Source organism: Oncorhynchus kisutch, linkage group LG6, assembly GCF_002021735.2.
Source record: "Oncorhynchus kisutch isolate 150728-3 linkage group LG6, Okis_V2, whole genome shotgun sequence".
NCBI lineage: Eukaryota > Metazoa > Chordata > Actinopteri > Salmoniformes > Salmonidae > Oncorhynchus > Oncorhynchus kisutch.
The window spans coordinates 67,076,507-67,220,685 of NC_034179.2; the positions used below are offsets into that span (position 1 = coordinate 67,076,507).

General features: G+C 40.5%; 11 protein-coding genes and 1 long non-coding RNA gene across 20 annotated transcripts in view; 1 reads left to right on the top strand and 11 right to left on the bottom strand.

Annotated features, from left to right (window-relative positions):
• Positions 1–9,615: 9,615 nt before the first annotated feature.
• Positions 9,616–12,683, bottom strand: LOC109892224 (homeobox protein Hox-B1-like). Its single transcript, XM_020484663.2, has 2 exons — positions 12,053–12,683; positions 9,616–11,080 (listed from the first exon to the last, which is right to left on the bottom strand). Exons 1-2 carry the CDS (start codon positions 12,681–12,683, stop codon positions 10,761–10,763), a joined length of 951 nt encoding a protein of 316 aa, XP_020340252.1. The 3' UTR covers positions 9,616–10,760.
• A 16,337-nt stretch (positions 12,684–29,020) lies between these two features.
• LOC109891896 (homeobox protein Hox-B2a) lies at positions 29,021–31,852 on the bottom strand. Its single transcript, XM_031827220.1, has 2 exons — positions 31,228–31,852; positions 29,021–30,292 (listed from the first exon to the last, which is right to left on the bottom strand). The coding sequence occupies exons 1-2, from the start codon at positions 31,646–31,648 to the stop codon at positions 29,568–29,570; spliced, it is 1,146 nt and encodes a 381-aa protein (XP_031683080.1). The 5' UTR covers positions 31,649–31,852; the 3' UTR covers positions 29,021–29,567.
• Positions 31,853–34,664: 2,812 nt separating this feature from the next.
• LOC109893245 (homeobox protein Hox-B3a) lies at positions 34,665–76,917 on the bottom strand. 9 transcript variants are annotated; one of them, XM_031827222.1, is made up of 6 exons: positions 74,310–74,549; positions 73,695–73,817; positions 60,068–60,265; positions 43,934–44,000; positions 37,697–38,297; positions 34,665–36,927 (listed from the first exon to the last, which is right to left on the bottom strand). In XM_031827222.1, the coding sequence occupies exons 5-6, from the start codon at positions 38,187–38,189 to the stop codon at positions 36,164–36,166; spliced, it is 1,257 nt and encodes a 418-aa protein (XP_031683082.1). In that variant the 5' UTR covers positions 38,190–38,297; positions 43,934–44,000; positions 60,068–60,265; positions 73,695–73,817; positions 74,310–74,549; the 3' UTR covers positions 34,665–36,163. The 9 variants fall into 9 exon arrangements, with proteins under 9 accessions (XP_031683082.1, XP_031683084.1, XP_031683083.1 ...); XM_031827224.1 differs by lacking the exons at positions 73,695–73,817; positions 74,310–74,549 and adding an exon at positions 76,807–76,917; XM_031827223.1 differs by lacking the exon at positions 74,310–74,549 and having other exon boundaries at positions 73,695–74,194.
• On the bottom strand, positions 61,729–66,088 carry LOC109893243 (homeobox protein Hox-B4a). Its single transcript, XM_020486371.2, has 2 exons — positions 64,470–66,088; positions 61,729–63,471 (listed from the first exon to the last, which is right to left on the bottom strand). The coding sequence occupies exons 1-2, from the start codon at positions 64,891–64,893 to the stop codon at positions 63,143–63,145; spliced, it is 753 nt and encodes a 250-aa protein (XP_020341960.1). The 5' UTR covers positions 64,894–66,088; the 3' UTR covers positions 61,729–63,142.
• LOC109893242 (homeobox protein Hox-B5a) lies at positions 76,398–80,671 on the bottom strand. The gene is made up of 2 exons (XM_031827230.1): positions 79,681–80,671; positions 76,398–78,965 (listed from the first exon to the last, which is right to left on the bottom strand). The coding sequence occupies exons 1-2, from the start codon at positions 80,261–80,263 to the stop codon at positions 78,718–78,720; spliced, it is 831 nt and encodes a 276-aa protein (XP_031683090.1). The 5' UTR covers positions 80,264–80,671; the 3' UTR covers positions 76,398–78,717.
• On the top strand, positions 77,194–87,271 carry LOC109893246 (uncharacterized). The gene is made up of 2 exons (XR_002255742.2): positions 77,194–77,303; positions 86,583–87,271. It is a non-coding gene; the product is annotated as an uncharacterized LOC109893246 (long non-coding RNA).
• Positions 82,375–85,167, bottom strand: LOC109893244 (homeobox protein Hox-B6a). Its single transcript, XM_020486372.2, has 2 exons — positions 84,616–85,167; positions 82,375–83,243 (listed from the first exon to the last, which is right to left on the bottom strand). The coding sequence occupies exons 1-2, from the start codon at positions 85,040–85,042 to the stop codon at positions 82,987–82,989; spliced, it is 684 nt and encodes a 227-aa protein (XP_020341961.2). The 5' UTR covers positions 85,043–85,167; the 3' UTR covers positions 82,375–82,986.
• Positions 87,272–93,856: 6,585 nt separating the features above from the next.
• LOC109893247 (homeobox protein Hox-B7a-like) lies at positions 93,857–99,807 on the bottom strand. The gene is made up of 2 exons (XM_020486373.2): positions 98,795–99,807; positions 93,857–94,739 (listed from the first exon to the last, which is right to left on the bottom strand). Exons 1-2 carry the CDS (start codon positions 99,204–99,206, stop codon positions 94,480–94,482), a joined length of 672 nt encoding a protein of 223 aa, XP_020341962.1. The 5' UTR covers positions 99,207–99,807; the 3' UTR covers positions 93,857–94,479.
• A 559-nt stretch (positions 99,808–100,366) lies between these two features.
• Positions 100,367–103,070, bottom strand: LOC109893248 (homeobox protein Hox-B8a). Its single transcript, XM_020486374.2, has 2 exons — positions 102,194–103,070; positions 100,367–101,463 (listed from the first exon to the last, which is right to left on the bottom strand). The coding sequence occupies exons 1-2, from the start codon at positions 102,615–102,617 to the stop codon at positions 101,150–101,152; spliced, it is 738 nt and encodes a 245-aa protein (XP_020341963.1). The 5' UTR covers positions 102,618–103,070; the 3' UTR covers positions 100,367–101,149.
• A 4,820-nt stretch (positions 103,071–107,890) lies between these two features.
• Positions 107,891–115,322, bottom strand: LOC109893250 (homeobox protein Hox-B9a). The gene is made up of 2 exons (XM_020486375.2): positions 114,685–115,322; positions 107,891–111,383 (listed from the first exon to the last, which is right to left on the bottom strand). Exons 1-2 carry the CDS (start codon positions 115,196–115,198, stop codon positions 111,148–111,150), a joined length of 750 nt encoding a protein of 249 aa, XP_020341964.1. The 5' UTR covers positions 115,199–115,322; the 3' UTR covers positions 107,891–111,147.
• Positions 115,323–122,717: 7,395 nt separating this feature from the next.
• LOC109891897 (homeobox protein Hox-B10a-like) lies at positions 122,718–126,172 on the bottom strand. Its single transcript, XM_031827231.1, has 2 exons — positions 125,315–126,172; positions 122,718–123,714 (listed from the first exon to the last, which is right to left on the bottom strand). The coding sequence occupies exons 1-2, from the start codon at positions 126,093–126,095 to the stop codon at positions 123,437–123,439; spliced, it is 1,059 nt and encodes a 352-aa protein (XP_031683091.1). The 5' UTR covers positions 126,096–126,172; the 3' UTR covers positions 122,718–123,436.
• A 16,891-nt stretch (positions 126,173–143,063) lies between these two features.
• Positions 143,064–144,179, bottom strand: part of LOC109892225 (homeobox protein Hox-B13a) — a 1,886-nt gene continuing 770 nt past the window's right edge. Inside the window, exon 2 of the mRNA XM_020484664.2 lies at positions 143,064–143,791. Within this exon, the coding sequence (XP_020340253.1) occupies positions 143,544–143,791 (248 nt within the window). The 3' untranslated portion in view covers positions 143,064–143,543. The remainder of the gene's footprint in view (positions 143,792–144,179) is intronic.

Sequence of the window (144,179 nt, forward strand, 5' to 3'; positions counted from 1 at the left end):
TCCCTATTTCCCCCTTGTTTTCTCTCTCTCATTCTCTCTCTCACTTTCTTCGACTGCCATCGCTTTCCCTCTGCTTGGAGTTCTAAGTGTGGGGCCCCTGAAGAGGCCCATGGGAGACACTGTGTGATGGCTGAGGCTCAGACCGGAGTCAGAGGGGCATGCAGTGGGGAAAGTCTGCGGTCTGAAACCTTTCATTGAGCATCACACCTCCTCTGTCTGAATTTACTCCAAAGCTCTGGGGAATTCTGGGAGTTGGAGTCAAACCCATGCTTGTGATGGACTACAACAACCACAAGAAAAACAGGGGGGGAGAAGAGAAACATTGTTCATTTAGATTTAGCCCAAATAATCTGTGGTGAAACACTGACTGGTGCTCACACAACACATCTTAGAGGTGCATAACCTCTGTGTGCTTATTTCATAAGACATGACGCTAGCGATTATCTGAAGACCCTTGGAACACGTCAAGCCAACTTCTATAGCTTGGTTGGCCTGTAGCATGTTTGACCAATACAAACATTACATTAGAGGGATTGTCAATGTAGGGGACTAGAGGGATCAACAAGGGTGCTTACATTTGATGGACACGCTCCTTTTGACCCTAAATGTCACTGACGTGCATTCATCGCTCTGTTTGTCAACTCTGCGACTGAACCCAAGTGATTTACTGGATGGCTCAGTGACGTTAGGATGTCTTCATCAAGTTGGAGGTGACAGGGTGGGCAGCAGTCATAATCAAGAGACAAACTCATCTACTGGGGCAGGGGGGATCCAGACCTGGCAATCTAACCTGGCAACCCAAGGACCCATAATGAGTGACCGTAAGGTTGTCAGGGCATTGAAGTTGAAACACAGTCAACGTGTTGTCATGGGTGAGAAAAATGAGATCATACTGTATGTACGGGTAACTGCCAAAATAAAGGAACCACTTGAGTAAATGAGGGATGCAAAATGTATTGAAAGCAGGTGCTTCTACATAGGTGTGTTTCCTGAGTTAATTAAGCAATTAACATCCCATCATGATTAGGACAATGTATAAAAATGCCAAGTTGCTTATTATTTTGGCTACCATGGCTATAAGAAGAGATCTCAGTGACGTTGAAAGAGGTGTCTCAAAGGAGCATAGGAAGTGTGTGAGTGGGTGGGTGGGTGTGGGTGCGCACGTATCTCCATCACCAGATTTCAACCCAATTAAACACTTATGGGAGATTCTGGAGCGGTGCCTGAGACAGCATTTTCCACCACCCTCAGCAAAACACCAAATTATGGAATTTCTCGTGGAAGACTGGCGTCGCATCCCTCCAATAGATTTCCAGACACTATGCTAAGGAGCATTGAAACTGTTCTGGTGGTTCGTGGAGCCCCACTGTCCTATTAAGACACTTTATGTTGTTGTTTCCTTTATTTTGGCTTACCTGTATGTGGTTTGTTGTCTCATATACATTAATCAATTTAGTAGCTAGCTTCTCTTATAATGAGAGAGTGTTAATGTAAGTCAGTAAAGTAAGAGGAATATAAAATGTCGACAAATTGTTTGGAAAGTAATTTGCTGATGCTTGTTCCTTATCAATGATGATGGACCATTGGGTTGTCACAGAAGTAGCAGAAATTGATCGATTGTGGTGATGGTGTGTTTGCTGTTTGACCACTGTGGTCCTAGTGTGGTTGCAGGGTGGTCATTGTTGTCTACATGATTGATCAGCCCTTGCCTGGGCCCTAATAAAGGAACAGAATGGCATTTTAGCTCAAGCTGCTAATTTCCTCTCTGTGCCAAGAGAAACAAGTGTCCACATGCAGTGTTAGTCCAAGATAAACATTGCTATTGTGCCAGCTTCATTCAGCACCCACCAGTAAGTAAAGGTGTGTGTGTGTGATTGGGTGGGGATGAGAACATGGGGTCAGGAAGGAGAAAACTAGTCCTCCCTCAATCACCTGACAACCAACCACCTGACAAGGCTCACTCCACTCCACACACACATGTCCCCACTCTAACAGTTAGCTCGTTTTCTTCCTCTGTAACTGTGTTGTGTTCTGCCAACCTCCTGATCCCTCTCAGTCCTTCACAAAGACGAATGCAAGTCCAGAGGTCCATGTTATTATGGTTTTTATCTATTTTGTTAATTACGTCAGTGTAACCCAGTTGCCCCCTAGTACACATCCATCCTTTTATTTCTTCATTGAATAGGTGGCCACAGTCACATTTGGCCAAAGTTCAGGGATGACTATCTCTTATCTGTACTAGATATCATATCGACTCATACCACCTGTTATTAATTTAGTACATCATGACATAATATGGGTTAAACGGTTTTAGCCCTTCAAAGCATAAAGGCGCAGACACATTTCACTCACCTGAGCATGACATCACCCTAGCAGTCACGTAGTTGAACGAATGCTACAGTGGGATACGCTGGACAATAGGAATGTGTCATGAAGTTTTATTACTATGTCTTTGAAACCTTTGGAAATATGCGCTGTTGTAGGCTACCTGATTGATTATGTGCGATTGAGCATTGAATTATGTTGTTTAAAATAACAAGTAGGTCCATGTCATTTTGTCATAAAAATATCAATAAAGTTTACCAATGAAGTTAGATTAGCAGTTTAATACTTATAACATAAACTGTTTCTGTACAATTTTCTATTCAACTTTTGCGTTGTGAGAACATTCAATCTGTGTGTCTGATGTTTTCTCTGGCCTTTTTCACTCCGGTGCGCTGGAGTTAGGAATGTTATGCGGATAACCTCTTGATCTGGATTCACCCAAAAATGTGATGCGAAGCAGGAAGAGGCTGTCCGTAACACTTGAAACTACAAAAAAAGGGAATAAAAAAACGACACTCCAGAAATCTACCTTGATTGTGAGGATCGTTTTGCTCAAATTAATTTGAGTTTGAGAATATTTTAGACGCATTTAGTCGCTATTGAAATGCAATGTATTTTTATTTTAGGATTCGTATTATAGGATTCATTTCCATATGTACTGATATATTGTTATTCCTTTCTAAATATTGTGCAACATTGGACGTGGTGTGGGACCATGATAAAACGACAGTGCTCGTAAAAGGGAGTCTTGTAGGGAGGCTCACTCACAGGGCTCTCATGCTTCATTCGATTGAGCAGCATTGGAAAGGCACCCTGTACATTCTATGACCCACCTTAATTGGGGAGAACGGGCTTTGGGAAATGGCTGGTGGTTTCCATGTGTTTGATGCCAGTCCATTAGCTCCGTTACAGCTATTATTATGACCCGTCAAAGTGTTGATACTGCTCTGTAAGTCATAATGTCATTGGCCTACAGCCTTTATATTTGTTTAAACCTTTATTTAACTAGGCAAGTCAGTTAAGAACAAATTTGTATTTAAAATGACGGCCTAGGAACAGTGCCCCTGTCTTGTTCACGGGCAGAACGACAGATTTTTACCTTATCAGCTCGGGGATTCGATCTCACAACCTTCCGGTTACTGGCCCAACGCTCTAAGCACTAGGTTACCTGCCGACTCATATACCGTCTGTCCTACACTATTTTCTGCATTATGTTTAATGAAACAAAAAAGTTTCAACTTTTTTTGTTGTTGTTGCAGGCACGTAAGTTCAAAACTATATTGTCTCAAAATGTTAATAGAAAACAGGTCTAATGAAACGACGACTAATATTTTATGAACAAATTAAAAAATTAAAGCTTGATCCAGTGATTATTACGAAGCTGTTTGAGCTTTTGCTTATGAATTCATGCTAAATAGTTCTGCTGCGATCCTTAGGCTATAATAATAACTATAGGCCTATATAGACACATTTCGATTAAGATATCCTCGCGAATATTAGATTACATCGGTTTACTGTAACATCTATTTTCGAAATTACATTATTTACATTTAAAGAAAGAAAAAAACATACCTTGAAGAATCAGCATTGGCGGAAGTTAGACATCCAAAATGGCTGTCAGAATGGAACAACATAACAACACCAATTATTAACGATAATAATCATAATAAAAGCTTAATAAATATATATGTGGAAACTATTGTTGCATATCAGAATAACGATTCAAACGATCCGTATTTCTCCTTTACGTTTTACAATAGAAAATAAGTGAACTTGTGAATTCTAACATTGTAATAAAGTTGTCATGGGTCCTTTTACACAACTTTTAAACGCATTTGTACTAACTATTAGGGTTTGGTAATCAACATGTTAGTATTTAGCTGTACAAGGCCACTTCAGAAATGGTAGGTCTACATCGACTGATTTTTTTTTAAAGGAAACTGGACACATTCTGGTAAATTAGTTAGCTATAGTAAACGCTCAAGAAATAGCCTAGCATCTAATGTAAATACACGATATCTCTGAAAACTCAATGCAAAGTGTGACCTTTGAACCTATTTTATAATTAGCCTAAATGGAAAACAATAGTTTGTGGGCTAATTTTGATGAAGAAAATAATAGGCCTATGTGATTCAGGATATAAAAATAATTAGTTCGGTGCTGTAAAATCTATGTTTGTAGAAATCTGCTAATAATGTAATTAGTCCTGAATACAATTATTTTAATATTAACATTTACAAACAATGCTGTAAGCATTTAACTTGAAAGTTTATATTGATTGAAATATAATTTTTGCCACAGATAGCCTACATTTTTTGTGACGTTTTACACAACCATTTCTGATGTCAGGTCTGTCTGCTATGCGTGGACGCGGGACATTATGCGAATAGTTTATGTATGCATGTATTCAGTGAAGGCCTGAACTTTGACCTTTTTACAGGCAACAAGAGGAACAACAAAACTCCCGTCATTCATGTAGAAACAGGTTCGCTGGCCATGAGATTGAAAAGCTGGGCCTTTTATCGCCTCCAAAATGTATATTTACAGTAGAGAACACCCTAGTTTGAATAAAATGAAAGGAAAATAGAAAAGAAACGACAGAACGGCGAGATCCTATAGAATTTGGGCAGGACAAAGCGAGCCCCGAGTGCTGCTCCAGGACGCGCGCTTGGAGAGAGAGACCTGCAGATGACCCCGGAGAGATGGAAGCTCATCTGCGGCTCCTGACAGGCTGACCCACGCCTTTCGAGAATTAATTTGGGCCTGAACTCGAGGTGAACCTGGGCCTGGGGAGAGCGAAGCTGGCAAGCCGGGGCTGTTTGAGACAGGGGCCTGGGCAAACCTATCCGCCTGTGTAAATATTGAACCAGTCCGTCAGAGGGTCGTGGATGAAATGGAACTGTCAAGTCTGCGTAAACTTTGGAGAAGAGGTGAGGCCACGAGAGAGAGCTTGGAGAAAAAACGTTGTCAAACTCGTTTCCTCAACTCAACCCCCCCCCCCCCAAAAAAAAAAAAGTTCCCCCACCCTACACTCCCATTCCCTCTCATGTTGTCAGCACCCTCCAGAACTCAATCCCTAACACCTGATATAAAGCTTGCCCTCGGACTCACCTGTCCACTGCGAGCGCGTCCTGTTAGCTCAGAGAGGCTAAATTGGGCATTATAATTGCGTGGCAAATTTAGAACGACTATCTCGCGATTCTTGCTTTGGCTGGAGGGGAGGAGATGTGGGGGGGGGGGGGGGGGGGGGGGTGAGGGTTGAGATTCTTTCAGGGTGAACTCATCGGGTGGCTGAGGTTTCTGCAAATATTGTTTTCATCTTTGATTAATTATTTGATTTTGGGGAGAGTATGTGAGCCAGACATGAGTTGAAACGGGATTTGTTTTAAGGCAAATGGTTAATAGTTCAATAGTTCGGGGCTCCACTTTACAGATAATCAAAAAAAGGTCACGGAGTGAAACACGGAAATGTCTTAAAATTCTTTGATATCAAAATAATGTTGCCTATTGGCCTACATTAAATGTCTAGATTATATGAAGGTTCATCTGAAAGGTTTATACCAGTATCATTCATTGGAATTTTTGGTTTTGGGCATATACCAGTAGTCTCCAACCTTTCCTAGCTTTCAAATAGCCACATCTTCTCCTCTCCCCTGCAACTCTTCCCCAGGTCCTAAGTGTACAAGAAAAAGTTTACTGTTTTCTGTCAGTATACAGTTGAAGTCGAAAGTTTACATACACTTAGGTTGGAGTCATTAAAACTCGTTTTTCAACCTCTCCACACATTTCTTGTTAACAAACAGTAGTTTTGTCAAGTCTGTTAGGACATCTACTTTGTGCATGACACATGTATTGTTTACAGACAGATTATTTCACTTATAATTCACTGTATCACAATTCAAGTGGGTCAGAAGTTTACATACACTAAGTTGACTGTGCCTTTAAACAGCTTGGAAAATTCCAGAAAATTATGTCATGGCATTAGAAGCTTCTGATAGACTAATTGACATAATTTGAGTCAATTGGAGGTGTACCTGTGGATGAATTTCAATGCCTACCCTCAAACTCAGTGCCTCTTTGCATGACATGTGAACATCACCTTCACAAGTCTGGTTCAGCCTGGTGAGCATTTTCCATACGCCTGAAGGGACCATGTTCATCTGTACAAACAATAGTATGCAAGTATGAACACCATGGGACCACACAGCCGCCATACACATTCTGTCTCTTAGAGATTAACGTACTTTGGTGCAAAAAGTGCAAATCAATCACAGAACAACAGTGAAGGACCTTGTGAAGATGCTGGAAGATACAGGTACAAAAGTATCTGTATCCACAGTAAAACAAGCCCTATATCGACATAACCTGAAAGGCCGCTCAGCAAGGAAGAAGCCACTGCTCCAAAACCGCACATGGGGGACAAAGATCGTACTCTTTGGAGAAATCTCCTCTGGGCTGATGAAAATGTTTTTATCTGTTTGGCCATAATGACCATCGTTATGTTTGGAGGATAAAGGGGAGGCTTGCAAGCCGAAGAACACCATCCCAACCGTAAAATGTGGGGGTGGCAGCATCATGTTGTGGGGGTGCTTTGCTGCAGGAGGGACTGGTGCACTTCACAAAATAGATGGCATCATGAGGTAGGAAAATTAAATGGATATATTGAAGCAACATCTCAAGACATCAGTCAGGAAGTTAAACCTTGGTCGCAAATGGGTCTTCCAAATGGGTCAATGACCCAAGGGTCATTGACCCCCATACTTCCAAAGTTGTGGCAAAATGGCTTAAGGACAACAAAGTCAAGGTATTGGAGTGGCCATCACAAAGCTCTGACCTCAGTCCTATATAAAATTTGTGGGCAGAACTGAAAAAGCGTGTGCGAGCAAGGAGGCCTACAAACCTGACTCAGTTACACCAGCTCTGTCAGGAGGAATGGGCCAAAATGCACCCAATTTATTGTGGGAGGGTTGTGGAAGGCTATCTGAAATGTTTGACCCAAGTTAAACAATTTAAAGGCAATGCAACCAAATACTATTTGAGTGTATGTAAACTTCTGACCCACTGGGAATGTGATGAAAGAAATAAAAGCTGAAATAAATCATTCTCTATTCTATTATTGCGACATTTCACATACTTAAAATAAAGTGGTGATCCTAACTGACCTAAAACCGGGACTTTTTTGCTAGGATTAAATGTCAGGAAATGTGAAAAACTGAGTTTAAATGTATTTGGCTAAGGTGTATGTAAACTTCTGACTTCAGCTGTATATGGTAAAATAATGGTTAATAAACAACTAAGGGGGGCCCTATAAATGATGTTTTCTCAGTTTTATTTATCTTTGGTCTGAGATTGATTTGTTTTTTTCACTCACAAACTGACAATTGTTCATAGAGAAACAACGGAACAGGATGTTCTGAGTCCATGCCAATGCTTAAATCACATCTGAGGGCCTTTTTGGGGGTCTGGAAGATAACGAAAGACAGACATGAGCATTATTGTTGGAAATTAATTAGCAGATATTGTGTTAGGTTTGGCTTTTTAAACCAATAGTGGCTAACCAGGAATTGGATAATGTCAATGTTGATTAGATAATAGCTGGGAGCTTGCGGTGTCTGATACTTGTGAGATTTGTTTGACAGTTTGTGGTGAAACACCTGAAAATTGCATGTACTTTCAGAATTGTTTGGTGAGCTACTCATAGGTAGGTGGGCAGCGAGCTACCTGTTGGAGACCCACGGCCTATTATACAACGGCCTGTTTGGACAACTCGGTATACCATAGTAGGCCTATAGCGTCTTCGTCATTCTGTGACGATGTGCACGCCACTGCGGGGATCCGCCGCAGGATCAAAGCTCTGCAGAGGGAGTGCAGGGGGGAGCACAGGCCAAACGCCCAAACAGCAGGTTTGAAACTAACACCAACTGCACCCCAGATGGTCACAAGGGCACGTCATTGCCACTGTGTGGATCCACAATACTATCATGCACGATTTTATGTTGCATTATAATGTATATATTACAATGGAGTCTGTCCTTTATTGCAAGTTATTGTGATCTTACTCTTCACACTATAACAACGTTTATGGCCTCTCTAAAAGTGTACATTAAAAGCAATAGTTGGTGCGTTGTCTATAAAAATTCATACGTCACCTATTTGCGGAATGACTAGTATACTAATGCCATTGATGAAGATATAATATAAATACCCTTTGTCCAGAAAGAACCATGCTGTTGAGTATTATAGTTGTCAACCATGAAAGAAGCTCAGCAACTGTCAAATAAGACCCCCACCATCAACAGATATAGTTGTAAGTCTTTTATCAGTTGATAAGTCATTGTAACTAATTCAACTTTTGAACGTTTTTTTATTACAAATATAGTGGTCTGTATTAACACAATATTGTGATATACCTGCATGGTACTAATAATTGAAATAGCATCTATTGTGTTCTATGTCGGCCTAATTATCATACACCTGGCTTATTATCAGAAGATTGTTTAGTGAACAGTCTTGCCGTGGGCTAATGGCGTTGTACGTACATCTAGGTTGGCCGTCTACGCCTGTATATGACTTTGCATGGGGACAGCATTGTCATAGCTGTTGATGAGACCTTGATAGGCCTGAACATGGACAAACAACACCGCTCGCTAAAGAATGCGTTTTTTTCTCATGAGTTTACCTCTCCAAACCTTCAAGGGTGTGTTTCAGAGAGTGTTTGTTTTGAACCTTTACGCAGAGTGTGAGGTGGAGAGCGACTTGAGGAAGGGAGAGTATGTTTACATGTTTAGATATTCCAGAGGCGTCCATAGGTAAAAAGGTCAGCGCGAGCCACCTGGAATGCACCGCAACATTCCCCACCCCATGCAGCGTGCAGGGCAACACTATTGGGCGTGTTGGGCTAGTTTAGTAAATTCCACGGGGGTCAAACCAAGGGTAGACTTACTGTACGTAGTAATACCATTGAAATACTTTACCTGTATGTCACTTATGTGATTTACTAGTTATCACATATTTTGGGACAAAACTCATTCAAAAGGAATCGACCATGGCAACAAATAGGCTATAGGCTACTCTATGCCCTGGTTCATGCTGCGTATTTGCATAGGCCTCATGGAATAAACTTTTTTTTAATGTTTACAATCAATATATTCATTAAGAAATATTATAAATGCACGTTTAACTACCATAAATTATAATAAAACTAACAACACGATCTGCAATATCTTATTTTTATTTGAGGTAGACAGAGATGAACCAGCATTGATTGAGATCCTTTCCAAAACATGTAAAACAGACATGAACTAATACAACTCAGTCGATCTGCACATACAAATAATACAATTCACTCCTATTGCCTTGAAATAGAAATGTAGGCCTAACCGTAGAAAATAAAACTAACTTCAGAATACCCTGTTTTTCGGAAGACACTAGCCTATTATCAAAACGTTTGACTCCATCCTGGAAAAGTTACAGCCTATTAATCCAAAAAAGCCCATTTCAAAAGTAAATTGTCGAGTTGGTTTCACTCAGGCAGGTGTTAAAAGTTGCAATAAACTTTCCTTTTAGTTGTATGACATGATAAACGTGTTCTATCCTCTGGCCATTTAATAATAGAAATACTCCCTCTAATCATCATTCGTCATTTTGGATAACGTCATCTTGCGTGAACCATTCCCTGTATAGGTTTAGTTCACGTCTGCTATTTAGACAATAACAATTGGCTATACAGACATGTGTTGACATTACTAGAGTGAATAGCATTGGGTAATCCACCCGCTCGTGTTTAAATTAGTAATTTCACTGTATATTTCAATTAAAGAACATCGCCAAATCACACACACAACTTCCCGTGTAAAGTAATAATTCTATAGTGCAAAGAGTCAGTAACACATGAACCCTTTCTACCTAACTTACTGACGGTAAAGTCGTTTCATGTCAAAACCTCTATACAAATAAGAAGAAATACAGTTTTTTTAAACACTACAAAATAGAAATAAATTCAACAATACAATGTTTTGCCAAGAGGCTCCCTGTATAAACATTATTATAAGGCTCGCTTTGAGATTTGTAAACATGCAAAAGTGCATCACTCCAATAGTCGTGGGTATGAAGATTTACGACCCTGTACATCCAAACAGATTTTGTGGGGTGGAAAGAAACGTCTAGTCTAGAAAGATGTTGCGCACATCATCCACAGTTGTGCCTTTGTCACCTCGTTTTTTCTCCCTCGAAGTGTGCGTTTCGAAGTTATTATTTGAGTTTAAATCATATACAAAACAAACTCCTCTTACAGACATGTTGCATACCGGGTGGAATAGTCTATTCAAGCATGGATAGAAATGTTTTGACTTATTATCAATTCGTTCACTTGTTCTTCCCATTCGAGTTCATCACTTTGAAGTTCAGTGTCTGCAAGTTGCAGTTTATTTGGTCCATCAGGTCTCGGAACTGGGAGACGCGCCAGGAGATATGGAGCTGGAATGGTCCGAGTTGTCTTCCAGGTCCTTGGAAGAACCCGTGCTCGAGGCTGAGGCCAGGCCCTCTTTCTCGCGCTTCTTCTGTTTCATCCTGCGGTTCTGGAACCAGATTTTCACCTGCGTTTCGTTGAGCTCGAGGGTGGCGGCGATTTCCACGCGCCTGGCCCGCGTCAAGTACTTGCTGAAGTGGAATTCCTTTTCGAGCTCGGTCAGCTGCTTGGTTGTAAAGTTGGTGCGGATGGTGTTCTGGGGTCCCATTCCATAGTCAGCCACTTTAGCTGTGAAAAAAGAGAGAGAAAGAAAGAGGGGAGAAACGCATTATAATCTGGAATAGATTGTATGCCTAAAATATGGAAATTGTATGTGTAAAATATTTAATCCGTCGTTAAATGTTTAAGCCCATAAAGAGAAAAAAAGGTGTGATTTGACACCAATACCGCATAAATCATTATTAATGATTAAATGATTTACTTGGAATGAAGATTGGATAATGTCATACTAAAGGGTTCATCAATTACGCACCCAACCATTTCAAGTCCCAAACTGTTGACTACTGTATATAGGTAAGTTCACAGACTCAACCTCCTACTTCTTTTCCCATTACTCACTCCTGAAGAATGAAATAAAGCTTCCCCACGTTGGGGGAGACATAAACGCATTTGATACGTGTAATTCCATATTCCGACCGTAATATTTTACGATCTATGCCCACGGTAGCAGGCCTACTACGTGAGGTTAAAACGTGGGTCGGTGCACTCAATTCAGACGGGCCAAGCATGGCGAGGAAGGAAAGGCTGGGGAATACAATGGAGGACAACTGAAACGAGAACTGTGACAAGTTAAAGATAACAGAGTTGGGTCACTTCCTAGGGCGTAAGAAAGCACGTCTGCTCGATGCATTAGTGCAAAGGCTGAGTAGACGGGGAGAAAATAACACATCAAGCACATCTACCAGAGCCATGTCTGGTCAGAGATACCGCTATGACTCGGAATGGTGCTGAGAAATCCCCATATGTTGTGTATCAGAGATAGTGGAGTGAGGCAACACTATCCTCAGTCCTCAGTCATGTCCCTTATGGGGCTGGAGAGTGCATGTGCATTTGCATACCACATCCATTAGCCTACCTGAGCGGTGGGTCGACATGTTTGGGTCACCTGGTGGACCTAATGAACTTTGAATTACCTTCTCTGACAAGAACGTTTCGATTTGGTGCATGGGTCAGATTTTTCTTTGGACTCTCCCATCTCACCTGTTTTAGGGGGGTTCCTCTTGACTTTCATCCAGTCGAAAGTCTTTCCTTGTGGTGTTTGCTCTGCGTCCTTCTCTCTCTCCTGAGAGGCCGAAATGTCAATATAGGTGCTCTGCAAATAACCCCGCTGGTGGTCCTGGCCCTCGCAGCCGTGGTGCTGGTACTGTGCCGCTGGGACAGCCCCCTGCGCACCGCAGTATGCCCCGGCCAGGGAGCCGTAGTTGGGGCCTACATTGGAGGCGGAAAGGCCCGTTGATTGATAGTACATCCCGTCCTGCTCGTTGATAAAGTATTGTGGGTGTCCATAGTCCGGGTTTGTGCACGCTTCCGTCCCATATCCCGCAGTCCCTGTACTGCCATATGGAAGGACCATGTTGGCATGATGCGACTGGGGCTGATGATGATGCGCGTAGCTACTGCTCTGGTGCTGATGTTGGGCCACCACTGCCTGGGCGCTGCCCGCCACGTAAAGCCGTCCATCGCCGTTATCACTTGTTGTGCCGGAGCCCGAGTGAAAAGGGGCCGGGAAGCCTTGGTCCAAGTGGTGGTATCCGGACTTGGGTGAGTAGGCGTTCGGTCCACGGTTACAAATTGAGTACTCTAAGAAAGAGTTCATTCTGGAATTCTCCATGCGCAAATTGATGACGGAGGATCAACCTGCGTTTCGGGGGATTCCTCCTACCCTGCAACCTCTCGGTATGTCATGTGGAAGAGAAAAAAATAAGCTCTCACCTCACGGAGAAGTCACCCTGGGATTCCCTATAACACTTTTTTTTTATTTTTTTTTAACCTCAGCTGCTGGTCACGTGAGCCGTCACGGCGCCAATGGTGATGGGGACCTCCAGAAGTTTGTCAGCGCACCGCGATCATCGATCACGCGGCTGACATTTGCATGACAAAGCCACTTCAATCAAACCGGCCCATCAATCTGATAACAGCACGTATATGTCAAACCCCTCTGAAGAAACCTCTCCCGAACCGGCAGAGAATTAAATAAAGAAAGAGTTGGAAATTCGCTATCCCCCCATTTCGTTTCTCTCCTATTATTGGATTCCCTATACTTACTTTAAAAGTGTAGAAGTCCATTTGGTTAGGCCTATCAGAGGGTTGAGCTATGGTGAGAGGTGGATGCACTTTTCTCATTGCTACACCTAAACACATAACATCCACTGTATTCCATGGCCTGGCCCGCATTACACAACGAGGACTGCATAATGTCATTAGATACTTCTGTCCCAAGCGAAAAGGGCTCACCACAGAACCCAATATCTGTTTTTGGGTTGAAATCTGTTTAACACTCAGATTGGAAGTGACGCCATCGTTTTCAGATCGGTCCCGAGCCTGCATTGGCCTATCTAATTTAATCAATGAGCTGATCTATTACAGAAACGAGGTTAGGCCGACAGCAAAGCCTTCTGGTAGCAGAAAGACCAGCAGAAAGAAGTCAGGATATCTTTCACTGTTACGGAGTCCTTTGTATGTACAGTTCCATAAGTGTTGAATAGAACCTTGTGTTTATGAAGGCAGAAAAAGTATTACTGAGCATATTAAGAGGCACTATACTTATGTTGAAATGTGATACATTTTGTCATCCACATTCCACAACAACCAGGACACCGTCAATAGTGTAATGGGTGAGTTGTCTAGACCAGTGGTTAACAAGCGTAGGTGGCGGAGGTGAAAAAGAAGAGGAATTGGCAAAGGCTAATGATTAACTGTGGTGACAATAGGTAAGAAAGTCTGCCTGTTCATGAAGCATCCCACGCTCAAAGGAGGGAGACTGAAGAATCTCTAACATATTTGCTCGTTGATACATGGTGGACGAGAGGGACTAACAATACTACGCCCACAGTAATTTGTTACTTGTCAGGATGTTTACTGTTCGGCTCGCATCCATGAGAACAGGATGGTTGCATTGCGCGGCCAAAAGTTCAAACCAAGTAGCTTGTTGTTTACCTTGGCGATATCTTTTCTCTCTTAAGAGTACTCCCAACCTTTTAGTTTACCACCCCTCAAATGTGCTTATCGGTTTAGTAGAGCCAACCCATAGAGTCATTCGATATGCTGCCTCACTGCAAAGTTGTCCTAGTTTTCTAAATATTATTAATGGGTTATGTAGTCGGTCTTTATAGGTTTAGTAGTTTACTCAGTTTACAATCATTTTGTCATTGACTATATCGGAAAAATTTAGTATTTTGGTTAACCTCAGCATGTTTCTTCAGAAAACATTGATTGCAAGCAAGTCAACCAGGCCTGGCATTTCTCAGGAGAAAACCCCATCTCAACCTGCTTACCCCCACCGTCCCCTCACACACACACAACACACTGCCCTTGACGAGTGACCCATATCATTAGTTGAGGAGCGTTTTAACGCCTTAATAACAACAATAAAATAATGTGCCAGCTTGATTTTGCTTTCTTGTTTAAATTGGAGTTTTAAACTAGAGCTTAATACTTGTATTGACACTTAAAACGGCTGTTCTTATTCTAAACAGCTATGTTTTTGCAACTCACAATCGATCTTTGTTTATTCAATGCAAAACATAGGCTAGATTACATTATATTCTTTATCGACTGTGTTAGACGTGAACTCTAATCTGGGATGTTGTCTTTTTCATTAACAATAATCTTATGAAGAAAAAAAAAGTAAACTAGCCATGCATTAAAGTAAAACAATGCATACATGTCTATCCTTCACTTTAACATAAAACATTACTTATTTTTTTAAATAAGAATTGATTTCTGAAAGTTATTCAAGCTGGCAATGAAAAGGTAAAAAAACGTCCAAACGCTATTCAATCTACCAATGAGCAAGCAGCCTGCAAAACGTTTTAAAAGCTAGGTGTAAACGAAATGCCCACATTAGGCTGTGTTTGTTTGTGGTTATAGCAGGCCTATTTGTTACATGGTACCTTTCAATAAACACTACAAATTGTTAACAATAAAAAAGGTAGAAAATGAAATAAAAAGCAATAGCCTACAATCATTTACAAATTCCATTACACGTTGTGCAATAGGCTACGATCCAGATAAAACTAAATATCTATGTTAAACGTTTATTAAAATATTAATTAACTATGGAAATTGTTATTGGTATTTTCACATTGAATGGGCAATTTTCCTATTGGTGGGATTTAATGCACGGACGCATCTGACTATGCATAGGCTAGGAATTCCTTCGATCATTTGTGTTCGTTTATTTATGAAAAAACTTTTTGGGATTATTGAAAAAAATAATGTAACAGCTAATATGCTCTCCAATATAGCAACGTTCGTGAGTTTATAATAAACATATAATTTACCTTAACACAATCAGTAATTTACATTGCAGACTTTTATAGGCCATTGAGGAAACATTAGGCTACATTTCTGCTGTAAACAAACTGTTGTGGCAAAATCAACAGTAAACTGCGAGGTTAACGTTAACGTTAAGGTCACCGAGAAATACATTTTAATCCATCTAAAGATTAATTCAAATGCAAATGTAAACAGGGATTAGAATCTAACGCTCTGATCATTGCCCCCTTCTTAAACACTTCGCAGCATGTAATCCCTTCACAGAAACTGCTAACAAACAGAACAGATACGGCCATACAAGCAAATGGTAATGACACTAGTAGGACCCACCTAGCGGTACGACGAGGTAACAACAACTGAGGGACTTCGAAGTCTTCTTCTTGGCGACGTTTTTCATGCGTCCCATTCCAGCTTGTTTTATCTGTTCAGGAGCATAAAAGTTATCTTTGTAGTACCACTCGAAATAATAACAAAAACATTTTATGAGAACATTATACAAGAATCCATTTGATTTCACAGCCTGTAATCATAATAAAACTGTCATGAAAATAGTAGGCTATATTAGTGGTTTATAAGGGAGGATAATAGCAAATGAAAGAGAAACAATAAATACGGCTACATTATGAATATAATTGGATTGATAGCCCAGTGGATTTTAAAAAAGCCCCAATGCTTGAAAGTGAAGAAAGTTATGTTAGGGTAGCCTAGTGGTTAGAGCGTTGGCCTAGTAACCAGAAGGTTGCAAGTTCAAACCCCTGAGCTGACAAGGTACAAATCTGTCATTCTGCCCCTGAACAGGCAGTTAACCCACTGTTCCTAGGCTGTCATTGAAAGTAAGAATTTGTTCTTAACTGACTTGCCTGGTAAAATTAAAATGTTTTGTTTAATATGATTCTCTTGCATAAAGCCAAATCATTTTTTTCCCCTTTAGTTGGTCTACTGCTCCGTGCAATATTCCAGGGCTGATTCTAGATAAGGAACACTTAGGCCCTAAGTGTAAAGAGGAATCTTTAAGAATGAGTCAGGAATTCCTTTAAGACATTATATTACAGCTGAAGCATAGCCCTAAAACCTCTTCATTTTCCCAGACCATTATGTCTGGTTCACCACGCTCACATGATAAGTAACTTTGCTTGAGACCTGTGAAGACTTATGTTGGCTCCGTGATCTTCAGCTTAGCAGGTTAACACTGTTTGGTTGCACACAGGAGACCTGGGTTTGTCGTATAGGTGTCGTGGCTAGTGTGAGTCCAAAGGGGGGCAAATGTATCTGAGAATGTTTGGAACACTCTCTTGGGTTATTTGCAGTGTACACTCTGGATCTGAATGTGGCCTTCTATGCTGCCCTTGGGTACTTGTCTGATCCCCAAAGCAGGCTGTGCCCTGTTGTTTTGTTAGCTGACATGAATCATGCAGCAGATGCAGATGGGTGGCTAAAATCATAATCATTACATCACAATCTACAAGCCTTGTTTTGTTAGCAATGTCACTGCAGCCAGACTCTGTTGACTCTACATAGTGGCAGTGGCATCATCCTCTCCTCCGTCCTCAAGTGCTCCGATGCTGCGATCTGGCATTGACCAAGGCTGTGTCCCAAATGGCACCCTATTCCCTATTTAGTGCCCCGTTTTTTAACCAGGGCCCTATTCCATATTTAGTCCACTACTTTTGACCAGGTTCCATTGGATCCCATAATGCACAATCTAGGGAATTAAGTGTCATTTGAGACACAGCCCAAAGGACTCTGCCCAAGTGTTTTTGCAAATGATGATGCAAATGGCGCTATGCAATTTGCGTCAGTATACGCTGCTGTTTTCGTTTCAGCTGGCTGAGCGTGGAGATGCCATCATCACCGGACCCTTATTTTCAGACATGTCCTACTGCCTCCAGATACGGACAACAATATTTACCTACATGCAAAGCTACTGTCCTCCAGCTCTATCCAAGCAAGGAAAGTGTATTTGATGTGTTCTCTCAGGGATGTTAACTCACTCTGTGTACTGTACACACATAGCTTTGACTTTTTTGCATTTTGTCTCACGAGCTTTGAGAAGGTGAAAGTAGTGAGGCTCAGAGACACTCATATGGTGCTATGTGTTTTGATATTCAGAATGATAGAAATGAGTGGGGTGTTTGTTGTGTTTCATGGATAGCTTAGTCTCGTAGTATTCTGGTGATATGGACCAGTTGCTCTAAACTCAATATACCAATGCACTATTATATCACTTCTCTAATTTGACAAATTAATGTACAGTGCCTTCAAAAAGTATTCATACCAACTTGACTTATTCCACATTTTGTTACAGCCTGAATTCAAAATAAATATTAATAATTTTCTCACCGATCTACACACAATACCCCATAATGACAAAGTGAAAATGAAACACAGAAAGATCTCATTTACATAAGTATTCACATCCCTTTGCTATGAAACTCCAAACAGAGCTCAAGTGCATCCAATTTCCTTTGATAGTCCTTGAGATATCGCCTCAACTTGATTGGAGTCCAGCTGTGGCCAATTCAATTGTTTGGACATGATTTAGAGCAAAACACACCTGTCTATATAAGGTCCCACTGTTGACAGTGCATGTCGGAGCAGAAACTATAGCATGAAGTCCAAGGAACTGTGCGTAGATCTATGAGAATTGTGATGAGGCATATATCTGGGGAAGGGTATTAAACCATTTCTAGAGGGTTGAAAGTTTCCAAGAGCACAGTGGTCTCCATCATTTGGAAGTGGAAAAAATATAGAAATAACCAGACTCTGCCTAGAGCTGGCCATCCAAGGCAAACTGAGCAACAGGACAAGAACGACCTTGGTCAGGGAGGTGACTTGGAACCCAATGACCACTCTGACAGAACTACAGATGTCCTTGGCTGAGATGGGAGAACCTGCCAGAAGGACAACAATCTCTACAGCACTTCACAAATCTGAGCTTTGTGGGAGAGTAGCCAGACAGAAGCCACTCCTGAGAAAAAGGCACATGACAGCATGCCTGGAGTTTGCAAAAAAAATGCATGTGAAAGACTCTGAGATCATAAGGTAAAAGATTCTGTGGGCCGATGAGACAAAAATGTAAAACCAGGCACAGCTCATCACCCGTCTAACACCATCCCCACTGGTAAGCATGGTGGTGGCAGCATCATGTTATGTGGGTTACTTTTCAGCTGCAGGGACTGGGAGACTGTAAGGATAAAGGGAACAATGAATGGAGCTAAGTACAGGCCAATCTTTGATGAGAACTTGCTTTAGAGTGCAAAGACCTTTGACTGGGGGGGATTTTTATGTTCCAACAGGACAATGACCCCAAGCATACAGCCAAAGCAATGCTGGAACGGCTTCAGAACAAGAATGTGAAAGTCCTTGAGTGGCCCAGCCAAAGCCTAGACTTGAATCCTATTGAAAATCGGTGGAAAGACATGCTGTTCACTGCTGCTCCCTGTCTAACTTAACAGAGCTTGAGAAAATCTGCAGGGAAGAATGGGAGAAAATCCACAAATACAGATGTGCAAAGCTGATGCAGACATAGCCAAGACAACTCAAAGCTGTAATTGCCACCAAACAGGCTTCTACAAAGTATTGACCCAGGGGTATGAATACCTATGTAAATGAGATATTTCATTTTCAATAAGTTTGCATCAATTTCAAAAAAGTTTTCACTTTGTAATTATGGGGTAATGTGTGTGTAGATGGCTGAGAAAAATAAATGTAATCCCTTTTGAATTCAGGCTGTATCACAACAAAAATGAAGGCACTATTATACTGTGATTGATTGATGAAAATGCTGGAGGAATGTGGCCAGGTATCCTGTCACTATGGAATCCATATAGTTGTCTCCACTGCTGGCTAGATATGGTACTGCAAAGGGTAATGTTTTGGTAACCAGTGGTTGCTTGATGTTTTTGATTCTACGACAGTGGTGGCCCGCTCATTAGGGTGTTAGGGACAACGCCCAGTTTGTGATTGGTCCCGAAAAATAAATAAACACGTATATAAAATTATATAAAGTACCAGTCAAAGGTTTGGATGCAAAAACTCATTCAATGTTTTTTCTTTATTTTGAATATTTTCTACATTGTAGAATAATAGTGAATACATCAAAACCTATGAAATAACACATATGGAATCATGCTGTACCCCAACAAGTTTTAAATAACCAGCTTTATGAGATAGTCACCTGTAATGCATTTCAATTAACAGGTGTGCCTCATTAAAAGTTAATTTGTGGAATTTCTTTCATTCTTAATGCAAATTAGCCAATCAGTTTTGTTGTGACAAGGTAGGGGTGGTGTATAGACGGTTGCCCAAGTCCATATTATGGAAAGAACATATCAAATAAGCAAAGAGAAACGACAGTCCATCATTACTTTAAGACGTGAAAGGCAGTCAATTCAGAACATTTCTAAAACGTAAAGTTTCTTCAACTGCAGTCGCAAAAACCACAAACTGGCTCTCATGAAGACCACCACAGGACAGGAAGACCAGGAAGGTTACCTCTACAGCAGAAGATACAGTGGCCTTGACCCCCGTGGGGTCAAAATGATCACAAGAACGGTAAGCAAAAATCCCAGAACCACACGGGGGGACCTAGTGAATGACCTGCAGAGAGCTGGGAACAAAGTAACAAAGCCTGCCATCAGTAACACACTACGCCGCCAGGGACACAAATCCTGCAGTGCCAGACGTATCCCCCTGCTTAAGCCAGTACATGTCCAGGCCCATCTGAAGATTGCTAGAGAGCATTTGGATGATCCAGAAGAAGATTGGGAGAATGTCATTTGGTCAGATGAAACCAAAATATAACTTTTTGGTAAAAACTCAACTCGTCGTGTTTGGAGGACAAAGAATGCTGAGTTGCATCCAAAGAACACCATACCTACTGTGAAGCATGGGGGTAGAAACATCATGCTTTGGGGCTGTTTTTCTGCAAAGGGACCAGGACGTCTGATCCGTGTAAAGGAAAGAATGAATGGGGCCATGTATCGTGAGATTTTGAGTGAAAACCTCCTTCCATCAGCAAGGGCATTGAAGATGAAACGTGGCTGGGTCTTTCAGCATGACAATGATCCCAAACACACCGCCCGGGCAACGAAGGAGTGGCTTCGTAAGAAGCATTTCAAGGTCCTGGAGTGGCCTAGCCAGTCTCCAGATCTCAACCCCATAGAAAATCTTTGGAGGGAGTTGAAAGTCCTTGTTGCCCAGCAACAGCCCCAAAACATCACTGCTCTAGAGGAGATCTGCATGGAGGAATGGGCCAAAGTACCATCAACAGTGTGTGAAAACCTTGTGAAGACTTACAGAAAACGTTTGACCTCTGTCATTGCCAACAAAGGGTATATAACAAAGTATTGAGATAAACTTTTGTTATTGACCAAATACGTATTTTCCACCATAATTTGCAAATAAATTCATAAAAAATCCTACAATGTGATTTTCAGGATTTTTTTTCTAATTTTGTCTGTCATAGTTGAAGTGTACCTATGATGAAGATTACAGGCCTCTCTCATCTTTTTAAGTGGGAGAACTTGCACAATTGGTGGCTGACTAAATACTTTTTTGCCCCACTGTAGCTGTTGTTAAAATGCACAGATTGCTTTATAAATCTTCTCAAAGAAACAAACTGTAGTTTTATTTATTTATTTTTATTTATTTATTTCATGTTGCTTTGTTGACAATTCCAAACACCCCACACCCCGGGTTTTCAGCCAATCAGCGGCAGAAACTGTTCTATGACATCACATTACCAGTATTCCCTAATGTCGTCTTAAAATTGTTTTATTGTGGGAAGGGCTTTCTTGTATTTCCCTCCACACACTTTTTCCAAACTTACCCTTCAGATAGATATTTATCTTATTTTCTTCTTTGTTCTTCATTACGTCTTTAAAAAAGATAGACATAACAACAAGCATAGTTATTTCAGCCTTTGTATCTATTGACTGTGGCTTATTTTGACTTGATTTACTGTAGTTAAACCAGATGGTACGACATTGAAACCATTTCTTTTTCACAATGCGAGGATAGTCAGTTTTGACAGCTAGTTTTTCATTTCATAATGGTACCTGTCACGCTGTGTGTCAATACTTGAGAGTAAGGTATTTCTCAGGGATGATTAGTCAACTGCTGTCACCACAGTTATTGTCTATCCGGCCACTCAAAGTAATAATTTGTACAGTGCTCGGTGACAACACCATTGTGATGGGTGTTTCAGTATCCCAGGGGAGAAAATTAAGTCCATCAACTGGTAATAAAACACATTAGAATATTGTGTTGTCATAATACAGTATACCCAGCGCCACATAGAATACATCGCTATTCACTGAGTGTACAAAACATTATTAACACCTTCCTAATATTGAGTTGCAAAATCCTTCTTTAACCTGTCTCCTCCCCTTCATCTACACTGATTTGTTGTGGATTTAACAAGTGACATCAATAAGGAATCATAGCTGTCACCTGGTCAGTCAATGTTATGGAAAGAGAAGGTGTTCCTTATGTTTGTACATTCAGTGTATATGACTCTGAAAAAAACATGCTATATTTAGTTCAATATTTTCCAAGTTGAATATTGAATATAGCAAACAGATGTGTCAAATGATCTCATTTCATTTGCGCAATATCAGGTTAAAAATAATTATATCTCATCTCCTGCTTTATTGTAAGTCAGTGACATCAGTGCAATAACTGGCTACTTCATCTCTCCATCGTAGATATTAACAGTTAGATTCGATAATGACCTCATGACCTCATGACTGGTTCGAGCTCCGTCATTTGACAAAACCCACTTCGTGTGAGATGCACTCCTCAAGGAGGAGTGAGTGTGTGTCCTTCTGTGAGTGTGTGTTCTTCTACTTTCTAGCAGTGTATGGGCCATATCATGACACCTAGACATACTGATTTTGATAAAACAACGCATTATCGCCTATTCTCTAAGCGCTGCGTCATCGGATCCTTCCGTTATACAGAGGGTGGTCTGAGAACCACTGAGCACACTCTGGGCTTTTAGACAGTCACATGACCCCCCGGGCCCATTACAGCATTCCTGGAAGCAGGCCCCGTCTTTCCCGAAAAGCGTGGAATGTGATAGGCGACGGGTTGAGGAGATTTCCCTCTCGGCTGCTGAATAGGCAGCCTATTACATTAACACCGCCGCAATGTAGAATGTAGAACCACTCTCCACACCAGAACCACGAAACAAACAAGACTAGAGGAGAAAGAATGTGCCGGTATATAGTGATATTCTGATGTGTCACAGATTATTGGTTTATTAAACTCACCATTGCCTTTGTGTGTGTCATAATCACGTCAAGTATCAGTGAGAAGTTGCTAATGAAGCAATGGGGTTGACACAACAACAACCTTGATTGGTTAGTTTTTCCCCTCAGATGTGGATGGCCATATGGAATCCTTAGTTTGAATGAGGTCATCCGGTATGGCTGCTGAGGTTCTGAATGAGGTGCTGACGGAGGGGACTATCCTGGCTCACAAGCAACACGGTTCTCCGCCCATGTTCTAGACCACAGGATATGACCCCTAAATCCTCTTCCCACAACCCCCCTTTCTATAGGCCCCTCCAGGCTGCTCATGCTATAGTCAGACATATTTCAGTTGGTCACAATACACTCAGCTGTAGGTTGTTGAAGTTCTTAACTTGATATGTGGAGAAAAGCTAAATGTGAGGAATCTACAGTATAATTCCAACACAGTCAATATGTGTGTGTGAGGTGGGGGTGGGGTGACACTTGCAGGATATAGATATATGCATGCTTTATAATTCCAACATGTTTTTATCATGTAACTACATTGAAACGATGCTGGTAGTAACAGAATCTGGTCGGTTGCCAAATCAAGTATCAGGTTGCCAAGTCATGTCCTGTTGCCTATTATTTCTCTTCAGTTACTGTGTGTAATGCTGAGAAGTTACAGTTCAGAGGTTACCGTAGTGGTTATAGAATAATTGAGGGCAATGTAACCTACGGTATCAAGTGTTACCAATGTGTATCACTGTCTTTACTGTATATTGAGAAATTCTTATTTAAATGGTGGCAGAAACTTCAGTTGTGATATCCCCTGAACTCTGACCTGATACACGTGAGTGAATGTGTCTGTGTGTATGGGAGTCTGACACATCTGTGAGGCTATGGAATGATGAGTTATGAAGAACGTTACGGAACAATGGAGAACTACTGAATCTGTATCGTCTCTAGGCTATCAAAACATGTGACATATTTCATAGCCATATTTACATGGCTCTCAAACACAGTTTGTTTGTTTCTTTGCTTTTGCACCTCTTTCCATGTGGATTGCCCCAGTTGTGTTTGAAGGACATCAGCAGTTGTGGGCTGAGACAATGTGTCGGCAGCCATATTGGTTCACTGCCACATTGGATTTGTCTTATCTGTGTGCAACCATCGCTGATAAGGTTAAAAAGTTATCTGGCTGTCAACCAACGTTATCACCTCAGATTGCCACCTGGAGAAACACAGGGAAATTCCAGGAGGAGCGATGGTGACATCATGTTCATATACAGTGTACTTTATAAGGTTCGACTTTACGTTCCATATCATTTATAATTTAGGTCCCTTTTTATTCTAAAGTTGACCAAACATCACGTATAATTTCTATTTATTTGGTAATAATTGTGTAAATACCGATTGTATTACAATATTACAATACACGGATTAGTAATATGGAGGTTTAGTGTAACGTGTGTAGGCCTAATGATCATGTATTATTACATGTTAGGACTACTTTATCAGCCGATATAAAGTAATTCTGGGTGATTTTGTATTCTGGCTATCAAAGATGTAATCGAGTAAGCAGATAATAAAAGGAGAACTACATGTAAAGTGTTACCTGTCCTATTGAATCAAGGAGAGTTTCATTGTAATTTCACCAGTGTACACCATACAGATATGACAAGACGTGACTCCGCGGCATTGCGGACATCACTTGAGGCTACTGCCTACCATTCTCTCTGGTGTGTCAGGAGCAGCTCACAGGATCTGCCTTTTTCCATCCTGGAAATCTTTGATGTGGCGGCTTCTGTGATCAAACCGTAACAGCAGCAACCAAAGTCTTGGTGTCGCTCATTTTCCTCAGCAAAACCCTTTGTTTAATTCAGACAATATGAGAAGAAATGTGATGAGTTCTCCACTTTTCAGTTACTGTTTATTGAATTATTGTGTGAGATTATGTCAAACCCTACGTCATACTTCAATGTCAAATATGAAATCTATGTTGTTATGATCATAATATGACATTTCAACTGTTTATCTACTATAACAACAATGTTGTGGTCATAAAGATCCACGTGAATCAAAGAACAAAGTGATGAATAGTGTCAGAGTTTGATACCTTACACTGTTACGGTACATCTTTAGCTACAGTGCCTTCAGAAAGTATTCACACCCCTTGACTTTTTCCACATTTTGATCTGTTACAGCCTGAATTTAAAATTTATTAAATGTAGATTGTGTGTCACTGGCCTTATACATAATACCCCACAATATCAAAGTGGAATTATATTTTTAGGAATTTTTACTAATTAATTCAAATGAAAAGCTGAAATGTCTTGAGTCTTTGTTACGGCAAGCCTAAATACATACAGTAGTAAATATTTGCTTCACAAGTCACATAATAATTTGCATGACTCTGTGTGAAATAATAGTGTTTAACATGATTTTCGAATGAGTACCTCATGTCTGTACCCCACACATACAGTTATCTGTAAGGTCCCCTCAGTCGAGCAGTGAATTTCAAACACAAAGACCAGGGAGGTTTTTCCAATGCCTTGATAAGAAGGGCAACTATTGGGAGATGGGTAAAAATAAAAAAGCAGACATTGAATGCCCCTTTAAGCATGGTGAAGTTATTAATTACACTTTGGATGGTGAATTAATACACTCAGTCACTACAAGATACAGATGTCCTTCCTAACTCAGTTGCTGGAGAGGAAGGAAACCACTCAGGGATTTAACCATGAGGCCAATGGTGACTTTAAAACAGTTGCATAGTTTAATGGCTGCGATAAGATAAAACTGAGGATGGATCAACAACATTGTTTAGGATAAAAAGAAACGGAATAGAGCTAAGCACAAGCAAAATCCAAAACCTGGTTCAGTTTGCTTTTCAACAGACACTGGGAGAGAAATTCACCTTTCAGCAGGACAATAACCTAAAACACCAAGGCCAAATATACAATGGAGTTGCTTACCAAGATGACATTTAATATTTTTGAGTGACCTAGTTACAGTTTTGACTTAAATTGGCTTGAAAATCTATGGCAAAACTTGAAAATGGCTGTCTAGCAATGATTAACAATCCACTTGACAGAGCTTGAAGAATTAAAAAATTATTGTACAATCCAGGTGTGCCAATCTCTTAGATCTCTTAGATTTACCCAGAATAACTCACAGCTGTAATCTCTGCCAAAGGATATTCTAACATGTATTAACTCAGGGGTGTGAAAACGTATGTAAATGAAACATTTCTGTATTTTATTTTATTTTATTCTTTTTTTTTTATTGGAAAACATGTTTCACTTTGTCATTATGGGGTATTGTGTGTAGATGGGTGAGAGAAAAAAATCTTTCATCAATTCTGAATTCAGACTGTAACACAACAAAATGTGGAATAAGTCAAGGGGTACGAATACTTTCTGAAGGCACCGTACATACAGGTCAACCTAGTCAGGTTTCCAATGTGAAGACAGTTTGTGCATGCAGCTGCTGCTTTTCCTGGCCTACCTCCTACTTCCTCCTCATGTGAGCCCTCATAGCCAATCAGACGAGTTATAGCCAACACTCATTAGGCTCATTCAAATGTGATTGGCTATTGCAAACACTTACCCATCCCACATTTATGTGTAAACATAACTATGTAAACATCATATTGAAAAATCTGGGGCAGTGACATTCCTCTTTATGCAACAAATCTCTGCCTTGCTCCACCTTACTAGCCTGTGCCGTCCAAGAGAAACACCTCGCAAGAACTTCACAGCAATGGCCGCTCTCTAAGAGGGAAATAAACAAACGTCTTGATTTTCGCCGATTGTGAGGGGACCCGACTGATAAACTCTCTCTCTTAGTAGTGGCAGGAGTCCAAAGAAAACAAATACAGATGGAGAAGCTTAGACACAGGCACCACACCTCCAATTATCAAGCACCTAAACCATATCAGTCGGCCATTACCTCCTGCTCCTGTGTTTACTGATCTAGTAAGGGCTTCGGGGCGTGACTTCTGTTGTCTAAACAATGGACGGGGTCTTCCTTGTGCTTATGTCCAGGTTTTGGTCTGGTCCCAGGTAGAGTGGACTAGATGTTTCACATGAGAAGCTGAATGAACATGTCCATTCCCATAGCGACTCACTTCAGGAGGGTGGGAAGTGTTAGCTTAAGCTAGCTGAAGTTGAGCCAAGAAGTGACTCTCTGCTGAGATGCAGCACTGAGGATACAGGTTTCGACAGTTTAGATGGGCTTTCTTTTGGTTGATAAGACACCCCAGTTGCCCTTTTCAACCTTAAACTTGACATTAATCGTAATTCTTCACCTTCCACTAATGCTAATGTTAAGTTTACTAATGCTAATTTTGTTAACATCTCACTTTGTCACAACCCATGTTTCCATAGCCTTCGTGATGTATGTTGATCAGCTGATATATCCTGAAAGGATCAAGTGATACACACCCGTGTCAAATATGAACACACACCACCTCAATCCCACTCTCCTCTATCTCCGCCACGTACACACCTACACAAACACACACACCAAGGTACACCAGTGAACTGAACTGACCCCATTCATTCCGGTGGTTATTTGAATGTTCAATTGATTCATACCTGTCACTGCTAGGGTCCCAGGGTTGTGAGTGTGCTCTGCCATTGACGAGGCAGATAGGGACCTCTGAAGTTGGGATCGATCAGGTGTCTTTGTCTTTCATGGGAGGGGGTGGGGGGGGGGGGGGGGGTGACGATTCCTGCCACACACACTAGTCTTAGCTGAACCCTCTCTGGACCACTCCACTGTTTTTCCTGAAGGCCCCCTGAGTCTGATGAGTCCAAAGGTCTGTGACCCAGTTCTAGTTCTCAGTTTCCTCTCCTTAAACTTGATTCCATGCACACTAGGAAGCCATTCTGGGTCTAGCTGGTGCACACTATACATTTTGTTTCCCCACCAGGAGTACAATGTAAGGGCCATTACTTTGGCAGAGACACAGTAGGCTAAGTAATTGCAGTATGAAATAATGATAGTATTCATGTTTGATATAGGAACTTAATATCAATGTCTTTAATAAAATAACTCCCTCTAAGTACCATCATAAAAGGAAATATTGGACTAGCTAGTGAGTTATGTAGTGATGGCATAGTAATACTGCTTTATAAGATAACATGTATGTGTGTAGACTATGTGATTATGGAGAGGCGGGTAAGACAGGCAGTGGTAAAGTTGACATGGAGGAGAGTGCTTATTGGAACACAGATCCAGGAGATGCATTTTAAATAGGTACAGTAGACAGGCTGCGTCAGAGAAGAGCTTCATTTATGTCTTAGGAATACACATTATTCATTGTGAATTTTAGGCCTACTATAATGCCTGATTATTAGGCATATTAGTCCTACATAAACAATGCAATACTGCACATAATAAATATTATTATTATCATTATTATTATCATTATAATTATTATTCATATTATTCTTATTATTATGTTATTATTTTAGTTCTGACCATGTCAATAATTTAGGTATAATCCAAACAAAGGTATAAACAGTCAGTAGTGCCAAATACTCCAGGCCTATCTCATTAATTAACATAAGGTACGGTTCAATTACATAACTGTTTTTTTTATCTATTTGGCTATAGGCCTATGTATTACCCAATTATCATTGAAAGTGTTGCAGGATGCTGGGCTGTGAAGCCACATACCCCAAATGTCCTATAATGGCTGCCGCATTATTGTTCATATCGCCCATTGTGCTCTCAGCGCCATTTTGCATCAGCATGACAGCAGCCATGAGCGCCGTTAGCTCAGTCATTCCCTCATGCTACAATGCTATCTAAAGTAAGCTAAGCTAGGTCGGCTAGCCTACCATGCACCAAATTCCCACCAGGCTAGGCTAGACAAAAACAATAACTTGGCAACACATTCTGTATCAGCTCTTGATTATGAGGATTTCTCTTGGCTAACGTCTTTACCCAAACAGTTTTATCATATGTGTCCTGTTTATTTTTGCACAGAATTAATTCACAATAAGAATGCATTTCCCCCAGAAATATCTTATTGGAAGATAATAATTAAAATATTTCAATAATATTTAAAATAGCAAATGATTCGTTTGTGTTTCTTTAATACCTCAAAATCTGAAACCAACGGGCTATACAACCTTTGGAGATTCCATGTGTTGCCATATAATAGATGAAACCATCACAACATAATTGTGTGGAAATAATATAAACGACAATAATAATATTACTTATTATTATTCATATTATTAGAATTATTATATCAACTATGCAATAGCAAATTATTCATTTGCCAAGACCAGTAACAGATATTTGGTAGACCAATACATCTCAAACAGTCTCTATTTGCAATATTTCTATATGTTTCTTATCTGAAAGAAATAATTGCACTTTCCATTTACTAGTAACTACATAATCAAAAACACTTAGGCCACATTATAAAAGTTTGTTTTTATTTCAACTATGAAAATAATGTACAATAAATAATTTGAAATTTACTATTAAAGAATCTCAATAAATAAACTAGTTCTAAACCTCATCAACAGGTTCACAACGCCCGTCTCGAGAGAATTTCTAAAAGCAGTTCAACTATCCTTTAGGCTTATATATCTGATAGGCCTAAATTTCCTGAGAATTAAAAGATTGAGCTGCACTGAACAGTTTTGAAACATTAAGGAGACAGTATAGTATTTCACTGTAACTGCCAATTAATACTGTCAGAAAACAAGAAGGCAATAAATACCTGAAATTTGAACAAGGGGAAATCCGTATGTGATTTCGATGGAGTAAACCAAAATTATAATGCCAGGAAAGAACATAATAGCTCCTTTGCTATCTCAGGTTCTATGTTATCTTCAAAATAAACCCAGGAATCTTTTTCATAAGTGTGTTTCAGGACTGTTGCCGAGAAGCATTCATACCATTGTAAGACGTTGGGACATTCTCCTTAATTCGATTGCTCTGCACTATTCTTGTTGTTAGAACTGTAAATGTTGTAAATCTATTGTACAAAGTGTGCTCGTAAATAAGTCAAAGTCTGCCTCGGAGAAATCTACCGGGCTGTCGAGTGAGCTCTGCAAGCTGGGCGATAAAGCGTCAGAAATCTGGAGGCAGGAATCAGCAGAAAAGAAATTCAAATCGGGCAGGGAGGAGGCGTCCTGCTGCTCTGAAAAAGAATGATCCGGGCCAGATGCGCCACCGTTGCCCATTGTTGCGGGGTTATCTGCAGTGGGCGTTGGGAACGGAGTCGACCGCACTGTTGTGTCAGAGACTGATGCGGGCTCCTGGCAGCTCAGCTGGCCCTCCTCAGGCGTGGGCTGGTTATTGTCACTGCTGTTCGTGTAGGAGGCTGCCGAATTACACGTCTCTTCCTCGGACGCAGCCGAGCCCGAGGCTTCCAGTGGCTGGCTCGAGTAAGGCGAGGAAGCATCAGCACCTTCCAGGGGCTCGAACCCGCCGGGGTCGCCCTCTTGGCCTTCCCTGTGGTGTGTCGTTTGTCGCTTGTGCTTCATCCTCCGGTTCTGGAACCACACTTTGACCTGTCTCTCGGTTAGATCCAGAAGGGCAGCTATCTCCACCCGTCGGGGCCGACAGAGATATTTGTTGAAGTGGAACTCCTTCTCCAGCTCCAGTAGCTGCGTGTTGGTGTAGGCAGTCCTCAGCCTCCGGGATCCGCTTCCGCTGTCCAATCCACCCTGCGCCTCTGCAAGAACCCAGACATAGAACATAAATAAGTCCAAAATAGCAAGCTAATAGGGTTGAGGCTAGACATTTGGCACGCAGCTACTGAAAACCATAAAAATGAACGAGGCGTATCAAAATCCCAATAGGCCTACCACACGTGCATTGTTTTCAAATGACTGCAGTGCTTCTCTGATGTCAGTGTATCAGGTTTGCAGAGAACACGCGTTATTCATCTAAGCCCCATATTTTGTTTTGTCCCATTGCCTCCACGTTATGTACTGACATCCAACATGGCTACCCTAAACCTCTAGACATGGTTATGAATATATATCATTAAGACAGCACTGACACTGACTGCGATTAAATCGTTATTCTAGGACAAGATTTGCAATCTGTATCTTGAGAAATGCAACTTTATCAGCAAGAATACACACACACACACACACACACATCCGCATTACGCATAGAATATCTGACACATACAGGCATAACAAAGACTTTGCAATATAGCTAACATATAGCCGATTATGTGTAGGCTATATCAATGTTTATATGCCTGACATCAAATCACGCAATGCAAGATATGGATATGTTACAGTGAAATACAATCGAAAGTTGTGTAATAGATTAGTAATAGGGATTATGACGGGAAATAGCACATGCAAAGCAACACTGCAGCATAATGCAGGTCTCTTTGACTCCTCCGTATTCACACGACACAGAGCAGAATGGCACTCATATTTCAGAAATAAATGCATGGTTCTTGTCCTTTTATTAACGTCAACATGAGAGAAATGCCCTGCAACAATAATTTGAGAAAGATTAGACTTCCATATCTGTTTCTATGAGGCGCAGCAGGATAGACCAACATGCAATGGAACAGTGCAAATAAAGAAAATGGAAAAGAAAATGCAGAACAAATGTATAGCCTTGTCTTTTACATCATGTACCGACCTGTCGGTGATTCAAGTCCTGCAGTGGCGTACCCGGAGGATGCAGGAGAGGGAGAAGAGGAGGCTACCGTGGCATTCCCAGATTTGGGTCCCTTTTTCGAGGATTTCTTCTCTTTCATCCAGGGGAACTCGTGTGTCAGCGGGCCAGCCGCGCTCGCCGGCGGGGCTGGGCCCTGTTGCGGCTGTGGCGTCCGAAGCTGGAGGCCATTGGAGGTTCGCTTTTGGTTCCTCGGTCGCGCCTGGCTGCTTGTGCAGGGACTCAGGCTGGGGATGGTGTGCTCGAAAGGAGGAGGAATTACTGTCGAGTCCTTGATTGATGAAGTTTGAAATGACTCCAGGACAGCGGGAAAAGACGTCAGGCACTCTGCAAGGGAAGGCTGGCTGTTTATGAACCCAATCTCCCTCTCAAATTCAAAATTCATAGCTTATCCTGGTCCACAGACGGACGGCGAGATCAAAACGAGTAAAATAAAAATAAAAACGCGTGATTATTAGCTCCCCGCTATCCCGTATTTTCAGGCTTTAATAATTGTGTATATTGGTGATATTACTAGCGTATGGGGACCTTGGTCTACTAAACTGAAGACTATGGGCGAAATTGCAGCCAATTCCTGGTCACATGACAAGATTCAACCAATGGAAAGCCGGGGCCTGGTGGCTAAAGAAAGCATTATTTTCAACAAATGCTCAAAAATACCATAAGATATTGGTTTGTGTTAGCAGGGGGGTATTATTTTCGAGAAGAAAAAAAAAAGTGTTCGGTTGCCAACTGTCTCACCTCGTTGTTTCGAGTGGGAGGTAATGTGAGGGCCTTCATGTCAAACAATGGAGATTTGCATGCAGAGATTCTGCCTGGACCCTGGTGATGTAATCCAGTCAAATTTGGTTGTTGTTAAGAGCACATATACAATATGGCAAACGGCGTGTTTATACAAAAGAAGCCCATTAATCTTAAAAGTTTGACAAGAGGAGCAGACTTAAGGTAAAAATAACTCCACCCAACCTAGATGGGAGATGTCTCAACAAGAGGCTGAGATTCGCTTGGCAAAATACTGAAAAACGGTTTCCTAGAGCCTAGCATAGTGCAGGTTAGCAGCCTGCATGTTGTAATGGGAGACTGCTATATTTTTGTTTTCATAAATGGAAGCTACAGAGTGACGAGCCAGGTCAGTGTGTGTAAGTGTATAATTATATTATGTTATCTTTCTATAACTGCTAGCTCTTTATCACCTTGCAGGGAGATATGCTACTAAATTATGTATTGTGTGTGTGTGTGTGTGTGTGTGTGTGTGTGTGTGTGTGTGTGTGTGTGTGTGTGTGTGTGTGTGTGTGTGTGTGTGTGTGTGTGTGTGTGTGTGTGTGTGTGTGTGTGTGTGTGTGTGTGTGTGTGTGTGTGTGTGTGTGTGTGTGTGTGTGTGTGTGTGTGTGTGTGTGTGTGTATGTGTGTGTGTGAAATGGTCCTAAAAATATGCAGCCCATCAAGGCCTTCCACTGACTGCTAGCTTGGAGTTTTCTCTCACAGTGTAAAAAATGGACGGCTTGTTTACTGAGCCGACTGACTAAAGTTCACAGCGAGGTCGCGTGTACAACTGGGAATCCTAGCTTCTTAAAAACGAAAAACTTGGTCTGTGTTTACACTACGAATTCGTTGTTATCGATAAGCAAGGACGTAGTATATTGCCTATAGGGCTAGGTTACATGTATTGATTTGAAGTATATTGTAGAAGTTTAACACGGATAGTAGCCTTGCTGCTAGGATATTTTTGGAAACGAAGAATTAGTGGGGGAAAAAAAGAACTGCGGTGATCAATCTTTTCCCAGGCAAAGCGCTTGACAGCAACCAGCCTCAAGAATTCTTCTCTTTCCTTCAAGATCGCAACAAAGAAACGCTCTTTCTATCCCCCAGAATCTAGGCCTACTGATTTTAACGCAAAAGCCAATAATTGAACAACCCAAACGCAGGCCTAATAATTGTTCCCCATTGCGCATAAAACCCTGTTACTGAAATAAGCTTCTGCACTATCTCAAAATAGACGGAAAGGGCCAAGATTGCAGTGCACTATTCAAAACCATTTGACTTTTAAAAACAACGACGGGAGAAATGTGCGTGGGTGTTTGGCCCATTTAAAGCTAAATACAAGGCAGTGAGTAGGCCGCGTTTCTCCCATACATGCAGGCTGTAGAATATGGAAAGGAGGTCAGAAGCACGGGCTCTCTTTGCTTATATTGGAGCTGACTGTGCAAAAACTGGGACAACTGGGGAGTATTTCTCTCCATCAGGAATTGTGTTTCTATTTTTTATGACTATTTGTTTGGACTTTTTATGTGTTTGAGAAGCTCTGCGTTTTTACATGTGGTTTGTTTGTGCCACAAAAATCTTGATGCTTGACAGAACATGGACTTGCAACGTTATTTGTTTATTTCTATATTTATTTATTGGGAATCTGCTCTTTCATATTTGGAGTGTGGTGGGAGTTGGCTCTTTTTACAGTTTTTTTATATATTTTTTACAGTTAAGCAAACAATTCGAAAAACGATTCTTCTCTTTTAACTACTGTTTAACAGACTATTAGCTAGGCTATATGTTGTCTTTTATTATTCATGTTGGGTGATGAGTGTTTTCACACATTAACAATTAGGTGTAAGTTGATTTGATCATTTTAAGACAAGGCAAATGTATTTCGATGTAGAAGCGTAGCATAAACCGTGTATTGTATTACTTATTATTATTCTGTTAGTGTTATTTGTGTTAGTACTGCTATATTGATCAACTTCCTCAGTTGCAGTTAGTTTTAGCAAGAGTATTATTCTTGATGGTTGCCTTTCAATATTTAACAGCATCTTAAAGGGAACTTAATTGCATTTTCAACGATAATGAGTATTTTCGGTAGCAAAGCTATTAAACTATATTTTCTTAGATTTAGGTATAGGCATATTCCAACATCTGTGATCTGCTTATTTGCCAATAAATGTTGATTTCTATTAAAATAAATGTTATTTTCTATACTTTGATTATCTTCATACAGTAGGCCTACTCTCGTTAAAATAGGTTTCGGTATATGAGGCGATCTATGTGTAAATTATGTACTAAACTTTTTGGCAAAGATTGTGTTGCCTTGGACCACGTGACCAACCCAAGCGCATACCCGAGGGCTCTTTCAGTGGTCTGGCACTATAGCACGAGGAAAGATGCTCCCAAGAAGCTGTGTGTGTGTGTGTGTGTGTGTGTGTGTGTGTGTGTGTGTGTGTGTGTGTGTGTGTGTGTGTGTGCGCGCGCGCGTGCGTGCCGCTGAAAGAGAGAGGGGAATAGAGCCAGCGAGGGAGCAATAGAGTTTGTGCACATGTCTACTATACAAATGAATACCTCTGCGTTTTTTAACAACTTTAAAAGTATGGCCCTCGTTTTGCCTCAGGTGAAAACTTGAAATGACCAGATAGAACTGAATAACATAACATTTTATTAAAGAATTGTTCAACAGACAACTCTTAACAATGAAATAAAAGGAGCTACAAAGGACAAAGGAAGTTCTCCAAAAGTGTTTAGCTATATTTCGTCTAATTCTCGACTATGCAGGAACGGTCTGATTCCGTCCTCGCGTCCCCTGTACAAGTCAAGACATTATTTATGTACAAGGGTAACATTAAACTATTTATTTCTAAAATACAATAACTAAAAATTAATTCCTTACAATGACAAGAACACAACGTCTTTATAACAGGTAAATACTAAAAAATTACATTTTTTTCTTGATATAAATACATGGGGGATAAATAATACAAAAAGAAAGTATTTAATCTGGCTATAACAAATAAATATATATTTATGAATGTTCACTTGAACATACATTGAGAAAGACGCTGATTGGAGGTCTTCCGTTTCCGAAATAAGATGTATTTTTTCCTTAACCATCAAAATGTAAACTCTAAGTGCAACAATGATGCCCAGACGAGAAAGCTTTAGTGTAAACCTACACTTCAGCTTGGTTCCCGGACATGCATTTTGTTCAAATATACCCTGTTTCCACGTTAAGTCAAGACATGAGAAAATGTGAGCCTTTCGCATTAGTCTTGGCTAATGTAAGCGAACCCTATCGATTGAAAGAGAGAGAGAGAGAGAGAGAGTAGGGAGAGCGAGAGTGGGGAGTGATAGAAAAGAGAGCGAGAGAGGAGGAAGGAAGGGAGAGAGGGGGAGGAGGGGGCAATGAGCCTATCATAGTTTTCAAAAGAGTTCTCAACTCCTTTTTACCCTGTGACGATGATATAACAACATAACAAATATCTATTTATGTCCTCGTGTGTGTGTTTGTTTGTTTATGGATGTTAGCTAGCATAGCATAGCAATGTGAACCCAAACACCATAAACCCAGTGGGGGTGTAGGCCTACTATTCATCTGTGGCTTCCCTTGAAGCCACAATGTTTGGCGAGGACATGTAAAAAAAAATGTCACTGGACAGTGGGTTAGTGAGACATTTCCAAAGAGAGGTAATATGAATAAGGGAAGTAATCTAAAACAATCCAGTGGTTTGCTTGCACCAATTGAGGAATGCATATTGATGTCAGTCAAGCTTAGCCATTTATGCTGACTGCAGGGAATCAGGCTAAGCATTATTCCTCGTTGACATAACATGTGTTCCATCGAGTCAAAAAGGTCTGACAGTAATACATTTCCCACCTTGTTAGCTGTCCATTAAGCCCAACTATTACTGTTTAATTACTTGTATTCGAGGGAGGGCTCCAATTTCAAGGAAATAAACTGTTAATCAAAACGCAAATTCAAGTGAATGTTACTAATACGCACAATGATAAAGACAACAGAAAATACTTTTTTGGCCATGGCAAGAAACCACTGGATCATATTTTTTGTTCAACCCCATTGCAGCGTCCCATGGGTTAGTTATTTGTAGTTGTAATTTAGTTTTTTCTCCCAAACCTGCTACTACAGATGAGTTAACTTGGGAGCTTCCTGGATTCTACCCTGAGAAGGATGGTGCGCTGCCAACTCTGTGTATGTCGGGTGGGGGTCGCACGGTCCGTGGTGTTGGCTTGCTGACATCTGCGTGGCACCGTTGTAGTCCATGTTCCCAGCCTGGTGGTGTGGTAGATGATTGAGGCCGTACATGGACGGCCCAGAGGTGGGCATCGTCTCCACGTAGTTTCCTCCCACATACACGGGGCTGCCCTGCATGTTGGGAGTCCCATAATTGCCACTGTTACCCTGTAGCCCGTGCGGGTCGTATTCTGGTGCTGTGTTGGCATACTTCTGTTGGGAGGGGCAGTTTTTCATGGGGTTTTGGTAGGCTGAGGACATGGCATATGCGTTTTGATGGGACTTGTTAAAAGATGGCGGGGAGGGGGCGTCGTAGTTGCCTGCCATTGAATGCATGGAGTTCATGAAGCCAGCTGAGGACTGCATGGGTAGGGGTGGGCTTCCGGTTGGAGAGGGCCCCCCTGATGACGAGCCCAGCCCTTTACATTTCTGATCCTTTTTGTACTTCATACGCCGGTTCTGGAACCAAATCTTGATCTGGCGCTCGCTGAGGTTGAGCAAGTTGGCCATTTCCACACGGCGAGGCCTACACAGGTAACGGTTGAAATGGAACTCCTTTTCTAGCTCCACCAGCTGCGCGCTCGTGTATGCGGTGCGCGCTCTCTTGGAGGCTGCGGAACCCGGGGGGCTTTTTTCACCTCCGCTGCTCTCTGCTGGGGTGGGAATGAAATAAAACATAATTACTACACACGGAAATTGAATGCATCATTTCCTAATAAAGCAGAGGCCAGGAAACTAAATGTATCCCCTAGATATGAGTTGTCAACACTTCCTAACTTTGTCATTTATTAAGAGATTCGAGACCCTACATTGACCATGTACGTAAATTGCATCATAGACAAAGCCCACAGCCAGAACTGTAGCCTACTATATTTGAAGGAGCTGCACATTAACTGTTTTCACTTGAATTGTGTCACACATATCTGAGGTTCAATGAATGTACATAAATTGGTGTGTGTGTGTTTGTTTGTCAATATCTTCATATCAATCATCTTTGACCACCTACAGTTTAGATGAAGCATTTCTCTTATCTACAAATAAACAAGAACATTCGGATTTCCAAACGTATCATATCTGTCTGATGAAAGATACACAGTATATGCCAAACACTGCCATGTTCTAATGCAATTGTTTCAAATGCTCATCAATAAAGAGAATGACTGCTTCTATTTTCTGTGAGTCCAATTAATAGAGGTCTCAGTTATCAAATGAATGTGATTATAACTAGAGGGCTTTTCCTAACGACCTAACTCGGGGAAAAAAACAGGCTTTAAATATATAAATAATAAGTTAGGTCATTAGATACAAATCCATGATTATGTATTGTAACTGTGTTGTGGTTAAGCTATCCAGCTTTGAATGTGTATATAACGGGCATGAACAAGGTAACGGGCATTGGGGAGGGGGGAGCGGGGCACACACCGTTAGCTGAACTTGCGCTTGGAGAGCTGTTTTTTTGCTTAGTATTCTGCCTCGACTCTTTCATCCAGGGGAATATCTGCTTGTTGAGGGTGGGGTTGGTAGACAGAGTGTACGTCTTGGGCGCTGATTTGGCGGCCCCACCGCTGCCTCCCGGCTGCTGCGCGGTGGCACTGCTGCTGGTGGCGGTGGCACTGCTGCTGGTGGCGTTGGCGGGGTTGACCGGAGGGGACACCTGGGGTGGTGGTTGGTGTTCAGGTGGCAGGCTGGGCCGCATGCAGCTGCCATTCAGCTCTTTCGTCTTGGCATGCTGCTGGGGAGGAGCGCTGTTGCCACCGAGGGACTGCAGCGAGCAGGCGGACCTCTGGTAGTCGCCTTCGAGGTGAGCCGCGGACTGGAAGGCCGGTTGAGGAGCATCATAGCCAAAGCCGTTGGCCCCTTGGTACGAGTAACCTCCAAAAAGCGTCGAGTTGTCGTAGTAGGTCGTTTTCTGCATTTCCAAAAGTGGAGTTACCGGCTACCAGGGTCCTGATGACCTTCTGGAAGAACATTGGCACCAGATGTCACGTGACGGTCTCTTTCCAAAGGCCTCTTGGAAGCTGACCTGAAAGGTTATAAGAAGCACATAATAAGAGAGGCGCAAAATAAATCCATCTTCTGCCGCTGAAAGGCGCCATGACATGAATAGCGCTTTCCCACAACACGGCTTGCAGATGCCATGTCAGGCCACAGTGCACTGGGCCTACTCTATCTCACTATGAGCAGCACTCCCCCTCTCCCAACTCTCTCTCTCTCTCTCCTTCTCTCCAACACACACATACACACAACTGAACACAAACAACATCCAGGCAGTCACTCTGCACTCGCACATGGGAGCACGAACACGATTGTCTTCAAGATGTTGTCCATGAATAAATAACGAATATAACCTCACAAATATGTGGTGATTGCATTATTTGGGTAGGTATATCCCATTACTTGTGCGTATTGTCCGGATTTTCACAATATAACATTTTGAATAATGTTTCAGCGTTGGCCTTTGTTATTTCTAAGATAATAAAACGTGTTTTTGTTATCATTCTTTTTTCATACATTGAAAGTCGTTTGAATTGCGATAGAGCGATGTGTTCGTTTTCATACGGAAGGTTGTTTGTATTAAAATACTATCCTAACATGTCTTGTGTTATGGTTGTAATAGAAAAGTCTTATTTATTTGCACAATTGAAAGATAAAGACAGAAACGTAAGTAAAGAAGGTGCATTTCGGTGTTAAAAACAAGCTAGGCTATATAGTGGCTTGTATTCTCGTTTGTCTTCATGAATGAAAACGAGCAATATACAATTGGGGATGTTTGGAAAAAAAATGTCTTAAAATGCTGTCTGTAAAATGCTATCTAGCCTGTACAGAAAGCTAGGAATGGGCCTTTGCAATTTTGTTGGGGGGAAATCAGTGCATATGTCGCTGTAGCTCCATTTCCTGCCAGGTTTTCTCAGGTTACACAACATTGTATTTGGGCAACATTAAAACCCAGAAAAAACGGCACTTGAGACTCCGTTGTGAACGTTGTTGCAGGTCCCCATAGAAGGAGGATGAGAGAGCGTCCCGGAAGCTTCAGGCGAGTTTGATTCATAACGGTCGCTCGGCCAAAGAGGACTATAGCCCTAAAAAAAAACTCGAGACCTTATATGTGCTAACTGCTGGGGTGGCCAAGAGGGCAGTGTGCGTGTCCCCTGCCAAGCACCATAACGCACCTGGGATTAATTTCGTTTGGACGCTTGACAACCGAGATAAAACGTTGGAAAAATAGATTTGAAAAGACCGTGGAAGCTTTGAGGAATAGTATTTTTTTGTAGTAGGCAGCCTTCAGTTGGAAAGCCAACTAGCAGGTTCACTTACATATAAGTCAAAACAAAAACACATGCTTTGTGTTTGTGGTTACACTTGGTACTATGATGGCAAATTCCACCAAATAATCTAACAGTGAATATAGTTATATCAATGAAATTGTTCTATTATTAGGCTTTTTGCATAATAATATTGACATATTTTATGTTATTGCCTATTAGTATCTATTATAAATGACCCAATAGCCTATAATTACATAAATGGTAGACGGAAATTTAAATTATATAATCACTAGAAAATCCCTGGACAACAATAAACAATACTATTGCCTAAAAATAAAAAAGACAATCTGAATAATCCAAAGAATAAGCATAATACACGTTTTTAAGGCTAAAATCAAAGATCCATAAAAACAAGATCATTCTTACACATGCTATTCCAAGAAAATACAAAGCCTGTGTTCATAAATAAATAATGAATCTTATTTTATGTATATCCTTTGTGAGACTTATAGCTCATACTAATAATATAGGCCTACCCACTAAAACGACGAACAAAATGGAATATGGAGACATTCTCCAATTTGAATAAAAAATATGTGTAAGAGGTAAGGAATAGGCTAAATGAGATGAGAGCAGGGCTATGTCTGAGAGAAGGAAGGGGATCCTGGGCTACAGCTTTAGGACACCAACTCTCACCACGTCACAAATGTCGCTCATTTATCTTTCCAGTAGACGGCTGGAATCCTAATTATTTTCTCTAAGGAATTGTTCGAGGGAGAGACCGAGAGAAAGAAGGGGGGGAAATGGCTACAGGAATAATATATATTAAATCATATCGCAATGCCATTAAATGGAACACGTAATGTCCTGGCCTGCTTGTAACACTAACACAATAACTAACTTTCCTATAGATTCGCTCTAATACAATTATGGGGTCCAGAGCGAATGGGGGCTGGATAAAACGCGATCCCATCCAAGGACGTCAACAACAACATGGAGACGAGCTAGACACCAGTTTGGATGTCCAATTTGTAGTTTAGCATGGATAAAATTACAAATGGCGCCTGTAATACACACACATAAAGACATTATGTATCGAGACATGTGTTAGCCCATTTACAGATTGAGAAATGGAAATTATTGCATCAAAACAACAAATGAGTAGTGCAATGGTCTCTCATGTCGAGCCGTCTTCATTCGCTCCTTGCCTTCGTTCAATTAAAAACAATAGGCCTTGGACGTCTGAATGGCACGTCAAACGAAAAACACATTATCAAAACATTTAGAAAGATGGCCAGATAGAATAAAAATGGAGATTAGTTTAGCACGGCAGTCCAATAACATGGGGATCCATGCCTCGGTACTAGCTAAAAATAAACGCGTACCCATGTCTGAACATCAAAGCCCACGAAAACAGATAGCCCAAAAATTATTTCACCGTTGCTTTTTAAATAAATATAAGAGGGGCAAATGAATCTGTTGGAGAGAAATTCTAAAGGGAAAAAGGGGGGTGGGGGGTACGGCGTGGAAGGAAGCTTAAAGCATTGTGAACTCTTCTTGAACCGCGATTGGAGTCATATGGTCATAAATCACCGGGACACACTCTCCGCCATTCACAAACTGATAGCCTATTTCAGACCAGCTTACCTTAGCCTCTGACGAAGGAAGCACGGGCAGGCATCATATATTTTTCACATTCGGCCTCGATGCAATCAATAAAACGAGAGCTCTCCGCTTCCCTTCAAAAACTCGCAGCGAATGTAAATCCGCCGGTATCTCGAGGACTGCTGCCCCGAGCCTGAGTCCGGGCGCTCCTGCACGGATCCCCTCGGCTTGGGAAGGGGGGAGACGGTCTGGCATGAAAGATCTGAGGAATGCTAGGGGGCTGCGAATGGACAGGCAGCAAGTGCCTGGCTGCCCTGTCGACTGGTACGCCCTGCTCGCTGATAACAATGGCCTCAGATTTCCCTTTCTCTCACAGCGCAAACCTTAACATCATAATCCGAGCAGAGCCGCGGCTCGTCGCGAAATAACCCCAATGCATTTCCCCCCATGCGTATGTTTCTCTCCGTGGTTATTATCGCTCCTCGGAGCTCTTTCGGTGGGTTATTGTATTGTCAACACAAGGCCTTGGTGCAGCTATTCGGATATAGCGGGGTTGATTTGGAGCGCCAGTCGCGGCTGTTAATCCCCATCAAACAACGTCACCAGTGAAAAATTATGCTAATTGCAGACGTGCTGGACAGGATAGGGGCCTACAAGCGGAGAGACAGCGCTAGTACTTTTTGATGATTCACGTGTTTCCTGGTTAGGTGTCAAGCCATGGTAATATTGTTAAGTATATGAGAGGAGCCTCTGTTTTTCCTCTCCACTGGTGTAGCCTATATTAAATTACCAGGAAGTGGGTTTCCACAGCCGGCTCCCGCTTGGCTCGCGGCAGAAACCGAATTCGCCCTGTATTGTTAATGTTTCAACACATCTCTCCCAACACACACAACTAGTGTAATAACAAATGGATAAAATGAAAAAGGGATGCTGGTGGGGGGCTCAGGGAACAGACAACAGGCGCACTTGAAAAACAAGGGAGGGGTGTAAAAACAAATCAGTAAAAGGGGAAAAAGAAGAGAGAATCTGTGGTATTTAACAGCTAGGACGAGCCGGTGCCACACAAACTTCTTAGAAAAACGTCGATAGCGAGTCCATGTTAAAAATAGAAGAAAGGGCTTCCTGTGTTTTTACTGTAGGTTATGTTGGACTTTAACACCCAACGGAAAGAGAAAAGGAAATCAACAAGAAGAAAAACTGAGAAGGAAACGAGGAGAAATGAAAACACGAAAACACGAAGGCGAAGGTGTTTTACAGGTTTTATATTCTCTCTTCACAAGCTCTCACCATCTCTCCCTCCCTCCCTCTCTCTCCCTCTCTCTCTATTTTTTATTATTCAGGACACTACCCCCTTCGTTTATGGCTACGTAAGATTTATGACTTCTACCACACAGGACTAGCTGTAAACAGCTACTTTAAAAAGATGCATTTCGTGTGGGAACTTGAATAGAGAGGATCACCAACCGTGTAGGAAGAAGGTAGGAGACAAAAATGTAGGTGTCTGCAACTTTATCTGGCTGACATTGTTCTCGATTTGCAACTACTGCTAAATGGACAAATGCAACCCACGTAAAATATTACTAATGAACTAAAAACCCAAACACACTTTTTTTAAATCTACAACTGGTATTTTTTTCACGACTAAGCACATACCGGGAAGAGAAGAGTCTATACCAACATGATTTTTGGGATTACAACATGCCAGTGCTTGTTAGAAGATTGAGGAAGAGTTTTTTCGTTATTTTCATAGGATGACAAGAGATGCATCAGTCTTCCTAAAATATTGGAGTTGACTGAGTCATGGATATACTATTTCAACGGTGGAATATATGGACAGATTTGGGGATCCAAGGTTTTCATTTTTCCTGCATTGCAACCAACATATTACATAAAGAGACTACAAACTCCAATGAGACATTTCGTTGTGGATTTCCTATTTTGTTAATGAAAGGAAAGCTTTTTAGGTGGAAAGTGTTTTGAATGTTGTGTATTGGTTTTTTTCAATGGTAAATGCTTGTGATTGTGGAAATGGATTGAGCAATCGTCTACTGTATTCATATGACAGACCACTTACATTGAAAGACATAGCCTATCTATTTGTTATATATATTGAAAGTGTTCGTTTTCTATTTTGGACAATAGACCTCTGTGCCTATTTGACTATGTGAGTTACCCTACGATTTTAATGCATGGCTAATCTACATAACGCTACACGCCCATACTTTCATCATCCACAATGTTTTTTTTTCTCTCCAGATATTACACTATGGCATTCATTGACTCATCGAAAGAAGAGAGCGCAAGCACACACAAGGACACACACACATGCACCACCATTTTGACAATGATTTTGATTCATCTGTGGTGCTTTATGCATGAGATGTTTTTTTTTTTTAAGCTCAATTTAAAAGATCATACTTATATTCCAACGCCTCAAAAAATATATCACAAGCCATTTTTACAGGCTACATGCATGCCATACTAGAGAAGATTAGAATAAACACTCTTGGCATAGGAAATGTTTACCGATTATGTAAATGTCATATGCAGACTAAATCATCATTGTTGAATGTATGCGATGTATGCATACTTTATTCCAATAAAAACATATTTACTTTCAAATATGTAAAAGTATGTTTTCTTATGTTCAAAAAATCATTTCAATGGGATAATGAAAATATTCATCGAAGAGATTGCATTCAATCGCACATCCGTTTTTCATTCATATTCATAATAACGAGCAAATAATCATTTGCAATGTGTATATACTTGTCATAGGGTGACTTACCGAGATTATGTTGCTTCTTATCACTGGATTTTATGCAAGAATACAGCTTCCTGAAGGCTTGAGGGAACTGCAGAGGAGGGGAAAAAATAGAAAGATGCAATCAAAGGAGGTCATACACAAATCCAATACAGTGCATATGACCTCTTGTCTACAAATCGAACACACAGGCAACCTGAGAGTTTACCACAGGTGACAGATATCGTTAACCTTAAATTATTCCCGTGGAATCACGGAATAAATGCAAAGCCAAAGGATATAATCCAGTGTGTTCTCATGAGCCCATTGTATTGATTTCAATTATCTATCAGATTGCATATCATATTTCTCATTATTTATTTTTGAGATTCCGTAATCTCGCGTAGTAGGCCTACATCTGGAGCAAGTCAATCAATCCACACGACAGTGAGGTTCATGTTGAATAAATAAACAAAAATGTTCCCGCAATGTTAATACATCTAAAAGCAATTGTGTGGATATTGATGTAATCATATTATAATCATCCATAATAGTAGGCTAGTTGTTGCTATGTTGACATTGACTCATTATTATTAATTTAGCTATCAAGGCAGTAGGGATGAAAATATGTTCTAATGACAATCATATTCTAATAGCCTAATAAGAACAACAACAATCATATCCACAGGCTAATAATAAGGAAAATAATAAACACAATAATAAGGAAAATAATAAACACAATAATAAGGAAAACAAATATCCTTATTATAATATAGATAGCTATGAAGGTGGGAAATATCTTACAAAGTCCCAATAAACGGAACAGCTCAACGAATGAAATCGAAAATAAACGAAAGTGTAGCGCCCACTGAGAAACACCGTAAATAAAAGCCCCACCATTATGGGAAAATAATCCCGAAGTCTAGGTAAATGTAGCACTATATCCAGTTTCAGAGTAAAAGTAGACAGAAAAGGGCTTTATCCAGAGACAGGGCTGGAGCAGAAATGAAATCAAATGGCCATGATGGTCTGCATAGTAGCTCTTATTAAAAGTGGAATAAAAACGTTGGACGCTCTCGTTCGCCGGCTCCTGACAGCTACCCCAAACACATAAATCAAAACGAGGATTCCCCGACCTCCCCGACTTTGCGGCCTATAGCGATATAAAGTTATTTATTGCATCCCCGCACTCACGCACAGCATTGGCTCGCTTCCATCCCTGTTGCCCCGGTTTTTACTCCACTGCTACCCTGGTAGTTTTGAAGATTTTCAGCACCGATAGCTCGCTCGACCCGGAGCCCTACTGGACTAACGTAAAGTTACCTACAAAGTGCAGGGTGCTACAGCCCCCGCAGCTAGCAACGCTGCACGCTCAGAACAAAGGGAGGAGGCAGCTACAAGCAGAAGAGCTGATGAGCCAATTTTTTTGGGGTGGAAAAATGTTGAAAGAAGCCAGGGAGCGAGGAAATTCAGAAGAAATGACGACTAACCAAGCACTAATTCAACGAACAACATCCAAAAAGCCTGGCATGTGCAAAGGGCTATTGGAATAACGGAGATAAACAACATAGGGATTTGGCTGGTTCGTTTCTGCACGGGTTGCAACAAAGGGCTCCTGAATAATTTATCAAAATGCATATTAAGTGGATGCACGGGCATTAGGGGGAACGGGGAATGCTGCCTGCTTGGAAAATTTCTATGAAATCTATGCCAATGATCAAATCCCACAGCCCTGTAGCTCCACACTAGAGCCCTGGTACACAAACAGTTTCTGTCCAACTTTATTACCCCCTCCCCCCCTCCCCCTCAACACTCCGTTAGCTGTCCGTTCAACAGCCTGCGTCTGGCCATGGTTCCCTCACACCCTCCGTAGCCATTCGTTTACCGACAAACGGTTCTCCACCATCACAACTTCAACATGTTTATGAACACGAGCTGGGTGCAAAACACGCGAAATTAACAAGCATGCAGCGGGGCTACGTCTCGATGTGACGGATTGGCGTTCGGTTTTCCAAGTGACCTTTGCGTTGAAGAGCAATAACTCACCAGATTAATGATCAATCAACGAAAGAAGTCTACTTTGCAGTCCTCTCTTAATGTATTATATTTATGTATTATAATCCGGGCCTTGCTGTCCAAGGCTTTCAAAGAGGCCGCATTGGCTTCTGGAAGTCAGCGAAACGCCGAAATCCCATTTGTTGTGTAATTACCAGGCAGTTGTTAACAGCAGAGTTAGTGACTGGGCGAAAACACAGCCAGCAAGCAACAATAAGGTCCTTTCCAAATCCAAAATAATGCCCCGGTATCACGCGCTCACGTGATGCGCGTACGTCAACATACTCTGGTTTTGATAGAATTGTGGCTACTCTTCCCCCCTTGTTTGATGCCTCCAAAACAACGGAGAAATATATTTTCCTTCACCTTTTCCGGATTGGTTGCTTCTCTGACTTTTGCACCATGTTGCATGGCACCCCCCCACCCCAAAAATTATATTTTTCTCCCAATCTCTGGGAGGATGTCGTTTTTATTGAGTCCATTCGCCGAATGCAATGAGATCTAACGACCGGCATCCCAAATGGCAAGCAACAAATTGTTCTAAACGAGGAGAATCATGACACATCTTATATTCTCTCCCATTCTGCCGGATGACATGAGATTTTCAACACCACCGACTTAGTGAGCGAGACCAGTGTGGATGCGAGGCCTCTGCCTCCAATCTTTGGGTGATAAAATGGGTTTCTGCACTGCTCACTGGGCGACTCGTGGAGCAAGTGGGCTTGGTTTTACACCCACGCAGATAGCCCTCTACTAAAGATCTCCAGATTACAATTAAACTCCCATTTGAGGCCCGGTGACCTGAGCGTTATGTCTGTATCGATCCCCGTGGAGCTAGTTGTCATTGTGAAAGAGGACCTACGCAAGTTCAGAAGTGGTGTGCTAGTGTTTGAATAAGACATATGGCCAAATATGTCTATGCCAGATTAGCTCTTTGTGCTTTTAGAGTGAATGTCATTAGATTAAGTTCTTATGCTGGCGTTCTAGCTAATTTTACTAAGTGTTTATTTAATTTGTTCACCTCCTTTGTTGAAGGTGCGAATGGAGAGAGAAAGGTGCCAATGGGGAGGGAGGAAATGGATGCCTTGCTCTATGACATCAGTGCCACTGACTTCTCTGGGGGAGGCAGGGTAGTCTAGTGGTTAGAGCGTTGGACTAGTAACCGAAAGGTTGCAAGTTCGAATCTCCCAGCTGACAAGGTACAAATCTGTCGTTCTACCTCTGAACAGGCAGTTAACCTAGGCCGTCATTGAAAATAAGAATTTATTCTTAACTGACTTGCCTAGTAAAATAAAGGTAAAAAAAAATATGAGGGACTTCAGCATATTGGCTTTTGGTTGCAGAACATAGAACATCTTCATGTTCTAAATGCTCAACAAGGAATCCCTTCCATCAGCTAGTTTCATTGAGCGATCAGGGTTAATCTTTATGAGAGAAGGGCTCTAGTTGGTAATCTTTAACCGAGAATTCAAAAGAGGACACTGACTTGGAGACCGTTGGTTGGGGGCCTTATAGGTCACAGTACCCTTTCTGCTCCAGGGAACTAAAAAGTGCTAACCTCACCAATGTGACATGTGAGGATGGGGTAGGGGGGACGTGACCAAGCGTTAGGTAATTAATGGTTGAATATAGTCGGCTTTACTGGAACCTGGACCTATCTTCAATATAAAAACGACTTAAATTGAAAGTTTAGATTTTCATTACACCTTTTGTTCTTTAGAGATGATGCTAATGATTGCTGTGTTGCAACGTGATCCAAGGCGTCTTAAGCAGATGCTATTATTGCAAATAACGTGCATAAAGGTCACATGGATGCTGTCCAAAGATGTCAGATATTATATACTGACACACAGTAGTTTTACTTTCCCTTTTTCCATTGGAGCTTGCCTATATTGTCAGTGATGTATGATAAAATCAATTAAATCATGGCCACTTAGACTTTTGTGGTTTCATTCAGTTTTCCACCACCATGACGCACAAACTGCCAGGTCATGATTTCCACCGAGCTATCCAACTACCGATTGATATGCATTACAGACTATAGCCTAAAGACAAACTTAGTCTATAGAGGTAAATGTATTTTATGGAAGTATAATGGTATTGTCAAAACAATGGTCGTCATGTAGTGAGATGACCCATGGACCATGTTCAAATCAAATCAACGTGTATTGGTCGCGTTATAGCGGGTGCAGCGAAATGCGTATGTTATTAGCTCCTAACAATGCAGTAAAATGTCAAACAGGTTCACAAATAATGAAATATATATCTTTTTTTTTAAACCAGAAAGAACAACAAGAACAACACAGGTGTCCCACATATGTGGGTGTCTTGTTAGGTTTTCCTTTGCGCGCAACTACTTATTGTGGGTTAAAGAAGCTATAGTTGGCACGATGTTCGTGTAGCATCATTGGTTCCTATATAGTTGCAAGTCCACGTGCCTTGAATATGTCTTTTTCACTGACGTCTTGCTCGTGTTTATCTCGAGGGTCGTCTAGATCATGATTGCATAGATAATGTGTTTACAATGTGTACTTGTAAAATGGCAGTTGCAGATAATCGGTTTACAATGGTTTAACGTTGTGCAAAGTTGACATCTGCATGTAATAGCTTCGTTCACTGCATCTCCTGCTGTACAAAGTCCTCTTACACCGTTTATTTTCATGTTCTTGTAACGTTAGAACATGTTGTTAGTGAGGTTGTGTGCCATATGCCTTTATCTATATCTCAACATTTCACGGATGGGTCATTTAGAATAGAAACAATATATTTAATCGACTCAAAAAGTATTTGGTGTTTGCAGATGTACAGACCGAGATGCATGGGAGAAGCATAATTAGCAATGTGGGTGTAGGCTCACTGAGGGCCTATGAATGACTATCTTAATATTATCAGTGAGCTCTCGAGGTCCTCTGAAGTCAACATTTTCTATTTTACTAGAACATCTTCTATTTTACACGCCTAGAGGTTAACAGTTATAGTATGAAATACAATATCTTTCAATATCCCATGAACCTCCAGGTCGTGTTAGAATTAATAGCGCTAATCTACATTAATTGACATAGCCTAAAACGCCATTTGTTGGTTTGTGTGTCGCACCAGTTGTTCCACAAACAGCAATATTGAAAATAATAACAAAGAGAGCCCGTAGTGATGGGCTTGATAGTATATTGGGATTCCTGGGGAGAGAGAAAAAGCGGAGGGTAAATTGGGAGCAGCTAGAGTAAGCAATCCTTTCACACGGTCATAAATCAGGAGCACATGCATCTTCTTTTTACACCTAGCCATCAGATCCATTCACGGCTCACCCCACACCGCGAGTCCCCCGCTCCCCTCTCTTAACATTTGATGCACCGCACTTTACGCAATGAGTAAACTTTTAAATAGGGGTGTGGGAGCCCAGATATTAATGCTTGACAGAGAAGTAGAACGAAGAAGAAGGGGGACAGTCAGTGAGAGGTAAAGAAATGCACTGAGAGGGAGAAAATGGAGAGAGGGTGAGGGAAAAGAGAGTGAGGGCAGCGAGTCACCCTTTAGCCCTCCTCGGTTACCTATTCGAAGGCATCTGTCTTCGGCTGTTCGAAAACACAAAAGTTTGCGAGCTCAGGCACACCCAAAGATGGGTCACACAACGGATAATTAATGACTTGTCTACAGAGGAGCATAGGACACTGGGAAGAGCCCAAGCATCCGGCGTCAGTAGATGCCTGAAAACCTTACCTGACTTCCAGCACTTCTCTGGGTCTCACGAGCCAAGCTTGGCCAGCGTTTGAGGGATTATCTATTGTAGACGCGCTTGGAATATATCGGTTTTTTGCTTTTTGGTGACCTTGGATGCGTTGTGCGTAATTTGGTAATGATATCTCTCCACTAAACAAAACAAAAAAGAGAATCTACATGGCGGCTTTAGAATGCTATATATCCTCAACAGCGAGCAGGACGGACTGCTCACAACACATGCGCGCGCGCACCCATCAACACGAGCGGGTCTTCCGAGCCCGAGCACTCCCGAACACGGAGCCCCCCTTTGCACTTCCGAACTCTTCGAACCCTGCATGCGATTCCTTCGGGCTTAGCAGTCAGCAGCAGGCGATAGATTCCACCTCTACCCTCTGCCTCTTTTTTCCGCCTATAGCTGCTTGCATGGAGCGGGGTGGATTGACAAGGTGAACTACTGAACCAGTGGACTGACAGGACACACAGGGTGGAGAAGGCAAAGGGGTTCTTCTGTCCAATAGGGATCTGACTGCACGGCTGCGAGGCCGACACGCGGGCCATATGGCGATTACAACCTGCGGGCTTCTGCAGGGGTGAACGTGGTCAACCTCATTCCGATACTGCCATTTTCTTGTCAGAGTTAAATTCATTTTTAGGCTGGGGATGGTTGGCGGATAGCGGATAGTATGTTATTCACGAATGAAATAGGCTTGCATCATAGCAGAGGGCTAGTAAGGGGATATGAAAATAAATTACCTCTATCTTGATGTGTTTAAAAGCTCTCACCCTGTGATTGTTTTTATTGCACTAACGTTTGTAAATGTAGATTATTACGTTTTAGAATTTGTGACTAAGTCGGATGCACTTGGCTTTGTTTCTTGGCCGATCCTTTTGTGCGTCTGAGTGCTATCTGCCTACGCTCAGACAACACAAAGAAACACACACAGACAAACACACACAAACACACACACGCACACAGTGACAGAGAGAAATAAATAGAGAGAGAGGGATAGATAGATAGAAAGAAAGGGGGAGAGAGAAGGAGATAGAATGTAGGGAGAGGGAGGGAGAGATACCCACACGAATAGTGGGAAATTCAATTATGCTGATGCAAATGTACCACGATAGTATCCGAGTTATTTTTAGTCCTGCATGAAAAACCTTGCCTTTCTTCTGAACATTTCCGGCTTAGTACTCTTATCGCTCTCCTGCAAGCTCTTCAGCCGGGTGAATATTCTCCTTGCAGCCTCTGGATACGGTTTCACCGGTCATTTTTCATGCGCCTTTGAATTGCTACTCTTGCAGATCATTATAAATTAGCGCGGGGCTTCATATTGATTTATTTCCGAAGGGGTAATCATTCCTGCATTACTGAAGGCCGGGGAAATACCTACCTGGCCAACCAATACCTACCTGGCCCTCTGAACAGAATTAGGAGTTTGAAATAGACTACTCACAAGGATGATAATAATAATAATAGTAGAAGTAATATAACTTGGGGGAAATAACAGCTATTCTTCTCAAGTTTAAGACTCAAGTTTAAGACTAAACTGACCACTAGATGTATATTTTATCTGTATTTTCACCTGCTTTTAATAGATGGTTTGGGGAGCTAAATTATTGTGTAGCTTTTGGGCAAGTCATTCAGTAACATTATATCGAAATTGTATTAGGCTACTCGTAAGCTATTATGTTACATTTCTGCTTAATATTATGGCTAAGGGTGGTCAATGTGACTGAAATAAAGAGGATACATATTACGCTTATGTTTTACAGGCATTTGGATAAGTGCAAGATATGTTAGATGGTTAGATTTCCATTGCGTAAAAGTTAACCTAATGCTTTCGATATTTGTTTACAGTGGAAAAAAATAGCAAATATAGAGTTAAGTTAGATCGAGGTAAGGACAGGCTTTAGATGGAACAATTATCTCTTGCTTGTATATATTAAAACAATCCCATGGCGCTTTGTGGACCCTCTTGTCCAGGCTTTTATTTGGTGGATACATGTGTTACTTATTTACGCGTGAATTAATTATTAATAGTACGTCTTTTGTTCTTTGTCCACAGGAAAAGTATCGTGTTCTAGTGAATCTTTTATCGCCTGCAGTGTTATGTACCATGCATGCTATTTTACATACAGGTTCCATTATTGTTTTTATAGTACAATGAGTGTAGTAAGCAGTGTGGTAGTCCATTTATAATTGTTAAAACAAAGTGCAACAATCGAATTTAAGCTACCTCCAAAACACTAGTATGTAAACATAAAAACGGATGGAAATACAATTATCTCGAGATTTTTGCTGTAGCACTACAAAACTAATAGTTAGATGTAAGCGAGAGAATATTCCGGAGAAAAGGGGCTATGCTTATGAATGGTGTATTCTTGGAGGGTCGCGCCTTTTTGTGAGAGAAGGGCTCAATATGGCTGCCATATATTTGTATTGTTCCCAACGCTGTTGAGCGGGAAGATGCGCTCTTGCTGCCTCGTCTCTTATGGGTGGGATTCTAACGACCTTGTCTGGGACACAAATGATAAACAATAATCCGACACACTTACTGTATACACACATAGAGCCCTATAAAGATAAACATATACAATCTGGACGCCATGAATCAGTTGCAGGTTGTTGAAAGGTTTTGAAGTGCAGTAGCCTATCCTATAGAATCGAACCCAAGAGCCATTCAAACAAAGGGCCCACTTTCAGCTTTCAACCTCTAGTTAAGGCAGGGAGGGTCATATAGAACATTTGCAATAGTATTATACTGATGCTATTATAGAAGCCTCATAACCCACTGTTGCTACCATTACATGTTACTTACAAGTGTTACTGCTAATCTATTTGTAGCCTATTTACATGTATTAGAGCTGTGCGTAATGTTAATAGTTCGTTTTTTACTTATGATGATGATGATGCACAATTGTTTCCACCCAGAATCTGAGCACCCAGCCTAGCTACCCATCTGACTGGCATTTGGAATAATTTTTCCCAACACTGGGCTGTCATTGAAATCAGACATGAGGCGGTTTCAGTGAGCAACCGTGATCTCTTACACGCACAATGTCCCCTTCTCATCGCCCCCTGAGCATCCACCGAAATGAGCTGGAATATTGTTTTTGACACAGCGCCCGACAACAAGTAGCGCCGCTGGAATAGACATTTTGAAAAGTGCTGCCCCTCGCTGCTATGCCCATTAATATTTGATGGGAGCCACAGAGTTGTTCTAATTTTGTTACACAAAGGTTTACGCTAGCGAGGCGAAGGGGAGGATTGTGGAAGGAGCCAGCCATGGTAATGACATTTATAAGCTGCTTTTGTATTCATGAATACAAAAAAGAAGCACTCTATCATAAATGTGTATTATTATCATTATTGTTATTATCAGGCCTATTATCATTATCCGACAACATACTGATTTCATTATTATATGTAATGTCATACTTTTTCAATCCAAAATGTGAGTAAAGCATTTTTAAATGGAAAACTGTTGCAGTCTTTGTCTGTCTTTGTAGTTTTCTCTTTCAGTAGCATCAATGCAGCATACACATATTTTATATCCACACCAAAATAACGTTAACGCGTCATATACGACATTGACTACGGTTAGCCCAGAAAATAACATATGCCCCCCCCCCCCCCCCCCCCGAAAAGAATGCCACCACAACCAATAAAAATGATGCCTGTGCTATTCTCACAACCTGCAGCAGACATTCGATGGCATAATGGACACAATAGTACACCAAATAATAATAAAATACTATATTCTGTTTGCTAAACACCACCATACTGACTGACACAAGTTATCGAATGTTGCATCATTTCATGGTCGAACAAAATCCACAGAAAATGTATCGAAAAAATATGTCGGAAAATATTCTAAAAATGAATCCTTCAGTCCCTTTAGCTATGCTCTCACGCCACCCCTCTATACAACACATCCCATCTAGCTGAATTATAGCCTACTCTTCTCCTACTAAGTTTGAATTCCAATTAAGTTGTCTATCTATCTTGTCCAGAAAAACGTCTGGAGCTCAGGTATTACACCCCTGGCTATGACTAGGCCTATGCTGGCGAGCTCCGGCGCTTTTATGAGATTCATATGGCGACGAGGCGTTCCCGTTTTGCCAAATTTAAACAAATCTTCCCTTAATTGGTAATCGCATATGCAGTAACTCAAGACCTCCAGCTACTTAGCCTTCATATTAGTTGCTGATCCATTGCCGTAAATCGCCCGCGATAATCAACTGCGGGGGGGAGAGAGGAGTGTGAAAAAGGCAAACGCTTTTCTCGACCGTCGAGAGACAAGAAGCACCGAAAAGCCAGAGTGAGAAACGAAGATCCAGGAATCTCTTCCTCATTCCCGTTTATCATCACTCGCCAATCATTTTCCCCGAGAAATGATTTATCGTGGAGACGGCCATAAACAACAGAACTGCCTTACAAACACACAATGGCAGCCCGCTGCCGCTGACACACATATCACTATAAATCAAGCGAAGTAGCTGGCTGAAAAGAAGAGAGAGGGAGAGAGAGACATGCAGACATGAGGAAGACTGAGATGGGATGGGGGACGGATGAGAATAGTAATACGGCTGCTTTTAAAATATATACATCGCTATCATTGCATTGCAACACAGTGCAGTACTATGACATGTAAAGGCTACTATTGTTCATGTAACCAAGGCTGAAGTCAAACGATGGGATGATGGGTGCAACCACATGCATGATGTCAAAGTACGGCAAGATTAGTATTTTTGACATATTTACCACAATATTACAAACAGCATATAATTCATTGACTCGGGTAAGCCAACGGCGCAGCAATGCACTTGCGTGGAAGTGGCGTCCCCGTTTCCGCTATACTCACAATGTCCACACGACGAGAGACTCCCGTCCAAATTTGTTTTATTGCAGCCTCTGTGTGTCTCTCCCCTCTCTTTTTTTTCCTCCGCTATAGGGCTTGTTTTTAAAAGGACAGTTGAATTTCACGTCAGACACAAGGAGACCATGTCTGCGATATTCCTGACGAATACATATCTATTCTGCAACCTCTGCATTAATTATTTAATGAATCACGTGACCAGGAGGGGATGGGGTACCTCTCCTTGCACGCTCCCCGGACCACTCTGACCCAACACTCCAGAGTCCACGTTCTAACTTAAATCTTTTACAGAAATATACAATAAAGACTAGCCTATAGGCCTGCACCGTTTACTCTACAGCTCTTTGTGAAAGGGAGAAATACGTCTTATGCTATGTGTGTGCTATGTAGGCTACTGAAAGAAGTTGTGGTAAGTGGCCATATGAGAGGGATGACATGATACGAATAGAGGAGAATAGTGAAACTCTTGGGTGCGTTCGTTTGGTCTTTATTCCTTACCACCTCTGTTTATGTATTTCGAGATAAGGGTGTTTTTATTTCGATTAAAAACAAGCCATCCTTATTTAGATATAGATTTATGCACAGAAGGCGTACACTAAAAGCCAATGTTGTAATAACTTGTTTGCTTGGTCTATTGTTGATTTTATTGATGTCATGTTATTCGTTGAAGCCCTTGTTGGTTTGCACAAATCTTTTGTTTACACAATAATTAAATACATCGTTGGCCATTCTGGAAGAAATGAAATCGATGAATACGCTCTTTCACCCACAGTCAATTTCATAATAACACTATCGTTACTGATGGTGATTCAATACCGCAAAATTGCTAAAAGATCAAAGAAAACAACTACCTTTTTGTGGTATCCTTATTTTCGAATGACTTCGATAGGAGTTGTGAAGTGATGGCACACATAGCTGCGCCAACGAGATCTCTAAATAGCAGGCATCTAATTATTAACAAGTTTGGTGGAAGCCCGTGGCACGAGGGTGATTAATTTTTACAGGGACCATTATGGAGCGAATAAAAGACAGGTAGCACGCGGCAGAAAGGAGAGAGTTGTATGGGGAGAGACCCTGCCGCAAGCACTTAGCAACAACGGTACCAATCCTTTGGTGTGCTCTGCCATTGCACTCACTCAGAACAATAGACCTGGGGCTGTGTCTAACAAACCCATGCAGCTATGTCTAAAGGAGAATCCTGAAGGTCAAACAATAGCAGGACTTGGTGCTGTGCCTTCGAGTCCCAGAGAACAACAGAACACTGAAGCTGCTTCCCTTTTCCCCAGGAATATCGTAAACATGAAATTAAACAGCTTGAAGGGAAAACGGCACAAACGGGTTTGATATCAAATGTAATTGCCCAGAACTATTTAGGAAAGAAATCAACGCTGTGTAGATAAGCTATTTTGCAGCTATAACTTTGCCCAGCAGGTTCTTTGAAATATTTGCGGTCGGGGGAAATGTGAACAATGCAGGCAATATAGGCCTACATGCGGATGGCAGAGTAGAACAATACAATTGTGCATATCAGATCAATCGTTATTGTATCATTATTGGAGATTTGCTCTCTTCGATAAAAGAATAGGGGAGACACAAAGGGACGACTGGGAAACATAGAAATCCAAAACTGACAACACATTTCAAGGAGTTCCAAAAGATTTCACACATAATTTAAACCAAATATTTGCAGGGGTGATAGCACTATTAATGATGGCTATAAATTATACTGATCACAGTAGGCCCACACAATCCCAACCAAGATTACCACAATAAGAACAACAAACGAATACTACAAAAAAACAATTGCACCATATTGTGTAGCCTAATTGTTATAATAATATTGATATCAACAACAACACCAATAGCTTAATAAGAATAATAGTGATGATTATATAGGCCTAATAATAGCCTAATAATAGGGGGGGGGGGATACATTGCAAGAAAAGGTCTAAGAAAAGTCCGTGATCGATGGGAACACCCAAAAGCCTTATCCTTGTAAATTATTAACCTAATCACTCTAGAATTGAATAAAACTGCACATAAAAACTGAAGTGTCCATAAAAAAAGCAATTGAAATACTGTGTAAATAAAGAATTGCCTATATGTGGGTTACTATTGCTTACAGAAGACATCATAATAATAATCATCATCATCATCATAGTATTAAATAGTCAATCAAAATAAATCTACAAAAATATCAAACAGCAGTCCATGAAAATCAAAGCTGAAGTTTGGCTATGTAAACACAACGTTTTGCTAAAGGCTAGGTTTATATGGGGAAGCAGAGATTGATTTACGAAGCCCAACATCCCGGCCTTTATTGGGGATCGTAAATCTGACAGAGCCGGCAGGACACACACAATCTTTTTTCAAATATATTCTGAGAAGGACATGGGACTCCATAGGACAGCATCCAGCCAGTATGTAACATAACCTGGCATTATACTATAGTTATTTTAGGTATGTTTCAATCAATACTGTATGCTTCTGAAAACTATTCTAAATCTATGGAAGCCAGTCTGAAATATGATAAAACATGAAGGTAGGCCTACATGATGAACGGTATCAAGGTATTGGCGTTGCGATCATAATTATAAAGATGAATTATGGATGCTGTTAGTGTATGTACTGTAGCCTTTGTCTGTCTGTCTGTCTGTCTGTCTGTCTGTCTGTCTGTCTGTCTGTCTGTCTGTCTGTCTGTCTGTCTGTCTGTCTGTCTGTCTGTCTGTCTGTCTGTCATTATTTGTGCTATTATCATTAGCAGTATAATTAAAGTAGCAGTAGTAGGCTATAATGATTTCAGTATTCTTAAAGTAGTAGTAGCTAGTAGTAGTAGTAGCAGCTAGTAGTAGCAGTAGTAGGCTGTAATAATATCAGTATTCTTAAAGTAGTAACAGCTAGTAGTAGTAGTAGTAGCTAGTAGTAGTAGCAGCTAGTAGTAGCAGTAGTAGGCTGTAATAATATCAGTATTCTTAAAGTAGTAACAGCTAGTAGTAGTAGTAGTAGCTAGTAGTAGTAGCAGCTAGTAGTAGCAGTAGTAGGCTGTAATAATATCAGTATTCTTAAAGTAGTAACAGCTAGTAGTAGTAGTAGTAGCTAGTAGTAGTAGCAGCTAGTAGTAGCAGTAGTAGGCTGTAATAATATCAGTATTCTTAAAGTAGTAACAGCTAGTAGTAGTAGTAGTAGCTAGTAGTAGTAGCAGCTAGTAGTAGCAGTAGTAGCTGGTAGTAGTAGCAGTAGCAGGCTCTAATAATAATAGTAGTTGTAGGCTAAGTAATAGAGGAGTAAAGAGGCCAGCTAGAAGTATGCTATAGATAGGAGCAGTGATATTATTCATTGCATTATCCATTATTATCATGCATTACTACCCTTGAAACCAAAACTTATTCGCTAAAATGGTAAGATGGAGCTTTACTTTTATTTTCACATTCCGCATTTCATGATTATATGATGAAACAGCATCATATTGAGCCACACATTCAGTAATAGCCCATGGGTCCACAATGAAAAGGGACAAGACTCCAAAGAGAACAACCACTATTCTAGGTAGCTTGTGCAAGTTAACATTTGTGCACAATGAATGTAAGCTGAGGCATTAGTGTTCACAAAACAACACCCTACACATATAATACAGTAAAACGTTATACTGTACTATGTATTAGTGGACAGTGGGTTAGAAGGGGGGGTCGTTGCTGGCAGCAGTAACAATGGTGCTTTGCATTACTTAATGTCTCCTTTAAAAAAAACGCTTCCAGCTTTTGCACACAAAGTGCGCGTGCGTTAGCTATATATCTATGTGACTACATTGCGCTGACCTCCGCTCCATGGCTGTCCACAATAATAATTCAGCAATGCGCGGAGGCTATTTGTTTCGCAATTAGCGGTGTGATCTGAAACAGGCACCACACCACCGCAGCTCTCCGGGCCAAGCGGCAGAGGCTTCCAACAAATCTTGGAGGCGTTTTAGGGCCAAGGAGAGAGGGAGCGGGGCTGGAGAGGGACTGAGGGAGCATGATACAATGCAAGGCGTTGGCATACCATATAGTAGTCGTATCTGGGGGAAGAGGGAGGGGGGGTATAAAGCCCCACGACTTCCTGTGTAAAGCTGAAGCTGCTGAAATGTACAGTCTCACTCATAGCGAGGCCTATCAAGGAGATGTGAGACACAACTCAAACATCTCCGAAAGCATCCAGAGGCTTAGCCTATATATTTGTGAATCTGAGGGGAACGAGAAAGAAAAAAATGATCCATGCAGCTAGATAGCTCTGGTGAAGGGCACCGCTGTCTGTTTTCTTAAGGCCCTGTTTGGTTTACGTGGGTGTCTGAGACGAGATAGCACCGTGCCCCGAGTTTACAGTGACCTGGCCGCGGTGTTATGACTAACTCGCCCGGGGTCTTTGTTGGAAATGTAACATAGAGCGGTGTCCAGTCTGCGAGGGGTCAAGGGGTACCAAGGGTCAGTCTGTGACTGTCCCCTGGTTGAACTCGCGCTCGGCCAGGCCATTCTGTTGTCAATTCCACCCATCGATTTTTTTCTTCTCTCTGCCTCTCTCTTCGATACCAGTCCCTATATTTTTACAATGTGTTTCGGTTACTTTAACACGCATCATGACACACAGGCCCGCAGAGGGAGCAGAAGCCATAGCAAAACCTTTGGACTTTTTTATATATATCCACAGAGATTGATTTGAATGAGTCAACCAGCAGTGAATGCACTTCTGAGGCATGCTCATCTAAGCAATCTACTAAATGCAATAGCGCTGCAGAGATGTGCTACAAGTCGTTTATTTCGAAGTAAATTATTATTTTTTAGCACTCGGTATCCCCCCATGAATCGTTCTTTTGGTTTGACCAATTGATCCTCTAATTACTCATAGCCAGGCCTCTGTTGCATTTACGCACCTGTATACAAACGATAGGACTTACCCTTCATATTCAAATTCAAATCTAACTGCAGGTAACACTAAAAAAGTATATTCAATTCGAAAATATATAAATAGGCCAATTATAGGACAGTATTCTAATAATGTAAATATCCTAACCCTGGAAGTATGCAGTGTCAAGCTTTGAAGACATGGATGCTGTCCATTCCAAAAGGCCAACATTATGCATGAGGGTGTAGGCCTATTGCAAAGCCTACGCACCCATATCCATATATATAATGTACTAAAACCATAGGCCCATTGAAATAAAAAACAAATAGAGAGAGCAAGAGAGGAAGAGGGTGAGCGAGAGAGACGTCTGACATGTTAATACCATTTCAGAGGGGATGCTTGGAGCCCAAGAGAAGTAAACAGTTGCACAAATTCTCAGGAAAACGCAACTTAATTTCTACCCTCCACTCCGATCATGGATACACAACAGCATGGCTCCAAAAGCCCCCACACTATATCAAAGCGACCATAAAACCTACCTAGCCTTCCCCCTGACCACAACAAATGCGCGCCTGTTACCCGGCTGTGAAAGCAAGGGCTATGAAGCAATAAAACTCCAACCAAAGCAAACCAACGAAACAAAAGTCATTACCTTCGTCGCTGCCATCCTCGGTAATGCGAAGATTCTCAATGTCGTTGGGATTCTATGGGGATTTTCTTCAAGAAAAAAGTTTTCTTGTGGCAAGACTTGGTCAAAAAGAAGGTGGTGGGTTGAGAAGGGGGGGGGTATCTTCAAGTGTCTTCCAAGACTCCTCTCCCCTCCTAGCAGAAGGTCCGTGCAGTTGTGCTGCTGAATGACAATAGAGGAAAAGAAGTGTTTAAAGAGAAGAAGTGATTAATGATTTTTCTGTATAATTTTCACATTTTTCTTGGCTCTGTCCGCAAATAATGGTGGTGAACTTTTGGGGCCCCTTAGAAATCTGTTCACTCCTATTCACCCTCCGAAAGCAGAAGTTAAAACATAAAAATAAAGGATAAGAATAGAATTCTAAGGTGCATATTGTATGTGATGTCACGCGCAAATTCATTTATTTTACTATGCAAGTGCTTTGGGGGCTTTTTGTGTGAAGACACATGTGCGTGGGGACCAATGTATCTATTCAAATAAACGACGTTTGAACTGTTGTGAATATAACAACATTTGGACATAATATCACATGCCATCTGAGAAGTATAGAGACATTGCCTAAGGCCCCACATGCAAATCAATGGCTCAATGTGCGTGAGCTATAGTGCCTACCATCAGTTTCACGCGAAAACACATTTTAGAACATAAAAAAGAGCGCATTCAAAAATACTATGAACGAATTCGATAGTAGGCCTATCACATTGTATGTCTTTCAATGGTACCATGTGTGTATCTTTGTCTGGATTTGCTTCAACGTCTTGAGGCATAGCATAGGCCTGTAGGACGCTGGGGGTTTTCAAAAGGCATTTCATAAATATATGGTGAGAAATAGAATCACATCAAGTGATTGGAGGAGGCTATATGGCACAAGGGCTTACATCTACCAGCAAGTAATAGAAAATATTCTCTGTTCCACAGAATGCGAGCAGACCAATTTGAGGCCACACTTTTGTTTAAAAGTTCAACACCCAAACGGAATGTTATTTTCTTCTGCTCTATATTTTCGATACCTGCTCTAAGAGAAGAAAATGAAAATTAATACAAGAGCCGCGCCTTACAAAAGAAGCCATTTGTCTTCTTGATTATCTATTTGGTTGTCAGGGTTTGAGCTATGGCACCGACCCGCTCCTTTGTAATTTAAAAAAATACACAGCGAGCTAGCAAACACCGAGAAACTGTTGTGCAAAAATTAGACTCATTAAAGCATTAAAAGCCCACGAGCCGAGAACCTATTTAGCATTTTTTTTAGAACGAGGATCCATATTTTCAGGCTGTTTTCAGCACCAGTGAGCACCGTTAAATTAACGAGAGAAGAGAGTGAAACGAAGGGGTTTGTGATTTAAAACGAGATTACAAGGCATAATGTACCAGGATCACTCATGACCATAAGATATAAATCACCACGGAGATGTTCAGTGATTTTTTTAAAAGACAGGCTAGAAAGAAAGGCAAACGAAAACCCACCATGGGAGGACGAAATTAAATTAAATTGATTTTTTTTTTTTTTTTTTACACATCCCTTGCTATTAAAGGAGCTGGTCTGAAGAGAGCGACTTATCTCAGTATCTTTTGGACCCATAGCATTGGGGAAACAGCGGCAGGGAGAAAGGAGGACACAAAGAGGATAGATGGATGCTTTTTCAGCCATTTATTACATTTCTATAGCTATTTACAAATAATAGGTAGACACTGAGGAGTAAGAGCAGAAAAAGAGCAACATTCAAATATGGAGGAAGAAAAAACAAAAATGTCGACATTATCAGCGACAGGACTGATCTTTGGAATGTAAAGAAAAAGAACACATAGAAATAAAATACCCAAAACGGCACATGGTGAGAAGAAAGCGAGAGAGAGAGAGAGAGGGCGAAAGAAAGAGGGAGTGTGTGCGCATGTTTGTGCCAAGAAAGGATACCAGACAGAGAAAGATAAAATATCAAATAAATGTGTATTCAGTCATGCAATATACGCACCTTTTTCTCTTTACAACCCTGGCCAACAAAATTGCTTAAATTACATTTCACTTACAAGAAATGAATATGTTCGTATTGCAGATACTTGCCACACAATTCAAATGAGCTCAACCTGTCACTTCATAACACAAGGCAAGAAAATAATGAACATAAGTACAACTGAGGTAATTATAATAGCTAGGTAGTACATTGTAGTGCTGTGTTTATAATGCTTAGGTAGGTTTGCACCAGATTTTGGTTCATATATGTAAGTATTCTATAAGTCCAGCTCTATCATTCCACTGCGACGACTGTCCTTTGTTAATACCGTGATTTACCATCTTTTGTTCAAATGCACCCTGTCTTTGCTAGAAACAAAGAAGGAAAAACGAGTCCCTGTATAAATGAACTAGCAACGGACCTCACAATCGTTGTCAGTCTTAATATATAAACATAGAATATAACTGAGATTCAGCTATATTTTCTCTTACAAAAAACTTCATGTTCGGAGAACATATTCGGTGTATTTTTTAGTATTGAGGAGAGGAAAAAGGAGTAAGAAAACGGCTCTTGACGAAACAAGAGGGCTCATTTATTAAACACAACGTTGGACGTCGAGGTAATGGGCAGGCCCACGGTTCATCCTTTGTACTGCAGAGTAAACATGACAAATGGGGCCGAGTTTGGCATGATTAAAGATGAAACACGGATCCATCTTCACCAAATCTGAAAAGTATCTGCCGCCTTCTGTTCTAATGGAGGGGGAGAGAGAAAGAGAGAGAGAGAGAGAGAGAGAGATAGAGAGAGTAGGAGAGGGGCACGGGATAAAAAAGGGAACTGGATCAGGTTGTGAACACATCATTGGAAGTGTTTGTGTTTGAATCGTCTCCCCTTCTACATTTTTTGAGATACACATTTACTCTTTTTCGTTTTTTACTCCCCCTTCTCTTTCCCCCCCACATGTTCTATCCCTGTAATTGAATTAAAGAGGGGAGGTAAAAACATGGGGGAATCCATGTATCCCACTCCAGAAACGGAGGTTTCAAAGTGCATGGTGGGTGGGTGGTGGATGGTTAGGGGAGGGTGGAGGCTATAGGCTCGGTGGAGGCCCGCTGGTTCGGTTCTGAGAACTCCCCAACGCGAGCCCGCTGCTTTGCGAGTTTGTGTTGTTGGAGTTATTGTTGGAGCGGATCTTTGTGTTGGGCAGCTTGTGGTCTTTCTTCCATTTCATCCGCCGGTTCTGGAACCAGATTTTGATCTGGCGCTCGGACAGAACCAGGGTGTGGGCGATCTCCACTCTGCGTCTCCGGGTCAGATAGCGATTGTAGTGGAACTCCTTCTCCAGCTCCAGGACTTGCTGTCGCGTGTAGGCTGTCCGCGAGCGCTTGGGCTCACCCACCCCTGTGTAATTTGGATTCACTGTGGGACAGAGAGCTATATATTACAGGCCATCCCCAAAACACACATGTATCGCATTTGTAGGCCGAAACAAATATTATTAAATCACAGCTCAAAGGTTTGTTTTATATTATATTAAATCGGTCCCAGAACGTGTCACAGGGTAGGCCTATATAGACATAACCTTGCTGGATTATGTTATGCAGAATTCTACAAGTAAGCCTACGTCTATGGATGCTCATTGTATTTTCTTTACGTTCACTGTGAATGAGGGGCGCATGAGGGTGTTATTATAGTCTGAATGGGTGCTGGATAATGATTAAACTAATTCAAAACAAGACAAAACACAGTGGATTGTACCCACAAAAAGCCTAATAAAATACAAACTTAATAACCTATCTAAAAGTAAGGCCCTAACTCCTTAATTTTGAATTTCTGGAGTATGGCGCTGGTATTATGCACAGGGCAAAGTCTTTAAACAGTGACTTTACAATAGTCTCATTTGTCGTTGTCTGAATGCATGCCCTAGTTCTCAAAGCACACACTCTAATTATTGCAGAATAGTTGTGTGGGTCCATAATAGAGTTCAACTATTTGCCTTACCATCAGTGTTTTACTGAAGTCTCCATAAATATGAATATTTTGGCTTCCATAAAAGTTTTGCATTAACAATAGAGGCGACAGAGGAAAGTACACGTTTGTACATCCAACCACTTAAAATCAAATTACCAAAGCATAAAACTTAACTTATGGGATAGTCGAGTCGTCATAAAACCAATTTTAGGAGGAAATTAGAAGGGCTAGGTTGCATAGACTTCAAAGGTACTTGGCGAAGAAGTGCAATAAAAATTTATGGTGGATGTAATTATATTGCCCTGCAAACAGCCGATCGTAAATCTAGACCAAGGGTTACTTCACGAGGGGAGAGAGATTTAGCACCGAACACTAAGCTTCCCACCTTAGGTAAACTGATTCAGGCTCACAAAGACGCAGACTAGGGAGAAGTTAGCAGCACTTACCGATGTTTACGTGGACTTTTTTCATCCAGGGGTAAACCACGGGATCCTTGCGAGAGCTGGCCGTGGAAGGGCTTTGGTTGAGGGGATTCTGGCCACAGGCGGGTGGAGGGCTTGGAGTTACGGAGTCGCAATGGTGGCTAGGCTCCGGGACAGGGGTTGAGAGTCCGGCTGGGGGGAGGACGTGACCCCGTGGAGATATCACCACCGTGGGCTGCCCCGGACCCTGGCACGTTGTGTAAGGCGGGTCGGCGCAGCCTGACCGCTGGTTGTAGATCGACTCATTCTGAAAAGCAGGCTCTCGCCTCTGGGCGCTGTAGTAGTCCGGAGAGTGACTGGGTAGGTAGTCATTCTGTGAATATTCCTCGCAGGGTGGAAACTTGGGGTCCACATAGTTTGAGTTGATCAAATAGGAACTCATGGCCATTAATTTCTTTGAATTGCACACAAAATATACTAAAATTTATATCTATCGCTTTACTCGTTTTCCTGTTTCGTAGAACCCTCCTACTTTCTGTCAAATGAACAAAGTTAAGAATCCATGTGACAGCAGGAGCCAATGGCGTGGATCCTGACGATTCCCGGATAAGGAAATAGGATTAGCCATACCCGCACATCATCTGGGCATAGTTTGTGGCATCCGAATGTTGCATACTTTTTTGCACACTAGCACGCTCGCGAAAAGCACGAATCAAAACAATAACAACCTGAAGCAGACACGCCAGAAATACATACCACCGGAGTTTCCAAACGTCTACAGAGCAGATCAACTAACCAACCCCCTCACCTGTCCACTTCGTGATACAGTACATAAACAAGAACCGAGATGCGTCCTAAGCTTGATAGTTAAGCCATATTCACTCACTATTTTTTTTTCTTTTGGCTGGAGCTTTTGAAAACAAGGGCTGGGAAAAGTGATGCCGTGTGCTCGTTCTTGCCAAGCTTTTAAATGCACTCCCCAATAATGGTGAGAGAATGCACTGGCGTGCGCTGCGTGCAGCAGAAGGCTGTCGGAGATGAATCTAGGCTTGTTTAGGATCGATAGAAAATTCATCAACTAATTCAGGTTACAAAGCCTCCTAAATCACAGCTAGACCTTTGCATTAAAGCGAGTTCACCGTCAGTCCCCCCTAAACACCACGTTTATCCTGCACACCAATTTACACACCTACCTTGCATAGTAATTGAGACCACGCGCCCTTGCATTGCCAACCGAATAATAGTTTTGGTCCTTATCAGGGCTCCATTCTCATAACCCATGCAATGTTATCGATGGAATAAGGCTCCATGCATGGTGAGTGATCATGCGATAAAACTCCTTTGTGGTCCAAATTGACTGTTTCTCAATCGAAATGGTGGCACCGTGAATACGCTTTTCAGTGGAAGACAAGCAAATCACAGCACTTGACAGATTAACATGGCAAATAAAACCCATTATAACTTTCGGTTCACCTTTTCCACTGAAATGATCAACAATGAAAAACAATAACAAAGTATCTCACCCCATTAGCCTACATTGGGATAATATATCCTAATGGTACAACACAATTCAAATAAACATCAACTGGCAGTCGTCTGTATCCATCGATGGCTTGTAGTGTATACATCAACTACATACTCCCTTAGATACGAATTTGTGACCGTGAGTCTGTTCACACAAATCCGGATCTACAGGGTATATATAGATGACAGGTATTCTCCGGACAGGTATTGAAAGGGGCTGCTCACCTTGACTGCGTCATGTCAACGTGCTACGCCCAAAGCAGGTTTCCTTCAAGTGTGTCAGCAATGTGCTACAGCACTACATAATGAAAGGTGCTTTGCTCGCAAACATAGCTAGCTCGTGATGTGCAGGGACCAACTTTACAAATTCACATTTGTTTCTTCTATGCATTTATGTTTTGAAAAAGACATCATGACTCACCAAAATATATTGCACAATAGGTGAATGGCATTGTGATTTTGAGTAACCACAAAATATTAGTAAGAGCAAATCAGTGAAAGTAATTGGGTTTAAAAAATATTAATATTCAGGGGAGACTGAAGCTCACACTTCTACAATTAAAAGAGAAGGGGTAGCTCGTTTATAACCGAAGCCAGTAATCTATTTGACAATGCAGAGCGAACAAAAGCCAAGTGAATAAACTTGAGGGTGTGCGGGATGATAAGATAGTCAGCTCCTTATCGACTACTGTACACAATATTGACAAGCAACGATACACATAGTAAGAAAGCTCAAGTGAGTCAAACTTCAGAAAGGTCAACCGATGCTCGAGCCCAGGCTATAATACAACATTTGTTTTTTTATGACAGGTCATTTTTGTTTACAAGTCACCGGCAAACACCACTCAAATGGCAATATCCGGATGTAGGGTATATAAAACAATAAAATATGCACGAAGGAAGAAGTGGCCAACTCCTCTCACATCCTTAAAGCAGCACAGCAGAATTTACGACCTTTTTAACAAGTTTCCCCCTCACAACAAGCTCAGAGTCTCTCATTTCGATTTTAAACGTCCTGGAAAAAAACACATATACTCATTCTGGCTACTCAAGACTCAAACCTTACGAAGAAGCAAGCATATTGACCATATACAAACGGTTAAAATATCATCAGTACTATCAAGGTAAGACCTGTATACGACAGCATTTAGAACCACAATAATCTTCTACAGAGAATACCATTTGATGTCGACTTCATTGTGAGAGCTAAATGTGTGTTAAATGTGTTGTAAACAATACCTAATATAAATAGGTTGCGTTGGCATTTTATATCTGTAAATGACTTACAGAGTTATATTAAAATGCTTATCAAACGATGTTGAAATATTTCGGATAAAATGTGTGTATAGGCTACCCCTGAGAATGATAGGCCCAGGCTACATGTGAAATAGTCTCTGAGCACAGCTTTTACTTTCCAAAAATAAAATAATGTACATACACATTAAAACAAAGACCTTCACCTCCAATCAACCTCAAGCATGTTTCTCAAACCATCCTCTGTAAGAGGCATTTCAAATTAGATTCACATACACATTTTTTTTAATAAATTGCAATATTGACTTAGAAAATATATTTTTTACATATTCAAATATTTATTGAGGAGAATATTTATATATTTATTGAGGTTATTTATTTAATGAGGAGATATGATTTAATAATCTAACACGATACCAGTGGTAGGCTACTCATATGATGGAGAATTAAAATAATTTGAAATATCTTATATTGTGCCATTATTTAATAGGCTACTAATAAGTTAGAGCGATAAAACAAGCAAAAAGTAGGCATATTGATATTTCATAATCCCATGTGTCCATTTTTTGTCTATATATATATATCTCAAAGTGTTCATATATCAATGAGTATAGGTTATTCTTTGGATGGGTCTTTGTTTAGAAATCGCAAGGGCTCTTTGTTATGGAATTTGGGACCAATTTCAACTTATGGAACTATTACTGCGCAAAAGCCAATGTAAATTCAGAAAAACGAAAAAATGTAGATTGAATCGAAGTGAACCTCTCTATACCAAAATTCTCTTTGTTCGTTTCATACTTTGTAATGAGGGGAAAAAACAAAAAACAAATATATATTACGAAATCTTTAGCACCCCTAGCGTTTACATGTTCGTTGGGCTGCTTAATTCACAAATAGGCCTTAACAATGTCCTGAACACTCAAATCGTCCTTTTCTTGCATTGTCTCAGTCTATTATTTCTTACTCCTCAAAACAGCTGGAATTCTTTATATCGCGGCTGAATGAATCATATACAATGTGGACAATATGAACAAATTAATCCAGCTAGTCTTAATCATACTTATGTCACGCGACTAAATTATAATGCACAAAAATAGGACCAATATGTTTTCATAGCATAAGGGAGAATGTCCAGCCCTTGTGCCCACTCTAGCCATTTCACCCCCTGGAGTCCACGACCTCGCCTTCACCCCCTTAACCATCCCCTCTGAACGGCATTGGGACCCCTGAGCCATCTGCCCCTTCGGGGGTTAATGTGTACACCGACAGGCATTCAAGGAGAGCACCCACAAACTATAGCCAAGGTAAATATTCACCCCCAAAACACCACACGGTGCTCAGGGTCTCAATGGGTTGAATTAAAGTCATAACTACTCGGAATATGAAAGGAGGGGGAACAGTGCCACTCACCGCAGTGCAAAGCACGTGGTCCGCGCAGGCAAGCACCTGCTCTATGGAGAACACCGCGATATGTAAATGAAGCGCCAATTTCTTACTTACTTCTCTCCTTGGCACATTTCATCTCGTCTTCGATTCCCTCCTTTCCCTATCTCTCCTGCTGCACACAGGACGCGGTCTTGCTCCGGTTATTGTCGATTCTCCAAGTCGTTCTTTCTCTTTCGCGGTACCGTGAGCCCTGAAACCCCCTTTTCCTTTCTCTTAATGCTACAGGTTTAGCCCGTGACCTCTCCGTGATACCTTTCTGCGTGAAACTCCCTCTCATTTCCGCGGTGTTCGCCTAAGCTTCACTCCGGTTGCATAGGGCGACAATGGGCAGGCGGACATTAAACTATCCAAAGGGCGCAAGGCAATCTCCGACGCGTAGACTACACATACTATAAGAGGAAGAAAATAATTCGATTAAACAGCAGGAGACCAACTTCCTCAGTCGAACGAATGCGACATAGTCGCTTTAACCTTGCGGTGGGCGACTAAAGAGGGCTAGTCTATCCCCCTGCTCAACACCACCGCATGCCACCTAATACATCTAAAAAAAATAAAATGCACATTACCCCTCTACTGTTGTGAACGCGACAAACCACCGGGTGCTTTAAGGCATTTTTGTTGTGGACTCAAGTTTTCGTATTAATCTCGCAGTTTGGCAGTCTTTGTTAAACAGCAAGGCGTGTCAAGAGTCCGAGGACATTTTAATATTTGTTAGACGTGCTGACCTGCGTTTCACCCCTTCTTTGGGTCTCTCCCACACGCAACTTCTATAGTAATGTATGCATAGCTTGCTCGGTCATATAGAATTGTGCCCAGGTCATTACTTTGAAGAAAAATGGACTAGGAAGGGGGCTCATTCAAAAAGGCTTTCCAAGCCCGAAAAACAACTCAAGCATAGTGATTTTAATGTTCTTTGTTGCATAAATAAAATCTCATGTGCACAATGGGGGGAACCAAATGTGCAGTTAACAAACCGTGATATACAATATTGTTAATGTAGACTAACATTTAGAAATCTATCTTGTTTAAAATGTATATGCTTTGTTTAACATTTTATAAATGAAAGAATTGGTTGTTAGTTGATATCCTATATTTCACCATAAATGCACGACTTGTCGATTTAAAAGTATTAAGTAATTGCAATTGAGGACATTCGATACCCTTTCCTTACACTAGATTTATTGAGTATTGTGGATCTAACATATGTGCTCACTTTTTGTCTTATTTTCATCTAAATATATAATAGGCCTACATTGGACATTTTAGGGACGCACGCATCGTGTTTAAGCTCAACAGAAATGAAATAATCTTTGCTATCATTCGATGTTAATTCTTTTGACGTAGTGAAAAATGTAAAGCTACGATAGCTACATTTATTTTGTCTTTCTCTAGCCGTGTGCAAACTGCAGATATTAAAATTCACGGCAATACCCTGCTAGGCAACCGCACAAGCTACAATGGAATTGAAATTAATTCAGTGAACTCCGGATGAACTCCAATAGGGATATGTTCTCTAACACAATTATTCACCACTTATGCACTTATTTGTTTGCCAAAATACCGACCAACCAGAATTATATCATCCTAAACTCTACCATTAGGCCAAATGTTTGTCAATAACGTAATTATTTATTTACTGCATTATCAATTATCTCGTTTCTCCCTTCTCTCTTTTCTCCCCCCAACATTAAGCATACCTCAACAATATGTCCAAAGTCACCCATTCAAATTCTCGACGTAGATAAAGAGGTTTACGTAAAGAAAAATGCAGGCCTTTTTGTTGATGAATTTGCTGAAGGGTGGTGTTTTAGGGTTCCAAAGGTCAACCAGATTGTATGATAGCCTTATTCCAGGTATTCAACTTTGATATTCTTACTAGGGAAAGTTGTCACCATGTGGACAAAACGTTGTCTAAACATCCCTTTTCTGCCAACCACTATCCTTTACCCATCCCTTTCACAGTGAAATGAAAACTGTTGTTTTCCTCAGGGTGGGGGAACGGGATGTTTTCCTTGTATTTTCACTGTTTACTGCAGTTCTTTGTGGAAGTGACACATTTTCAACAGAGAGGGTGATTTCCTTCTTTTGATTATTGAAATAATCTACATTGCAATACGCCTTTAGTAGCCTACAGACTTTGTTGTGTTTTGTTTAAATTGTTACAGGGGTTGCAAAATACATTCTCTTAAAATAGACATAAACAAAAACAATCCAACACATTTGTGAGGGGAAAACCATCATATGCAATTGTAGCGTCTAGAAATATAATGAACCTGCTCAATAATGATTCCAGCCTTATAACATAAACCTTCTTTAGGATGCCTAAAGACTCATTTTCCAAGATGTTGGTTCTGTCTCCGTGCGCATTATTTTTCAGCGGAAAATCAGATAAGGTGAGGGATTTTTAAGATGGTAAGCAAGATAAAAATGTTTGTTGACGGCGTTACGCTGATAAGCACAGAGAGGGGAAGGGATGGCTCTGGGGTTCATAACCGCAGATCTTATACAGATATTTCAGATATTTCACTACATTCAAGTTTAACACAACTTGTATTATTAGGCCTATACTATAGCCTATTCCTTGTATAATTTGACCTCCACCATGGCAGTAACACTAACACCATAATGATTTACTGCACATCACTACTGCCAGCTGCTGCTACAACTACGACTAATACAAGTATAATAGTTGCAGTTGTTGTAGTATTAGAAGAGTAGAATTAATAACAATAATGCAAATCATTCATTTTACTTTGTCATTTCTCATATTTTTTCAACTGACAAGTGTCCTCATACAGGCCAATTAGCTAAATATCTGACACTAAAAGAATGCAACACAAGCGGAAATATATAGGCTAGTGTCAATGAAGTGTGCTTAATTGAAAGGCTTATTTTGATTATCCAATGCTGGAAAGGGGGAAACTATATAATTCTAGATCTAGGCCTATATGGTGATGTTTTTTTTAAACACCCACGAATTAACATAGAACCACACATGCTAGCCTATCATTTCATTGCAATACGATGAAGAGACGTGAGCTATTTTAGAGAACATTTTCAAAATTCCTCGTCATGCATTTTATGTATGGGTAGTTTACTCTCGTTCTGTACGTAATCCTTTGCCAAAAGGTAAACTAGACCACCTCAACAACAGACATATTGTTTGATTCTGTTGAAAATAAATACAATTTTATTGCACGAGCCATTATATATTTGCCGTTGTCCCTGTGACAGGACGTTTGGGGAGAGCAAACACCTGCATTGTGCGTGAGAGACCCCCAATGTCACCAAATCCTTCCGTTCCTTCCCTCAATCTAAGCGTCCATTTTTCTCTCCGTCGCGCGCTGGGGCTTGCTTTGTTACCACGAAGGTCAGCCCTTCACCTATCCCTCTCCTCTCTCTATCATTTCTCTCATCTTTGCGCATGAGACAATCTATAGCCCCCTCCCTCGGGCCCCCTCCTCTCTTTCCCTCCCTCTCCTCTCCCACTTTGCCATTGACACCAAGCAATTGGTCTATAATACAGAGTCGACAGCCGACTGCAGAGTCACGCACGACGTAAACTTTTGACCCCTCAACTGTTTGACCCCATGCAGCTAGCTATACAGCCATTCTACCAATACTGGATTCAACTTCCTTTATTAGCTTCAGGGAAGAAGAGAAAGACCGGGAGACTACGATGCTTACTCTCTTGTGTCAAAACTGCTTTTAACAGACACTGCTGGTTTATTTTCTTGTTGCCTTTCCAGCTCTTCGTGTAGTTAACAAAGCGACGAAAAACAGGGAGATAGACAGTCTGACGTGAATTGCTGTTTGTATTGTAGTAAGACTGTTTAAATTCGTGGTCTCCACTTTGTAGAATCGAAGTTTAATTTTACGCAGTTGAGAGGGCTATTTTAGTAAAGAACAGTGTTTAGGTTATCGACTGTTATGTTTCAAATGGTCGAAGCGCTGGGTGGGTGGAAGATAAGCGGACTCACAACTCTCTCTTGTGGCTATGAACTTGGTCTAAAGCGGGCTCTGCTGGCGATGGGAGAGAGTTGCATTTAAAGTGAATATTCCTTGGCACAGATCTAATTGTGTAAAAATATCTACAAGGGGAAGACATCCAGCTTTTTGTGTTTGTGGTTTAAGGCCTACTCCGGAAAATATTTAGCCTGATGAAGATATGCACCATGCGTAAAATTGAGATAAAAATAAGATATGGAACATATTAAGTTGTATAAGTATTTTTGAAAAGAGGTTGTTGGTGGATGGTTGGATTATGGTGAAGTGGTTTTCGAGGAAGAATAAGATCACCAAAGTTAACTAAACTTTATTGGAAAATACTTTGTAATGCTGACATCAAATGGTAAAAGTGTGAGATTCGATATGTATTCACATGAAACAGTCCTGTATATCGTACGTGTCTTTCACACATTACATTTTGATCAATAATGTCCCACTTTCATTGTTAAACTATAATAACAATAATAATTATTATTGTATAGATAGAATTGAAAGACGCAAACCATTAACAACTAGTTTAGAAGTGAAATAAATGTTACACATCTGCAATATGCAAAAAGAATTTAAAAAGTTGCACAAATATAACTTGCGGTTTCTGGATGAATTAATAGCCCGTTGAAGGGAATATGTTGAAGTAATGAAATGATGTACAGATTCCCTTTCCTCCAGTTATCACTAAACTTCAACATGCATAGAATACACAACCAATATAGGTGATATACAACCTCAAATATTTGCAGGAGGTTGATCCCCTTATCATAAATCTTAGCGAATATTAACAAGGATTTGGCCTTATCAAGTTATTATCTCAACGCAAGGAATATCATATTTGCTCAGCCTGCAATTGCAAACAGATTTATAGTAGTACTCATCGCGTTTCCGTTGAAGTCCTCTCTCAAACGTGGAGACTACATGGCCCACGTGCAAGACACATTTAGGATACCCCCCCCCCACCTATTTCACCCTGAGAAGCGGATACAGAAGCGGGTAAACAATAGGTAAATAAGAACAACTTACTTCATTCCTTTTCCCCCTGTCGGTGGGTGAACATGGTACTTGATGGGCTTGCTGTAATGTGGTTGCGCCTGCGCACTCAGAGCTCGCTTTGCATCGCTCGTCTGCTGACCTCGCGGTGACACCCTATGTATTATGGATGAGATATGCGCCAAGATTACCCCTATCAATATGCAAAACACATTACGCGGTTTCAAATGGCAATTTAAACGTTCGAAATTGTGGCACACGAATGTTCCAGGTCCTCCATCGAAAAGACCGGAAAGATTTTGAGGTTTTTGTGAAACCAAATAACAGTCGAGACACAGACAAAAGGGAAAGTCAAATTCCATTAACAAGTTTCAGTCATAATTCAAGATTATTTAGGTCAGTCATGTTCTCTTTAAACTCAAATGAAATTGACTATATACACGCCTCAAATTGAAAGGACTGCAAAAGACCAAGGCTTGTGACACACATCTTAGAATTTCTGTTAAAACCACAATACAATTTGTCATACCCATTTACCGGTACGCTTCTCTCTGCTCTCTCATGTTGTGCCTACACATAACCAAAACACACCCCACACGTAAAAGCACACACACCTTGCAATGAAAAAGCTGTCGCCTAGTTACTCACCCACACATCTATAAACTTTTATGCTCATGCTAAGCCTCTGACTGTTCAAAAAGTACATGTAGCCTACTTAAACGGGAAACGGATGATGAAAAAACTAAGTCGTCGACATCGTGGGGGTTTAGGTCGGTGAACCCGTTGGACAACTTTGAAGAGGAAAAAATGCATAAGTCGCGCACTACTTCTGTGACCGGCTGAGGCCGCTGGCCAGAGCCCTCCCGACTGTTGGCTATCATTATAATAAGGAAGCCAATGAAAAATGAAATGGAAGCCCTAACCTCTCCTCGAGACCAGAGTTTCGCCTTCCTGTTTACTGGCTGGAACTTCCTCGGTCTGTTACGCGCTCACACACACACACATATACACACACATATACACACACACACCACGAGCCAAGAGTAAAATACACCGGAAACCCAATATTCATTTTTTTAAATATAAATAGGACGCTGTAGGATTGAGAGTTAAAAAACACATGAACTAGGCCTAAGATCCCACTGGACAATATTGGATTCTCAAATTGTCTACGGTATGGGACGCTTCCCAACAGCTGAATATATGATTGTTGATTTTGACAATATTTGTGAAAAGAGAAAGTGAAATTAAATGTACTCTCAGTGAAAATAATCTGATATGAACCTAATTGGCAATCGTTATTGTAATATAGGTATTCTTGTGAAACTAAACATTAATAGCGTGTTTACATCGGTCTGCTCATAGTTCGATATGCTGTTATTCGTCCTATGAATAGAAGTTTAAATAGGGCTCATAGAGAAGCCTATAGTGGATTTTCCATTTTCCTTTTATCAAATGCAAAAGTTGCCATTAGACATATAAAACTCATTTCCTTGTGAATTAATTTTGGCCTGTCATGAATATGAGTAATGCTAACCAAAACTGTTGATTCTGAATAACTCTCCTGGTAAATATTCCACTGCGTAAAGATGTTTTTTTTTCTTAATATTTTGCATTATGTGCACGCACAACTGTCCTTACAAACAAGAACTGTCCAGATGGTTGAAAATACTGGAAGAGGGCCAGTCGTCCCCATATTGAAAATACATTGGGATAGATCTGAGAGAAAATAATTAATGACAGTTGGAGATCTGTAGACGAGTTCTGAGGAACTTCCGAAATAAAATCCCTCCCTATCAGCAGCCGTTGATTCGCTAGCCTATCTCTGTTGCGGTTGCCCCCTGCTTTGGGTAGACTACATAGCTATTCATTGTTAAAATAATGACGTCTGTATCCTCTGTTTTTTGAACGACAGTAACTGCCAGAGATTCCACGATAAAGATCTTTACACAAGGACATGTAATGATTTAGAGTATAAAGTTTACAAATGAGTTCAGCTACAGTTGGTCTCAAATGTAAGTGTCACGTTGACACAACTATTTAACCATTTACATGATTTAATCATACGTCATACAGAGGTGCCATTTCCATGGTATTGAATATATCTCAAGGACTTGAACTCAATGCTTTGTTCCTTGAAATAGTCCTGCCTACATGGATATTTTGATACAGGGGTCGAATGTGAATGTTCGCATCCAGTTCAGTTGTTCACACCCTCCCTGCTTGAAAATACTTGGGCAGGGTACGAACAAATATTTGCTTGTACCTCCAGGACGCATATCATTATTGTGTGTGTGTGTGTGGGTGTGGAGGGGAGGGGGGGGGGTATTGATATCCATTCCACACACTAAACCAGTGTGCGTAAAAGTGTGCGTAAAAGTGTGGGTAAAAGTGTGGTTAAAAGTGTGGGTAAAAGTAATCTATTACCAACTGGATAATCACAAAAGCATCTCTGACCCTCAAATCAGGCAGGTAGACACAATGTACAACCATAATCACGCATATTACACTCATATTCATATTGATAATCACTTTATACTCTATACTGTCTAAGGACCCATCGCCATGACCGTCGAGTAGCCTATGCTGTAATCTGTTTGTGGCTGAAGCAACTCCACTCCAGGTTACCAAGCACTTTAACGCCTTAGCTTTTTTTTTTATTAATTCGTTATGAGATTATTGACAAGAACATTTCAATAATTTTATATCTAATAACAATACTTTCAAATCAGGATGTCAAAGTGTATACCACAACAAAACTTTATTTCATAGATGCAAAATGACAATAAAAAACGACAGGATATATGTCTAAGTAACTTCCCTCAACAGTAGAGTCTACATGAATTCCCTCAGAGGCAGAGGTCAAGGTTTGTATAGTTACATCCACAAATACACAACTAAAGCATATTCACAAGCACACATAAACACATGTATCTATGACGCCTATATCACATGTCCCCACACATAGCAGATAGGCCTAACTAAAATACCCGAAATATATGAAGTTCCAGAGAATCAGCACCATATTAATACCACTGTTGAGAGTCAAATAAATTACAGTCATTACACACGATGCCTCCCCTCTTCTTCCCCCCTTGTCCCTAGGCCTAACCACCAGCCAAATCAGCCTTAAAATTGGACTTACTGTGCAGTTGGTGCGTTCATACAGTCCACGGGCTACATTTCCCGCATTGAAATGGTTCGAACCGGAGCGCTGACATTGTGTGTACCAGACAAGGGCATGGCAGTGGCCTACTACAGAGCTCTTGTCTAACTACTGACCCTTTAGAATCCCTCGGAAGCAGTTAAACCGTCACTTGCATTCTAGAATGTGAAATATATATTGTCAACTCCCCAAAACCATAAAACTAACTTTATGGACCCCACGTGACTTTTGAGAGCCAGTAAGGGGTATCTGTCGGTGGCTTGGGCGATTTTTACGATCTAACTTCAAGATAAAACCCTCATCCGTTTGACATGTAAATGTCATAGCTTCTTTTGGTATAGTTTGGCCAAAGGGGAAAGCAAATTTTCAAAACGCAATTGGCCAGGCAGCGCCGGGCAGATGGGGCTTTTTGGCAGGACCTTTACTCGGCTCTAAAAAGTAGCGTAGGACCAGAAACAACGGTTGAGAACCCACCGGTAAGTTTGAAAGTTCAGTGCTTGTTTACTGAAAGTGAGACGTAAACTAATTTGTACAGGAGGGGCACCGTTTAACAATGAGGAAATCATTACAGAAAAGTGCCCAATTCGTTAATGTTTTGGATGTCAACGTTTGTCAACAAGAGATGGGCCAAGAGTGTGTGCTCGGTGTGTATTTTAGTTGAGTTTCAGTTGTTTTTTGTCTTTGGGATTGCCACATGTCCCTCAGGTTGCATTTTAAACATGGGAATGACTGCAGTAGTGGCTATGTCCTTGTGCGTAATGCGTATCTGCGATTGTTCCATTTATGACTTAACTCCAGCCTATCATTTGGCCGACTGCATTTGTGGAAGACATATTCCCGAAGTATTTTGATAAGGTTTTGAGACGAATTGACAGCTGATGCCGTACAAAACAGGATACATGTCCACCAGGTTTGGACAGTGGGTAGACAGGGGGTCTGGGAGATGCGTGTTTGACCCCAGCTGGGTCGTTTGTGAGGTAGGCAGGGGGTAGAGAATTACAAGCAGTGTGCTCGAGGGGTTTGGTCTGAGTATGAGGAACTTTATTTTGTACTCCAAGGTAAGCTACAAACAAATCCAAAAAGCTTATTGGCAGAATGCTTACAGGCAGTCCGACATGACAATTGTCATTTTCCCCCACACACTTGTCATTCACTCTGCCCAATACAAATAGCCAATTGGTCACATGAAAAATGTCTAATATATACATCCTTTCTGGAACATAAGCATGATCCAATAATATACAATTACATTTGGAATATAACTATACACACGTATGAACGGATACGGGAATTCTAGTCACAATTTTGTATATACAAGTTTCCCTTTTTTCAAAAAATAAATGAGTAATTTAAACACATGACACAATAATCCAAAGAAATGATTCAAACAATGGTATGAAAACATGAAGGTGATCATATATAACACACCGTGACTCCTGCTAAAGCAATACAGGGGCCTGTCTAAAATAGCTTAACTTCATGTTTGGGCAGAGGAGTCTAAAGATGTAAACTCGTAAAGTATGTTCGTTATAGTTTGTAAATAAGTTATAACATTTAAGAGCTCACATGCCAACTTTCAAGAAAGCAGTAACATAGCACTTGACACATAAACGATATTTATAACAATAACAACGGGCGGCATTGATAGCTATTTTTCTTTTTTACCCCCTCCAAACAATAATCACCGTTGTATTAAAAAGACAACAACATATGAATATGAACTGTTTTTATAGAAGCAGTACCACAGTATAAGTTAAGTTGCCCTAAAACATCAACAACATGCCAAAAGATGCCGCGCTGTACAGTACTCAGTTATAGTGTTTTTAAAAACTATTTTGAATGTGTGTATTCTTTTCACCCCTCGTAGTGTATTATTTACTTGCGTGACGTCTATGGCTGGAAAGCGTTACCTGCAGTAGCCAGACTCATGCTCTTCAGTTTATTGTCCTTTTTCCATTTCATCCTTCGGTTTTGGAACCAGATCTTTATTTGCCGTTCTGAGAGGCACAGCGCGTGGGCTATCTCTATTCTCCTCCTCCGGGTAAGGTACCTATTGAAATGGAACTCCTTTTCCAGCTCTAGCGTCTGATAGCGAGTGTATGCTGTTCGGGCCCTTTTGCCGTCCGGTCCAGTCATATCTGAATAGCATGGATAAAACGCAAGGGGATAAACATTAACGAGAAAGAACCACCAAAAGCATTACACAAGCAAATACTCAATAACGTTGAACAGCACACGTTTGTAAACACAACACACGACCGAGTCCACCGATATAGGCAACGGCTATCACTGCACATAAAACTACCCCAAATGGTGTTTACACGCCTCATCCGGCTGTATTAGGTTATTTAAAAAAAAACATTTTAGGCTATCAATGAATTCCTTTCACTGGGCATCTTATTCCCCATTACAAAGAACATGCTTGGTTACAACAGTAGTATTTTCTTTTCCTGAATAGCCACTGTCCTTAATAATACATCCCTCAACTTCTTGCACTCTTTTTTCCCCTCTACTGGCTTTCTCCGTTCTCCACATTTTATTGCCGTTTTACTCCCACCCTGCAGTAATAAAGTTCCCACACGTAATAAAGCTTAACTTTTCAAAGGAACAACAACTTTTAAGTCTTACTGCCGTTTTGCCCTCTCTCTCTCTCTCTCACCCCGTTCCATTCTCTAGCCCTCGGTTTGCGAGGCTTACCCTCTTGACAGATTTATGGTGCTTTTGTGGAATTTGCTCAAATAAAGGCACCATCAGGAGCAACAAGAGGAAACGCTAACGGATAAAACGAACACACAAAACACAACCTTTCTGATATCAAAATAAGTACAGATAGACATCACGTAGGCTATATACCATGGCTAATGTGCAGTTTCCGCATCCAAGGGAATATCTGTGGTGCTTGGCCATCGCTCGATGCCGTGGTGGTGGAGGTTGCAGTGGACTCTTGCTTCTGCTGAGTCCGGGCGGCGGGGTTGGCGCTGGCTCTATGGGTGCCCTCCTCGGTCTCGGAGGAAGCGCTCACCTCGTCTATTTCAGTGAAATGTGTGGTGTTGGTGAGGTTACTGCCCGTCGTGCAGACGCTCTGGTCGGAAGGGGGCGAGGAGCATTTGGGTCCCAGACTCTCGCTGTTGGAGCACGGCAGCGGCTCCGGGGACGCCAGCGAGCAGCTTGACGGCTGCCTGAACCGCGTCTCCGGAGCGGGAGACTGGAAACCCCGGGAGTTATCCCCAACAGCCCCAAAGTGGCCCGTATTGGATGAACGATTGACGGTCAGGTCCATCCCATTGTAGTTGTAGCCGTACGAGCCCGAATGCATGGTGCCGGAGTCCCTGTACGAGGCGTTCATAGCGCTGCTGCTAGTTCCATAATTTAGTAACTGATAGTCGGGGCCATTTGGGTAGCGCCCTGAGAACGAGTTTACAAAGTAAGAGCTCATTTAGGTTGTTTTAGAGGGCTTGATTTGTAGATCTTGGTCGTTATAACGCTGTGCTTCACGATTTATGATGTATTAATGAATTATAGCAATGCACTGTACTTCGTTTTTGCTATGTATGCGGCCAAATATGGGGGTGGGGGTGCGTTTGAGAATCACGTGCTTTTGTTGACCAGTCGTAAATTCTCACTGATGACTTCAAGAGGTAATTCATGCTCTATGGTTACAAATGATGACGAGATGGGAGTCGTTAGACTCAAGTCAACGTGTGCCTCCCCATTGCAGGGTTGTGCTCCGTGTTGGCAGAGAGCGTCACCTACTGGGAATTTAATTTAATGCAGTAAAGAAGGACTTTAGAGAAGGACTTTTAGTTATGATCTAGGTCTCTTTTCGGAAAGAATAAAAACGATTTGTTACCCCATAACTTTCTTTATCGGTTGATGTGATCGCAGTATCATTTTGCGTCTTTGCTAACATTTTCTATGGGAGAAAAAGTGGGCTCGTGGCAATAAATGCACCATTAATAACTGAATATTAATACAGTAGACCAACACACTACAGCTAATAACGTTTATAGCTATGATGCAGATTTTAGAGTCATGTTCATTCTACCATGCTCAGGGGAAGTGTCTCGTAAGATTTTAGTCACACTGGCTCTCCATCATAGATAATAATAATAATAATAATAATAATAATAATAATAAATAAATAAAATAATAATACCTGATAGATACTGAACACTATGATATTAGTCATATTAATATATAATTCCCTTTTTGTATTATTCATTTGAGGTTACTCATTTAAGGTTTAGAACATAACACACAATAGGTCTAGACTCTAAAGCGAAGAGTAAACCTTCAGTCTAAGCTAATGGCACACCTGGTAATGTTTCTTACCTGTAAGTAAAATGTCGTCGGTGAGTAGACCTAGCCGTGAAAGGAAAAAAAGGTGTTGTTTCGACTTCACATCATTTGTCTATGTATTTTATGCTCTTTTCTAATGCACCACGCATGCAAAGTTTTTGACTGGAAACGTGTCGCTGTTCACGAGAGGAATGCAAATTCATGATATACGGTAATGATTGATTTATGGTTTGTTGATTGAAAGGCGCAAGTTATTTCATGTGGGCTATGAGTACCATGATATGTAAAACCCCCCTATACACAACACACATTTATGCTTACATATAGACCGGAAAAGGATAGTTGAAATAGTCCAGACTATCTCCAAGGGGAGACAGATTGATACTTATGCATTCTACGTATCCACATATCACACTTGAGGCTATTTTAAGTGTGTGTGCTACTTCTGTAACATGAAGCCTGGAGAATATCAGTCTACTCCAAGCAAGGCCCACTTCTATAGATTTTGCTGTAGTTCACAAGTAGCCGCTATATGTATTTGTGCTGTTTTCCTTCAAACTCCAAATGACAACACTATGATGTCTTGGCTACTTTATGTGTCATGTACACTGGGGAGGTTGTCGGTTGACAATTTCCAGATAATTTGTGTGTAATTATCTACGAGGGAATACCAGGCCCGAGGGTTCTATTGAATATGAAATGTCACACTGATGGTACCTGGAAAGGGAACGTGACCATTGAGAGACATGGGGGTCGTGGAATGGACACTTGAGTGTTTGGGTGAGTGTCTGGGCTGACAGGTCAACTTTCTCTCCCAGCCATTAATTCAATCAGCCTCGCACAGTTTTCTGTCACTGAGCCTTAAGTATTCACTTCCATCGGTTCAATTCAAATTCGTGTGTTTCATACACCTGTGAAAGAGCAAACCTTGGTTTATGACCAAGTCAGTGTTTGCGCATACCTTTATAACTGCAGCAGATGGACGGTGCTCGCTGTTTTTATGCAGGGCCAAATGGTAGACAGTTCTTTAAAAATACGTTTTCCTGAGAGGAATTTAGCTTTCATATGATTTCCTGTTTCAAAACCTTATCCACAAGTTTTGTTCTGGACATAATTTTGAATTATATAGGCCTAGGCTTATTTCACTTCCTGAGCCAAATGTGTTCTAGTCTACTTACTGAAAATGGCGTTCTAAGCAGTGACAAAATCTCAAAGACCTGTAAAGCATGCTCGCTCAGACCGTGCAAGACAGGTTGAATAATTATTACATTTTATTGAATGATTTCGTAAGTAGATACCTATTTGTGACAAAACCACAAACATAAACCACGTATAAAATCCATAAAATATAAACTTTTGACCCAGTCTTTTGGTATTTTTGAATTATCAGTAGATCGAGTATGTTCTCCCCATGAAACTATACAACAAGTCAACAAAACAACTAGATCTGGCTGGGTATTTAACTTACAAAAGAAATACATTAATTCACCATACAAGGAGAATTTCCTTTTATTTCTATACAGTTTAAATATGAACACGAATATGACATATATTTCAAATAGTTTCGTTAAACATGACCAATCATTTTTTGGGCCACATCCGAAATCAAGAGGCAAGCGCACAAAAACACTGTCATTCAGTTACCAGAATCATGATTTTTTTTTAAGAAACATAAAATGACAATAACAATAACAAAAATAGACAGTTAAGTGAACTTCTGGAATGCTACAACAAATTTACCAAACACAACTTTACCGGTGGGAGCTTTGGACATATGAAGGTAGTATCTTCATATGTGTAGGATATCCGAAGATGATGCCATAAGCCATTTTATGCATTTTTTTTGTCTTCTTCTTTTCTTTACTCTGACCTCTTCTCTTCCTCCTCCTCTCCGCTGGTCTGAGAGGAGTTGATCAGTTTATTCTCCTTTTTCCACTTCATCCTTCTGTTCTGGAACCAAATTTTGATCTGGCGTTCTGTTAGGCACAATGCGTGCGCGATCTCGATACGGCGCCTCCGGGTAAGGTACCTGTTAAAATGGAACTCTTTCTCCAGCTCGAGCGTCTGGTAGCGGGTGTACGTCTGACGACCCCTTCGACCGGGGTTACCGAAGGTCCCTGTCAAAAGAAAGGGAAGAGAGAGTCAAACATTAACTTGTGTTTATACCACTGATATAGACAGGCTATGTCCGAGGAGAAAGAGCTTGGGGCGAATACCATGACTTGAACTCGTGAGCTTTTGCTGAAGATCTGCCTTACTGGTAGACATGTGGTGTACAGTAGCAAACAATGATATAATTTCTATAGTCCTAGAAGCTGCCCTTAAATTAGTCCGTAAAAGTGCTGTTTACATCATATTGCACAGGGTTATGTCATATTTTTTACAAATATGCACGATATTTGAATCATGGGTGTATTTTTTGCGCCAAACAATGAGCATTTACATATAAGCAACTGAAATATCCTGTTATTTCCTGTTGTTTTTTTCCACACATACAAAAAGATAAGTTATTTAGAGAAGGGGTGTTAGTTTTGACAAGTTTAATAACAACGTACTTTATCTTCATAAACACATTCTAGCCTGCAGTAGGGGCAAACCATGGCGCATCACAACATTAAAGAACAAGGAGCTCTTTATTGATCATCATAATTCTAAGCATTCGCTAATTTACCCACACTGCTTCTGGCAAGTCACACACTTAGAGTTTAGAGACAGAAAACAATAAAAAGCCTATACAGAATGGTGCACTTAAAGTGATCATAATTCAAATGTTAGGATATCCAACAGTCAAGGAAGAGTAGCTCTCGCTCACTGTCTATTAAGAGTTGTTTAAGTTTTTTTTGTTGTATGTCGAAACGGAATTCCTCGAATGTAATTTATGGTGCTAATTTATTCCTCTATTGTTGTGTAGTGTGCTTCCCTATCATATGTCATGCCTTAGACATCATTTATAACTGTAACCCATAGCACTGTCACTATGTGTATTTGCCTTGTGATACATTTTGAACTTTGTGATAGTGAGAGTCTTTTTGTGGTGAATAACTAAGCACTAATAGCTGGAACCCTGTCAAAAAAAACAATACGAGCCATTTTGTGATAAGAACCCATCTTTGATGGAACTGCTGCTCCATTGTTGCCAAGGATGTGTTCGTGTGCCGTGCGATTTTAATCTACAACGTGAATAATGTCAGCCTTGAGGCGATAAGAACCATAATCACAACGGTTTATGGGGAGAAAAAAAACTGTACTTATGGAGGACTCATCAAAAGTGTACATTTGATTTTGTATAGCATGCTTTGCTTCCTTTACTTTCAGCCTGGGTGTTAAGACACAACCAGAGCGACAATATTTCCCACTGTATGCTCTTCCGGCGCTATACAGTGCTGCTGCAGGTCACATGTAATAGGCAAGCTCTATGTATCAGCCCAGACAGGCAAAAACCAAAACAAACCGTAAGAAAAAACAAATGACATGACAATGTGGACTCACCGTTACACGAGTTCATCCTCTGCATCCACGGATAAACGGGCGTCGAGGGCTTCTGGTCCTCGCTGTCCCCGAATATGCTTTTATTTTGCCCCGAGCAGTCCGTCTTGCGATGGTCTTGGCTCAGGACGAGCGAATGTTCCTCTATGCTGGCGAGGGTGCAGGCGGGGTCCTTTTCCCTGTAAAAGCTGGCTGCTGCGTAGTCGCATGCACCGGCGGCGCTGGCCCGGCCATAGGCACCGTTCGCCTGCTGGTAATACGAGGATGGATACGCCTTGTCTTGAACGCTGGTAGCGCCATAGGCAGCACCAGGATAGTGTCTTAAAGGATCAGTGTATCCGGAGGAGTATAACGGTATCTGTCCCAAGAAAGACTCTTGTCCTCCAGGCAGAGTCACTGGAAAAGTTGAGTTTACAAAATAGGAACTCATTGGGAGGGTACAGGTTCTTTTCCTTGGTTTATGATTTGTTGTGTTTTATAGTCCAACTGGTTTAGCTATTAGTAGTTTATCGGAGATTGGGTTTTAGTTGAGGGGGGGCGCTGGGTGGCGATGTGCCAGTGCGGGACAGAGGGAAACCATACCATCTGACCAGGCGCTGACCAATAGCGTGCGTTAGTGTCTGCAAAATAGCACCCTGGAGGGGGGGGGGGGGGGGGGGGGGCTGTGATTGCATGCGCCGGGGGACCCCAGCGCAAACCCGAGAGCAGGCATTTTTTCTCTTCCATCTCTTTCGCCTTTCTCTCCTTCCAATGAGATTGCACAATACGAATCACACTGGAATTTTAAAGTGGTAAATTGAATACATAGACACTTCTCCCCCTTCTCTTTGGTCTTTGGTGAGCCATATACGGTAAAGGCCCTACTTACTCAAGACAACAAATATGACCCTTCAAATAATCCCCACATTAAAAAGGACTTGAAAACGTAAATCATATAGAGACGCACCAATGGGAGTTTGAGTTATCTTCTGCATTTGAAATATTTTGTGTTTATATTTTTGGTCGTCTGATTTATTCGCTCAGTACAGTAGATATGTGATGAAATATGTCCTCTCCCCTCTTACATCACATTATCATCACCATTATTTCCATAGCGATTTCCATCCGGGTATTTGACAATATACTGAAAGTGTATTTCAACATGCACGTGCTTATTATATTTATTGGCATTTATTGTAATATTCAGCATTACAATTGCTTTGAGTTTTTGCAACAGTTGCCTTCACTGAACAATATTCCTATATTAGTTGAATATGATACAATATTTTGAGAGCCCTGGCTTTTATAAATGTTTAGAGAAAATTAGCTGCCGTACATTAGTCGATATGTTACCATTGGTTGTTTGTTGAACGGCTCTGGCCTACGTTGCGGTATCATACAAGTTCCTTATTACCGCATGTGTCTAGTCTGAGTGTGTATTTACATGCATGCTGCCCTGACCACATTTCATGCACCGGTTTTTATTTCAAAATTATTGACTGGGAAGGTCATTACGCGTTGTAAAGCTTTACATGTTTCGCTGACTTTTCTACCACGAGTCAAGTCAGGTCTGGATCTGTTTTTCATTTACAAATGGCATTTACAAAATCATAAATTAGCCAGTCCCATAAATAAGTCCGGTCCTCATACAAGTGTTGTCTGTAGAATAGCGCTGGCAGTCTGTGTATTTTTACTTTCATTTTGGTTCCCTTTCAAACCAGGACACTGAGCTTCCTTTGGTTTGGCTTAGTTTTGTGTGAACGGAAAACGTCCATTGTGTGACCATTTGTTAAAGTACACAGAGAAATGGGCCAGTCTAAGTCTCGGTTAATAATTAATTAATAATAACTACCATAAGCCATTTTTTTTCAGTCTTAACAATGCACATTTTAGCTTAAAATCTGATGATATGGGGCTATTATTGTGTAAAAACTAACTTTAATGTCTGTTCCTCTGAACCAATTCTCATTTTGCTTTTTGTCTCGTTGCAGGTCTCCTTATAACTTTACGAACAGCAAGGTAAAGCCAGCTGAAGTACTCTGACTTGGTAACTTTTGTGGACAAAACTGCACTGCAGAAAAGTTGTCTACAGATTGCACGAGAAGCAACACACTGGATACCAATTCATTGAACATTACACAACATATATGGACTATGACCGGAAATCCAAGTGAAGATGCGTCTGACTGTAGGGAGAAAAAGTTGTGATTTGTTTATACAGACCAGGGAGGAAACACTCGCCTGTCACTTTTTGTCATATTTCCCGGAACTACCTCATAGTCCCCCGAGTTCCGCATGACATATGCATATGTAAGTATGTGCTCTTTTCATGGTCTTGCATTGTTCTGTATATTTGTTTAAGATATAATATATTAATACATGTATGTATATGAGTATGTGTGTGAAACAAAGTCAAGTAGTAATAGGCCTATATTTCCCTGTAAATGTTCTATTTTCTACTGTGGATAAAAGGGGGTTTTACGCGCAGCATTTTGATGGAAATAATTGTCTTACAAGTATATTTTGCACGATTAAACATCTCGATTGTTTGTTCTGCTAAGTTAATAACTGCGTATAATGTCAAAAGGCCAATTTAGTCGATTGTAGATCTTCATAGGCCTATCTGTAATCTTGGTGATAATGTAGGCCTTTCATTAAAATACAAGAAAACTGTAAACGAGTTGTGGTGTCTTGTGTTTTGGAGTTGCTGTTTTACTTCACTGGGGAAAGGTGTTTTTGTGTTTTATGACTTTATGGGGGCTTGTAAATTAACAGACACGATTGGAATTGAAAACAAGTGGTGGCAGCAGAAGTTATAACAAATGCCCCTGGCTTAGCTCTTACTTTACTGTACATTAGTTTTAAGTGCTTATTATATAAGTGCACTTAACCTAACCATAACACAAGAAACAATTCAGAAGTATTTAGAGCCATTTGACTTCTATTCGCAGGTTTAGTGCGCACTTCTATTCGCAGGTTTAGTGCGCACTCGCGTGCGTAGCCTAATTCATTCGGTTATCGAAAAGAAGCATCTGTTTTTGACACTTCTCCGCCCCATTCTGCTACAGTTGTCATAAACAGTAATCCTACTTTTAACCTTTTTGATTATTGAAAGTGATTATTGTGATTGAAATATTCTACTTTTTAGTCAATTGTATTAAATTAAACCGAGGGTTCACCAGTCTTATACATTTTCATTGCAAACACAGCGACTCGATAACTCTGAAGAAACTCCAGTTCTACACAAGGCATTCTGCAAGTCTTTACATGCATGACAGTGTGTGGAAATATCGAATTAAACGGAGGTAGATAGCCTAAGTGAATAATGCATGAATTAAAGGTAACTATAACCATGCTTTTCCGCACATGTTTAGCTTGGAAATGCATAGTTTAACGTTTAGAACTATAATCAAATAGTAGCAAACTAATTGTATCAATATTAGCAAATAGTGTTACCGTAGCCTATATAGGCCCATGCAGCATTGCGTGGTTTTAAGTCGCGGTGTTACAACGGTGTTCTATCAAGTGAATGACTTGTACTGGTTAATGATAGACAGGGCAGACCGTTTCTTACATATTTGTTATTGCTCTCCAGAAAACTCTCCAAAGTCCTTCACGGACTAGTCACTAGACGGTTACCTGATCAGCCTTCAGCCAAAAGCTTTGGACACAGGTTACTCATTAAATATTTCATAGCGTTAGTCTCATATAGTTTCATACAGGCCTACTGTAGACCTAATTACTTCTAACACATTGTATTGCTAATATTCTGATGTTTTGTCACTTTTAATCATGGCTGTCAGTCAAAATATAGATATTTAGTCATTACTGTATTCTGATATTGTAAAATACACACTTCAAATGGAAATTATTATGTTGTTGTAACATAGGCAAGACGGCAGGTTGCCTAGTGGTTAGAGCGTTGGACTTGTAACCGAAAGGTTGCAAGATCGAATCCCTGAGCTGTAAAATTAAATTTGACATTAAAACTAAACAATTAGCCATCTCAATGTAACACACACACGGTACGAAAAAATGTCTCGAGGTGTTTACAAATGACTGCCTTGAGTGTGCGACCGCACTAAACCAAATGAAAACAGTGACCAAGGACAAATCCTGTGTGGTTCCAACACACACACCTCCCCTGTATCCACCACCACAGCTCCATACCCCTCTCACTGTGTCTCCACTTCAACACGACCCTCACAAATAATAGGGCCAGATTGCATTTATAGCACGGTTGTTTTCTTGGGGAGAGAGCACACAACATCACTTAATACACCAAATGACCAACTAAAGTCAGCCGGGTAATAACAGTGAAAGTTACACTGAGTGAGTGAATCCAGGTTGGCTCTAACACCGGGCCGCAACTACACGCTCCACTCACTGCACAATGCAATAACCTTGGAGCGGTCATCCGCTTACGTCTTGGTGAAGTGCTTTTTAGAAGGGGAGAAGTGGGGGGATGCACGAAATCGAGGCTTAAGGCTTGGGCTTCTGCATGTGTGCCACAAATCTCCCCCAAACGCAGACACATCAAAGCGCGGCAACAGCAGCTCGAGAATTTACAACCTCTGCATTCTTTTACGTTTCACTGCCACCGAGCCCAACCCGCCCATTACAGCTTTCCTGTTATCTCCTGCCCCAGACAGGGCCTCACCGTTTTGTTACACAATATAGTTCAGAAGAGGGACCAATAACACTGGAAATATCACATCTGTGGGCTGTTTGTCAACAGCTCACGCACTTAGCGACAAACACATTTCTGCACAATCATAGGAGCACAATATGCACGGTTCAACTGTACACTATTACACTCGAACACAGAGACACACATAAATGCACATGCACACGCACACACACCAGACAGAAGGCCCTGATATTGGAGGCTGTTGGGCATTATGGAAAAATGGACGCTAGATGGCACCAAAGAGTTAGGAAGGAGCAGAAGCTGCAGCAAACAGCGACCTGCGTCACTGCAAGATCAAATCAACTGGCATTACTGCAAGCTTCAAGACTGCCAAGTCAGCTTATCACATTTGGAAATGAAATCCAAAACAAAGTCTCTATAATCGTTAAGTGGAATAGGATATATGTTTATGCACTAGGCTGCTACCGTTTATTTCTTTGATAGTTATTGTATCTGCATGGACGAACTTCTATAGTGGGCGGCGTATTTTGCTGACAATATGTGATACAATACCAAATGTACTATGCTATGACATAGTAAATGTATATTATAACATGTTGCAATTAAATACCATCTCATCCAGTGGTTCTTTGTTTTGTTCATGTCACTTTTTTTCTTGGATTTTAGTCTGTATTTTGCGGTGCTACTGAATAAACTGAATAAGGAATTGTTGTGTTGTTTGTTGGGATGTCATATACTGAAGTGAGATGATAAATAAAATTGATTTTGATATTAGAGATATTGTGTAAAGCTGTAGACAGACAGACAGACAGACAGACAGACAGACAGACAGACACACACACACACACACACACACACACACACACACACACACACACACACACACACACACACACACACACACACACACACACACACACACACACACACACACACACACAGATGGATATACTTGCAGATCGATGTATAAGCAGATAGACTGTCAGACCCTTGATACACAGCTAGAAGCGAATAGTATCACACACAATTACGCATTATATACTAATAATAAGAATAATACCGCCATTGATTATACATTGGAAAAATTATATGTTATTACTTTGGATGAGGATTGGCAAGCAAGTATAGGCTATTTGTGGTAGTTGTAGTATGGTGGTACATTGAAATAACTAAATAGTAGACTATGTCTGGTTTAAGGCACAGACGGAATGAAGCAGATATCATAACAAGTGCACTGTTGAAGCAGCCTTTATGGTGGGTGTGGGGACCTTTTAATGAGGAGGATACGACAAATGGGCACCAAAGGGTCTAGCGTGTAAAAACAATACCGGATGATGGCACAGAAGGGGGAATGAAAGGGGAAATAAAGCAATAAAAGTGGGCGAGATCACCCCGCAGACACATACAAAAACATTCTACACCGCACAGACGTACCAACTGTCCAGTAACCTGGAAGCGTTGTGTCGGTGATCTGGAAGTGATTCGCTACACCGCTATTTGTCAAGCCCTAGCGTAATGGAGGATTTAGAAAAAATACGGTCAGTCTCAATGCTAAACTCAAACGATCATCTGCTATCTCAACAAAACGCCATGTTGTGTGCCTCGTCTTGTTCGTTTCCACGCTTTAGGGAGGCGTATGAGAGCGAAGGAATGTTGTATAGCTCCGTGTTTTTTGATTAAGGATTCCACTTAAGAGGTGACCCAAGACTGTACATCAGAAATTCTATTTGCATAGGAGCGGCTACATCAAACCTCGCCCTCGCAGCCCGGGCACGGGTATCCTTATACCACAAACAACCTCAGCCAGCCACAAATGAGCATATCGAAATCGATATGTATTTCTCTAATATGCCTCCGAGCCAAATACAAATTCGTCATGCACACATAAGAAGGTAAACATCTCCAAGCACTTTCGAGTGACGACATCTCATAGAACGTCATCATAGAATGTAATATTTACTAAAGGTTTATGCACACTTAAAATGTGAATATTTTCATTGGAGAGAGCAGTTATGATTGCGTTTTGAATAATTGTTTTCAAACTTTCTGTGAAACGAGACAGCGTGAGTGTAATGACAGACAAGCACGCGTTTACCTTTGTTGATAATCCGTCACTAAGTCCTTGGATAGCATCCGCGAGTCTCGCACAGCTCGCGGTACAGCATTCCCGCTGCCCCAGCTCCGTACAGCCATTAGTGCGCGAAGTCACCACTGTGGCTTTACAGTGTCGCAGGCCGCCTCCATACCGTTTAATTTACATTAGTCAACAGGAATGAAGCATCCCGGTATAAAAATTAGACGAGACCCTCCGGTGTGTCCAGATCTCTCACAGTCAGTCACTCTCTCCATCGCAGCGGAAATCCCAATCACAGTCGGCCACATTAGCATAGCGCAGGGCGAGGAGGCAGGTCTCCCAGTTTCTCTGTAAACACTGCGGGGGACAAGGTTATATTTTTATTTCATACATGCGATTAAACCGCCTAGAACCTTGAAGGAGCACAGTGTTGCTGCAGAAGGTGCGGTGTCCAAAAGATTGCTGCAATATAACCACTTGGGAAATCATAAAAAGTTCATGTTCACGGTTACCCATCCACATGACCATCCTCGGCCAATCCCAGGACCCAGGCACTCATAAAGTTCTATCACAAAGTTGTAAATTTTCATAAAACAACAAGGAATTTATTGCGTTTCTTCATGACTGCTTTAGCAGCAGTGGTTCCTCCATCGCCATCTTTTTTCTCTCAAATAGGAAAAGCATAGGGAGGATTTCTCTTGTGTTTCACATGAAAGATTTTGTAGGCCGATCGGTGAGACATAAACGTTTCTTGTGAGGGTGTTTCTGTGTTCTTATAAGCAATTAATACAACTACATTGCTCAGATATTTCATATCTAGTCTTTTCTCCAAAGATATTTGAAAAATGATATCTTTGTGTGCTATTGGCACAATGCGTTGGAGGACAAGACTAGGCTTATATTGACCTTTTCCCAGCTGTTTAGTTATATTATCATTGTATTGTTGAAATGTAAAAGAAAATTAAATTGTTCAAAAAACAAGAACTACTTACAACAAGAGATAATGATGAACCAGCATATCTCATTGAATAGTTCCATCCTCAAATTACATCAATGTTAGCCATTTACGTTAGTTATAGGCTATCGACGCATTCCCGAGGCCTTTGTTCAGATGTTAGGGTTATTAGTCGCATTAATATTGCGTGCATGAGACCAGCTTTATGTATTGACGGTGTATTGGTGGTGCATGTTCAGAACAAAACCATTTTCAGAGCAACAAATATTGCACGGCTACGATATAGCATTGAAAACAGACTTTAAGGCGTGTAAACTAAACAACAAAGCATTCCAGTCGACCAACATATCCAATAGGAGATACTTTGATAAAGAAGGTTTAATCTTGTCCATCAACACAACCATGGAAATGTGCAAATATCAACATTCAACTGAACATCTTTGCTACAAAAGGCGTGCGTAAAATGTTTCGCACTGCGGCATACAATCGCCGCATTGTGGCCAAGGCCCAAATCATAAAGATATCTTCTAAGAAGGTCCTAAAGAGAATGAAACGCATTTGCATCCTGGTTTCGTTTTCGTCTAGTATACAATAACTAAACGATGCAAATTGATGCTGCCTATATGCAAATGAAATGTGTTGATTATTAACGAATATGAAAATGGAAAGACTAAACTCTGAAGACGGGTATTGTTGCAGGGCCTGCAATCCTGGCACATGAGCAGAAGTTTTCGTAAGCGCCTGTTTCCCATTTTGTGGATTTTTTGGTTACTTTTATGGGGGTTTCCGGTCTTTCATTGATGCAATAAACGCATTAGTTACAACCCCCAATATACGTCGTCTCTTGGTCAGTGTTGTATGCACAGAACCAAGGCAGAGACTATAGCCAACAATTCCAGGGCAAACGGGTATAATTAACATCCATAGGTTAGCCTAAAATATATACCACTCAACTAAATATTCAAAATAATTCAAACGCTTGCATCAATAAACTAAACAGGATCGAAATCATGATACTGACAGGCTGTTCATAGCAATGCCAGTATCCCTATTATTATTAATATTAAACATTGGGCTGCATTAGAAATGAAACAGGTTAGGCTACCTTGTCTTTATAAACATAGATTCAAAATAATATTAAATGAAAATGATAACACTTTGCTATTAGGCCTACACATGAATAGGCCTATTTATTTATTTGACCAGACTAGCCTGTCAGTGGAAGGCTAGCCTACTATCAACAAAATGTGATAATGGGCGGATAAAATTGTGGATAGTATTATGCTTTCACAGGTCTTGTTAAACAAAATGCTTAATGTAGGCTCATTTGGTGAAATTCATTTAAGAAATATCACCTACAGCTGTACATGTAGCCTAGGCCTAGTCATTGAACCATCATACATATTAACGTTTGTCTTTTTCTTTTTTAATATTCGATAAGAATATTATTTCTGATTCAACAAATAGCCTAAGCCTCCTCGATAGGCCATCGCCCATCGCATATGCCCATGTATTACAAACATGCAGGGCCTAAGCATTTAGGAATGTAGCACACACCCAATCCAAGATAAATAAACAACTAAAATAATTTGTAATGAATTACTTTTTCCTTTATTGACAGAACACTTGTGCAATTGAATAACACATAGTTCCTCACAACACGAAATTATACAAATTCCTACATATCGTGGTCCACTGTAGGCCAACATCTCAAGAATAGAAACAAAATACGTAAAATCATTTGACATAGGGTTAAAATCCCTTACAACAAGTCATAAAATATACATCCAGAAGATCACAAGATGACAGAGAATGAAAATATAACAACAAGGATGACCTTAGAGTTGCCAAACTGCTGCAAAGCCGATCCCTTTTCTCGCATACAGGCTAGTTTTCCTAACCAGAGTTTTGCAATATTATGGTCTATGCCAAAGAACTAGACAATATTTACCTAAATCAACATTTAAGCAACAATAGCTTATTTAGTATCGCTTAGAAATCATACTATTTTTTTTCTTTATACAATTTCACTGTACTTTTAACAAAACAAGACGTGGCTATAGGCTACTTTAATCATTAATCTTATAGGTAGTATTGTATATTTAACTCAGTGTAAGAATAGGGGGGACACGGTTTTCCCCTACGGTTTTAATATAATATCAGTCTCATGTAGTGCTCATTAGTCTTTTCACCGTCCATTCACCGTCGCTACTGGTCTTCATCCTCGTCCTCCTCGCCCCCCGGCGGTTCGGCTGCAGGGGAGCTCCGGCCAGGCGTCTTGTTCTCCTTCTTCCACTTCATCCTCCGGTTCTGGAACCAGATTTTGATCTGCCTCTCCGTCAGACACAGCGCGTGTGCGATCTCTATGCGTCTTCGGCGGGTCAGGTAGCGATTGAAGTGGAACTCCTTCTCAAGCTCCAGCGTCTGGTAACGCGTGTACGTCTGTCGACCTCGCTTCCTGTCTGCACCTGTATATAAAAGAGTCAGAGCTTGCGTGAGAACACCGAACAGACAGAAATCGAGCGGAAACATATTTTATTTTTTCCTCAGCAAACTGAAATAGTAAAAAATTAAATGAAATCGAATGCGCTATCTAGATCGAATCTGTTTTTTTGTTCTTGTGAAAGAGTAGGCATATAGGCTATAGCTTAACAAAGCTTTGATAAACGTGCATGGAAACCATAAGTGCAGTGGAAGGAAACGTTGTGATATTTGCTGAATAAATGCAACAATTGAGTTATATTTCTGAAGATGATATGATTCGAAGGATTAGTTGTGGAGAGGATATTGTTATTATTTACTATCTTCTCAGAGGTTAAAAGGCAACTGGGAAAATCTTTGTCATAGTTTGGAAATAATTACATTTCTGAATCTAGCTGGGCCAAATGTAGTGCATCTGTTGTGCTACCTCAGTAGTGGCCTATGTTGTAAACACGACTTGCAGAGCAAATATAAACACCTAAAAGTTACATTTAACGAGCTGTTCCCACTACTAATTTTAAGAGTGTACAGTAAACAGTTTTACAATCCCCGTAGGTATAACCGTGGGGTAGTAAGAGGGAAGCGGATGTATAGGCCTGAACGGAAGTGATAGTAATCTCCACACTGTTATTTTGTTACGGAATTCTAGTAAACAGCTATACAATAGCTATACAGTCAACGCTATCTGACCAAGAATACCAATGAAAAAAAAACACATTTCTGATAAGTGATACTTTATCAGAACTGTGTTTTTTTTCTCCATTGGTATTCTTGGTCAGATAGCGTTGACTGTATAGCTATAGGCCTACCACAAATCCTTAGTGTCATTTTGCCCTGGAATCCAGCAACGTTTCATGAAAATAATAAGAAAAGAAAAGTAATATATAAGCAATATTTGTAATGAGATACTATAGGCCTTTACATGCTTAGTATTACCATCTTAGGTAATCTATAGGTTTCCTATTCCATCATATGCATAATACATTATATTTTGTAAAGTATCTAAACGAACTTAGCGCCACTTACTTTTCATTGACATTCATGGTGCAATTAATATAACTCTGTAATGCTATATGGACTGATATACAGTATCATTCCGTATCATTCAAATACAAGTAGGCTATAAAACCATAAAATCCAGCTGAAAATGCTCAGCTGTGTATTCATGCATTTCCCTTTCGCACAAAATACCTAACATTCCATTGCCTTGGAACAGAAATGGGAGTTTTGATGTGCTCAACAACATAACCTCCACCACACAACAGAACCCCTATCTCGTAATGGGGCGTAGGGCCTTCTCGAATAAACCTCGATGGCATATAAGCGAGGAGAAAAACAAGATCACTCCCTGTTGACATACACAAGGGGTTTTACTTCCAAAAGTTCCGCATACGATGCGAATGGGACGGGTCTCCTCCCGTTTCCGCTCAAGGCAGACATCTAATGGAGTCTGAGCTGAGCTGCTGCACTGTGGGGTTTTATTGCACGACGTGGTCACTGGTGTGGTTCTCATTTCCTCTCTGGCGACGTGTCACATTCTGGGTGAAACTGGCTCGAAATGAGACAGGAGGAGGTTTGGAGGTCTGGGGAGCCCGCCGAGGAAGGGGAGAGGGAGGGAAAGAGAGAGAGCGAGAGAGGGAGAGAGAGAGGGGGGGGGGGGTGTTCATATTGATTATATTTTTCTCTCCTATGGTGTCCTCAGTGATTTGTGTTTCAGCAGAGAGAAACGGCTTGGCTGGAATTCTTCTCCGTGAATCGCAGTTTTGTCAGGAGTTTTAACAAGGGCGAGCATTGTGCTCTCAGAGGCCCTCTAGTACGCTCGCGCATAGTCTACTACACACCCGTCCCAGTGTATAAGACATTGAAAGTGTGTGTGTGTGTGTGTGGGGGGGGGGGGGTTACTATCTATAAACTATATTTGATAAGGGTATTATTTATAAAGTGACATTTGCTTGAGAATAAGTTATAGGGAAGTGGGTGTATTTCCAGACCAAATATTTGCTTTGTTAGGCTGAAACATCACACTCATATAGGCTAGTTAAACAACTCATCTAAATTAAATTACATACATTCATTGTTAGGCCATGCCACGCCGGTGAACATGTCAGGAAAATATTTTTTTTAGCAAGTCTCATTGAAAGATTGTTTGTGTGTGTGTGTGTTTGTGTGTGCATCTGTGTGGACCAGAAGTCCTCAAAAGATTAGTAAACAAACAAAAAGTTGACCAACTGGGGACATTTTGTTAGTCCCCACGAGGTCAAATGCTATTTCTAGGGGGTTTAGGGTTAAAGTTAGAATTATGTTACGGGTTAGGAGCTAGGGTTAGTGTTAGGGTTAGAAGCTAGGGTTAGGTTTAGGGTTAAGGTGAGTTTTTTTTTAGTTAAGGTTAGGGTTAAGGTTAAGGTTAGGGTTAAGGTTAAGATTAGGGTTGGGGTAAGAGTATGGGTTAGGTTTAGGTCTAGGGATTAGGGAAAATAGGATTTTGAATGGGAGTGAATTGTGTCCCCCCACAAGGTTAGCTGTACAAGACTGTGTGTGTGTGTGTGTGTGTGTGTGTGTGTGTGTGTGTGTGTGTGTGTGTGTGTGTGTGTGTGTGTGTGTGTGTGTGTGTGTGTGTGTGTGTGTGTGTGTGTGTGTGTGTGTGTGTGTGTGAGAGAGAGAGAGAGAGAGAGAGACTACCTGTCACTGTGTCTACCTAGTCAACTTGAGCAATGTCTTGATTTGTTATATTTATTTGTGTATGAATAGTCTTAGCCATTGCAAACACCAATGAAGCGTATTTCTTCATACCAGGTGCCTCATTAAATGACACTTGAATATCTAAATTAGGTTTTCAAAGTCAGTTGGTGGCTCCTATAACCAAATTAGCAAGCGGTAGGCTGGCAAAGAGAGTCAGACATGCCAGGCATGAGCACGCTTCCATGAGGATTTTTTTTCAAGTACGCATATTTCACACAAGGACATAAATAGCTTACACCCAACTTACACGACGAGTGTAAATTTATGAGAAAACGTGTGGCAACGAATACCTGCTAGTAAATGTCAAAAGCCCTGCTAATGAGGACGTATCATTTTCAAAACGATTTATGATGTTATACGTTTTACGCCAGAGGCTAACAAGAGAAGGGAGCACTAAATTGACAATTGACTGATAGGAAGTTTGTGGTAGTAGTAGCCAAGGCCTTGAGAGGTTACTGAAAATCATTAGACAAAAAGTTGTCAGACACTTTTTCACTTGAGCCGCGCGCACTGAAAGTTGTTGTTCCTTGATGGTGTGTAATTGTTCAGCCTCCTTGAGTGCGTAAAACGCACACCTCACAAACACAGGCAGGCGCGCGCACAGACATATACCACAGCTACACAGCCACTTACATCTACACACACATACACACATTATTTGACAGTACACTTAATCTAACAGTGGCGTAACATGAATTGCTATTTTGTGAGCATCATTTTCTCAGACTAGATTTCCTTGTTTGCTGGGTGGGCAGTAGGCAGCTGTAAGGCCCACTGAAACTATTCAACAAGCCAGTTCCGAATGTTAGACAATGGCGTTTCTATAACAAAACAACACAACCTAACATCGCAAACCAAGAGCTAACCAACTATTAGCATCGTATTATTTAGGGTGTTTGCGACATTCGGAGGCATTTCTGCGATACTAATATAAGCCAGTGAACACAGGGCAGGGACCAGGAAATCATGCAGAAAGTGACAACAGAAAGTGATGGAATAGCCTAAAAAGGCTATTTCTTTCTACCCGAGGACGGAGTAAAATAATCCAACGCCCCCTCTCTCTGTTTTAACACAATACCGCCTAATGAATATTCAGATGTCTTAAATTATGGTTTTATTGAGGTCGTATAGCAATAAAAGATCTGCGCAGGCAAAGCGGTGTAAAGCATAGTTCAGGAAGTCGCTCTGGCCACTTCGCAACCACACTGTTTAGACCGTTTAGCGCAATTATTAGGTGGGAGCAAAGCCCCATTCCTTTCTCCCTTCCTCTTCTTTTGAAAACATACATTTTAAGCTCACGTACCTGAGCTTCTCATCCAGGGGTAGATCCGTAAACTGTCCTCGTTCTGTCTCTGCTCCGCCTTACCGCAGCTGGACACTTTGGACGGGTCACCACCGGAGCAAATCATGGAGAGGTCGGGGTGTTCAAAGTGGGAGCAGTGCATGTTCAGAGAGCCGGTGCCCAGCCCATATGCAGAGGGATACATGCTTCGGGTTTGGGTGGGCATGTTCCCTGCGTTATTGTACAGTCCCGACAGTGTGGAGGAAGAGGAGGAGAAGCCTGCGCCGCCGGAGCCCGAGACATATCTGCTGGCGCCTGGTGAACTGGACGCAAAGGCGCAAGAAGTTTGCTCGGGAAAGACCCCACTTGGAAAAACTGAACTTGCAGCTTGATATTTGGAAAACAAAGCGTTCGCATAATACAATGAACTCATAATTTGACCGGTGATTTGTAGGCCGGGAGGTTTTAGTGTCGGTTTTACGAGGTACTGTGATATATTACAGAATTACAGTCTAGATTTACACCAAAAATCACCCCTTTTTCCTCAGGGGCCACGTGACGAGGGCCATGTGATACAAACTCATCCAATAACAACAGGGCTTCCTACAAGCTCAGCTAATGTGGAAAAAAAGTGCACCACTGACCATACAAATAAAATACTTCAGTCTATTCACTGTACGCCGAACGGTAGGCCTACCTCCAATCAAGGAACTAACTAGAACACAAACAAATCGATGGTCAATAGAATATATGATGTAATCACCCGGCGCGTTGCACAATGATAAAAAGGCCTGATCCTTACAAATATCCAAATGAATGTATACAGACAGATCTTAAAATGTCCTCGACTTCTCGTTAGCTACCACACAAATAAGAAAAACCTATTTGTTTCCATATTGATTTTACTTATCCTTGTCAGCGGTGGGATCTCTCAGTAAGTTCCTCTGTCTGTTATCCTGGTCTCTGCGCACGCAGCCTGAACTTTGTCCGTGGACTAGTGGTGCCCACTCGGGCCCGTTCTGGAAGAATTTCTGCTTTCGAGCATCCCTCTGTCGACAGCAACCATCTCCAGCACAACAGAGAAGCTCTGGACAACACAAGCACTTTTGCTTTTACGGAACAGGGGGGCCAGGAGCTGTCTCGAGTCGCCTCGTGCCACTTACCACCCTATCGCAGTGTTTGACAGGATTCACCTGGCGCACAGGTGCTCTTATGCACCTTTTTTTCTTTCCTTTCTCCAATAAAACCTAACATAAATGTGACTGTTATTGGAAGTGAAATATCATCACGTTTTCTTCTGAAGTGGGTCATATGATTTAGCCAGCCTTTACAGTGTGGTTCCACATGCCACGGCTTTATCTATGTCAACATTGTGTGGAGATTGAACATGTACGACACAATTCTGACCATGCGTCATCCTACATGGTTAGATGTATGCACCCAGTATCCATAAATAGTTATTGGTTTGGTGAAGGTTTTGATGCACTTGTGTCATTTTGGGTGAGATTACTAATTGGCTGAGTCAGTCTGTGTGGTGACGGTGGCTATTGGGATTCACACCTTGAGAGGAAATTAAGCAGAGAACAGCAATGATGTCACAGATCCTCGCTTGTAAACTTTATTGTGTCCTCTGTCTTCCGCCGTTTCCAGGTTTAGACAATAGAACAAAGTGATGAAGAACAATAAAGCGTATCATCAAGTCCCCATAAACTAATTCACGAGTAGCCTAGATTACACATTCTGTTTAAACGAGGGGTCACATGACATCCTTTTTTATTTCCATTGTGTTTTTATTCATTTTAATTTTTTTTGCACTGTGCGCATGCTTACCCAAATAAGGAAGACAACAAAATACCATCAATCAAAACGAACTAAGGAAGGACAAGTGTAAAAAGAGGATAGCCTACAGCATAAATAGGCAGTTTCATGTTGTTGGAATTCATTATTCTCTACGTCATCATAACATTGAAGTGAGAACAGTAAAAATTGCACAATTTAACTTAAAAACTATACAGCTGCCAAGATAATTGTTAATGTCAAAATTCTAACAATAAAAATGTTTGTTTTTTTCACGATAAATGTTCCACAAAGAAAGGACGCTATTTTTAACACAATAATACTTTCCAACATCAGATAAAAAGTACAAATGCTTAATTTCCCGTTCAAATGTTTCGTTTTGTCTCCCAACAACCACAATGTGAATGGTCCTGTCCTTTGTCACCATCAGGAGACTTTCCCATCGATTGAATCAAACCGTGAACGACTAGCCAAAGACTGCCATGTTCCGAGACAAAACCACATGCTGGCTCCTCTTTCCTTATCGCTCTCGCTGCCTTTTCCGCGGTGCTGATTTTGACCCCCCAGTCTCCCTATAGCTTACATTTGCTTGGCTTTGTCGCAGTCTTCCCCGGACGAGTGTGTCCCCGCGCCCTGCTCCTTCTGTCGTTTCTCCTTCTCGATCTCTTCCTGCTCTGTCTTACTGCTGGGGAACTTGTCCTTGTTGTTTTCCTTTTTCCATTTCATCCTCCTGTTCTGAAACCAGATTTTGACCTGTCTCTCGGTCAGTCCCAGGGCGTGCGATACCTCGATTCGCCGCTTGCGGGTCAGGTAGGGGTTGAATAGGAACTCTTTCTCTAGCTCCAGTGTCTGGTAACGGCTGTAGGTCTGTCGGCCTCGCCTTCGTCCGGCAGCTGTTGGCAAAATGAGGGGACATGTTTGAGGAACACATAGAAATAGCCATTACGAATAGCCTATACAAGTTCACAAATACGATTCTCTTATCTCCATCCCCAATATCCCCATACGCAATTGTTATTGTCTTTCGGCCTACAGAGTGAAGCTATCAATTATAAAATCCACTCGTTTTTATATCCCCAAGGTTATTTAAACCTAGATTGACTTGAAGTGACTTATCAGCACTGCAATACAATTCAAATGATTGGATGTTCAATGTCCACACATTCATAGGATATGAAGTAAAATCCAAAGTAAATCATGTCCGACGCCCACACATAGGCTACTCAATGCATTAGGTGAAGCTATAAAGCGCCTAACCTGTGGGAAATGGCCACCTTGTAGCGAAATAATCCCAGAGACCACTGTAAGTCGTAAAAGCGAGTAGTAAAACTTTAACCGGGGTGAGAAGTAAGAGAATCAGCTGCGGGCCAGCTCGCACATGGAGAGAAAAGCTTTGCTCTCCTCTCTATTCCCCTCTCTCTTGTATATGGCGGGGTCATTAAACTGTAAAGTGATTCGCAAGTTTTGGACACCATAAAACCATAAAAGCACTGTCTCTCTCCTTTTAAACACAGGAAATGTACCTCAGCCCTACTTGCGGATGGTGTAAGGTTTAACATTTTATCCCTTTCCCTCTTTTTATGCATACCGACAAGCAGTGTTTCAGTTTTAGCTCTGACTTACATTGCGGTCTCATCCACGGGAATAACTGCGTTGGAGAGGGGCTCTGTTCAGTGCTCTCCGTCTCGTCCCCGATGCCACCAGCCGCTAGCTTGCAGTCGTTGTACTGGACTAAATCCGCGTCCTGGGGTCCAAAAAGGGTTTGCCTCTGGAGAGCGTCGTACCCGTAGAAGTTGCCCGGCTCGCCATGGCATGTTACGGCGCAGGGACTCTGTTGGTAAGGGGCACTGGAGAGCGTGGACGCGCCGTGGTGGTAAAATTCCTGGATTTGAGGGGGATGTTGGAAAGTTGCTCCAGTGCCTGGTCCATACACTACTGTGGGTCTACTCCCAAGGTCCTGCGCAAACCCGCACTCGTAATAATTGGGACGTAAAGAGTCTCCACTCTTGTATTTGGAGAAGAGAGAGTTGACAAAATATGAACTCATCTTTTGTTGTTGTTGGTTTTGTTGTTGTTTGTGATTATAAAGACTCAAGCGCTCGAGAGGAAGGCAATTGACGAGTTCTTGGGTAAAAAAAAAAAGAACCCGAGCTAGTTCGCACTATATGGACTAATGTTGTATTTCAAAACACCCAATCTAAAAAGCCGAAGCCACAATCATGCCGATTCCATAAAATCGTCTCCACTGAAATGCTCCTGCATCACAATTCCGGTATGAGGTGCCAGTTCACAAACAGTTTTCTGTGATTTACTCCGCTGCAAATGAGTTGTTTCATATTTTGCGGTGTCTTTTCACGATAATTTGCATCTATTATCGGGTCCTCATCTCATTGGCTTCTCGCATCCCACACGGACACTGCTCTGCTCTGCGGGCTTCTGATATGGAAGGAGTGAGAGAATGAAAAAGGGAGAAAAAGAGAAAGGGAGAGAGGCGGAGAGGGAGCAAGGGACTAAGGGAAAGAGAGGGGGGTCGAGGGAGAGAGGAGGGGAGAATATGCGCATTAATATATTCAAGCGGGTAAGTTAATGAGAAATCTGCCGCTTCGCATCAGATCAAATACAGAGCACCCCCCCCACCCCAACGTACCCACTCTAAAAACCTCTCTTAAAGAGATTGATTTTTAGCATGTAGGCTGGCTAATGGTCAACCTAAAGGGATGCACATATAGCCTACTCATTCATTTCTAAATTCTAACGAGGTGGGTTTCTCTTTTTCGAAAATGTCAGGGTCGCCCTGGCAAATTGTGAAAGTACACGATGTAATTGGTATCAGTTTTAACAAGTCCTATAAATGTAATTGCAGTTCTAAAACAACTTGTCAAAGCCCCGGCACCAGCGTCTGAGGCTTGTTGAGAACAAATGAGGTAGTCAGATTTAACATTTTGATTATCGTATTTTTATAAATATGATATTCATAAAGATGTGATGTCTGGAAGGCGCGCCACTCGTGGTATAATGGAGAAAGTGGTTGTAAATGGTTTAACAAACTATAAAATGCAATAAACGCTGAGGCTGTTTGTTGTTTACACCTAGCATCAAAAAAGCTGTTAGGATTTTATGAGGTTCCACGACCAAAGCCATAAATGCTTCACTTGGAGCAATTTCACCGATACAGAAATATTCAAGTATTTCATTGTCATTTTAGTTGTGTTTTCCATACGGACTGTCATTATAGAAGCTGATATTTTAACCCCTAGACGTATTTTCTGGAATAACTAACGAGGGGACAATTTGTGGAAAGGTTGTGTTCGTTAATGACCTCATAAAAACGAAAATATTGTTAGGATTGGGACTAAAATCTGTTTTAAAGAGAATATAGACCTGTCTATACGTGATTGGTTTAAGAAATAGGCTGAGCGTAGTTTGCATTTACTAAATGAAGCCAAGGAGGAGTGTCTTCAAGCATTTATTCAGAGTTCTAGTATTAGGACAACTAGCCTAGATAATTAAGATTATGATAACATTTCTTAGTTAGGCTATATTAGCCGATATATGACTTACATTGTAGTGTAGGAGCCAAACGAATTGTAACTTTTTGTTATTCTTGCGTTATGCAGTTTTCCGATATTATGTAAGATACAGGCCTATATGTTCAAGATTGTTGAAATGAAGTGACAAAAAATATATATATTTTATGTGCATTATTTTATTCCTAGTGTGCGTATGCAAGTATTAGCCCTGCTAGGCTACTGTCAAATGTAAGCGTTGCCATTTTTAAAACATATTATTGACAAAGGAGACCTGAAGAACTGAATGAAGACCGTGTATTTGGAAAACTATAAAAGATATGTCATGTGAATGTCCAATTTACAGTAGGACAATTTGTCTGCCATGTTCATATTGTATAGCATGTGCATTCACGATAGGTTACGTTAAGGAGTGTCCTGCAATTGTAATAAAGGTTCTAACCCAAACCAATTAGCTATATATTAGAATTATAACGAACTTTCAAATTAGCTACACTGAATGAACTGTTATCCTTTACATATCAGGGGGTTCTAATGTAAATTCAAACATATTTCACAGCGCTAAAGCGTTACCAATGTAGAGTTGAACCCAATTTAGCGGCATTTTACATCTAGTATGACGATTTACAGCACGAGTTTCGTTACATTATGAAAAACATCAATATGAACAGCGTTTTTCGATCAAAAATAATGAATATAATAGTTGTACTACGAAGTTTAACATATTGCAGTCGAATAACAATAAATCATAAAAACCTTCACAACATTCGGTTGATTTGAATAATTATTCCTTAAAGTCATGGACAACAACTTTAAACCAACAGAAGATAAATTACTTAAAATTAGTAGGCTATATAATCTTCTCAGAAGAGCTGTGCCCTCTATATAAGTGCTTTAGGGCAAATAAATTATTTCTAGGCTAATAACATTTCTGAAGAAGCAAGCAAATAGTTAAAATCATTGTCAATGCGCTTCTATTTCACTATCCAAATACATAGGCCTTTATTTGAAATCTTACCATAATATAGGAGCAACATATAGGCCTATATTAATCTTCTTGCCGCCATTCAAAATCTCTTCAAGAGGCTCTCTTGGCCCACGTTTAGGTGGTGTAAGTGGCATGTCTGAGTTTTCTAAGGACTTCCGCATAGGCGGACAACACAGTGGAGGCTTTCTTTCGTGGACCAACATCGCCATCAAGAGGCCGTTTTTAGGTGTGCCGCAGGGATTTCAGATTATTACCAGTTTATGATTCTATAAAACAGGACACATACACCCACATAATGAAGGTATTTCACAACTAAACAGTGAGAGTATAGGCCTTATTTCGAAAAAAACAAAAAAAACATATAGGCTACAAGGGCTGTTCCTCTGGTTGAGTCTGAAGACTGTCTGAAGACATGTTAGTCTATACACAGGCCTAATGCCGTCTAGATTGAATTAATTTAGCTAAAAATTGGTAATTATGTAGGTCTATTTAATTGACAACACATTATCAATTGAGGAATATCTATATGTAGCCTATAAACGTATTTTTGTAAGAAATAATTAGCTGCCGTACATTGGCCTACATATTGTGGAAAATAATAGAACACATGTTTTTCATTTAAGTTTTTACACTATGAGCTATCTACCTAGTAGAAAGCATACCTTGCATTTGATAATATGCAGACAACAAATGAAACATATAATTTGAGATGCTGTAAGGAAAAAAAATCTAAACACGAACATGTTAAAATATTTATGTAACTTTGTAATCATATGGCAAGTGAGGTTATTAATTATTTCTCAAACGAATGACGTGTAAACACGAGGGTAAATTATACTTCAACCATATTCGAAAATAAGAATTATCCGAATATTTATTTTAAGAACATTGACTCAAGCTCATGCTAGGAAATTATAATTTCCATACTTTTGCCAAAGTTGATGGAAAAACATAATCAACAATGTGAATAGAAACACTCATTGACTACGCACATATTTGGGAAGTCTAGCTTGCCGTGATTGAGAAGTCAAAGCAATTTAGAGACAATATAATATTCATTTAGCCCATATGAGTTATGCGACTCCAAAAAATCCTCCCAGATGAAGACAAACTCAACCCCTGTCTGTATTCTCTGCCCCCAGGGTACTCCTGGAACATTTGTTCATATGATCTCTCGACTACATGGTGCAAAAGTAGAGAATATTAACTTATGGACTACAACACTTGGCAGCATAAAGTCATGATTTTTAATATGTGTACTTATGTAAGCAGGTCCTGTGGGTTGGAAGCGGAGGGGTGGGCATTTATGTCATTTCTGTTGGTTTTTGGTTTTTGTTTCACCTGTCAACCAAAAAAAAAAAAAAATGTTAAAACTTGATTACAATACAAATCTGTATGAATAGAAACATTCATTGACTATGCACATATTTGAGAAGTGTAGCTTGCAGAGATTTAAATGCCAAAGACATTTAGAGACAGTATAGTATACATTTGACTTATTACTATTCGTTCATCTCTGGTTATTATTGTTTGGCCTAATTGTAGCCTATATTTCTGGTATTTTCTTTGAAAAGTGTCGTAGAGTTAGGCTAATTGTAGGCCTCATAGTGGTAGCAAATAGTGACGAGTGGTAATGATTGTCAAAAAGAGGTTGCAACGATCATAGTAATTTCAGATTTGGTATGACAATCTGGCATATGATAAAATTGCCATGATACATTTTATTTACTCTATCCAGGAGATTGCCTTTTTACTCAATGAATGTCTGCAAAATCTGATCATACTGTCATACAACAGAATTACAAACTGAGAACATGGGAAAACAGAGCTTTAAAAAGTAAGAGAGCTGCACACTGACCACCTATTATAACCTATTCCATGACAGATCAATGTAAAGTTCTGCCACAAAATGGCCAGCCTAGCCTGGGCGCGAGGTTGTATACAGATTAAGGTTCCCCTATGTCAGACGTCTCGCAGAATCTTTTTGTGGCGTTTTATGGCACTGCTGTAGGGCGGCCAGGATGCGCTCGGAAGTGAAACAAAGGGAGGCTGCGAGAACACTGGACTCCGGCGGTTCATCTGGAAGTCCAGACCTCGCCACGCAAGCCCCCCCCCCCCCCCCCCCGGAATCCGTAAACAACAAACGCAGCAAACAATAAACGACAAAACGCAATGGAACAACGTAAATCCCCAGTCTAGAACGTGGTTTAGGCCTACCCCACGACACCTCGAAACAGTTATTAAGGAGGACTTGAAACTTTTCATTCTCCCGGTGTTTGCTTTACAGCCGTTTAGTTCTTAACCTTCAGAAATTTATACCCTATAAAGTTTTATTGCAGTCATATTATTTTATTGCGGCACACCGCATTGAATTTTCTTTCTCTCTTTTATGACAGTCGGCTTCCCCATCTCCTCCTCCCCAAACGAAAGCCCACATCCTCTTTGCTGTTTGTTTCCTCTTGAAAAATACCATAACAGGCCCAGGATTGGGTGGTACAGAGCCGTAATAACCAATACTGACCCCCTAGCCCACTTAAGAAGAAATAGGCCTTTTATTCACATATGCTTGGCGACGCAAAAAACTTCAATGTCTCAGTTGCACATCTGCAAGCCAGTAGTTCTGGTTGGCCCGAACTTCAATATATATTTTAATTACTACAGGCTGCAGGGATTCAGAGAATAACACCCAACAATGTTATTGTGCATTCAACCTCATGTAGCCTATATTCAGTTTCCAGAGTTCCGCGCCCATGTTGTTATTTTCCATTTCTGAAAATAAATCAATGAAACATTTAGCATAATAGTTTATTATAGGATGTTACAGAAGGTTATAGGGTATGAATTGTACCATTATGCACCACATTGTACCAAAATATGCGCAATATCTATAAAACTATTTAATCCAAGTTCATGAATAGACTGCTTTTTAGTTCAATATAATGCATGGACTCGTTATGCAAAGGGTTGGGCATTTGCTGGGCATGCCATTTTTTGGAAAGACGCATTCAAAAATCATACAGTTTTCTTTGCGTTCATCTTTGGAAAAAAGGGAACATGGGCCTTAGAATCATAACCTACCTCACTAGTCATGTGTCACAGGCCTCATGATTAGTATTTTCCACGCACAATACAGCACAGCCGATTTGTTTCATTCCACGTCCTTCCCTAACCCCTTCTCGGGTTCTACCCAGAGTGGCACGTTTTAAATACACATAACCAAAACTTTTAATTTTCATAAACGTATGAGATGAAGACTTCAAGATAAACATTGCCATAGGGTCATCTTAATGGATGCTAGGGTCTAGGGCTATCTTCTTCAGGGAACCATGTGTACACTTGGCCAAAGTGACTCCTTTCCCTCAAGTACAATTCAAGACAAATGCTCCGGCGAACGAGACATATTTTGAACACATGCTCCTCCTAAAAGATGAAATGAATTTGGAAATATGAAAAGGCTCAAACTTGTTTTGTTCTCACTCACACGCAGAGAAGGCGATTATGCGCCCTATTTTGCGCACTCTCGAGACCTTCTCACTGTCTAAAATGAATTGTCTATCATAAATACAATTGCTTTATTTTCATTTTAATCTCATATCAATTCCATTAAGTTATCAATAGCAGTAAAAAAAAGTGCCGAGACATTGTTCTAATGTAAACTATTTTTTAATACGAATCCAACATCAGCAGTGCTATCTCACAGATAAACAACACAGGACTGAATACAATTTACATGAGAGACACAAGAGGTTAATGTGATATAAAAAAAAGACTGAGAGGGGGTTAGTAGTTTCTGGAGCCGGTGCTTACAGCGTTGTTGTTATTAAAAATGAAGAGTCCAACTGAGATGACCTGAAGGCCTCTATAATGAAAGCTGCGAGGCTCGAGCGCATGGAGAGACAATAGGGTCTAATGCTCCTTAATATTCAGAATGAAGGACAGCCATGCGCGCGACTCCAGAAACGCCACCCATTTCATATCTCACTGAAAATGCATCATAAGAGTTTCCCAGGATGTTTGTATGTACTCCCACAAACAAACAAACAAACATACATGTACACCAAATAATTACATCATTCCTTATTGTATCGACAACACGGTTAAATCAATTAACGCTCAATACATTCTGGACAAGAACATGTAAACAATATCTAAAACTGGAAAAATGACTTCTGCTCATTCAACTCCGATGTCATTTCCCAAAACACCAATTTTTAACATATGCAACTCATTCCAATTAAAACAATCGAGGTTATTCACCTAGGTCTATTTACAATCAATTAGAAATATTACCATCCAAAAACTGTTTTTCTTCAAATAGATTTCATTTTCAAAACACACAAACGTAAAGAAATAAATTACATTTCATTATGATATTAGGCATGCGCTAACAATGTAAACATTTTTATTCTTAGACAATGTAGGCTTGTTTTTCTTCGACGGATGTTATATCCTGTATTTAAGCGCATATGAGTAAATCTTTTTATGGCATATATCAAAACGAGAGAGAGTGTAAACGGCCGGGTTATTGAAGGCCCTTTCATTTCCACGTAAATGTTTAAAAACGTTCCACTGTTAGAATGCACAGTCATTAGATGAATGCAAGTTGGCTACAGGCCAATGGGTCTGCTGACCTTATATTGGCAGACCGAACTATATAAAACTAGGCTTAATCCCAATCACGAACAAGGTTCCATATTGAATGTGAACTAGCATGTTGCATATTATGCTTCGAGGAAATATACCATGTCGCGCTATCTACCCGAAAACACGTATTCCTGATTAATTTCCACATCAAAGTAGTCTAAAATATTTACTCTCAGTAGCGGCTTAAACTCTTTAAGTTATGTTTTTAGCAATTACACAACGAAATAGTAACATTGGCCGCAAGGAAATGTTAAAGGATAAATACCCCATAGACCAGGGTTTTCCAACCCTGTTCCTGGAGAGCTACTGTCCTGTAGCTTTTCACTCCAACCCTCATCTACCGTACCCGATTCTAATATTTAGCTGGTTGATAAGCTGAATCAGGTTAGTTACAACTGGAGTTGTAGTGAAAACCTACAGGAGAGTACCTCTCCATGAACAGGGTTGGAGAGCTATGCCATAGACCTTTCCATATGAAACCCTTATTAGGTTATTACGCACTTTTACGCACAAGGAACTTGAAGGTAAAATGATGCACATGTAGAAAAAAGAGATACATATAAGAGTGTGCACATACCTGTTGAGTTAGTATTTAAAGGGATTACAACAAATACATGGAACCCTGATATTTTACTAAATACGAGCCAGTCAAAGGGGCTCTGGGGGATGTGACTCTACAAGGAATTATAAATAATACACTAATAATAATAATAATAATAATAATAATACTAGGCCAACCCCTTTACACTAGCTTATTAATCGATTTACAATATAACATAATTCGGGCGACTGAGCTGGGGGAACTGCTGCTCGAATAATACAATAATGTATTTTTCGTGAAAGACCAGTTATGTCCGGCGCATCTATGGAGCTGAAGAGAGGAATGGAGCGAAAAAACTAAAAGATAAGAATAAATGCAGGTCGCACACTCCCTTTAACTACAACCGTTTCTCTTATGTATTAATGACCACACGGAACCGACGTTTCAGCACTTCCATGCCTCTCCTGATGAAGCGTTGGTGTCATGCGTAAAGCAATAAATAAGTGATAAAAGTAGTGCTTGAGAAAGAGCCGCGTGAATCCACCCTCCTTTCTACTATATAATGTAATATATGCTATTTAGCAGACGCTTTTATCCAAAGCACTTACAGTCATGCGTGCATCCATTTTATGTAAGGGGTGGTCCCGGGAAACAAACCCACTTCCCTGGCGTCACAAGCGCCATGCTATACCAACTCAGCTACAAAGGACCATAAGAGTTTTCTCTACTGGTCTGCGCTTCTATAATATCAGAGGGTGTTTTTCACATCGATATGGAAAATAATAAAAACAAGCTTCCTGCACCCCCACTTTACCCATGACAGTCCATGTATGACTCTTTGTGATGGTGGTGTTTTTAATATAACTCCCTTATTTTCTTAATCCTTGGGTTGGTCCTTATTCATTTTCTTCATTTTCATCCGTCGGTTTTGGAACCATATTTTGACTTGTCTCTCGGTCAAGTTCAGCGAGCGTGCTACCTCATGCCTTCTGTCCCGGGTGAGGTACATGTTGAAGAGGAACTCTTTCTCGAGCTCGAGGGTTTGGTATTTCGTGTAAGGGCACCGCTTCTTCCTGGAAGACCGGGCATGCAACCAGTTGGCAGAGGGGTCATCTACAAGGGAAAGTCAGACAGACACCTTTAGTAAATGTCAAACAAACACAGACCAGAATAGGCCCGAGACTAGCAAGCCTAATAACATAACTAAATACAAACATGCGTGCGTACTAACAAGATTTCCATGCCAATGCTATACATAATTGAGTTAAAGTGATATCAAAAGCCAAGTCTCATATTGCTCCAAATGGAACAGTGTTCGGTAATGTAATGGAGTAGAGGAGAGAGGAAAGTAGTTCCTCACCTCCCCTCAGGCCGAAGGTGACCTTGATGGGTCTTGTAAATGGGTTTAGAGGACAGGTAGTTCCTCACTGTACATGTTTACCATGAAAGTACTTCCTGGACCGCAAAGGTGTCTTTTCACGTTACCGTAACAATATCATACATGGGAAACACAAAGAGAATGGAAAAGGTCCTCGTGTTCCTCACCCCACTAGACCTTGAAAATCACCCTGTTTGTGAGAAGTGCACTCTACATGGATGGAACACTTGGAATGTGATGTTATCTCGTAAACTATGATTATCCGTATCCCGTAGTGTTTTTGTTGTTGTTGGTCAAAACCTCCAATCATTGCAATGCACTCCACCCTTCAGCTTGGTTAGCAGGCCTCAGCCGAATGCAATTAGGGAAGAAAGCGCAGCATCCTTATGAGGAGAAGCGATCCTCCCCCAACAGAGCCAAAAGCATTCGAACTATGAGAGACGTATAGTGAGCAACAGAGGCTAACCCAAACAAAAATGCAGTCCCCCTCAAATGCGGTTGCTTTGGAAAGTGGATGATCTCCTTTTTATGGGAAATGTTCCAGGGGAAACATTTCTTGCTGTCTCCGTGGAGACGCCTCTCCTCTCTGGTGGCTTTCTCGGGAATGCATGCTATGTATTTTCATGTAGGCCCATCTACATTTCTTCTCAGTTGCTTTTTGTATAACAGCACTGTGTAGAGCCTGCATGTTGGGCTACCATGGCATTCAAACGGCCTTGAAAAGCTTAAACTGAGAATATCGTGATTACTCAAAAGGCAGTGGGGATATAAATCTCCCAGGCATGGCATTGGAACGATTGCATCTGCAAGTGGACACCAATACCTGTTCCGGGGCACTAGAGGTAGAAGTGGGCTTTGTGACACGCAAAGTGGTGCTTCGCATTCCCCAAGTACATAATCACCTAGTGTCATTCATCCCGTGCAAAGACAGGGCTTTTCCTGTCACTCCATGACAAACCATCCAGTGCTATCCCTTAACGCGTATGGATATGTGAAGGGTTATAGCTGTGGCCAATGGATCTGGGCATTTCTACAGATAAAAAAAAATCTGGGCTCATTGAAGCCGATGACCATTTCTCCTAGGCTACATACATGTAACCAATGTAGGGAAATCCAATCGGCCCATGCCCCTAGATACGCACTTTAATACCACATCAACGGTCTCCAATATCCTAAATCGTATGATGCAATCCTATTTTTATCATGAAAGGAAATAACCCCCCGGGGATGATTGATAACCCTGTAAACCTATCCGTTGCCGGCGGACACGTCGGAGATAGAGGTGTGCCATCTAAATACTTATGAGACAGCTCAAAGACATGATCTGCAACAATGCAAGTTTAAGAGGGTATTGTCGCTGGATAATCATGGGGTGGGGGTCTGATTTGTGACGAATGTTGGGATGGAAACACATAATGGCTACAGACCGTTATAATACCATCATGTCTCTTTGCAATTTTACCTTAATAGTCTGAGAAATTGACCTTTCGTATATGCCAAGAGAGATTCGTTATTGCATTTCGCTACGATAAGGTTGCATCGTATTCTATATATTTTTTTCCCCGAACTGTCCCAGGGAGCCCACATACAACAATTAATAGTGATGTTGGCTGGTCTTATAACTTAATAAACTTCTGGGGCAATAACTTTTTTCACTCACGAGCCGCTGCTAGCACAAAGAGGGACGTGTAATTCCCAACTTCATTGCCTTTGCACGTATTTATTCTGGAATGCCGCCCAGGACAACACAAAGGGGAATTCTGTTGCGCACCATCCATTAGAGAGTTCACGTTTGCGTGAACGCATTTTGTGGATTAAAATCAATGTTCGTCTCCACCGTCAGTCCATGCTACTCGAAAATGAACATCAGTCAGAACCTTGACCCATCCAATTAAGGTTATGCCTCAGATAGCCTATATTTATGGTATATCTCTGTTTCCCGGTGCACCAAAACGTTACCGGGCGAGCACGCACAGCCTATTTCAACAAGACCGTGCTTTGCAGAGTAGCACACATAAATAGGTTTCTACTCCGGCTCGGCTCCAGGCCTGATTAATAGCCAGCCTGATCTTATGATGCAGTGTTGGTAAAGGACAGAAAATTATTTTTATTCTGTCAAGGCAACCATAGGCATGGCTAGAACAGTGAGTCAACTGAGAGTAGTGACCGACATCCTCCACATAATGTCATATAGCTCAGACAAATGAGTCTACTAGTAAAAAAAACAACAACTGAGAGTCTCACTTGGAAAATGTTTCAGATTCTTTTTCTGGTGTTAAAGAGAAACTATTGCCCACTCAACAGTCCCAAAGGCATCAATAAAACTTGCTTTCCAGAAAATGTCGTCAATGCGGTTTCTTTGCCAAAATAATAATTGAAGAAACGAACATATAGCCCAATCCCCCACACTCCACCTTCTAAACGACATTAAACGTCTATAAATAGACTACTGCCATCAGACGTGAATTAAATAAAAACACGTTTCCCCTTAGAGAGGATATTTACACTCAAATATTGACTAGAGTTAAGAGGGCCTTTCTCTGGTAACTTCTAATTCTGCATTGGATAGACTCTTGGCACATAGTTCAATAGAGGGACGTTTTTCTAGAGGTGTTGTTCAGTTATTACTGGATTAAAACAAGCTGCTGAGAAAATGAACGGCACTAAAGTGCAATTGAGCGCAGAGAACCTGTTCTCAGAGGCTGTGTGCCAAAACTTACACAACTCAGTGTGAAAAGGGCTGCAGTAAAATTATATTCACTACCAGTTGGTCCCCAAAACTAAGGCAGGTCAGCGCAGAAAACCGCGCACGTGAAATGTCGCACTAATCCAAAACAGAGTATCATCCATACCTTGACCAGATGTATGTATAAATGTATGATAATAATTCTAACGTAAACATACATAGTAGGTTAGACGCACACTACGGGAACCATATTTGGTAGTGAGCCTCTATGACTCGCAATCTCTTTGTTCCTGTTTTATGACCGCATTAAAAGCTTTACAGACTGTTCACTTCCTCGTTTTATAACTTACTTTGATCTGGCCCGTCTTTGTCTTCGCTAACTTCACAAATATCCTTATTGTCCTCGAATCCGGAGCCCTGGCTGGAATTCATCTCTCTTGCCGAAGAGGATTCCAAAATGTACTCGTGTCCACCGATTTTGGGGGGTTCCCCGAGGTGTCCCAGTAGCGGCTCCATCTTGACCTGTCCCTGCCCGGGGAGGGACTCCGAGCGCGGAGCGCAGTCGAGCCAAGTGCGTATGTATCGGGTGTCGGTGGAAGGCACGGGCTGAGTCGGGATGTATGGATGGTAAACCGCTGGTAAGCCATTGGAGGCATGGGGGCTGAAAGGGCTCCAGGACGAGCTAAAAACTGGAGGTTTAGGCTGGAAGCTACAAGAGGGAAATTCGGGATGCTCACCATGTCCCCCCGGTTGCCTGGAGTTTGAATACTGTACATTGGAAAACCTGGCTGAAGTCGGATCTTCGCTCTCGTGACTTATTATAGAGTCCACATAATAGTTGCTCAGAGTTCCAGAAATTGACATTCTCGGACATTATACAAAACACGGTTCATTGAATTCAAAACATGTAGGACAGAAGTCGTTTTTTTTACGCGACTCCCCTTCAACGAGCGCACGAACAAAGTAGAGCTGGGTTGCTGGGGCTGTGCGCTCGGAGCGAAATGATTGGTCAGACTTTTTTCACGACCCTGATAAAGCGTCAATGGGGCGTAAATCAATCCGCCAAGGGGCTGCACCTCTCCTAGCACTGTACATATTTTCCTCTCTAAATAAATTGTCTTGTTTATGCAATATGCAAAATGGGAGTGCGTCCATATATATGTGGGTATCTATAGGCTGTCGTAGAAATATCCAGTTAAATTATGGATCCCAAGGATATTATAAATGCATATTGGAAACAATGGACGACAAATAAGCGACCACATTATTTTCTTAATCAAACTGATACATGCATGCGTTTTATGGAACAAGGCCATTGAATACAATAAGCCTTATCCAATATATTACGTGTATGAATGCCCAATACAGCATCAGAATCAAAGTAACATCACAATACTATTAAGGCGCCATTATTTCTCTATCGCTTTCATCTCTGGATGTCAAATCAAATCAAATGCATCTCTCTTGCCTATCACGTTTTATGTTTCAAATCTTCAGGTTTTAGACCTTTATTAGTTTGTTTTCTTCAAACTTCCGTCTGAGTTTCCTCTGGTGTAGGAAATGTCTATGTTCATGCTTTATTGGCAGATTAACAGTCATGTTTCTTAACGAGCGCATTAAACACTACTGCGTGCCAATCCCCTGTCTTTATAGAATAAACTACTTGAACTTTTTTGGTCGTTTAATACTATAATAAAATGCTACATCAGGCAGCTTTGATTTTTATAGACCTGATATATCGCCTGTGGCGGGGACCGTAAACGACTCTGCTGTAGCATTCCTGCCACTGACAAAAACGCTCACTTCACACTCAGACACAAAAAGTAAACACGGAAGAAATGAGACTAATGAGACTACACCAGGATATTCTAAAACCCAGCGGAAGATAACCATTTTACTGATACAGGGGAAAGCAAAGAAGACTCGTAAGTTAACGGTTTTGGAGACAGTTCATATTTACGTATTGTGCATGACTTGTCACATTCAAGCGGGTCAAAGCTTTGGCCTCGGCCTTCACTGCTCTCTCTGCCTTCCACTGGCTCAGGTGCTAGCAACTAATGCATTTCAGCTTCAGAATAACTTATATCAAGCGCAAAAAGAACAGCAATATAGAAATACCTACTGCTGATAAAACTTTGCCTTGTGTTTGCGCTCGAACATATCTGCAGATTTATTGAGCACTAAATAGCCTAACAGCTGTTATGTTAAAAGTATAGGATAATTGCAAAACACGAAAACATGCGAAAGGGTGTATTGGGTAGATGAGACTCATATTTAAAGTGATTTGAATGTTTTTCACTACATAACTTTGGGCCAGTAACCGAAAGGTTGCTAGATCGAATCCTCGAGCTGATAAGGTACAAATCTGTCGTTCTGCCCCCGAACAAGGCAGTTAATCCACTGTTCCTAGGCCGTCATTGTGAATAAGAATATGTTCTTAACTGACTTGCCTAGTTAAATAAAGGTTAAATAAAAAACAGCATTGCATGTTGCCTTCCACTGGCTTGAATGTAGCAGTGATCATTTAATTAACGAACTCCACCAAATACCCGCTGAGCAAAGTGCCAACAATTTAATTAGATACATTGGAGTAGTAAACATTGAAAGCATTATCTGCAAACCGCACGAAATGTTTAAAAAAATGTCAAGAGAAACGTTTAATTAATTGTTGTAGACTATAATGCATTGAGCATAAAAATGTACACAAATTAGACTCAGACTATTCTTAATTTATTTTGATAATACATATTGGCAAATACAATTTAACATGGTAAATTGAGAAATACAGAAATCGTAACAAAATGTAATCATTGGTAAGCAGATAGGCCTACAAGTTACAATAATAAGGATTTGATAACACAAAATGGTTCAATCAACTTAAACATATTTATCCAAACTTATGATTCATCATCAGATATTTATTTCTACAGAGGCCCTCACTTTTCAATAAGAAACCTGATATTGGCAGGAGTTATAACAGCTATCATATAGCCTCTCCAAAGCTATGGGCAACACTAGTGACGTGGAAGTTAAATGATACCTTATGATTATGCTCAGGTTCTTTATAACTGTTTAAAGACACTCATAAAGTCTCTTAAGTGGATTTCCGCACAAGAGAGCTAATCAAATACGTTTTGTGAGTAGCCTACACTCGTAGAAAAAGGTTCTGGATAGAACCAAAAAGGGTTCTATTGCTTGCTTCATACATGGCACCACTAAAGCTTATATGTAGAACCCCCGTAAGGTTCCATATAGAACTCTTGGGTTCCATTCCATACAAGGATCTATATGTAACCAATTGTATTCTATATAGAACCTTACGGGGTGCCATATATGAAGCAAGCAGTAGCAGCAGTAGGCCTATATAGGTTAGTAGTAGAAGCTTCAGCATTAGTGTAGCATGCAGCTAATATTAGCCTATATGCTAAAAAGTATGCAGTCAGCAGTTCTTTCGGGGATTGTTACTACTAGCCTAAAGCAGTAAACAGTAACCTACACATTTGAGCAATAACTAGACACAATAAATCAGCGTTACATTTCTGTGGTATGTAAAGTACCAGCCTTTAAGATATTGGACTGCATTATCTATCCTGATCAGATAAAATATAATGACAATATATATATATATTTATATTTATATAACGCAGTATCATGAAGTTGTAGTTGAAGTGCAAATGCCTTTAGCCTTTTCAGCTAGCGTCTAAATAAGGGTCGTGTTTTCGTGAATATTTTGCTGAAATAATATTACAGATGTGGAAGTTTGAAAGTTTGACATGACTGCATACAAACACACTATGTCTGTCAATGACCGTTCTGACATGTACATACTCTTTCTGTGAGCCCCCTCTGGATAAGCCTTAAGGGGATACTTCAGGATTTTGGCAATGAAACCCTTTATCTACTTCCCCAATGGCAGATTAACTAATGCAATTAGTTCAATTTGAAGGAATTTGCTATCTAGTGTTAGTGCAATTGGTAACTAGCATTAGCACAATGACTGGAAGTCTATAGTAACTGCTAGTATGCTACTCGAAACCATAGACTTTCAGTCATTGTGCTAGCGCTAGTTAGCATTGGCTCGCGAAACTACCTCTAACTTCCTTCATAATGTATGCAGAGACATACAAATAGTATCCATGAGTTAATCTAACTCTGGGGAAGTAGATAATAGGCTTCAATGCCAACTGAAATGCAGAATGCAAAGGCAGATAGGGCCTAACCTGTTTTAAATTCATTGCCATTGAACGTGTAAGAATCCGCCTTCAGACCAAGTTAATGAAGTTGTTAGGTTTCATGATGACAGATCTCTCTCTCTCAAACACACACACAACACAGAACTCACACACACACCCCCGAGGGCCTCGCTCTTTGTACCAGTCCAAAAAGTATATACTCTTTCCCATGAAATCATCAAAACAAACAAGAGAAAGTGTATCAGCCATTCATGTGTAACAGTCATATCCCCAACAGAGACATTCCTGTGGTAACATTCATGGTAACCCTTGGGTTATAGATGAAGATGTACCTTCGGAAATTGCCTTCAAAAAGTATTTACACCCCTTTACTTTTTCCACATTTTATTTTGTTACAGCCTGAATTTAAAATGGTTAAATTGAGATTTTGTGTCACCTGCCTACACAATAGTCTATAATGTCAAAGTGGAAGTACGTTTTTAAGAAACATTTACAAATTAATAAAAAATGAAAACCCCATTGTTATGACAAGCCTAAATAAGTTCAGGAGTAAACATTTGCTTAACGAGTCACGTGTTAAGTTGCATGGACTCACTGTGTGCAATAATAGTGTTTAACATTTTTGAACGACTACCTCATCTCTTTACCCAACACAAATAATTATCTGTAAGGTCCCTCAGATTCAACCACAAAGACCAGGGTGGTTTTCCATTGGCTTGCAAAGAAGGGCAACTTGTTAGATGGGTAAAAATAAATATAAAATACATTGAATATTATTAATTGCACTTTGGATGGTGTATCAATACATCCAGTCACTACAAAGATACAGGCATCTTTTCATAACTCAGTTGCTGGAGAGGAAGGAAACCACTCAGAGATAGAAAATAACTAAGGATGCTCAACATTGTAGTTACTCTACAATACTAACCTAAATGACAGATTGAAAAGGAAGCCTCTATAGAATACAAATATTCCAACATATGCATCCTGTTTGCAATAAGGCACTAAAGTAAAACTACAACAAATGTGTCAAAGAAATGTACTTTATGTCCTTCTAGCACAGTGGTGGCTGCATCATGTTATGGGTACGCTTGTCATCTGCAAAGACTATGGAGTTTTTTTTAGAATATAAAGAAACAGAATAGAGCTAAGCACAGGAAAATGTCTAGAGGAAAACCTGGGGCTGTCTGCTTTCCAACAGACACTGCGAGACAAATTCACCTTTCAGTAGGACAATAACATAAAACACAAGGTCAAATATACACTGGAGATGCTTACCAAGACAACACTGAATGTTCCCGAGTGGCCTTATTACAGTTTTGACTTAAATTGTCTTAAAAAATCTATGGCAAGACTTGAAAATGGTTGTCTAGCAATGATCAACAACCAACTTGATATAGCTTGAAGAATTATTTCAAGAATAATATGCAAATATTGTACAATCCAGGTGTGCAAAGCTCTTAGAGACGTACCCAGAAAGACTCACAGCTGTATTCGCTGCCAAGGGGGATTCTAACATGTATTGACTCAGGGGTGTGAATACTTATGTAAATGAGATATTTCTGTATTTAAAATGTAATAAATCTGCAACAATTTTGAGAATATATGTTTTTACTTTGTCTTTATGGGTATTGTGTGTAGATGGGAGGGAAAAAAACATTTAATCCATTTTGAATTCAGGCTGTAAGACAACAAAATGTGGTATGTCAAGAGTATGAATACTGCCTGAAGGCACTGTATATAGACCATCAATAGTAATGCTGTAACATTTATCTGTAAGAAATAAACGCATTTATCAAAAGCATATGTGGCTTTCGAGTATGATTTTGTTGCTTTATTGAGAAGTTTGTGTTCACAACGCAGAAAATTATTGTAAAAAATGGTGAATGATATTTGTCTTGTATTACAAAGTTAAAACAAGATAGAAGTTAGAAAATGTATTGTAGACGGTAAATGTTAATGTGCTATTAAATGGCCTGCAAATTATATGAAAGCCTTGCCCCTGACGCAAAGTATAAACAAGCTGGGGTGAACATGAGGTAGAGCCTGGTGCTGGTGTCTTTAATGGAGATGGTTTACAGCGTCTGGGCCTGCTGTACTTCATAAAACTTATTATTTTAGAAGAAGCGTTCATCACACCCAAGTGTACGCAGGCATTTTGGGGGAGGCCTAAATTAGCAATTTAACTCTCCACACGCCCATGTGCAATAAATTGACTCTTGGGACGAAATACATGTCAACAATTACAACTCTTTTAGATAATATTGAATGCAATTGTTTGTGCAATTACAAAATGTAGGGTAGTGCGCAGACATGTGGAAACGGCGTATTCTCCTTGTTCTTGCATTCGTCCATTACGCAAGAGCGTTGATGTGCAGTACTGGAGTAATTCAGGTAGTTTCAGGTTCCTGTGATACGCGTCCAGCCCAACAACTTGAAACTACCTAAATCACACAACAGCTTGTCTCACATATTCTCTTCAAAGACCTTCAGAGAACCTGGTTGAGCCACTGGACAAGTTCCCATACCTTATAAACGTGGATGAACGTTATTCTTCGTTCCGCAATATGAACAACATAAACAAAACTGTAACCTTTATTCCATATACACTAGCCTACTGAAGTGATCGGCAGTTAGAAAACGAGACAAGATACAAACTGCAATACAGTGGGAATAAAGAATAGGAGCGGAAGTAGCATGCCCATGCCGTTTCAATCATGCACAAAAAGGCCTATAACGCACGTTAGAACGTCTTTGTTAGCCACAATACCAGGCAATAATATTGTAGTGAAAAGTACAGTACTATAATCCCTGGGACACATCTGCTACCCTGACTTCCTGAGTCTACAATAAATGCCCTGTCAATTGCCCCTGATAAAAATGTGGAGACCGCAGACAGCGTCACTAAAATCGTGCGCTCTTCAACATGGCGATACTAGCAGGAGACGCTACAGTCTCCTTTTGAGATAAAAGGCCAATAGCTGCATATCCAGTGTCCACTGTAGGGAAGTTGCGGCATGTGTTTTCCATCAAATAATTCATATTCAAACAATATTATAGAAAGTGTATGCAGAATGAAACCATGGATCACGTCAATGACGTCGAATGAATACATACATCTAGATGAAAACGGAATCAATAGGGATTAAATAATTTTATGTAAACACACTAAATACACGTACGTTATTCGTTTTTTTACTACGTGCAATGGTTATCATGATGATCTGGCATAAGGCTATACGTTGCTTCTTATTTCTAGCCTATAAATGCCACAGACCAGGTCATAATTCCAGCTCGACCAATGTCTAACAATCTGGAAGACAAAAATAAGAGGAAATTCTATGTGGTATGCTTGTAGGTCAACGCTGTTCCCAGGGGGGCGTGAAAGACTGGCCTGTGCGTTGGCTGACAACCCCGCACATCAGCAGCGGAAACTCTGGCATCTGCAACTTGGCTTCTGTTTTTCTTAAAAGTGGGGAAAAAATAATGTATTTTGAATTCAGAAGGTTGGCCACAGTAAATGGTGACCACTGAACCCAGCTAGTGAAAAAGGGGGAAATAAAGTTAAATCCACAAGATACATGTAGGCTAAACTCAGAAAAGTATATTATATACATTATTATTTTTTAAATATTTGTTTTACAATTAATCACTCCTAAATCAGATTAAATTGTTTTCAATTAGACCTTGCATAAACCAAATATATGCATTGACATTGCTTGTTAGGATAAGAACATTACACCATACAACTAGGCTACTGCAAACCACAAATACTAGCGTAATAATAATAGTTACAGCAATTACAATCGTCATTACAGGAAGAATAATCACATTACTCGAGCTCATATGACCTGGTAGGAGAAGGCTACTAGGAAGAGGGATGGGCTAAGGGTGGTAATAGGTGTCTAGAACTAGTAATTATTGCAATGGGATGTACCCAACAATTACACTAAATGTAATGGTGGGGAAAATATTTATTTCAGCAGCTGTATGTTTTTCTCCATCTATCTACACATATCGAAGTTGCAAACTAAGACATATGGGAACTGGGGAATATTTATTCAAGCAGAAGTGATAGGCGAAACTATATAAAAACAAACATTGATAATACAAGACAAAAATATATATTCTATCCCAGGCTTGCCTTTTGGAACGTCAAGGGCTCATGTGCGTAAGAAAACGTTTCCCTATTTCACGGAAAGAGTAACCTTTAATTCTAATGCTCTCATTTAGAAAACATTTGTTTGTTTTTTTATACATCCAATCATGCATTATTGTAATCAACACACTCTTTGTTTCAAGTCAATCTATCTGAAAAAGGACTCCGTATAAACAAGAAATAATGTTTTAAATCCTTCCTATTTTACAAAATTGAAATTCAAAATATTGTGCTGACTGGTGCACATTTTTCAAAGCTTACAAATACAAGTGCGTCCGCAAATAAATAAAATAGTGCTCACGTTATAAATAAAGTGATCCTTTCAAATTGGCTTCCCATAGCCTAGCATGAACTGTAAACAATAGTCTTCGATTCAAGACAGTGGCCTATGTCTGGCAAAAAATACAAATTAAGCAACGTTGCAATCATTCTATTGAGCTATCAACAAACAACTACAAGACAATAATCAAATAAAGTGCTTTTATGAAGGGTGTTGCGGGACAGGGGTATGGAGAAAGAAAAAGCTTCGCAGATATGTCTCCTTCATGGAAAAACTCAAGTATAACCGGTAACAGCCACCACATCCTCATGCAAAGTGTATAGGACATAGATAGTACTTTTATCCAGGTCATCCTTCAGATCAGGGCCTCTACCACATCCTTCAGTATATGGTCCATCCTATTATTGACGTTGCGTCATCTCGTGTCACGTCCATGTAGGCCTGTCTCTGCACACCATGTTTGTGAGGAATCAGATTGGGAAATGTGTGACCGAGTCCCTGGTTCTGTGTTCCCGTGTCATCTTCTTCATCTTCATGCGGCGGTTCTGGAACCAGATTTTGACTTGACGGTCAGTGAGGTTGACACTGCGAGCGATCTCCAGGCGGCGATCGCGAGTCAGATACATGTTGAAGAGGAACTCCTTTTCCAGCTCCAGTGTTTGGTATTTGGTGTAAGGACAGCGCTTCTTCCTCCCCGCCTTCGCCCACAGCCATCCACAGGTTGCATCATTTTCGAATGTTGCATCCTCTGTCAAAACAAGACAAAACAAGTCTTTAGTGGTAGACTGGCAGAACGCAAATTCTTTGTTCCAGGATATGCACATTTCTATAATGCTTCCGCGGGCATTACCTGGCTGAGAATTTCAGTTTATTACGGGATATAATGTCACATGGCATGCCTCTCTCCCCCTATGTATGTATGTATGTATGTGTGTGTGTGTGTGTGTGTGTGTGTGTGTGTGTGTGTGTGTGTGTGTGTGTGTGTGTGTGTGTGTGTGTGTGTGTGTGTGAGAGAGAGAGAGGTAGTACAATTGTTTTGTGTTCTATTTTCTCCTCTAGTTCACTGATTGATAGTTCTCAGGTAGTTCTCTGAAATGCAGGGTTTGTTATCACGTTATCAACAAATGACATTCTACTTGGGCGTGAATTGGGTATTGTCAAAAGAACAAACTATTATCAAAAGGACAAATGGAAAAATATGTAGGACTAGACATGCATAGGAGAGGCATAGGAATAGGTCTTACAAGTATGGTACTGAATTTAACGACTGTTGTGCCTACTGGAGTAAATTCAATTTGCCTAGCAACCCATACGTCAAACAAAAAACGATGCTAGACCCATGTTTGCATCAAATCTATTACACATCTCAATATTTTCCTATGATTCATTTGTAAATGGACAAAAAGCTAAGTAGTAGTCTATCTGAATGTAGCAGATTGATGTGAATGGCGCCTTTACAGCGAGGCATAGGATATTGTTAGGCTAAATGATGCTAGCCTACTGAATAAATCATTATATGACAAAGCTCTAATCTGAGTAGGATATAGAAATCAGACGATTTCACACAAAAATGTACAAATTAATTGAACATTTTAAGTAGAAATGGGTTGTTGTTGACCCATTAATCTGTTTCACTAGGCCTATAATGACAATTTATTTTTAATATGCCAAATGCCGTTGGACAACTTATTTCGACATTTACTATTGACAAACATGTTATAGTTGGAAAGAAAAGTATTATTTTGAACAAAATTACGTAATTTTTGAACACTCAATGGCAAATATTGTCATGTGTGATGACTTTACAACCTGAGTTGAAATATGTAAATATTTGGTTCATTGGTTAACGTACGTGTTATATGACCCCGTTTTTAAATAGGATATTTTACGGCACCTCTCAGTGCTCATTTTACGAAACTATATACATGTTAGCTATAGCATCTAGCATGGCAACAGGCAAATAGAAGCTAGCATTAGCTTTAGCCTACATTTTATTGTGAGACTGAGTCAGTCGGTTATAGTCTACCCTCACATAAACCTGGGCCCACAGTCAACTGTAGGCTACACCTAGCTAACTGTCCCTAAACACAAAGGAGACATCCGCTGTTTTGATGTTCAAAGGAGCGCACAGTAAAATCGAGTGCAATTTAGCCTGGCAGGGTAGTTCCGTGCAATAAATTAATTTTGAGCAATGGCTCCCTTTGTCCTCTCCTCTCTCTTCCCTTTAACAGCCTTAGTAAAAAAAACACCTTGTCTCGATTGACCGGATAATGTTTTCCTGTGGCTATTGCCATGGTCGCGTTCTATCTTTTCAGAGCTTTTTTTAACTTTTCATTCCATTTACCCACCTTGCGACTCCTGTCTGGGACCTTTATCGCCCTTGGGTAAGTCTGATGGGGGCTTGTCTCGCCGTAAACCTATGACTAAGTCTTCCGTGTTGGTCTGACTGCTAGCCAGGGTGATGCTGCTGATATCGCTTCTCTGGGCTGGACACTCACTGCTGCCCAACGCTAAGTCATCAATAACGCGCTTGATGTCAGTGTCTGGATATGGCAGCACCGGGAAGCTCAAGTGGTACAAATGGCTCGAGACTGAGTGGGGAGTGCGCGGTGGATTGGTCGTGGGCAAGCCGTGCACGCTGTTGTGGTACTCCTGGACTTTGAACCCGGAGTATGACTGCTCCGGGCGGAAGTAGCCCTGAATTGGACCAGAACCACCCGTCATGGAGCCCATCTCTGACATTAGTCTGGTGAAGGCAGACACGTCCGGTGACGGTTTTGAGTGGTTGTCCGGTTCCAGCAGCAAATAGGAGGAGTCGTCTTTTCTGTTTGACGCGCTGTAAGGGCACGCACTGACCTGCGGCACTCGGACCGGGCTCAAGTGTGGCTCGTCCCAGTTCAGTATTCCCTGGTGGTATTGGTATCGAGGCTGAGCCATAGCTTCTTGCGGCTGCAACGGCTGGTGCTGGTTCATTGTCCCGGGTATGGCCGTGTTTGGCACGGAACCCCAGTTATGTTGGACTCTGCGGTCCGGGTCAGGGTGGGCGACAGAGGGGGGCTCCTTTGGACGACAGTCCACGAAAGAGTTAACCAAGGACGCCGTGAAAACGAATCTCTCAGAGCATGACATTGCTAGGACATATTTTCGCGAAAAGAGTCTGGCGAGCAGCTTCCTGCAAGGGACCCAATAGCGTCTGGGGTTCACGGGCAGGCTCCTCCCCTTGCGGTGCTGGTTAATTCAAGCGCCTAAATCTGCTATTGCCAGAACTTCCTGTTTAATTGATTTCTGTAATAGGTTGCAGATATCTTATCCATTCTCATAGAGCCATAGCTTATCTTTAATTTAATTAAATGCATATCGCCAATGTGTCAATGGAAGTAGCAGAGTTGTTTTCAAAATGGCTTTCAAAATGGCAGAGATTGACATGTTGTTCACTGCTAGATGGAATATCTGCATTCAATTATATTTTGGACACAGTGTGTAATTCACTCACTCGGTTTAATAATATATTTACGCCTGGCTTGCCTCTATTCCAAGCTGTATGAGCATATTCATATCCGTTCTTAACGTGTATGATTTTATAGGATTAAAGCTTTCAAACCTGTTGTCAAAATTAAGCATAATTTCGCTTCGGCTACAATCCTTTGTTAAAATGGCAATTTTAACAATTTATCAGTCAGATTTATGCCTATAAATTCGACGAAATGTGCAGCAATGTCATATACATCGCAAGAGTTATTAGCTCAAATGCACGCCTAGCAATAGCCTATCACTTACATCATTATGCAGGCTCCTTATAACCTAATGAGTCATTGCTGTTGATGATTTATATTCTGTAAACGTTGTTTTATTGTTTGTACATAAACCCCCCAGCTCTACAAACAATCTTGAATTTTTCCAACAATGGATAAAATACACAAGGATTAATCTTGTAAATGTATTTTTAAACGCTGTATTGTTTAGTAATAATACAATAATGATAACAATAGTAACAACTAAAGCCTATAGCTATAACAGCAATAGTTATAATGTTCTTTCCTTTTTAGCAACACATCGCTAATCTACAATTGTTGTCATTTATGTAAAGTACTATTTCAGTCACACCTATAGACACTTTAATATGGCATGAAAACAATCATTTAATGCAGGACTGTCTTTCATATTTGGTTAGAGGATAGGCTAACTAACTGCAGAATTTTCGATATAGGCTATCTAGTATTACATGTTTGAAATTACACGAAATTAAATGTCATGACCCATAGTCTGGGTTACAACTAAGCCTCAAATTGTAAAAGTATTGTACTTTTTTAAGCAGCAACATTTTACCGGATTAGGCAATATTGCGCAAAGAAAACAGCTGGCATAGTTGGGTATGTTTAAAAAAATCTAAATCAAATCCAACATTATTTGTCACATGCGCCGAATACAAGTGTACACCTTACCGTGAAATACTTACTTACAAGCCCTTAACCAACAGTGCAGTTCCAGAAGAGTTGAATAAAATATTTACCAAATAAACTCAAGTAAAACATAAAATAACAATAATAATAAAAAGTATCACAATAACATAACAATAAAGAGGCTATATACCGGGGTACCGATACCGAGTTAGTGTGCCGGGGTACAGATTAGTTGAGGTAATTTGTACATGTAGGTAGGGGTGAAGTGACTATGCATCGATAATAAACAGCGAGTAGCAGCAGTGTACAAAACAAATGGAGGGTTTCATTTCGAAACACGTGCGTAAATTCTGAATTTAGAAACAAATGAAAACACCTGTATGTCTCAACGATAAAATGATATGTGCTCTGTAGTGCCAAGTATGCGCAAAATATGTATCTTAAATAGGCAGGCCTGGTGCTCATTTCAACAAGGCCCAATCAATGGAGTAGTCTACAGCATTGATGTGAAAGGTTTGATGAAGAAGAAAAAAAGTTCAGGGACAATGTGCATGTTGAAAATTGACAGAGAATACAGATACTGCTGAATGCAAGTAAAGGTTATAGATTTAAAAAATGAGGTTAACTAAAAACAAAGGGACATTTGAACGTTTTGGAGATCTCCCCGAGTCAACATCCTTTGTGGCCTCCAGATGTCACTGTACAGTTGAATCAATCGAAGGGCTCATGACACGTTAAATAGTGGGTACAGATATAACATTGTGAATTTGTAGGGCCTAGAGGTTTATACACCTTTCTTGATGCACTGCATTTACAGGCTAACTAATACAACATGTTGGCTTTGGACAGACAACAAAGACTGCGTGCAACTAATACATAAATATGTAGCCTAATTCTTACATTTCACTAAATTATAGACTAGCCAACTGATCAAAACTAAAAGGTCCGTATGCTATAACCATATTTCGTACATATGAAACACATAGCTAAGAAACGTAACTTGCCTACATTCCAATCGAGTAACAAAACATTTTCTTTCTCGCAAACCAATAGGCCCTTGCGACTGTCCATCCGATAGAAATGATAGATTCGTTGCAGGTAATCGTTTTGCTAAAAAGCACATTGGTCAACAAAAGCACTATTGCAAACTGATAGCCTAATATTGCATGATAACGTCTATTAGCCTACACATGTTAATGTCAGACTTCGACAGAAGAATACATAAGCACCGTGTCTGAGGAAAATATAGCCTACATTAGAAGAAAAACAACGTTAAAACTGAGAAAGCTGTAGAAGGTTGTATAAAACGTTTGCATGGGCGCAGAAGGACAATTGTTACTGCTTCGGCGTTAGTACTGCATAGGCCTGCACATTTGTCATTAACATAGGTCTGTCTATACAAGCATCACCTATATTTAAATTGTTTATATTATATAGCATTTACCTATGCTACAGTAGGCCTACGCCACATCATGCAATGTAGCTTTAACTTGGACTGCAACACGTAGCCTCGTGGGATGAACTGTTCCCATATTTTCCTGTAAAGCCTGCCCCATGGGATGGTAAAATAATAACAAGAATAAGCTATGGGAAGACGTATTAGCCTACAGTAAAACTACACTCAAAAAAAGTGACCAAAGCTTACCAGACTTCGAGGATATTGACGTATTGACGTAAACATCCTTGGATTAAAGCTGTATGCCTCTTGATCCAAAACCAAACGAATTTGTATCTTCCTTTGCAAAAACTAATCCAATCGTTTCCGGCGGGCCCTTGGCCTCGTTTGTATTCCAGAAACTGCAGTTTTGACGTTGACAACCCCAGTCTCATGCGGCTGTTTACTTTTTGTCTGGCGGGCTGCACTAAAGCAATTAAACATTTGTGGGGGGACTTGGAATGATGGCCTAGGAGCCCAGATAGAATACCATCTTATATGTAAAGTACAATTTTAGTCCCAACTTTTTTTTTGTTCAACGAAGGAACGACAATTTATATATTCCGAACATTCCTTCTTCATAATCACAAAGAATTGCTCTCCAAATGGTGACACTAACGACAGCCAAACTCGTATAACTGTATCCATGACTACGGAGCCCCCAGATTGCTATAAAGTTTTACAGCTGATAAAGGCTCTAAATACTATGCCGCTGCTCTGGAAGGTAATGGAATCGATCTTATGCAGATATTTCCTCTCAAAGCTGGAATGCTGGGCTTTTTTTTAAAGACAAACCCACCGGGCTGTCCATGCATGCATGAGTCGTTATCTATATAAAAAAACGACTGGTTTTTATGAAAATAGAATTGTGAGTGCATTGCTTGCTGAGAATAGTAAAATAGTGCATTAGTAGAATTAAACCATATTATAACGAGCTGATTTGCATATCTTATAATCAGCACAATGCAAAAGTCTAACCTTGAGGTTGGAAGGTCGAGCGCGTGCACTAAAGAGTTGAGTGCATGGGCTACATTACTGGAAATCGCTATTCATAGGCTATGTGCTACTCACTGCTTCCTCAAAAGAACACGAGTCAATATTTTCCAGCATGGGGCCTTGCCAAATTACCAACACGGGTATTGGTATACCTGTCTGTCGGGTATAGACGAAGTCAGTAGCCTATTCGTAGGTCAAGGATTGAAACAATTCATATAGCATAGTAGTCTAGGCCCATGGCGAATTCGGAATCTCCTCTGTTTACCTTCGTTTCGACTACTCACGCAATAGATACACAAAAATGGCGATTAGAACTGAAAGTTGACCTTCAATACTGTAAAAATCTTCAGCGGTTCACACTTTTGAAAGACTATCTAGAAATAGATCTATCATGCTCCGTGCAAAAGACAAGATAAATAACCCACTAGGCAAAAACTGGTAGAATCAAAGTTGTTTCACGTCATTTAAAAAAAAACAACAACTATGTGATGATGTTGAATCAACGTGGAAAACTGATTGGATTTGCAAAAAAATCATCAATGTAAGGAAATGTCATATTTCTTTCACCCAACTTTGAACCTAAATTGAATGACATGGTGACATGTTTTGTTGATTTCACGTTAAATTCAAGTTAGTTGACAACTAAACCAAATGTAAATGAAAATTACACGTTAAACTGACGTCTGTGCCCAGTGGGAACGACAGTAAGTGGTTAACTTTGGGACATACGGACATGGACAAACCCACATGCAAGTTCTGCTATCAATTATACGTTTCCTGTGCCGTAAACCAGAAATGGAATGGCACATTTGAACTTTAACAAGTCTTATCTGGCAGATGACCATTTTGGCATCTAACGCATGAATGGAAGTGCCGAGCAGTCGTTCAATATGAAATCCTAATTTTATATTTACAAAGATGAACTAGGAGGGGGAAACTAAACAACACGGAATAGATTGCCTTGTGCTTAATGCAGGGTGTTTCACACATTATGAACATTATATTATATACTATAGTGCTATGTATTTCATCATTTTAAACAGAACTTAAACAAAGTATCAACATTCTGCAAGGACCGAGATACTTCAATGTCCTGCATCTAGTCACCAATAGGTTTTAGAGCATAAAGCAGGCGTGTAGCCCGCCTTTACATTTCACCTATCTCTACTACCAGATTGCCATTAGTATTGTTATCACTTGTATTGTTGTGATAAATATTACAATTTAAAAACAACAATAATACCATTGTTGTAAATTGATTGTTATTTGTTATTGTTATTTATTTGTTATTAAGTAGTTTGCTTCTAGGTAATGGGGTGTTATAAGACTGCTTTTGTTTCTTTTAATTGCATCTTTATAAGTAGATTTCAGAACAGCATGCTTTAAATCATTTGTATTGCATGATGAGTCAATGGATTAATTCTATAACATTTGCATTGAAGACATCCATTAGTACCATCAAAATGAGATGCTCTCAATCTAAAAGTATTGTATTTCAAAATGGCTCTGTATTTTAGATTTCGCTGAAGCCATCTTATTTATCCCACGAATATATTGACAAAGAGCAAAGAGCTATGCCTTTGAATTAATACTTTGAGTTGAAATACTGTTCGCCAAGCAAACTGAATGAGAGACGTGACAGTTGGAGAAAACGTCTGCCTTCGATGTGCAATACAATCATATGACCAGAAGGTGACAGTGTTGCCTAACTTTGACTCCTGTATTTATTTTTATTTTTATTTAACCTTAATCCTATCAAGGAGTCAAACTGAGACCAATGTCTCTTTTACAGATGAGCCCTGAATTACATAAATTACAGAAAATACACAAATCAATATAAATACAAAAATGCAAGCAGAAAAACAGGTCATAAAAAAAGAAACACATTCATCAGTAATACGGTCCTCAATCAGCTTTCTGAATTGCCATAGAGGCACCAGAACATCACCTGTTAGAACATTTTGAAGACTGTTCCACAAATAAGGTGCAAGAAAACTAAAAGCTGATTTATGTCTGCCAAGGTCTGCAGTGGAGAGTACTGGTGTCTGCCCCTAAACAATAAGGCAGTGAGAATCTACTCTGTCTTTTTATTGCCGACATTACTGATACATTTGTCACCATTTAAAGTTAGAATCCTGAACTTAAACAATTAAAAAGCTGATACCCGCCTCTGTTTTAGTAAACAAACAAAAAAACTCAGGGATGCGCCTGGAGAAATGTAACCACTATCAAATTCATAGACAGAGCTATGGATCCAAGGACTGACCATCCATAATGTCAAAATGATTGTTGTAACCATGTTTTAAAGTTGGAGTAAAACAAGCCTATATTTTGGGTTCTGGTGGGACACAACCATTGAACAAAGCTCATGAGGCATTTTAAGTTATATTCTTCAAGAATCAATGGGTATATATCCTCAATTTATAAGTCCCAAAAAATTGATGTAGCAACTAAGGATACTAGCTTTAATCACAAATGCCCAGATATAGACATTTAAGTTTCACTGCAGCATCTGTCTATAATGGGGCCTATGATGGACACAGTATACAGACTGTCCATGGAGCTTACAACCAAACATTGTTTTACACAATAACAAATGTGAAAAGCAAACTCATCACAGAATGTGTTTGTCTACTCCATCCAGGGCCGGCTCTAGCCTTTTGGGGGCCCTATGCGATATTTGGTTGGGGGGGGGGGGGTCATTTTTTATGACAGCCGAGAACAAAATGTACGTTTAAAGTTAATTTCCTGCAATTCTACACCTTTTGCCACGGAGCGTAGAGAAAATGTTGCAGTTTTATAGCTAATTTCCTGCAATTCTATACATTTTGCCATGACTTATGCCATGAGTGAGAGTGACTAACAAAATCAATTGGGCCCCCTCGGGGTAAGGGCCCTTGGGCACGTGCCCTGCATTTCCGGTTGGTACTCAGATATGATTACTACAAGTTTAGATAACTGGCTAGACTAACTTATCAATCTAAAATGTGTAAACTGACCGCTAATTGAGTGACTGTCAGTGACTGACAAAAGAGAACAACTGCTGATGCACAACCAAATTGACTAGCTTACACACTTTTGGCCCAAACACTGGTGATTTGGATGGTCTGCTTGCAATTAGCATATTAATCCAATTAATATGGTCAAAATCTGGCTTAACAATGACACAATGACACCCTGTACAGACCACAATAGACATGGTTTTCAATTCAACCCACAATTCTATCAAGGGCACTTTCAATGTCATCCAAAAATCTTCCTCTTCATCATTGTCCCATTCTCTCTATTAGTCCACAGCCGTTAGATGTATTGTTCTGGTGTGCCCCTCTGCCCCTCTGCCATGAAAGATGCAAGGATGGGGTCCTCAATGATGAGTCCGCCTTATTCACGATCCCTCTGGAATCTGGGAGATGGAGAAGTTGATTGGTTATTACTTCAGCCTGAAAAAGCCTGTGATGAAATAAACATGCTGATAAGAGAATATTCATAAAGTCTTTTCCTTGGTTTCCACTCTGCCTACTTGGCATGCATGCAGTATATTACATGGACATGCTATTTATTTGAACAAAGGCCCAATATCTAATAAACTGCATTCTGAATGGAAAGGGTGTTTTAGTCATGTTTAACCAGTTGGGCAGTGTTGTCTCACACTTAAACATCAATGAAAAAGTATGAAGAACCACACACTGTATAGTCTACTGTACATGGCCTACAGTAGGCCCTACCAGCACCTGTGTTAAGCAATCAAACATCGATATGTAAAGATGGTCGATAGGCAACCCGTGATCTCATGATGGATGAATTAAAAACTACTAGGACTGACTAACATTGATATTTATAACGAAGCCACTAAGCCAGCTGATCAATTCAAAATCATGCAAAACGCATGTAGGCATATGGGCCTACTTCTCAAATTGGAACCAAAACTGCACACTGCGAATAAGTATTTTCCAATAACTCCTGAGTTTTATTTTGTATTAATATATATTTGGTGACAGCCAATCTAGATCATTGGACAAGGGTGAATTATTTTATAGATATGTATTTCAGTGACTGTATTGCCTCCGACAGACAATTACGATGGGGAACACACGCTCAATGTCCCGGGTGCCTATCAGAGCGAGAACAATTCAATAAAGAGCCTTCCTGTAAAACGAGCAGCCTATGTCGTCACTGGGAAGGACCGCCGGGTTTTTCGGAATCGTAAAACACTAGGCCGTTCTCTAATCAGAAGCTCTCGCTTCAAGATCGCGTTTGACCTTGAGTGACCTTGAAAGAGGACAAAACCAAGAAATTCGCTTCTGTCTGTGTAAAGTATCGTTTCTATAACTCTCTTTATTCTATTTGATGTCAAATCCCGATCTAAAGATTGGTATATTTGTTTTGTGAGTGCGGTCTCTGCACAATCCCCCTTGAAGGAGAATTCTTCCACCGACCTCATGGGTAGCCAGCCTACTAGTGGACGCTTAATGTAACTATCTGGTTGCATGTCACTCAAAACGACGCAAGATGGCAGAAGAGAGCCGACCTACTTGAAGACAAGGACGTTGCTCAAACGTGCCTGTCTCTTTGATTATGCATACGAATTCATGTCAAATGTACCAATCATATTTTAACACAACTATATTCTACAAGTTTATAGTGCAGCCTAGAAGTGAATAAACTATTTTAAATAGTTAGGCTACCCCAACAAGAAGTCCAAATGATGCCTTCCTGCTTTACTAAGTCATGGGAAATAGGCTATTAACCAAATATGAATACAATTTGAATACATTATTTTACTTTTTCATGTCAATCATCAAGCATCACAAAATCAAGAGTAGGCTACCTCATAGCAAGGCTAGTAAAAATGGCAATTTACTACAATACAGAAAAACAATAGAAACCGCTGATGCCCAAAGTAAGTATTCATGATTCATGAAGATTAATCGGTACGTGCGTGAAGCTAACGATAACTTGTTGAATTGTCAGAAAATATAGGCCTAGACTCTGTGTCTGGGAGCACGAAATATACTCATATGATTTGAGAATTCAATTGCAAAATCCTATTTCAAAAAAGGACAATTAAACATCCATAAAATAAGAACGCTTCTGTTGTATACCTTTTCGATAGTATTATTGTTGGGAAGTAAAGATGAACATGGTAGAAAGAAATTCAGCTGGAGGTAGGTCGACTCAAGAACATCTTAGACCACACATAAATACGTTTTTACCATTCTCATTTTATCCTCTTGTATTGTTCCGCATAGATTACGTAGGACCAGATAACATCCAACATTTTAATCAAGATTTGAAAAGATAAGGCATAGAAGAATAACATAAATCTAAATCGGAATTGTATACAATGCATATTATTGTCTTGGTTAAAAAGTAATAGGATAAACAAACAGCTATTGTCTTTGAACGGCTATCAAAGCCTCTAGAGATATTTCATGCGACAATGAGAGCAAATATTTCTATAATCCAAAATTACAACTCAGTATTGACATGTTTTCTAACGAAATATTGACATGACACAGCATATGCCTATGCATAAGAAGAAATGGCTAATTTCGACGGATACACAGGAACCCGCATTGCAGTATTTAGGCAGTAGCTCTTTCAGTAGCCTAGATTTTTCATTATAAGAAGTGTGTGTGCAGTAGTTATTGATAATTCATAATTTTATTGCTCACTGTATCCTATCGTTTTCTACATTCAGGCTAAATGTATTAACAGTTCAACAACTTTCAATTGTAATCGATTGGTCTTATTGAAGCCTGCATTTGCGAGACTCTCTCTAGAACTAATAGGGTTACATTAGTATTTCTTTACGCACTTATCGAAATAAATACATTGGTAGCATATTACGTTTAGAATTTATATCAAAACTAAACGTTTTGAATAGTGACAGAGGTCAAACACAGCAGGTCTGATTCATATCTCCAAATGGGAATGCAATAGACTTGTATCAAACATGTAACACAATTTGGATCACAAAGATTGCATTCGTTTATCCATGTCCGTTTACTTTGTTCACCAGATGTTATTTAGGCTATATTGACCAATACAGCTTACAACATTATATATAACGTTGTCTATATATCTTAAACGGGAACAATTCTGAAGTTCCACAACAATTTGTATCCCAATGTAGGATAATGGAATGGCTTTTAAACCCGGGAAGCTATTGCCTACCGAAAAAAAATGTGATAAATTATGGCTGTAGAGAATGAATTAACTGAATTTCAAGTTATTGACGATTTTGTGTGTTATTGTTTTGGAAAAACGTTAAAACACACAACGGCCTGCAAAAACCAGGATAACTATATCAGGCTATTTAGTGAAATGCGGTTTCGCTGATACACTCCGACACCTGGCATCAAGTCTTGTCCATTATAGGCATGCCTACACCACTACCCCGAGAGCAATGTCTGGCGTGAGGTGTTGACAAACCACCCACGTCATGATACAAAATGCCCTTTTTACTGGCACTAAAAATATGGAATTTGTGACCAGGAATGCGAGTGAGGTCAATTGGGCCTCGGCTTCTAACACGCTGCTGATTCGTGTAGGGCACCTCTGCACTCTGGCGCGGCCCAACACATCTGGACCACATCCACGCGATGCCAGCGGGCTAGTGCACTGGGCTGCTAACAACATCCACGCCTTTCATTACGATTCTAGCTACACCACTCATCCAGATGTACTGAGTCCGATTTTAATGCTTGTGCAAGGCATGGAGCAAGGTTAAAGCGATAGTTTACTCAAATTACAAAATTGCACATTGGTTTCCTTACCCTGTAAGCAGTCAATGGACAAGGTATGACAACAATCCATGCTTCGGTGTAGTTTCCCTGGCACTGTTTCCACATGCTAATGTTTTCCAATTTGTGTCATGGGACCGATATTAGCATATCTCGCGCATCATGTCCAAATCATCCAAAGTATCTCAAATTATTTGTGAAGCTCAACAAATTCACATTTAGATGTTTTGAACAAAATTCGTCCCATGAATTGAATGGGATTTGTGCCACAAATGCTAAAACATTCGCATGTAGAAAGGGAAACGAAACCAAAGCATGGCTTGCTAGATATAGCAATGTTTGTGTTATTCGGTCCGATACTGAGGACGTAAAATTATTTTTGTAATTGTAGGCCATGAGTTAATATGTAAAGCCATATATGATCATTGACAATATATTCAGCATAATGTTATTGAAATGAATTGTTGGTGGGCTAAATCAATCAAAATGTAGCTAACAGCTATAACATAACTAGACTCTACAACTGGAGGTCAGTGCGTAAATGATTTCAATGACAGGGAAAATGATGGAACCAATAGTTAGCCCAGCACAATGTAGAACATTGCCTCACTTTCTTCCAAAACCAACTCCGATTTATAAGGTCAACATAATTGTAGTGCCCCGTAAAATTTCACAGATGAGTTGTGTGTTGCATGCCAATACATTTGGTTATTTTACTGCGTAGTCTTAAAGTTATGTTGATCTCGGTTTAAGTAGGCGGGCTTTTCCGCTCAATCAGAACGATGCTATGATGTGGTTTCATTGTGCGCGGGTGGGCTGGTGATCATTAGCGCGCTCAAGAGTTCCAACTCGTGTTCCTGTTTGTCAATACCAACACCTCTCCCGCTTCTCCCAGTTCCCCTGGCGACATAAGAAAAGAAAGCACAAACCTAACCGGATTCAAGGTATACACTGAGTAGCCTAGCGCATGGCTAAACGGCCGGCCAAGTCCATGCTGTCACCCTTAGTATAATTTCCTCTCATATTATTTTCAGTATAGTCTATATTCCTCTTAAATATTGTTCATTTTTATCCCTGTAGGTAGCCTAGCCTTGTCTTCCAGAGCCCCATTTATTCAGCCATATCCGGCAGCTGAAAATACAATAATCTAAGCCTGGTTGAATGCGTCTATCCAAAAGTCCCTTTGCTGGGGTATGTGTCCTATCAATAACTTTTGGCATGTCACTCTACAAGGAAGGTAAATAACGGCATACGAATACATACCTAACATGATGAGAGCCTTATCAATTCATCTTAATGACTCTCCTTTCTCAATGTAATGTCAGTAAGTATCCAGCTATTGGCTATACGTTTGGTACCTTATTAATGGTAATATGTACATTCGAAAAGTTTGTAGACATAAATATTGGACACCTAACTGTTCAGTGTTGTGGAGGGCGTATGTGACATAAAACAAAGATATAAAACAGTTTTAAAACAGGGTTCTTGGTAGCATTTATATTGGACACCTAACTGTGAAGTGTTGTGGAGGGCATATATGACAAAAAATAATAATATATAAAAATTAAAATAAATATTCAAGATTCAGACATACAATACACATTAGAATAGCCTACAGTTTTTATTTGTTAATAGTTAGAGCTAACATGCCTAATAATAATAATAGTATGTTGGATAAATATAGGGTAAACAGATAAAAGTTGTTGAAAATTATAGGCCTATGTGACTTTTGAGCATCTACACAGTGCAAGGCCAACAATTTGTTTTGCTCAACAACAGAAAAAAGGCATTTCAGTTATTTCCTCCGAGTTTTCTATCCTAAAATGTGGTGTAGCCATATCATAGTGACCCGTTCAAAATAGCAAATTTGACCACTTATATGGGCAGTAAGCACGTGCACCGCCAGAAAATATATTTACAGTTAAGTTTATGACCTATTGGAATAGTGTTGGCACCAGCTGATGTGGTTGTAAGAAACATCATTTGTTTCTACAATCTATATGCTCTTTATAAAAGCACACATTTGGGGAAATTCTAGCTCAGCTACAGTTTAGCTAGGCTATTAGTGTTGTGCTTTTCTAAATGTGTCTTTAGGTGGGGATTTTCATCTATGATCTTTTCCCACAATATCTTCTTACATGTGTCTATTGTTCATCTTTGTAAATATTGTATATAGATATCGCCCATGTTTTCATGTGATTTTGACCTTGTCCCCATATATACTATATGGGAATGCAGGTCTTATTCTCAATTCAGTAATCCATGTAGGCCTGTGTGTCACCTTGCAGCTCAGGGAGCTCAGACTGAGCTGACCACTAATTCTAGGTGCATCGTTGGAGGCCTGGTGTGTAGAGTCATTTCCTCTTCCTCCTGCATGCAGCGAATACGTTTTGAGCCTCAGGTCTATTGACCACCTCTATCCAGACAAGGGCCAGACTGCTTATTGTTTACAAGATGTCTCAAGTTCAACTGCAAAGTCCACCGTGTAACAAAAGACTGTCCTCAATGCAGACTAGGGGGAGGGGGAGTCTGCAAAGGGAAAGAGTGTAATAAACGGGGGAAGGGGGACGAGGGACTGGACGTGAACTTGAGAGAGAAGAGTCTGGCGCATTCTTGAAATGAAGCATGTTCTTGGGACGGCCAAATGAAGATATATTTACCTGGAAGACATCGCGGGATAGAGCTTGGACTCTACTGCTTGTCTTCAAGCAAGCCACCCAAAGCACTGTCAAAATATTCCTATTTTAACAGATTGACATATTAATTAGCAATCTGCCTTGTTTAAAGAAAAATAATTATAATTTAAAGCACACTCAGGAGTTTCAAAGATTAGCCTGAGTGGCCGAATGTCTCAAATCTAGAATATGCCTAAAGTTACCATGTCCAAAACATTTCATAGAATTAAGCCTATTAACTGCTTTACCCCATTTAATTTTGTGTAACTTTCCTATCACAGTAGGTCATATTCTAGAAAATACTCTAATTGAAAATAGGCCTACTGAAATATATATTTTAAATGTGCTTCCATATACCCTTCAAGTTTCACAGACATAAACATTGTCCCTGTCAAATTCATCGAATAAAGTAAAGTAGTCCAAACTATGATATTAAAGCATAAATATGTGGCATAGCCTGTCCTATCAATAAATTCGTTTTGTGTGATGATGATAAGATCTGTTGCCTACTTCAAAAAGCCACGAGATGCTATTCTTTGTGTTTATGTTACAAGTTACATCTCTGTGAATATTGAGCAAAGCTATAGGCTATACTCCTAACCCTGATATTGTATTGGTAGTTGGGTATCAAGCACACTCAAGTCCCTGAGCGTTTGTGTTATGAGAATATCTTAAATTGACTAAAGAAAAATGTCGATCACAGTGAAGACAACGTTCAACAAAAAACTAAATATTGCTTCTGTACTGCGGTACTATAGGCTACAACGTCAATCTTCCGTCACTCCGGAGTGGGATAGGCCCAGATGCACGTAAAAGGCCTTGAAGTGGCTATAGGCCATACGAAATGGGAAATTGATATATTTCCTATACACTGATAAAATATCGACCAATTACAATTTATTATTGTAAATAGAAGAGTAAAACAATTAATTATAGGGTCTGGTATTTCAACTGAGGGAAAATGCAGCTTTATTGTATTGCTGGTGGAAAGCTACTTCCGTGCTTGATGCTCATATTGTGTGTTTTCTAAAGGAGGAGAAGGAACTACCATTAAACCACAACGTAAACACAAAGCAGACGCGCCGTTTGTTAGAATGCTTTTGTCAAGTTCAATGTTAACCAGCGGTGGAAGGAATGGTATTCTGCATTTATTGCCTAGCACAGTTAGGTGCAAGGCACGTCTAGCCTACGCTGTGTTGGTCTGAAAAGCAGCACTGCACATGCCGTGAAATCTGGACTGAGAAATGACTAGTCCATTCAAAATCTCCATGAATTGGCTATAGGCCATGTTGATTATAATTTATTCGAATGCACAAACTTAATCAATAAGATATACTGGGGGGAAATACATCATTCAATTGTATTTAAAACAATGAAACTGAAATAACGACATTACAAATTTGGTTTCAAAGGGAATGCATTGCTATTTACTGAGGCTTACCTGAATATAAATGCTACGGGGCACAAAAAGCTGCACACTCTAAGTAATACAAGCGCCTTAGGTTGTGTTGAAATAGGCCTATGAGGTCTAATAGCTGTTTTTATCGTCTTATTTTGGTATCGTATGTCAAATAAATTATGTTTGGTCTGATAGTAGCACCAGGATAATATCATAAAATTTATGGGTTTGGGTTGGAATACTAAAAAACTCAGACGGGTTTCCAAAAGTCTCTCGCAATGCGTAAAGCGGCACAAAAAAAAGTGTACAGTGTTCAACGGGCTTTGATATCGTTCCTCTCAAATTCTGTCAGGATCCATACCAAACAGAAACTTCCCCAATCAAGGTTGGAGCATTAGATTAGTGCTTCAGCTCGTCTTTGTAGTTGTTGCATTTATCAATGGTAAAGTGAAACAACCTGTATTATTATTGCATGACTATGCTGGCTGTCTGAGCGTTGCCTAGGCTACCAATGGCACATATTATGGTACGCCTACGTCTTAATCAATGCGTCGGTAGTGTATGTTTTAATCTGAAATGTCGCTCCACAACATTTTTCCATTGGCAACATTCCCCAAAAGTGTCTATATTTCCCCAACGAGCGAAATACATGCCTGTGTGGTGTGTCGACTTGCATTTAAAACAGAGCATAGCAAAAAAAGAAAGCAACAGGACGATGCAAAGGTGATGATGCAAAGCCTTTGAATAACGACGCACCTTTTACACCCTGACTAATCTAGACCGGCGTTAAGTGCAGTATGCAGCCGGAGCGCGCCTTAGCTCTGCTCACTATCCAACAATTAAACTGTTCGGAACCGGACAGATGCGTAAATCACGTCTCAAAAGACTGTTAAACAGATTATAGTGCGTAAATCTGCTTATCCAAACGAGCGAACATTCGGATAATAATATTTCATACAGTTACGCAGGAGGATAGCCACTATGAGATCCTCTGAACACGAAGGGAAGCATGTGTGGGGCACCAAGGCTAGAAGCTACTTTGAGGGCCTTTTCCATAACAAGAGTGACACAAAATAATGTTTATGTTGTGAGATTTACTGTATATCCGAGATATGGACAACTGAAGATAATCAGATCTAGCATAACGGTGGCTATAGGCTATTCATGGGGACATAGAAACACCCCGTTCCCCGTGTAAATGTTCATGATTAGCGTTATTGATGATCTGGTGAGCACGTGACACTCAAGGTCAAGGTCAAGGACGGATTAAGGAATTCTGCAGTTGCCTCATACTCTTTTTTCTTCTTGAACATAAACATTCCTCGTATCCACCGAGAACATGATATATAGACTAACAACCAATATTGAATATGCAACTCATTTCTTAACGCTTGAAGTAAATTTAATTTGTTTTAGTTTGCAATTAAAGGCCTATATCTATAGTCATTTTAAACTTTGTAGCCGTATTTGACTGATTTCGTGTTGAATAGGCTAGTAATTATGTTAATTTTTAAAAGAAAATAGGCCTACCAATTAACAAAATCCTGTCTAAACCATTCATATATATTTTGAAGTAGCCTATTGGCCTAGGCCTGCGTAAACCTCCAAGGGTCCCAAGAGTATTAATGAAGCAGTAATAAGAGCATCAGTAGATGATACAAGTAAGGCTAAGTAATAATATACAACACATTATATAGATAGCCATTTTAAATATGGCTGTGTTTGCAGGCCTTCAACTTTCAAAGTGTATTTAAGCAATAAGGCCAGAGGGGATGTGGTATATGACCAATATACCACGGCTAAAGGCTGTTCTTATTCACGACACAATGCGGAGTGTCTGGACACAGCCCTTAGACGTGGTATATTGACCATATACTTTAAACACCAGAGGTGCCTTATTGCTATTATAAACTGGTTACCAAAGTAATTAGAACAGTAAAAATAAATGTTTTGTCATACCCGTGGTATACTGTAAGAGTACACCACGGCTGTCAGCCAATCAGCATGCAGAGCTCGAACCACCCAGTTTATAATAAATGATATATTTGGCACAATTGGCACAGTAGCTTTTACCCATCACCAAAATCATTAGCCCCAGAAAAACTGTTATTTGGCACGAAAAGCATGATATTATTTGTAAAGGGTATGGATACTTTAAAAGTAATATTTTTGATATTTTTGATAAGTAATATTTTTGATGCAGCTTTCATGATGGAGCATATTATGTCAAATTAATCACCAACTTAATGCTTAAAACTCATATTTCAAATATATTATAAACGGTTTGAAATAACTTTACATTGCACTGGAATTTCTGAACTTCATTTCTTGGTCTTAGACCATCCCTATTTCAATGTGTACATTTACCAATCATTATTCTATTTTATATTTAACTATCCCTATATAAACAGGGTTTGCAAACATAATCACATATACAACACATATATTCCACGGAGTAACATTTAATGTATACAACATACTGGGATTAAAACAATTTATTAAGCATTACGCTATATTTTTTTAAAGTACTGTTTTACAAGCTTTATAAACAGTATAGATTGGGAATATGATTGCATAATACGTTTCCTATTCTACTGCAGTAACAACATTGACATACCTAACATATAGCCTATATATACCTCCATGTATAGCACGAGTTAAACAGTTAAGCAGACGTAAGTGTTACATTAAAGCAGGCAAATGCTGTATTTACAGGCCTCTAAAACAATGTCTTTAGAGGGCTTGGTTCTTGTTTTATTTCTTCTTTTCTAAAGACGAATTGGCGATGCAATTGCGCAAGCAAAATAGCACACCAAATCCCAATCCCCAAAAAAGTACCACGTCGACGTTTTCTTTCCTTCATATTTTGTTCATACAGCAAAAACAATGTCCCTCGTCCAAATCGTCTAGGTCAAGCCTGACTTGATTACGGCGCACTGGTCTTGACTTTGGCCACGAACTTCTTCTCTTTAACTCTCCTGTTTTGAAACCAGATCGTAATCTGCCTTTCCGACAAGTTGGTTCCTGCTGAAATCTTTCTCCTCTTATCTTTCGTGATGAATTTGTTGGCGGCATACTCTTTCTCCAGTTCCTTTAGCTGCACCTTGGTGTACGGAATCCTTTTCTTTCTACCGCGACGAAAGGAGTTGCCATCGTGTTGGTGGGCCACTACATCTGCAATGGACAACAAAGAGAAACTGAAGTCTGTAAAATGTGCATTTTATTCTATAATTCAGTCTTTCTCATTGCAAGGGATAACCCATGCTGCGTTTTTGAGAAACGGAAGTGTATAACTGCCTACATATTGACGAATTAACACTACAATGAGGTATTCAGAAACTCAGAAAGCCAGGAAGACTACAACGACCAAAATGGTCGCTCATATGAACGTGCGTGCCTATGCCGAGACACAGAATAAGGGATTGAAAATCATAATGCATTAGATGGCTTGCGATTAATGCACAGAATGAAAGGTAATTGTATTGCGTGATCATGCATTAGAAAAAGCTTGAATTAATTGGCCTCATATAGGCTATCCAACCCATGTCACAATGTGTCCCAT

What these genes read in the sequence shown, in the direction of transcription:
- LOC109891896 (XM_031827220.1), bottom strand. Translation starts at nt 31,648, where the DNA reads ATGAATTTTGAATTTGAGAGGGAGATTGGGTTCATAAACAGCCAGCCT. An exon ending in AGGACTTGAATCACCGACAG is followed by an intron (nt 30,293 to 31,227) that starts GTCGGTACATGA and finishes GGGTTCTTGCAG; the next exon opens with AGGCGCAGGGTGGATTGGAC.
- LOC109892224 (XM_020484663.2), bottom strand. Translation starts at nt 12,683, where the DNA reads ATGGAGAATTCCAGAATGAACTCTTTCTTAGAGTACTCAATTTGTAAC. An exon ending in GAGGAACCCCCCTAAAACAG is followed by an intron (nt 11,081 to 12,052) that starts GTGAGATGGGAG and finishes CTTTTTTCACAG; the next exon opens with CTAAAGTGGCTGACTATGGA.
- LOC109893243 (XM_020486371.2), bottom strand. Translation starts at nt 64,893, where the DNA reads ATGGCCATGAGTTCCTATTTGATCAACTCAAACTATGTGGACCCCAAG. An exon ending in AAAAGTCCACGTAAACATCG is followed by an intron (nt 63,472 to 64,469) that starts GTAAGTGCTGCT and finishes TCTGTCCCACAG; the next exon opens with TGAATCCAAATTACACAGGG.
- LOC109893242 (XM_031827230.1), bottom strand. Translation starts at nt 80,263, where the DNA reads ATGAGCTCTTACTTTGTAAACTCGTTCTCAGGGCGCTACCCAAATGGC. An exon ending in GAAACTGCACATTAGCCATG is followed by an intron (nt 78,966 to 79,680) that starts GTATATAGCCTA and finishes CATGCTATTCAG; the next exon opens with ATATGACTGGACCGGACGGC.
- LOC109893250 (XM_020486375.2), bottom strand. Translation starts at nt 115,198, where the DNA reads ATGTCAATTTCTGGAACTCTGAGCAACTATTATGTGGACTCTATAATA. An exon ending in CAAAGACGGGCCAGATCAAA is followed by an intron (nt 111,384 to 114,684) that starts GTAAGTTATAAA and finishes TTTCCCTTGTAG; the next exon opens with ATGACCCCTCTGCCAACTGG.
- LOC109893248 (XM_020486374.2), bottom strand. Translation starts at nt 102,617, where the DNA reads ATGAGTTCATATTTTGTCAACTCTCTCTTCTCCAAATACAAGAGTGGA. An exon ending in CCCGTGGATGAGACCGCAAT is followed by an intron (nt 101,464 to 102,193) that starts GTAAGTCAGAGC and finishes TTTTGCCAACAG; the next exon opens with CTGCCGGACGAAGGCGAGGC.
- LOC109893244 (XM_020486372.2), bottom strand. Translation starts at nt 85,042, where the DNA reads ATGAGTTCCTATTTTGTAAACTCAACTTTTCCAGTGACTCTGCCTGGA. An exon ending in GAGGATGAACTCGTGTAACG is followed by an intron (nt 83,244 to 84,615) that starts GTGAGTCCACAT and finishes TTCTTTTGACAG; the next exon opens with GGACCTTCGGTAACCCCGGT.
- LOC109893247 (XM_020486373.2), bottom strand. Translation starts at nt 99,206, where the DNA reads ATGAGTTCATTGTATTATGCGAACGCTTTGTTTTCCAAATATCAAGCT. An exon ending in CCCCTGGATGAGAAGCTCAG is followed by an intron (nt 94,740 to 98,794) that starts GTACGTGAGCTT and finishes TTTTATATACAG; the next exon opens with GTGCAGACAGGAAGCGAGGT.
- LOC109893245 (XM_031827224.1), bottom strand. Translation starts at nt 38,189, where the DNA reads ATGCAGAAAACGACCTACTACGACAACTCGACGCTTTTTGGAGGTTAC. An exon ending in AAGCGCAAGTTCAGCTAACG is followed by an intron (nt 36,928 to 37,696) that starts GTGTGTGCCCCG and finishes TTCCCACCCCAG; the next exon opens with CAGAGAGCAGCGGAGGTGAA.
- LOC109891897 (XM_031827231.1), bottom strand. Translation starts at nt 126,095, where the DNA reads ATGTCATGCTCTGAGAGATTCGTTTTCACGGCGTCCTTGGTTAACTCT. An exon ending in TCCCAGACAGGAGTCGCAAG is followed by an intron (nt 123,715 to 125,314) that starts GTGGGTAAATGG and finishes TTGTTTTGACAG; the next exon opens with AGGATGCAACATTCGAAAAT.